The 104782-nt window shown below is 45.6% G+C and overlaps 4 protein-coding genes, 1 long non-coding RNA gene and 3 pseudogenes across 6 annotated transcripts; 5 read left to right on the top strand and 3 right to left on the bottom strand.

Moving 5' to 3' along the window:
- Positions 1-16123: 16123 nt before the first annotated feature.
- On the top strand, positions 16124-53727 carry Senp5 (SUMO specific peptidase 5). Its single transcript, XM_021184758.3, has 10 exons — positions 16124-16299; positions 26811-28336; positions 32639-32744; positions 32880-33018; positions 33202-33249; positions 37474-37551; positions 46751-46888; positions 50004-50087; positions 51689-51739; positions 52470-53727. The coding sequence occupies exons 2-10, from the start codon at positions 26842-26844 to the stop codon at positions 52578-52580; spliced, it is 2250 nt and encodes a 749-aa protein (XP_021040417.1). The 5' UTR covers positions 16124-16299; positions 26811-26841; the 3' UTR covers positions 52581-53727.
- LOC115029579 (NADH dehydrogenase [ubiquinone] 1 alpha subcomplex subunit 7 pseudogene) lies at positions 28345-30851 on the top strand (annotated as a pseudogene).
- Positions 43346-45270, top strand: LOC110311442 (small ribosomal subunit protein uS13 pseudogene; annotated as a pseudogene).
- A 4230-nt stretch (positions 53728-57957) lies between the features above and the next one.
- Positions 57958-66927, bottom strand: Ncbp2 (nuclear cap binding protein subunit 2). The gene is made up of 4 exons (XM_021185359.3): positions 66765-66927; positions 61641-61822; positions 59700-59838; positions 57958-59201 (listed from the first exon to the last, which is right to left on the bottom strand). Exons 1-4 carry the CDS (start codon positions 66840-66842, stop codon positions 59130-59132), a joined length of 471 nt encoding a protein of 156 aa, XP_021041018.2. The 5' UTR covers positions 66843-66927; the 3' UTR covers positions 57958-59129.
- A 29-nt stretch (positions 66928-66956) lies between these two features.
- Ncbp2as2 (NCBP2 antisense 2 (head to head)) lies at positions 66957-67718 on the top strand. Its single transcript, XM_021185358.3, has one exon. It carries the CDS (start codon positions 67044-67046, stop codon positions 67329-67331), a length of 288 nt encoding a protein of 95 aa, XP_021041017.1. The 5' UTR covers positions 66957-67043; the 3' UTR covers positions 67332-67718.
- Positions 67719-69279: 1561 nt separating this feature from the next.
- Positions 69280-80989, bottom strand: Pigz (phosphatidylinositol glycan anchor biosynthesis class Z (Gwada blood group)). 2 transcript variants are annotated; one of them, XM_021185646.3, is made up of 3 exons: positions 80913-80989; positions 73750-73943; positions 69280-71243 (listed from the first exon to the last, which is right to left on the bottom strand). In XM_021185646.3, exons 2-3 carry the CDS (start codon positions 73871-73873, stop codon positions 69685-69687), a joined length of 1683 nt encoding a protein of 560 aa, XP_021041305.1. In that variant the 5' UTR covers positions 73874-73943; positions 80913-80989; the 3' UTR covers positions 69280-69684. The 2 variants fall into 2 exon arrangements, with proteins under 2 accessions (XP_021041305.1, XP_029326093.1); XM_029470233.2 differs by having other exon boundaries at positions 73750-73946; positions 80913-80982.
- A 188-nt stretch (positions 80990-81177) lies between these two features.
- On the top strand, positions 81178-103964 carry LOC147000622 (uncharacterized). The gene is made up of 3 exons (XR_015045745.1): positions 81178-81231; positions 93854-94011; positions 102172-103964. It is a non-coding gene; the product is annotated as an uncharacterized LOC147000622 (long non-coding RNA).
- Positions 91243-92194, bottom strand: LOC110312058 (ribonuclease H2 subunit A pseudogene; annotated as a pseudogene).
- Positions 103965-104782: the final 818 nt, after the last annotated feature.

The following is a 104782-nucleotide window of genomic DNA, read 5'->3' as shown; positions in this document are numbered from 1 at the left end:
TACACCACTGTGTCCTGTTTAAATTTTTTTCTAATGTAGTTTCAGACTATATAGTTAATGGGATCAGGGGTGTAGCTCAGTGGTGAGTCACATGCCTATCATGCACAAAGCCCCAAGCTTGAACCCGGGCTCCACTAAAAACAGTATCTAGGCTACTACTTGACAGTATTGTATAATTTCAAATTTAAAAAATATTGCTAAACTCTTGTTAAATATTTCCTTTTGGTTTTTCTAACAATCTCATAGCACTGACAGAACAGATTGTTCTTTCACTGCTATTCTGTGATACATATTTAAGTGGTTTTTCTGAAGCGTGCGGGTAGGAAACATCCCCACACATTCCCTCTCCTGTCAGTACATTCGCTGACCACTCTGGCAAAGATGCTGTGTTTGATATTAGAATTACGAACAGATTCAAGCATTGGCCTGGCCTTGAAAGAACTCAAGTCTTTCTCATTCACTGCCCCATGCTAAAAAAAGATAACCTTGTCAAACATGCTCATTCTGTGTCAAGAAAAATAATTAGTTGAAGTTCAAAGAAAGTAGTCACTTTTTTATGTATTTATTTTTTGTTTTGCTTTCCTTGTTTTGGTAGGTAGAAATTGAGTTGGGTAAAAAGCCTATTTCTGTTTTATTTTCAGATTTTATATTGCCTTCTATTTTTAATTTAATCTAACATAATCAACTGTACTTTGCTATAAACTGCTGTATTTGATGACTGAATAATTTTGTTCTTTCAGGGCTAGAAATAAACTTTCATGTCCATTTTCTTTTCTTAAATTTCCATTTTTGTCAGAATAGCATAAAAGCATAAATATTTAAGTCTTAACAGATTTTCAGCCGGGCAGTGGTAGCACATGCCTTTAATATCAGCACTTTGGGCGGCAGAAGCAGGTAGGTCTCTAGAAGGTACAGGCCAGCCTGATCTACAGAGTTCCAGGACAGCCAAGGCTACACAGAGAAACCTATCCTGAAAATAAAGGGGGAGGGGGGGACGGAGTCTGGAAAGACAGCTCAGTGGATAAGATCAAGGCTACTTTTTCAGAGGTCCTGAGTTCAGTTTCCAGCACCCACATGGTGGCTCACAACCATCTGCAACTCAGGTTGCAGAGGCTCCAACACCCTCTACAGACATACATGCAGACAAAATACCAGTGCACATAAAATGAAGGATTTAAAAAAAATTAAGGGCTGGTGAGATGGCTCAGTGGGTAAGAGCACCCGACTGCTCTTCTAAAGGTCAGGAGTTCAAATCCCAGCAACCACATGGTGGCTCACAACCATCCATAACAAGATCTGACTCCCTCTTCTGGAGTGTCTGAAGACAGCTACAGTGTACTTACATATAATAAATAAATAAATCTTTAAAAAAAATTAAAAATAAGATTTCAAAGAAAATACTAGTATTTTGAAGGGGGCAGGAGGGACAGGGTTCCACATAAATAAAAATAGCTAAGACTCACGTACACACACACCCCATATCCAATTCCATCCAGTACAAATGCTCACACCCTGGATTTCACAATGTGGGCTCCACTAACTGAGCTATATCCCAGCTCTGTGTGCTAGTATTTTAAAGGATAAATGTGTCAAACCTGTTAATAGGCCGGGCGAGGTGGCGCACGCCTTTAATCCCAGCACTCGGGAGGCAGAGGCAGGCAGATTTCTGAGTTTGAGGCTAGCCTGGTCTACAAAATGAGTTCCAGGACAGTCAGGGCTACACAGAGAAACCCTCTCTCTCTCTCTCTCTCTCTCTCTCTCTCTCTCTCTCTCTAAAGGTGAGGACGGAGGTCAGTCACATAAAGAGCAGATGTGGTGCCATGCAGGTATAATGCCAGCGATGAAGATGGTGTAGAGGTGAGGTGGGTAGATCCCTGGGGCTCACTGGCCAGCCAGTCTAGCCAATTCCTGTAAGTTCCAAATCCACTAGTGACAGACACTACCTCAAAATAACACGGTGAAGAATTGCTGCAGAAGACACCTGACAGCAACAACTACATCCTGAAGCACTGTGGACTTCACATCACACTGTCCTGTGCCAGAGGGAGGGAAGCACTTCAGATCTGTCTCAGAACCTTAGAAACTAACCTGGCCAGAACTGTGTCATGCACAAAGAACTTAAGAGTACATTATGGGTGGTGGCGCACGCCTTTAATCCCAGCACTTGGGAGGCAGAGGCAGGCAGATTTCTGAGTTCGAGGCCAGCCTGGTCTACAAAATGAGTTCCAGGACAGTCAGGACTACACAGAGAAACCTTGTCGGGGGGGGGGGGGGAGTACATTATGTGTGGGCTCAGTGGTTAAGAGCACTGGCTGCTCTTCCAGAGGACCTGGGTTTCCAGCACCACATGGCAGCACACACACATTATGTATAGCATATACTATACATAATTGATTCCATTATATTTTCTTAATATGTATAATATCTTTGGTCCTAGTCATGCACACCCATTACCTTCTTTTGTGTCACTAGTCCCTTTTCTACTTTGTCTTAGTCAGGGTTTCTATTCCTGCACAAACATCATGATGAAGAAGCAGGTTGGGGAGGAAAGGGTTTATTCAGCTTACACTTTCACATTGCTGTTGATCACCAAGGAAGTCAGGACTGGAACTCAAGCAGGCCAGGGAGCAGGAGCTGATGCAGAGGCCATGGAGGGATGTTCTTTACTGGCTTGCTTCCCTGGCTTTGCTTCCCTGGCTTGCCTTGCTCAGCCTGCTCTCTCTCTCTCTCCTCTCTCTCTCTCTCTCTCTCTCTCTCTCTCTCTCTCTCTCTCTCTCTCTCTCTCTCTCTCTCTCTCTCGTTTTGTGTGTGTGTGTGTTTTGTTTTTTTTTGTTTGTTTTATGAGACAGGGTTTCTCTGTGTAGCCCTGGCTGTCCTGGAACTCACTCTGTAGACCAGGCTGGCCTTGAACTCAGAGATCCACTTGCCTCTGCCTCCTGATCAGCCTGTACTCTTATAGAACCAAGATGACCAGCCCAGAGATGGCACCACCCACAAGGGGACCTCCCCCCTTGATCACTAATTGAGAAAATGCCTTACAGCTGGATCTCGTGGAGGCATTTCCCCAACTGAAGCTCCTTTCTCTATGATAAATCCAGCCTGTGTCAATTTGACACAAAACTAGCCAGTGTATACTTTATGTTTAGTTTTATTGGGGGGACCCTTAACGAACTTAATTAGGGTTGCTTATAGGATTATGAGCATCTTGATGTCTCTACTCCCTCACCAAACATTAACTGCTTGGAAATGGGGGTGCTAATGCGCTTCATTTACATACATTCATGAGTACATATATAATTCTGCATTCTAAAGTTTGGGGGGGGGGTTATTTTTATTTGTGTGTTTGTTTTGCTTTTGGTGGGGTGGTTGTTTATTTTGTCTTGGTTTTCTTAAAGCAAGGTCTTTTTTTGTGCTCCCCAGACCGGCCTTAAGCTCTTTGATCATGCAGTGCCCCTAACTCAGCTTCCCCAGTAGCCAGGGCCAGAGTCACAGCATGCCATGCCTGGCTTCTTACAGTGTTCAAAGCATTTGCCTAAGAACAGTTGAGAAGTCCCTCAATGGTTGATATCAACTACTTTATGACTTACTGTGTGCTTCTCAATGTCACATTTCCCGCGCTGTTCTCAGCGAAACCACCTTTGCCAACATTACCAATGACTTCCTAATTAAGTTTACCAGATCTTTTATTTTTGGTGTGTGTGTGTGTATGTTTATGCGTGCAATACCATCAAGAAATCAGAGAACACCCAGCAAGTGATGGTGCATGCCTTTAATCCCAGCACTTGGGAGTTCAAGGCAGCCCAGTCTACGGAGTGAATTCCAGGACAGCCAAGTCTACACAGAGAAATTCTGCTTTCCCCCACCCCACCTCCAAAAGAAAGAAATCAGAGAAGGACTTGACAGGAGTCAGTTCTCTCCTTCCCCAGTGGGTTCTGGGGATTTAACTCGGGTCTTAGAGCATCTTGGGCATTTACCACTGAGCCATCTACCTGGCCCTTCACCAGCTCTTTTTAGTCTTTCTGAATGACTTCTGTCACATTAGGTACAGTTGACTTGGCTCACAAAAGTAAAACGTGTTCCTGGGTGGGAGAGATGGACAGTGGCTGATGTACTTGTGAGCACGGCCTGAGTTCAAATACCTAGAACCTCTGTAACTGCTGGATGGGTAAGTGGGAGCATTTGTCATCCCAGTGTGCCATGGGCAGGCGGGACGTTTAGACGGTAATCCTTAGAAGCTAATGGGTGTGCTGGTCTTGTACAGCAGAAAAAGAGACCCTGTCTCAAGGAGGAAGCTGAGGACCAACACCTGATGTTATTTATCCTCTGACCTCTAACTGTTCACTGTAAGCATGTACCCACATTTACACATAACTACTTCCACAGAACATACATGGTATATCATTACATACATGGTATATCATTACATACATGGTATATCATTACATACATGGTATATCATTACATACATGGTATATCATAACTACTTCCACAGAACATACATGGTATATCATTACAAAGCTTTTGCTAGCTTGAGACAAAGTTTCTCTACATAATCCTAGCTGTCCTGGAAATATGAATATATAAACACACACACACACACACACCCCACCTGCTTCTGCCTCCAGAGCACTGAGAATAAAGAAATACACAGTTGTGTCCAAGCATGCACAAAATGTAGATAAAGAAATATGAAAGAGAAAAAATAAAGTTTGACTGGAGAAAGATGCCTGTAACTCTAGCTCCAAGAGGCCTAATGCCTTCTTCTGGGCTTTGAGCCACAGAGAGATGCACCTTTATGCAGACAGACAGACAAGATACATTTTTTTTAAAGATTTATTTATTTATTATATGTAAGTACACTGTAGCTGTCTTCAAACACTCCAGAAGAGGGCGCCAGATCTCGTTACGGATGGTTGTGAGCCACATGTGGTTGCTGGGATTTGAACTCTGGACCTTTGGAAGAGCAGTCGGGTGCTCTTACCCACTGAGCCATCTCACCAGCCCACATCTTTTTAAAAAGCTGTGCAAAGCAGGTGTGGTTGTTTTGCCTTTAATTGGAGCACTCAGAAAGCAGAGACACTTAGCTCTCTAGATTCAAACTTAGCCAGGAATATGTAGGCCCAGGCTTAAATAAACTACCTCTGGGTTCTTGGCCTTTGCACCCTCTTCTCTTCCTGTCTGGTCTTCCCAACTCTCTTCTCATGGCCAAGTTAATTCCACTGGCCATGCTTAGTCTACTTTCTCTGCTCTAAACTCTCCCGGATGTTGTACCCTTCCCTTATGTCTACAATATAAACCTTCCCTTTAACATGGATGGATGGATGGATGGATGGATGGATGGATGGATGGATGGATGGATGGATGGACAAATAAAGTCTGGGCATGGTAGCACATATCATTAATCCCAGCACTCAGGAGGCAGAGGCAGGTGGATCTCTGAATTTAAGGCCAGCCTGGTCTACAGAGAGAGAGAGTTCTGGCACAGCCAGGGCTACAGAGAGAAACCCGGGGGTTTTGGGAAGGGGTGGGGGGAGAATTGCCTCCATAAGATCATACTGTAGAATATTTTCTTGATTAGTGATAGATGTGGGAGGACCTGAGCTGGTGGTCCTGGGTTCTATAAGAAAGCATACTGAGCAAGCCAATAAGCAACACTCCTCCATGGCTCCCAGCCTCCATGACTCCTCCAAGTGCCTTCCCATTAGAGTTCCTGTTCTGACTTCCTTAGATGATGAGCCGTGGTGTGGAAATGTAAGCCAAATAAGCCCTTTTCTCCACAACTTGATTTCAGTCATGGGTGTTTAATCACAGCACTAGAAACCATAACACACTTGGCTACATAGATTGAGGCTAGCCTGGGATACAAGTGATCTGAGAGGGAGGGAGAAGGGAGAGAATGTAAAAGTGAAAACCTGTCACACATCTAGAAGTCAAAAGCACTCACTCAGCCTGTCTGAAATCCTTGGCCAGCTTCTAGGTCCTCTTAGTCCTCTGCCTGTACCCTATCTAAAAGTCCAGTTGAGGCAGACAAGAAATGGAGGCCTGGATTCTGTTCCCTTTGAAGATGGCCTCATGTAACTATAACCACGGCACCACAGTTTGTGTTGCCTGTCACCACAGTGAGTCAGGAATTGAAACCCGGAGTTGTTCCCTTTTCATAGAGCTGGTGGTTTGAGAAGGTGACACATTAACATCTTTAAAACACAGGGCTGGAGAGATGGCTCAGAGGTTAAGAGCACTGACTGCTCTTCCAGATGTCCTGAGTTCAATTCCCAGCAACCACATAGTGGCTCAAAACCATCCATATGTAATGAGATCTGATGCCCTCTTCTGGTGTGTCTGAAGAGAGCAATGGTGTACTCATATATAAAATAAATCTTTCCAAACAAACAAATAAAGAACCCCACTGCCTCATCTTGGACCGTAGTGCCCAGAATTTGGGTGGTGGAGGCAAGAGATCAGATGTTCAAAGCTGTTCTCTGCTACATACTATGTTTGAGGCTACCCTGGGCTATATAAGACCTGCCTCAGAAACAATGAAAACGTGCATGATTTATAAGGATGGGAGCAAAGGCTGGCAGTCATTCTAAAGATCCATCTTGTCCCTCTGGTCATGTGGTCAGCCTTGTCTCCGAGATCCATGATGCTGGCATCTCTATTATCTCCCACGCTTTAGCGTAATGGTCTCTGTCAAAGAGTCTGCATGTTCCCTGGCTGCTGAGCCTTACATTCCTCCTAAGGCAGTACCTGGGACACTAGAGAGTGTCCATGCTAAGCCACTTAGAGTGTATGTGCAGATCCTTCTCTACAAATGTGGAGTGCACATGTGCTCTTGCCAGGCACAGGACAGGTGAGATGGCTCAGCAGTTAAAGGCTTTGGCAGTCAAGATTGACCCCCTGAGTTCAATCCTGAGAGCTGAATGATGGAAGGAGAGAGCTGATTCCCACAAATTGTCTTTGACCACCACACACATGCTCTGGAATGCATCCCTCCATAAATAAATGTAATACCAATTTACAAAAGGATTCTTCTAGGGGCTGGTGAGATGGCTCAGTGGGTAAGAGCACCCGACTGCTCTTCCGAAGGTCCAGAGTTCAAATCCCAGCAACCACATGGTGGCTCACAACCATCCGTAACGAGATCTGGCACCCTCTTCTGGAGTGTCTGAAGACAGCTACAGTGTACTTACATATAATTAAAAAAAAAAAAATCTTAAAAAAAAAAAAAAGAATTCTTCTAATAAATTTCTCACCCAAAGGATAGCCACCACCTCAGTCTCTCTCGAACCCCAAACCAGGACCTTTAAAATTTTTAAAAAATAGCCAGGTAGTAGTCTCATATGCCTTTAATCCCAGCACTCAGGAGGCAGAGGCAGACTGAGTTCAGCCTGGTCTGCAGATGGAGTTCCGGGACAGCCAGGGCTATGCAGAGAAACCCTGTCTTGCAAAGACAAAATAACAACAACAACAAGAATTAAAAATGACATGTATTTCTGGGTGTACTAGTGCAAGTCTTTATTCCCACACTCAGGAAGCAGAGGCAACTGTATGTGCGAGTGCATGCACATGTGTGCTAGAACTTTTGCTGTGATAAAACACTGACCAAAATCAACCTATGGAAGAAAGAGTGTTTATTTCATGTTAGACTTCCACTTCCAGATTACAGTTTGCCATTGAAAGAAGCAAGGGCAGTAACTGAAGATAGCTAAAGGCAGGAGTACTTGCTATTCCATTCAGCATTTCCTCTAGCCAGAGAGCTCCAGGGAAGTACAATAAAAACTACTGAGTAACACTGCTTGCTACACACTCATATTCTGCTAGCTTTCTTATACAGCCCAGGCCCCTTTACTAGGGGATGGTGCCACCCAGAGTGGGCTGTGTCCCTTTCATCAATCAATGATCCAGTCTTCACAAACATAACCCACAATCGAATCTGATCAGGGTAATTAATTCCTCCACTGAAGCTTCTCCTCTCTGATGACTCTAGGCTGTGGCAAGTTAACAATGCTAAACAGGATGGTGTGTGTGTATGCACACATGTCACCACATTCCCAAAGAGATGTGACTAAACATATACTCCCCCCACCCCAGATAGGTAACCAGAGACAGACCAGTGTAAGGATACCATAAAAGTCCAATTCAGCCAACCCTGTGAGGCTCCACCTTCTGCGCTTATATAAGCAGTGTGGACTGCTGAGAGACACTCAGACTATCTGAGCTGCCAGAGCCTAGACACTGCAACCTGTCAAGCTGCCTGCAGGCTGTGCAGTGAGCTCCGGGTTTCCAGCTTTCAAGAGCTGTCACCTATGTTGGCTGGCTCTGGTGATACAGCTGTCTATGAGTCATTTCTGCTCCTGTAAGTCACCCTTCACTCACACTCCTGTAAGTAACTCTTGCGATCATTCTCTCCTCTTTTTCTCTCCATTTCTTTCTTTTTTAGATAGGGTCTTATTAGCACAGGCTGGCCTGAAGATCTAGATCTTTCTGCTTCCATCTGGTTCCCAAGTGCTGGGATTACAGGAGTGCACCATCATGCTGGGTGCAATAAAATTGTCCTTCCTGACTTTCCTTCTGAGTAAGGACACAAAGATCTTGTAAAAGGGACCAAGACTGGAGTTTTTAGGGCAAAACTTGCCTGGGCAGCTCCTCAATGCTAGACCATTCCTCCAGTCTTAAGTACACCAATTACAGAGACATGGAGTGGTGAAAAACAGAGGAGACTGAGTCAGTGTGGCCAGTGAGAAACAGAGCCCAGAGATCCCACACCTGTATGGAAGAGTCCAATATTCAGCTTCCAGGTCCTGATGTGAGGGCAAGGACATAACTAAACAGTCCTGGCTAAGGTGCAGTGGAGGCCATGCCAAAGTTACTGTCAGATCCAGTCCCACCTGCAAGGTACTCTGATACACTGATTGTTTATCAGTCTGTGAGGGGACAGTGCTGACCTCTGAGATCACTGGTTCTCAACCTTGGGGTTGAATGACCCATTCACCCCATTCACAGGGGTCACCTAAGACCATCAGAAAACAGATATTTACATTACAGTCAATAAGAGTCCCAAGAGTACAGTTATGAAGTAGCAATGAAAATAATTTTATGGTTAGAGGTCACCACAATAACTGTATTCAAGGGTCGCCGCATTAGGAAGGGTGAGAACTGCTGTCTTCTAGGTGGGGAGGTGAGCCTGGTCTGTAAGGTTTTGTTCTTCGTGGAATTCAAGAGGACTCAAGAAGAAACTGACCTCTGTGCCTCTGTCAATGTACAGACCAAAACAAAGGACGGAGGTGCTGACCTTTCCTTCCGCCTTCAGTTAACTGTTTGGGCACACAAGAGTAACCAGTGCCGCTTGGCAAAAGCTTGAAAATGTGTTTCAGGACCCTGCCCTCGGCGACAAGATGGCTGAAAACTTACTGAGAAAGATGAGTTATTTACCCCCAACCCCTGTGTATCTGTGCTTGTGTGTGTGTGTGTGTGTGTGTGTGTGCACCCACGAAATGACACCATTTTGTAAAGTGCCTCCATTTTGGTTAAACAATGACAGTTCTCAAAACTAAAGTAACTCGTTTGTCCAGATTCTTCCCCGGGGGAAATGTTTGTCTATTACCTGACATTCTTTAACCCACTGCTCATCTTGGTTCCCTGGATACCCCTAGCAACAACCAGTGGGGAGGGAGAGAGGAAGGGAAAGGGAAAGAGAGAGGGACTTTAGTCCTCTTCCCACTTCCTTTTCTTTGCCCTGCAGCTACTGCCTGCCCGGCCCAGGGCTGCATCCTAGAGGCCAGTGTGTGCTGGTCTTCTTCCTGTATCCTGTCTGCCCTGAGGTGACGCTCAGATGTCTGAGCTTGTTGATCTTTCATGTGGTGACTACCATGGGGATCCTCCACTCCTCCTTCATCCTTTCTTGGTTCCTCAGATGCCTTCCTCAGGCAGCTCCTGCACTGACTCCCCACCACAGTCACCCACCAGGTAGAGGGCACCCAATTCTTGGTGCCCCTGGCATGCCTCTCCTTTCTCAGGATCACGTCCCTCCTCCTGCCAGTGGGTACCTCATCGAGCAGAGGTATACCTTGTGAGGATGTCCTTTATGAATTTAATTTAATTTGTTTTCAAGACTGGGTCCCTTTATGCAGTCCTGGATCCAGATGTGTGGATGAGGCTGACCTTGAACTCACAAAGATCCTCTTGCCTCTGCCTCCTGAGTTCTGAGATTAAATGTGTGTGCCACCACGCCCTTCCTTTTTGGCCACCTCCACTAGGAAATATTTCCTTTCTATTCCCTCCTCATAGACACGGACCAAAAACTCTCTAATATGCTTAGGAATACTGCCTTGGCATGGCTCCTCACAGATTTATCTACCACAGGCCTAAAGGCTCAATTAAGTCAAAATTTCTCAAGTTCTACTGAGCACTTCATAGTCACAGCATGCCCTGGACAGTGGGTATGCCCTGAGTATTGCTCAGAGGGGGTACATTTGCCTTCTGTCTTAGTCAGGGTTTCTATTCCTGCACAAACATCATGATCAAGAAGCAGTTGGGGAGGAAAGGGTTTATTCAGCTTACACTTCCACATTGCTGTTCATCACTGAAGGAAGTCAGGACTGGAATTCAGGCAGGTCAGAAAGCAGGAGCTGATGCAGAAGCCATGGAGAGATGTTCCTTACTGGCTTGCTTCCCCTGGCTTGCTCAGCCTACTCTCTTATAGAACCCAAGACTACCAGCCCAGGGATTGTTCCACCCACAAGGGGCCTTTCCCCCTTGATCACTAATTGAGAAAATGACTTATAGTTGGATCTCATGGAAGCATTTCCTCAATTGAAGCTCTTTTCTCTGTGATAACTCCAGCTGTGTCAAGTTGACACAAAACTAGCCAGTATAATTGACCCCTTGTCAACCTGACACACAAATACATCACTAGTAAGCCTCAACCCTTAGTTCTTATTCATCCCCAAGATCTTAAATAACTTTAAAAGTCCCACAGTCTTTACGTATTAAAAGTTCAATCCTTTTAAAATATACAATATCTTTTAAAATTCAAAGTACTTTAAAATTCAAAGTCTCTTAACTGTGGGCTTCACTAAAAAACTTCAAGAGGGAAAAATATCAGGGTACAGTCACAAGCAAAAGCAAAAGCAAAAGTTAGACTCCAACTGTCCAATGTCTGGGATCCAACTCACGATCTTCTGGGCTCCTCCAAGGGCTTGGGTCACTTCTCCAGCCATGCCTTTGTAGCACACACTTTGTCTTCTAGGCTCCAGATGCCTGTACTCCACTGCTGCTGCTGTTCTTGGTGGTCATCTCATGGTACTAGCATCTCCAAAATGCTGCTGTCTTCCACTGTAACTAGGTTTCACCAATAGCCTCTCATAGGCTCTCTTCATGGTGCCAAGCCTCAACTCCTTTGCATGACCCCTTCAGTCCTGGGCCCTCAATTGCAACTGAGGCTACACCTTCACCAATGGCCTTCCATGGCCCCTCACAGTGCCGAGCCTCAGCTGTTCTGTGTGACCCCTACATGCCTTCAAAACCAGTACCACCTGGGTAACTCTTACACATTACCAAGTCCAGCCACAGCACAAGGTACAACCTTGGCTATATATGGAACACAGCCTCTGTGCTTTCAGAAAACACTTCCCAGAAGATGTTACCTCAATGATGCTGGTCTTTTCTTAATCACCGCTATTTCTTAGCTCCAGCTAACCAGCATCAATAGTCCCAGTAATGCAAAGTTTTTGCTTTAGTAGTTCTGGATCTTGTTAATCACAACTGATTCTTCAGCCCCAGCTAACTAGAACCACAGAATCTTCACAATCAAACTAGCAATGGCCCTGAAAAAAGTCTTTAATTTTCCCTCTGAAATTTCACAAGCCAGGCCTCCATCTTCTGCACTGTTTTCAACATTATCTTCCAAGCTCCTACACAACATCTGACAGAGCTCTTAACACGAAATGGATCTTCTAGCCCAAAGTTCCAAAGTCCTTCCACAGTCCTCCCTAAAACATGGTCAGGCTGTCACGGGAATACCCCACTCCTGGTACCAATTGTCTTAGTCAGGATTTCTATTCCTGCATAAACATCATGACCAAGAAGCAGTTGGGGAGGAAAGGGTTTATTCAACTTACACTTCCACATTGCTGTTCATCACTGAAGGAAGTCAGGACTGGAATTCAGGCAGGTCAGGAAGCAGGAGCTGATGCAGAAGCCATGGAGAGATGTTCCTTACTGGCTTGCTTCCCCTGGCTTGCTCAGCCTACTCTCTTATAGAACCCAAGACTACCAGCCCAGGGATTGTTCCACCCACAAGGGGCCTTTCCCCCTTGATCACTAATTGAGAAAATGCCTTATAGTTGGATCTCATGGAGGCATTTCCTCAGTTGAAGCTCTTTTCTCTGTGATAACTCCAGCTGTGTCAAGTTGACACAAAACTAGCCAGTACAGCTTCCAAGTTCAAAGGGACCTTAAAAATGTCCTACAAAGGGAATATAGCCAAAACTGCTGACATTCAAACCTGATGAGTGATTTCTCTGCCAGTGAAATGAGACAATTCAAGCCAAATTAATGTGTGCATGTGTGTGTGTGCACCATCTGCAACGAGATCTGGTGCCTTCTTATGGAATGTCTGAAGACAGCTACAGTGTACTTACATATAATAATAAATAAATAAATCTTTAAAAAAAAAAAGAAGTTAAGAAGCTATGCTCAGGTGGGTGAGTTCACTGACCAAAGGAAGGAGGCCAGAGAAGTTACCCTGGGAAGGGAGAGAGAGGATAAAGAGGAAGAGAGAAAATGCTTATGCAGAAAGAAGGAAAAGGGAGAGGAGGGGGGAGGAAGAAGGGGAAAAGAGGAAGGAAGAGAAAGAGGAGGAGGAGAAGAAAGGAAAGGAAGAGGAGGAAGAGAAGAAGGAGGAGGCGGTGGTGGCAGTGGCAGCAACGACAGCAACAGTGGTTCTAGGGACCAGACTCTTGCTGGCTCCCTGCAAAGCCTCCTGTACCCAGCACTTTATTATGTAGAAGGCCTCTTTTTTTTTTTTTTTACTGCCTCTTTAAACTGTCTCTACAGAACATTTCCACTGCCCTTAATTTTCTGGGTGACTTGGAATACTTGGTGTTCCCTCCTAAGGTCCAGATAGCATCCCGGTATGTAGCTGACCTTGGTCTCACCCTGACTCCCTCTTCCCACCGTATCTCAAAACTGCAAAGCTCTAATCCAGGATATACCCTCAACAAACAAACAAACAAAACCCAAACCAGCACTGTCTCTTCTTCCTGGACTTAGCAAATTACCTTTGTGTCTGAATTTGAAAATTTGAAGTCTTACCCAAACCTCTTTAACCAAGCTATTCACGGTCATCTTGTAGAATCTTTGGACTTCTCCTAACCTAGCCAACCCTCACCTCACTCCTCAAGATCAAAGAGCCTGACTGCTACAGAGCCCTCTCAACCTTTCACCCTGTTTTTACATTCCTCCCATTACTTAGCCTTAGTCTTCTCTTAGTTCTATGGAGAGACACTCCAAGTAATACCTACATGTCCAAACAATACTCTGCACATCCAAGGGATAGCCTGCATGTCCAAACACTTTCAGTATCTCAGGACTGGTCTAGTCTTAATGCTTAGCATTAGAGAGTCACCAATGCTCCAGGAGCTCTCTTCCTGTAGCCTGCCCCAGCCTTGAGTAGACTGGCTCAGACCTTGTTGCCACTGTGAATGAGACCACCTGGGTTGGAGACTTCCAACCTAGATGGCTGAACCTGTCTTCCTGAGATATTCCTGAGATAGCTGACAACCTGTGGACTTGGCACCTAATGCTAATAGCTCTGACAGACTATTGTTAACAACTTAGCAACAAAGCATCAAGAAGCCTGGCATGGGGGGGGGGATGGGAATGGGCCTTCCCCCTTTATAAGCACAGACTCTTAGTAAACGTTGGGCCTTGATGAGAAATCTGTCTTGGTCTCCTTACTTCTCTTGCCGTTCTCTCCCATACAGCTCCGGCCTCCCACTCAGGAACTCAGTCAGTGTGGCCGCAGGCGGCTACATCTCCCTCTTAACTTTTTTTTTAAGATTTACTTTTATTTTTTTAAACTTATATGTATGTGTCTATACAAATGTGTGTCTTATGTATGTGATTGTCCTTGGGAGAGCAGAAGAGGGCATTGGATCCCTTTGTACTTGAGCTGCAGGGGGTTATGAACTACCTGATGTGGATACTAAGAATCAAATTCAAGTTTGGTTTTGTTTGTTTTTGATACATGGTTTCTCTGTGTAGCCTTGGCTGTCCTGGAACAAACTCTGTAGACCAGGTTGGCCTCAAGATTGCCTCTGCCTCCTGAGTGCTGGGACTAAAGGCGTATGTCTGGCTTCTGCCCAGATCTTTTTTTTTTTTTTTTTTTTTTTCCTTCTCTTCTCTCTCTGGACCTGCTTGCTTAATGTTTTCACTTCCTCTACTGTTTCAGGGGTTCTCATTTGTATTTGTTTTTTTCCAGGGCTTCAAGGTGTATCATTGAGTTACTTGAGATTTATCGATTTATCGGCTTACTTAAGGGAGGCACTTAGAGCCTTCCTCTTTGGACTGCTTTCACCATATCCAATAGGTTTTGATATGTTTTCCTTTTTGTTTGATTCTATGATTTAAGTCTCCTTGATTTTTTCAAGACACATTTGTTGTGTGCTGTTTATTGTTCATGAGGTTCCCACGCTCTAGCATCTCTTTAGCTATTGATTAGTAGTTTTATTCCATTTCGATCGGAGAGAAGACCTGGGATCATTTCAACTTTCCTAGACTTGTTAAGATCCACTGTGTCCTAATGGATAACCTAAAAGAAAGGCTGCAGAGAAAATGTGTATTGTGTAGTGTTGACATGCGATACTCTGTAGATATCTGTTTAATCCATTGACCTATGGTGTCATATAATCCAGGTGTTTCTATTTTTTGTTTTGTTTTGTTTTTGTTTTTTTTTTTAGACAGGGTTTCTCTGTATAGCCCTGGCTGTCCTGGAACTCATTTTGTAGACCAGGCTGTCCTGGATCTCAGAAATCTGCCTGCCTCTGCCTCCCAAATGCTGGGATTAAAGGGCATGCGCCACCATTGCCTGGCTTCAATATACTTTCTTTGTTCTGTATAGTTAATGTTTTAATTGTAATACGATGATGGGGAACTCTATTTTGGTCTTGTCTGTTTGATGTATTAAATGTCTCCTGTACCTGGATCGGCATCTTGTTTCTTTCATTTCTTTTTTTCTTTCTTTCCTTCTTTTGTTTTGTCTGTTTTGGTTTTGCTTTGTTTTGTTTTTTCAAGACAGGACTACTCTGTGTAGCCTTGGCTGTCCCGGAACTCACCCTAGCCTGTTTATTCCTACATCTTGCTTGCTAGCCTATCTTTTTAGAGTATAAAGTGAGAATACAAACTGGACCTGGGATGGAAACCTTTCAGGAGATGTCCTAACTTAGGTTCACCGAGGACTTTTCTCCTTTTATCTCACTAGTTCGGGGAGTGCTTATTCTAGAAAGATTCCTGAAACTGTTTTTATTGAGTTGCACGTGCACACCGGTAGGATACCCCAGCTCTCTGGAGGCTGAGGCAGGAGGATCTAAGTTTGAGGCTAGTCAGTGCTGCATAGAGATACCCTATCTTTAAACAAATAGTTCTCTGGATGGATGCTGAAGCATCCTACCAGAAAGAGAAGACTTCCTGAGTTCGGGTAGGCCAGTTAAGGTCCAGATGAAGGCTCTACCCTCCTGGGAAAATAGGAAAGAAGTAAATTACATTATCTCGGGAAAGATCAAATGGCAAAGTGGAGTGGGCCTGACCTTAAACTGTAGTCCAGAGCAGGAATGTGAGGGCTCAGTGGATCGTACATCAGCTGTGGTCAGTTTCAGCCTTTCTGACAGTAAAAGCTCGAGGACAGCTGATGACCGGAAGTCGGAAACCTGCTTTGTGTCGCCTGGGCCGCTCAAGGTTGCAGTTTCCCCCATACCTGCCCTTGCAGATCCAGGACTTTAGGGACAGCAGTGCACCCAGCGCCTAGAGGTTAACGCCCTAGTCACGCCCTTCGCACAAGGCGTGGGCGGAGCTTCTGGCGGAAGGGCAAGGAAGGAGGTGACGCGAAAAGCAGGCGCTGGTGTCGCGTTGCCGCTGGGAGGAAGCTCGGCCGCCTCGCCGGCCGAAAGCAGGCCGGAGCCCCGGTGGCTGGCCTGGCTTCCCCCGGGCGTGGGCGTGGGCGTGGGCGTGGGCGAGGGCGAAGCAGCGGTCCCGCAGCGTCCGTCCAGGCAGAAGCTTAGGTGCCGGGAGCAAAGAACGTAGGTAAGTGGGAGCTGGGCAGCCCAGGCCAGGAGACGTCCGCAGTGCTGCTGACCAGCCCTTCCCGGCGCCAGCTCAGCGCCGCCCGAGGCCCGCACGCAGGCCGCCTAGTGGGCGCTGGTCTCCGGGGACCGCGGCCCTCCTTCTGCCTCTGCAGCACGAGCCTTTGAGATCTAGACAGCCAGAACACCCTCTCCCCGGGCCGTTCCTTCCGAAGCCAGGGAAAGCTTTGCCTGGAGATCGCTGTCAGGCTCTCAGCGCCTGCGGAGTCGGACGTGGAGGGGTTGGAGTGGATCCGACAGCTCTGCTTGCTCCTTGCCATGGTCCCTTCCCACCCTGCTCATGCGTGGTACCTTTGGGCTTTTAGGGTGGTGGGAAGCTACTTTTTTTATTCTGTCCGTGCTGGGTAGTTCTTAACCCCACGATGAGGTTAATTGACCCACTGTGGGGGCCATTCTGTTGGGAGAAGTGGGATACGGAAAGGTCATGGGAGTTTGTACTTAAAAGTCCGGAGAAGCTAGTTGAAGCTCTAGCTTGCGGTTTGGTATTGTTTTTAGTTCACCACCTGATCGTAGGCGTGTTCTTATACCAATACAAATTAGTTGAAATAACTGAATGAAAAATTTTGAGGATCTGGTTAAAACGCCACTTAAGAATATTCAGGACACATGGCGCATTACTAATTATGCTTTTGCCTTTTGTCCAGAATAAGCTTGGTATGAAGAAGGCTGCCAGGAGAGAGAGAGAGGGTGCAGAATCCTGTATGGTTGGAACTTCGCTGCAATCTGTGCTATGAGTGAGCAGCGTCCAAGAGACCTAGTCACTCAGACGCCTTGTGCTTACTGATAAGACGCTGGTGTGAGAAGAGTAACAAGTATTGGCCAGTTTCTTACCAGGAACCAGAAACTTTCAGGGTGTCTCGTTATGAGATAGTATCTGTGTGCTAGGTGTTTAGAAAATCATCTGCCTGGGATGCTTGATTTGTCTAGTCCCTTTTAGGAGGCCTTTGCACCTATATCTCAAAATCCCGTACTTTGCTTCTAAACCATTTCTTGTGTAGCTCAGGCTGGCAGTTTGCTGTGTAGCTTAGCTGGCCTTGAACCTGCAGTGATCCCTTGTTTTGGCCTTGTAAATGCTGGGACCACAAGTCCGGTTTGTGCATCTTTTCTTTATGGCTCTCACTTCTTTTGCCACCCTCCTCCATTTTCTTTTAGGGGGGGAAAAGATGCATGCATATTTTGCCTGTATGCATGTGCTCCACATGTTGTCTGGTGCCTGTGGGGATCAGGAGAGGGTGTTGGATCCCCTCGATGTAATGAATGGTTGTGAGCCACCATGTGTGTGCTGAAAAGAGAGCAGGTGCTCTTAACTACCCGGAGCATGCCCACTTCTTCTCTGTAGACCAGGCTGGCTTTGAACTCAGAAATTCGCCTGCCTCTGCCTCCCAAGTGCTGGGATTAAAGGCATGTGCCACCACTGCCTGGCATGCTCACTTTTGTTTCTGTTAGTAGCCAGGCTCTCTGCCTGTCTTTTGTTTTAGTTTTCTGGGCCTTTCTCCACACCTTTCGTTTTATCCCCATCTTTAAGTACTGTGGAGTGAACACAAGCATTGCGCATGCCAGGCAGGTACTGAGCCTGCTTCCACAGCCCTAGGGCCCCTGTCTTCCTGATTTAAGCCTTCTTTTGTCATTGTACTTCTTGGCTTGTGGATCTTAGAAGAGTGTATGGGAAGTTTGTACTTTGATAAGTCACCTGTCCAAAAACCTTTTTCTGTTCTCACTCACTAGTTTTAGGTGGGCCTAAAATTCTCTTGTTGAAAATAATTTTTCCACAGAACTTCAAAGACATTTTTCTCCAATGTTTTCTAATGTGTGGAGGGGCACACTTGTCTGTGTGAAAGTGTGTGAAGCGAATTCTCCAGCCTATTTATTGAGACAGGGTCTCTCATTAAACTTGGAACTCTCCCATTTGGCTGACTGGTTGACCATCAAGTCCTAGGAGTCTGTCTTTTATCCCTACTTGGTCCTGGGATTATAGGGATGTGTTGCTGTTCTGGGGTTTTTTATCTGAGTCCTGGGGACCCACAATCAGGTCTTCATGTTTGTGCAGCAAGCATTTTTCCCACTGAGAAATCTCCTAGACATATCCCCTCCCTGTGCTTTTCCCCTAAGATAGAATCTGGCTACTTACTGATAGTCCTGCCCCAGCCTCATGCCCACATGGATTTCAGAAGTGTGGCCACATCTGGCTGCATCTGTTACTTTTTCTTTTTTAAGATTTATTTATTATTATATCTAAGTACACTATAGCTGTCTTCAGACACACCAGAAGAGGGTGTCAGATCTCATTATGGATGGTTGTGAGCCACCATGTGGTTGCTGGGATTTGAACTCAAGACCTTCAGAAGAGCAGTCAGTGCTCTTACTACTGAGCCATCTCTCCAGCCCCCATCTGTTACTTTTAAGAGAAGTTGTGGTTCTTATTTTTTTTGTTTCTTTCACTCATTCTTTATTTTTTTTTATTTGAAATTATATGTAAGGAAGATGTCCCTTCTACCTTCAAAATTATACAGGGCGTAGTGATACATCCCTTTAATCCCAGCACTTCAGAGGCAGAAACAAGCTAATCTATGAGTTTGAGGTCACTGTGGTCTATATAGGAAGTTCTAGGCAAGCCCTTCCTTCCTCTCCCCCGCCCCCCGGCGCGCACACACATGCACACACATACACACACATATACAGGGTATTTATTATATTCTAGGATTCTAACTGTCATGTATGTGGTTGCTCAGTGGATTTTTGGGTATCGTGAGATTTCATGTTGGTATGTTTTTTTTTGACATGACATTATTTTTGAGTGCCAGTGTATGTTCTGGCACTACAGTGACTTTTTTTTTTTTTTTTTTTTTTTTGGTTTTTCGAGACAGGGTTTCTCTGTGTAGCCCTGGCTGTCCTGGAACTCACTCTGTAGACCAGGCTGGCCTCGAACTCAGAAATCAGTCTCCCTCTGCCTCTGTCTCCCGAGTGCTGGTATTAAAGGTGTGTGCCACCAAGCCCGGCTACAGTGACATTTTAGGTTCATGTTTCTTTTGCTTTCTCTGCCTAGTTCTGGGTTTTTATTTTGTTTTGTTTTTGCGACAGTCCCCTGTAGTTCAGGCTGGCCTTCCAATGGGCTGCGTAACCAGTGATGACGTTGACTTCTATGCTCCTGTCTCAGCCTCCAGAGCGCTGAGATTTCAAGCTTCACTTTTTACTGGAATTGTGTTGCTTCATTAACAGTCAAAATATGTATGTATATGTACTCTTATCTATATAAGTGGTACCTCCAGTATTGTCTCTCCTCCTCCTCTTCTTCCTCCTCCTCCTCATTTCATGATTCATTGTTTTCCTAGTGGTGGAAAGTCTAGCTTTAATTATCCACCACACATTTTACTTATTTACTCAACTTTAGAATACTGACAATATCAGAATTGACGCCTTCGTCTATGAAAAAGGAGATTTTGTATGCATTGTACAATACCTATACGTAGTCGTTGTCTTTAGCTGTTGAGCATGTAGTCAGAATATTGTTTTTTAAAATTGTTAATTTTCTGCTTTTAATGTATGATTGTGTTAGTTATTTGAAATTCAGGGACTAAGAGATATTCAGCAGTAGAGCACTTGCTGGGCATTCATGAAGTCCCAGTTTAATTCTCCAGTACTGCAGAAAGGAAAAGAAAGCAAGCAGACCAGGCTCATTTAGCTTGGTCCTAAAGCTAGAACAGTAGGAAAACAACATTCAGAGAAGTGTCCCTCCCTCCTCATTTCTGCCACCTTCCCACCTGTGAACTTTGCTCTCTTCCTCTAAGGCTGCATTCTACAGATCGCTGCCTGCTGGGAGCTGGAGAATCCTTGTTCCAGTGAAGCTTCATTCATCACACAGAGAAGTAGTTTATTCAGCCATGCTCTTGCCTGTGGGCACTGACTGAGTATTTGCTACTATAAACAATGTTTCAACAGATAGCCTCTTCATTATTATCACAGCTGTGTCTCCAGTTTAAATTGCTTAAAGTGGGACTGCCAGATTAAGGATAATTTTTGTGGTTTTTATAAAGTCTTCCCCAATTCTCTTCCAAAATGATTACATCAGTTTGGAATTCTATCAGCAAAAGATGCAAATGCCTTTTTTAGTTAGGTGGCAGAGGCCGAGGCTTTTTAATTTGAGGTAGGTTTGGACTGCAGATTAACATTAAAAATAGAAAGAAAGTAACCTTTGGCTGCAGGATGATTCCTTCAGGAGAGCGTGTTACAGCTTTTCTTTTTCTTTGGTAGAGCTGATAAACCTGGGACTTTGACACATGTCATGTAACACTATCCCCCCCCCCCCCCCTGGCTGTCCTGGAACTCACTCGGTAGACCAGGCTGGCCTCGAACTCAGAAATCCGCCTGCCTCTGCCTCCCAAGCGCTGGGATTTAAGGCATGTGCCACCACTATCCGGTTTGTCTTTTCTTTCTTAATTTAAGAGTTCTTTATGTGTTAAGAATATTAACACTTTATATATCATGACTATGTTACCCTTTTTATAAAATTTTTCATTGGTGGTCTCGGTTCTCCCCACCCTTTCTGCCCGTCTCCCCCCCCCCCCCATCTGTGTGTGTGTGTGTGTGTGTGTGTGTGTGTGTGTGTGTGATAGAAGGAACCAGTGCAATGGTTAGTCTTTAGAGACAAATTTCACATTCTAAAGTTAAAGCAGGGGCTCAGTGGGCCAGCCAATGGGGCTTCAACTTGTAATGGCTCAGGTGGCTCTGCCTGAGACTCCTGTGCAGGTAGAACTAGGTGGCAGTACAGTTGCCTCTGTCCATGTGCAGTCCACCTGTTGGCGTTGGGTGGAACTAAACTGGGTCTTCGTTGGTACCTGAAGCTGCCTTTTCAGGTAGAATTTTTGTTGTTGTGTTTTGTTCTTCTAGACAGGGTTTCTCTGTGTAGTCCTGGCTGCCCTAGAACTTACCCTGTGGACCAGGCTGGATTTGAACTCAGAGATGATTGCTCATTTTAAAAAACATATTTTTATTCTAAGTGTATGAGTGTTTTGCCAGCATGCATGCATGTGCACTACATACATGCCTGATAGCTGCAGAGGCCAGAAAAGGGCCTTGGATTTCCTGGAGCTGGAGTTAGGGATGGTTGCAAGCTGCTAAGTGGCTCCTCAGGACTGAAGCTGGGTTCTCTGGAAGAACAGCAGCAAGTGCATTTAGCTGCTGAGCCAACTCTCCAGTCTCTTGGTTGCTCATTAAAAAAAAATTATTTATGTTTATGGGTGGCTATGTAACATGAGTGCGGATGTCAGCAGAGAAAAGAGGTGTTGGATCCTCTAGAGCTGATATTATAGGCAATTGTAAGCTATTAGACATGGGTGCTGGGAACCAAATTTGAGTTGTCTGGAAGAATAGTAAGTGCTGTTAAATGTTGAGCCATTTCTCCAGCCCTTGGTTGTTCCTTTAAAAAAAAAAAATCGTGCTCCATTTTGTCAGAGTCTAATGTTTTGTGCTGTTTCTTTGTGCACTCTGCCTTTCCTCCCCTGTCTGGAGGTGCTGGGGTCAAGCGAGGACCTTGTCTGTGCTGGGCACGTGCAGTACCACTGAGCTGCTCCTCCCACCTGAGCTACTCCTCCCACCCCAGCCTCTTTTTTTTCTATTTAAACTTTTTGTTTTTCCAAGCAAAGGTCTTATTTAGCCAAGCTGGCCTCTTCTGCCTCAGCTCCCAAAAGAATCCCATATGTCCAGCTCTATCTTTCTTAGGTCTACAGTGCAGAGCTGTTGAGTGCATCCATGCTGTGTAGCTGTCACCACAGTATATCTTCAGAGCTTTTCATCTTCCAGACTGAGAGCCCTCTCTCTTTACCTCTTAGTTTTGTCACTTTCTGGTGGAGGTTCTTTTGTTTTGTTTTGTTTTGTTTTGTTTTGTTTTGTTTGGATCTAGGGCAGTGGTTCTTAACCTGTGGGTTGTAACCCCCTTGGGGGTCTACTAACCCTTTCACAAGTGTTGCATGGAACCATTTTGAAAACATAGATATTTGCATTATGATTCATAACAGTAGCAACATTTCAGTTGTGACGTAGCAGCGAAATTTTATGGTTGGGGGTCACCACAACATGAGGAACTGCAGTCAAGTGTTGCAGGGTGAGGAAGGCTGAGACCCACTGCCCTAGGGCTTCCTGCATACTAGGCATAGACTTCAGCTACTGTTTCTTTACTTTGAGACAGAACAGAATCTCCTTTGTAGCTCTGGGTGGCCAATAATTCACTGTGTAGACTGGGCTGGATCCAAACTTGGAGTAATTCTGCCTCTGCCTCCTGAGCTAGAACAATGGGTAAGAACCACCAGTCTGCTCTGGAGAGAGGCTCAGCAGGTAAGATCACTGACTGCTCTTCTGAAGGTCCTGAGTTCAAATCCCAGCAACCACATGGTGGCTCACAAACATCTGTAATAAGATCTGACACCCTCTTCTGGAGTGTCTGAAGACAGCTAAGGTGTACTTGCATATAATAAATAAATAAATAAATAAATAAATAAATAAATAAATAAGAACCACCAGTCTGACTTTTATTTTGTTACAGTGTTTTTAAGACAGAATCTCATTTCCCCAGGCAAAGTCCTAATTCTCCTACATTTATATTCCGAGTACTGGGGTTAGAGTGTGCAACTGTGTATAACTCTCTTGTTAGTTTTTCTTTTGTGCCAGTTACCAAGGTTTTTGTTTGTGTTTTCTTTTTTAAAAAATTCTTGTTTAATCTTATTTTTATGTGTATGTATGCTTGAATGTATGTACATCTCTTCTGCAGATAAGCCTTCAGACATCAAAACGGGTATTGGATCCTCTGGAGCTGGATTTACAGGTGGTTGTGAACCATCATGGGTGCTGGCATCTGAACCTGGGTCCTGCAAGAGCAGAGGGAGCGCTCCAGCTCCCTTTCTTTCTTTTTTTTTTTAATATATTTTTTTATTACGTATTTTCCTCAATTACATCTCCAATGCTATGCCAAAAGTCCCCCACACCCTCCCCCCCACTTCCCTACCCACCCATTCCCACTTTTTGGCCCTGGCGTTCTCCTGTACTGGGGCATATAAAGTTTACGTGTCCAATGGGCCTCTCTTTCCACTGATGGCCGACTAGGCCATCTTTTGATACATATGCAGCTAGAGACATGAGCTCTGGGGGGTACTGGTTAGTTCATAATGTTGTTGCACCTACAGGGTTGCAGATCCCTTTAGCTCCTTGGGTACTTTCTCTAGCTCCTCCATTGGGAACCCTGTGTTCCATCCAATAGCTGATCCAGCTCCCTTTCTTTATCTTTTTTTTTTTTTTTTTTTTTTTGGCGGGGAGGGGGGGTTCGAGACAGGGTTTCTCTGTGTAGCCCTGGCTGTCCTAGAACTCACTTTGTAGACCAGGCTGGCCTTGAGCTCAGAAATCCACCTGCCTCTGCCTCCCAAGTGCTGGGATAAATGGCGTGCACCACCACGCCCGGCTCTTTATCTTTTTGAAACAGAACTTTTTTCTTTTTCACAGATATGGAGGCCTTATGTTCAAAATTAATCTTACTGAGTCAAAATCAGGGCCTCTACAAGGCTGTGCTCTCTTTGAGGAGAAGCTGTTCTTTCCTTCTTGTAGCCTGGATGGCTGCTTGCATTCCTGGGATTGCAGCTCTGTCACTGATCACATTGCCTTTCCTTCTATCTGCGGAGTTTGCTTTCTCCTGTAACATGGTTTTCCTTTCCTTTCCTTCCTCAGAGGGCTGGTGATTCTTGTTAGTTAATCCTTTTGTGTGTGTGTGGTGGGGTGGAGTGGGAGGAGGGACAGGGTCTCACTGTGTAGCCCTGGCTGGCCTTGAACTCACAGAGATCCACCTGCCTCTGCCTCCTGAGTAATGGGGTTGCAGGTGTGTGGGTGAACATCTTTACCCTGTATAATGAATGTCCTAGTTTCAGCCTCAAACTGTGCACTAAGGTGCTATGGGAAATCTTGAATACATGAAACTTGGGTATACTATAGGCCATGCAGGGCCATTGTGGGGAAATAGAAATATCTGTGTACGTTTATGGATTATTTATTTATTTTTAAATAAACTAACCAACTTTTTTAGAGAATGAATCAGAGGTTGCCGCAATCTCAGAGGATGAGTTGAAAAACAGAAGTATGTTTTGCTGGGGATGGGTGGTGGCACACACCTTTAATCCCAGCACTTGGGAGACAGAGGAAGGCAGATCTCTGAGTTTGAGGGCAGCCAGGGCTACATAGAGAAACCCTGTCTGGAAAAAATAAAACAGACCAAAAGTGTGTCTCATTGAGTATAGTCTTCTCCTTCAGACTGTTCTCACAGTCCATGTATTTTACCCCTGAGGGGAATGGAGGCTGTGTGATTAGGATCCAGAGCCTAAGACATTTCTCCAGCTTCAGAACACCCTGAGGAGGAATTGTTCAGCCTTTTGGGGGAGGGTTAAATATCTATAATCTTTTCTCCTTACATGCCTTCTCTCATCCTGAAGGAATGGTTCCTCATTAGCAGCGTATCCTTATAAGGTGAGGGGACAAGTTTTCTGCAGGAATTCACTCATCCTGGCTTGCCCTGTGCTTTCCTACTGGTGTGACTTTCCTGACTCATCCTTGGCAAGAAAGGGAGCAGGTTGTCTCTCAGGGTAGGAGGCAGGCTAGTGTATGTGTGTGTGTGTGTGTGTGTGTGTGTGTGTAAGGGGGGGTTGTGTGTGGGTGTGTGTGTGTAGTTGTGTGTGGGTGTGTGTGTGTAGTTGTGTGTGGGGTGGCGTTCAGACTTCTGGATGACCTTTTTTTCTCAGCACCATCCGTATTCCTAACCTTCATAGGTATGTGTTACTTCTAATTTAGGGCTTTTACAGCCTCTTGTAGCTTACTTCATGGCCTTAGGTTTTCGCCTTTTTGACCTGCTAAGTGTGTTACTCATTGATCTGCTTTTTAGTTTTTGAAACAAGGTCTCACTATGTAGCCTTAGTGGACCTGGAACTTGCTGTATAGACCAGACTGGCCTTGAGCTCATTAGCAGTTTGAACTCTGAGATCTTCAGCCTCTGCTGAGATTAAAGCTGTATACCACCAGATCTGGCTACCCATAGGACCTGCCACCACCCCAGTCTCGGGGTTCTGGCCAGGTACCAGGCATGATGCCCTTCTCTTGGGGCATGCCTCACATCTCCCTGGGAACTGTTTGCTGTCCTCATGGCTTCTGTGCCATGGTTACCGCTCCAGTTACTTGCCCTGTAGGTTGTAGCTTGAAGGATTCATATTGGGTAACACCCTTCTCCTACAGACCTTGAACTTCTGATCTTCATTCCCTGAGTGTTGGGGTTGAGTGTGTGTGTGTGTGTGTGTGTGTGTGTGTGCCTTCATGATTGGTTTTATGTTGGGAATTGAATCCAAGACTTTATGCATGCTAGGCAAATAATCTGTCTCCAGCCCCATCATGCCTGTGTATTGACTGACTACACCTCCAGCTTCATGTCTAATTTTCATTTATTCCTTCTCATCTTTTACCTCTATCAGCTATTCCTGAAATTCTGTATGTGTGCTTGTGTTTGCTTTTGTTCCTTATATGAGAGTACCTGATGAAGTCCTGTTCCTTTATAGACACTCAGACTGACTGTAAAAGTGGAGCCTCATCTCCTTGAGGGTGATGACTATGCGGACCACATTAGTAGATATGAAATCCGTCTGAAGGGGTACTTGGTCCCTCTTCTTTACTATCTTTCACTTTACAATTGAGACCACAGTGTCAATGCAGAAATTCTGTGGCTGGCAAGGTAGCTCAAGTACTAAAACCCTAGAAATTCTCTTCTGATTTTTTTGCCTTGAGTGTTCTATTAGAAACTGATACAGTGGGTTAAAGAGATGGCTTAGCAGCTAACTTGTTGCTTTTACAGAGGACCTAGGTTCAATTTCTAGCATCCACACAGTAGTTCACAGCTATTCATAATCACAGTTCCAGGAATCCAGCATCCTCTTCTGGCCTCCACAGGCAGTAGGCACTTAAAGTGGTGAGCCTATATACATGTAGGTGAAATATATCCATGTATATACAAAAAAAAAATCCCCAAAACAAAAATTAGTTCATACTGAGAAAAATTTTTTTTGTTACAAGGTGTCTGGCTGACTTGGAACTTACTATGTAGAACAGGCTGGTCTGGAACTCACAAAGATTGAGGTCTACCTAGCCTCAGCTTCCCAAATGATGAGATTAAAGGCACGTGTGACTACATCTTGCCAGAAATGGTTCTAGAAACATCTCCACCAGAACTAGGTATAGAGAAAATGGGGCTGTATTAAATGTTCATGCCTGTCTTCTTCCCAGATCTTGCAGTTGGAACCTCAGTCAAGTAGGATTTCCTTAGAGCTGACAGAATAAATTGAAGTACACACGCTCTCTTTCATTTTGATCTTAACTGCTATATGTCTTTATGACATTATACTTACATTGAAATTTAAAATTTCTTTACATTTTGTTTTATAGGTACATCCAGTTCTCATTATGCATCAGAAAAATGAAAAAACAGAAGAAAATTCTATGGAAGAAAGGAATTCACTTAGCCTTTTCTGAGAAGTGGAATGCTGGGTTTGGAAGCTTTAAGAAGTTCTACTTTCCCCAAAACTTGTGCTTTCTGAAAGCTAAGCTGGGAAGGCCAGTTGCTTGGCATCGGCAGGTGAAGCCTTTCCAGTGTAATAAGGGCCTTCACATCCAGAAAACATGGATTCAGGATGTACCGCTTTGTTCAAAGACAAAGTCTGGACTGGCTACTCAAAATGTTAGTACTTTGTACGCCAAAGTGAAAAGAAAGGACAGTAAGCACTTCATTTCCTCCTCAAGGAGTCTCCTGAAACTCCAAGCAGATAAATTACTGTCTTCAGCAAAGAGCTTGGACCATAAATACTGCAGAGAGAAAAGCCTTCTGAAGGCAGCTCCTGGCTTGTCAGCAAACACTGTTTTAGGTAGAGCCAATGGTCACAAACCTAGCACAGACCCACAAGCTTCAGACTTTCCCATGAAGTTCAGTGGGGAGAGCCAAAGTCCAGGTGACAGTGGCAAGACTGTGGTCTTGAACAAACATAGAAAGCGAGTTTGTCATGGCTGCTACCAAGGGCTAGAGCACCACAGGAACAGGAGACCCCTGATTCCAAAACAGTTCCAGCTTAGCCAACACCGAAGAGTCAGAGTGGCTCTGATGATGTATGAGAAACTGTCCATGGTTAGATTCCGGTATAGGATTTTCAGATCCCAGCACTTCAGAACGAAAAGCAGAGTTTGCAAGCTAAGAAAGGCCCAGCGAAGCTGGGTACAGAAGGTCACTGGGGACCATCAAGAGAACCTTAGGGATAATAACACTGAGGGTGACAATTGCAGCCCAGTCCCTTCCCTAGAACCTAAAGATCCTTGTCGGTGTCAGCCATACTTTCCAGACATGGACAGCAGTGCTGTGGGGAAGGAAAAAAACTGTCATGTGCCTGATGGTCACACTAAAGAAAACCCTGTCTTGGACAAGGAGCATGGTTTAGATGACGCATTCCCTGACCAGCAGAATGGCTGTGTCGAATACAACTGGGACCAGTCATCCTCTTGTCCTAAGTGGGAATGTACAGAGCAAATTCCTGAAATCCCTTTAATGGAACATCCTTCTAGTGACAGGTTCTCTCCGGACACTGAAAGAGCACTTATGGCGCTGGGGCAGGAAAGCGGGACAAGTGCTGTCAGCGATGACAGAGTGAAACTGCCACTGTCTGGAGCAGACAAATCTGTGAGTAGTGTAGACGGGCCTGTGTCTGAGGAGCCTGCCCAGAATGAGAACTTCCAGATGGAGGAGGATGGGTCCCTGAAGCAGAGCATTCTTAGTTCTAAGCTGTTGGACCACCCTTACTGTAAAAGTCCACTGGATGCTCCCTTGCTGTGCAGTGAGCCCAAAGTAGAAAACCAAATGTCAGGTGGCAAGAGCAGCCAGACAGCGTCTCCAGTGGATGATGAGCAGCTCTCAACCTGCCTTTCTGGTATGCACTGTTCTTTGTTGCCCACACTTGCTGTATGCTGTCCTTTCCAGAGTCTCGGCTTTACCTCCCACACATGGCTTGCCTTTAAACCGCTAGATGTTGTGATGCCTTTTACACTGCTCCATTTTGTAGATGTAGCTTAGTTCCCTGCTCAGTTTGCTGATGAACACTTGCATTGATTTGGCTGTAAGGGTGCAGTGAACTCTGCTGTGCAGTTGTTTCTGTCCGTTAGACTGTCATTCAGATTGCTCCTAGAAGAATATTGGTACTTAAACATTTTAAGAGGATGGTCAAATTACCTTTCAAGGAGAACTGGTTTAAATTTAGGTTTTACCAGGCTTACAGATTACAGATGCGAATCTTATGTTGTTGGGCTTTAAGATTGGGTGTCTTTGTTTTTAGACAGAGTTTTAGGTAGCCCAGTCTGGCCTCAAACATCGAGTAAGGAGACTGAGAACTAAACTGTGGTCTTCTGAAGAGTACTATACTCTCTTAACCTGTGAGCCAGCTCTCCAACTGTAAACTACCTTTTAAAACAATTTTAAGTTTCTATTTTTATTTTTTAATTTTTTTAAAGATTTATTTATTATTATATCTAAGTACACTGTAGTTGTCTTCAGACACACTAGAAGAGGTTGTCACATCTCATTACGGATGGTTGTGAGCCACCATGTGGTTGCTGGGATTTGAACTCAGGACCTTTGGAAGAGCAGTCAGTGCTCTTAACTACTGATCCATCTCTCTGGCCCCTCTTATTATTATCATCATTATTATTATTATTACTGTTTTTTTTTCAAGACAGGGTTTCTCTGTATAGCCCTGGCTGTCCTGGAACTCACTCTGTAGACCAGGCTGGCCTCAAACTCAGAAATCCACCTGCTTCTGCCTCCCAAGTGCTGGGATTAAAGGTGTGCACCACCACGCCCAACAGCCCCTCTTATTTTTATTCCTATTTTATAATTGTATGTACATACATGGAGTTTCTATGTGAGTGTGCATATCACCATGCCCATGTGACAGTCAGGACAGCTTTGTACAGTCAGTATTCTCTTTCCACCCATATTTAATTTCTTGCTTAAATGCAGTCTTTTCAAATGTTAAGGTTTCCTGACTTCTGTTGGGGCCATTTTTCCATGTAGAAATAAGACCACCATATAGAAACAAGATAACTGTTAAGATGTCAAGGCTGGAAATATAGCAAAAGTATATATTCTTGGGGCTGGAGAAATAGCTTTTTGGTGAACAGCCCTGGATGACCATGCAGAGGATCCAGGATCAGTTCCTAGTACCCACTTGATAGCTCAGGAACATCTGTAACTCTAGTTTCAGAGGTTCTGATGCCCTCCGCTGACCTCAGTGGGCATCTGGCATACATTTGGTATACAGACATACATGCAGACAAAACACCCATACACATAAAATAATAATAATTAAAAAAAAATGTTATATGCCTTGTTCTTAGCTTACAAGTAGACTTGGGTGGAGAATCAGAGATAATGATTTCAAAAACCTTGGGGTCACCAGCATCCTTCGGAGCAGAAGGAATATGGCGTCCACTACTCGTGCTATCCAAAAGCTGCAGAACTGGGCATCTGGGGACCCAGCCACCTCCTAAATTCCCAGTGGGCCCTAGTCACAAGCTGTCCAACAATTACTACTGTACTCATGATAGCCGCTGGGATGTTGTGCCTCCCTCAATCATCATGTCCTCACGAAAGGCCCTGATGTCAGGCAAAACAGTTGAGAGTTCTGCTATGGCAGCCACTGAGAAGAAGGCAGTGACACCTGCTCCTCCCATGAAGAGGTGGGAGCTGTTCAAGGACCAGCCATACCTGTGACCCTGCCCTAGGTTACCTTGCTATATGTCTCTAGGGCCACATGACTGCTTTTCCTCCTTGGATTCCCTCTGGGGAGAGTGTGACCTAATTTATAACAAATACATAAAGTTCCACATTAAAAAACAAAACAAAACCTTGAGCTGGGCTGTGGAGATGGCCCAGTGGGTAAAGGGTGAAGACACTTCCTGCCAAGCCTGAGTTCAATCTGGAACTCACATGGTGGAGGAGAGTACCATCTCCCACATGTTGTCCTCTGACCTCTGTATGCTATTTGCATGTGTACCTCACTGTACACACACACAATGAATGGATGTAATAAAAGCCAAACGAAGGGCTGCGGTTGCAAGTCTGTGGTTTGTCTAGCATGTTTGAGGCCCTGACTTGGCTTCCCAGCATTACAGAAAGTTGGGAGTCTCTTTGATGGGAGTTAACAGGAGGAAATACCGGGTTTTCATCTTTGCTTCTCTCCCAGTACAACAGCGTACTTTCCATTCTGAATTGATGGCCTGGCAGAAACCATTGCGTGAGAGCCACGGAAGGAACTGGCTATGAGTTTCCTGTAATAGCCAGAGCCACTTGTCAGCTTGGTGGACTGCTGTTCCTTCTCTACAGCATCATCTCAAAGTCATGGTTCTATCTTTGCTAAACTGCCTTCAGTTTCTTTGTTACTATTTAGAATAATGTTGGGGTTTTATTTCCTGAGGACTTTTGCTTAGTGGGTCATCATGGAGACCACTAAATGAATGTATTCATAAGTTGACTTGAAGACTGCCTTAAATCAGGCTAAAGGGTCTCTTTAGAAATTCTGTTTTCCTTGGCTGCAGATATAGCTCAAATGCAGATATAGCTCAAATGGTAGAACTCTTGTGTTGTCCCCCCCCCCCCCCCCCATGTATCAGGTCCAGGGTTTGATCTCTTGTACCACAGCTAAATAAACAATAAAAATTGTTTTTAAATTTTTTATTCCCAATTTTAAAACAGGCCTTTCTAGAGCCAGACCTGGTCTATAATCCCAGCTCCTACCGTGGAGGCCGAGGAGGGAGAATCTCAGGCCGGCTTAGGCAGCATGGAGGAGAAAGGCCTTGCTCACTGTTACCAGTTAAACTTACCTCACAGGGTCAGTGTCATGAGAGACGTTAGTAGGTTTGCTGCTTGTTTGGAGATAAGATCTCACCATGTAGTCTGGGATTCGATGTATAGATGAAGCTGGCCTCCTGAGTGCTGGGATTACAGGCCTGTGCACTAAGACTGGCTAATGGTGATCAAATTGCTGCCAAGTAGTGGTGGTGTCCAATGCCTTTATCCCAGCACTTAAGGCAGAGGCAGATGGATATCTTGAGGATAGCCTGTTCTACAGAGCGAGTTCCAGGACAGCCAAAGCTACACAGAGAAACCCTGTATTGAAAAACTAAACAAACAAAACAGCCAAGTTGCAATAATACAGTGATGATAATCTTACCAATTTTCACTTTTTTTTTTTTTAAATAAACTACTTCCTAAACTACTGGGGGAGTAAAGACATTTAATATTATGATTAACGCTTATCTCCCCACCCCCATTCTGTTTAAGAAGTAACATCTTGCTGTTCCCCCTTGTGTCTTAGTCACTGTTCTATTGGTGTGAAGTGACAGCATGACCAAAGTAACTCGTTTTTAAAGATACAAATCAGGAAAGATCTATTAAGAACTCTTGCTGATTTTATTTTTCTTTTAAAGATGTATTTATTTATTTTATGTATATGAGTACACTGTAGCTGTACAGGTGGTTGTAAGCCTTCATGTGGTTGTTGGGAATTGAATTAGGACCTCTGCTCACTCCAGTCAGCCTTGCTCGCTCAGGCCCAAAGATGTATTTATTATTATACATAAGTACACTGTAGCTGTCTTCAGATGTACCAGAAGAGGGCATCAGATCTCATTATGGGTGGTTGTGAGCCACCATGTAGTTGCTGGGATTTGAACTCGGGACCTTTGGAAGAGCAGTCAGTTCTCTCACCCACTGAGCCATCTTGCCAGCCCCCAAGATAACTCTTCTTCAAGGTCCCACTATGGAAATATTACTCTTAACTAGAGACTCTGGAGTGTGTTAGTTGTTTAAAAACACTGTATGACCTGGGTGTGGTGGCACACACCTGTAACACCAGAGTGTAGGAGGCTGACTAGACTTGACTCCCCCCCCCCACTCTGTGTGTGTGTGTGTGTGTGTGTGTGTGTGTGTGTGTGGACACCCTCCTCCAACGTCCCCAATTGCCTTTGGCTAAGATGAGCTGAAACAACAAAAATTGCTGTGAGCATTTATTTCTTCATGGGTTACAAAGGTGAAGGTTCAAAATACCTATTTTTTCTTAACGATGTAACCGTTTTTACAGGTCATGGTTCTGTGCGCTCTGTAATAGTGTGAATATGTGTTATGAAAATGACTTTGATGAAAAAATTTTCCATGTTTTTTTTTTCCCTTATGTAAGGATTCCTAGATGAGGTTATGAAAAAGTATGGAAGTCTGGTTCCACTCAGTGAAAAAGATGTCCTTGGGAGATTAAAAGATGTCTTTAATGAAGACTTTTCTAATAGGTATGTCAGTGGTGCTAAAGTTAAGCCCTTAAAGATATTACTGCCATAAGTGACTTTTCCCTTAGAGAAAAGAGATAATTATACATCGAATAAAGTGCATTTCATTTTAACTTTTGCTTTCAAAATCTGTTTTAGAAAACCATTTATCAATAGGGAAATAACAAACTACCGGGCCAGACATCAAAAGTGTAACTTCCGCATCTTCTACAATAAGCACATGCTGGATATGGATGATCTGGCGACTTTGGACGGTCAGAACTGGTTGAATGACCAGGTTAGTGCACGTGGATTCTCAGGGGAGAAGCTGGTACAGCATGTTGACCAATCAGTTTTCGGGTTTGTTTTTCATTTATCTTTAGAAACAAGGCCTTATTACCTTCACTGCATTCAGCGTACCACCCATCCTGCTGGGGATGCTCCGCATTGTGCAGGACTAATCAGGTTTTACTCTCTGCAGGTTATTAATATGTATGGCGAGCTGATAATGGATGCTGTCCCAGACAAGGTAGGTGCAGGCTTTCTCTTTGTGAGCATCCTTGTGTTATTCATAATAAGGTGGTTGTTAGGTTTTCTGTGGTCTTTGTTCTTTTGTTTGTTTTGCTTTTAAACAGTATGTAATTATTTGACATTCTTTAGATTAAATGGGTTGGATTATGTCTTGACTGCACATTAGAGTCCACCATGTTTTCTAAAAAAATCATTTCTGTTTAAACTGAGTGTGGTTGCATATCACCTCTTATCCTAGCACTTTGGGAGGTAGAGGCAGGAGGATTCTTGGCTACATAGCAAGTTTGAGGCCAGCCAGCATGGGCTACATGAGACCCTGTTTCAAGCAAGAAGAAGAAAAACCAACAACAAAAATCCATTTTTAGCTGGGCAGTGGTGGCGCACGCCTTTGATCCCAGTGCTTGGGAGGCAGAGGCAGGCGGATTTCTGAGTTCGAGGCCAGCCTGGTCTACAGAGTGAGTTTCAGGACAGCCAGGGCTACACAGAGAAACCCTGTGGGGGGGGGGAAAGAAACCTGAAAAAAAAATCCATTTTTGATTAAAAAAAATCACAACACCCATATTTTCTTCCTTACTTATTTGTGTTTTTTAAACATTTTATTTAATGTATGAATTCTGTGCTGCATATACAGCCACTTGCCTGAAGAGGGCATCAGCTAGTTGTGAGCCACCGTGTGGTTCCTGGGAATTGAACTCAGGACCTCTGGAAGAGCAGCCAGTGCTCTTAACCACTGAACCATCTGAGCCCCAGGCTGCCGTTATTTTTTTAAGAGACTGTCAACAAGTTGGCTCCAAAGACCGGCCAATCTGAGTTCAGTCCCTGAGACCCACATGCTTTCCACAAAGTGTCTTCTGGCTTCTACTGGCACACTGGCACGTGTATTCGTGCCAGAATTTAAAAAAAAAAAAAAATGAGGAAAACCCTTGGGTATTTGATTTAAATTCAGACCCTTTAACCTTTTAAGTAATTTAAATTTTCTTTTATTGCTTTTGTTAAGACAAAATCTATGTAGCCCTGGCTTTCTAGGAACTCGCTATGTAGACTAGGATATCTTGGAACTCAGAGATCTTTCTCCCTCTTTGTCCTAAGTGTTGGAATTAAAGCCCTTTACCTTTCTCTTAAGAAAATAGGCCAGGCAGTGGTGGCGCATGCCTTTAATCCCAGCACTTGGGAGGCAGAGGCAGGCGGATCTCTGAGTTCGAGGCCAGCCTGGTCTACAAAGTGAGTTCCAGGAGAGCCAGGGCTACACAGAGAAACCCTGTCTCGAAAAAAACAAAAAAAAAAAAACAAAAAATAAAAGAAAACAGTTATGGCTGGGCATTGCTGTGAACACCTTTAATCCCAGCATTCTGGAGGCTAGAGAATAAAAACTGAAACTAATTAATTGATATTATATAATTATCAAATAACAAATTGATTAAATAATAATTGATTATTAATCCAATAATAGCAGAATGCTTCTTTGTTTTGATTTTTGGATTTTTTTTTTTTTTTTGGTTTTTCGAGACAGGGTTTCTCTGTGTAGTCGTGGCTGTCCTGAAACTCACTCTGTAGCCCAGGCTGGCCTCGAACTCAGAAATCCGCCTGCCTCTGCCTCCTGAGTGCTGGGATTAAAGGCGTGCGCCACCACGCCCGGCTGATTTTTGGATTTTTATTACTAGGTCTTCCATAGCTCTGGCTGCCCTGGATCTCACTACTGTAGGTTAGCTGGCATTGAACATAAGGCCAACTTCCTGCTCCTGTAGAAATGCTGGGGGGTTAGAGGTGTAACCACTACACTCAGCTCTTTGGGGTTGTTTGTTTGAGATAGGGTCTTACTATACAGGCCAAGCTGGCCTCAAACTCAGAGATCCATCTGCATCTGCTTCCCAAGTCCTGGGCTCCTCGCTCCTTTTGAAACAGCGTTCACTACGTATCCCAGATTGGCCTTGGATTTGGGATCCTCTTCCTCCATTTTTTCTCATGATGGGATCAAGGCAACAGCTACGATGCCAGGTTACATAGTTCTTAGAAGAATTTGCTTTAGAGTCACTTGAGGGCACATAACAGCAGATTGCTATGGCCTATGCAGGAGTTGCAGCTTTACTATGTCTTGGGGGTGGGGAGCTGAGAATTTTGATTCTTACATTCCTTGATGATGATGATGTTCTGGTCTGGTGACTACTGCTGAGATTTATAAGCACCAAGAGGATATAGGTTTTATGCCTGAAGTTAGAGGGACTGCTCTGTGAGACTAGAGTCTTGTCTACTCTGACAAGAGCCTGTGTACAGTCTCTAGCACTGAATAAGTGGCAAAGACTGGTAGGAACATTGCCTTAGATGACAGAGAAACCAAGAAATCTAAGGGTAGCATGTAAGACCTGATATTTCTTTTGGCTAAGGTAATTTTTATAGCTAGAAGTGATTATGCAAACCAGGCAGTGGTGGCAAATACCTTTAATCCTAGCATTCAAGAGACATAGGCAGATGCATCTCTGTGAGTTTGAGGTCAGCCTGGTCAACAGAACTAGTTCCAGGACAACCAGGGCTGCACAGAGAAACCATGTCTGGAAAAGTAGAAAACCAAAAAAGAGGAAAAAAATGAATTAACAATTACCTTAACCTCCAGTGTAGGAATTATAAAACTAACGCAGTCTGAAAGGTATGAATTTGGAGCCTCAGGCCTCTCTAACAACCATGAAAAGGCACAGTCATTTCTTTTTCTTTCTTTTTTGGTTTTCAAGTCATGCTTTCTCTGTGTAGTCCTGGTTGTGCTGAAACTCACTCTGCAAAACAGGCTGGCTGCAAACTCAAGAGATTCACCTGCCTCTGCCCCCAGAGTGCTGGAATTAAAGGCATGTTAACAATGCTAATGAAACTTCAAAATAGATTCTTGTGTTAATTATATAATGTGTGTGGGAAATTTTTTTTGTTTTTTTTTTTTTGTTGTTGTTGTTGTTTTGTTTTGTTTTTTTGAGACAGGGTTTCTCTGTGTAGCCCTGGCTGTTCTGGAACTCACTTTGTAGACCAGACTGGTATCGAACTCAGAGATCCACCTGCCTCTGCCTCCCAAGTGCTGGGAGTAAAGGCGTATGCCACCGCACCCGGCTTTATAATGTGTTTTCTTTCTCTCCTTCCTCCTTCCTTCCTTCTCTTTCTCTTTCTAATATGTTTTTTAATGTTTTTAAAATTTTTTATTTTAAGTAACTTTGTGTTTTTCTGCATGTGAGTCTTTGTAAAGGTGTTGGACTTCCTGAAGCTAGAGTTATAGACAGTTGTCAGCTGTCATATGGTTGCTGGGTATTGAACCCAGGTCCTCTGGAAGAACAGCCAGTGTTCTTATTTGCTGAGCCTTCTCTCCAACCACACACACCTTTTTTTTTTTTTTTTTTTTTTTAAGGTTTATTTAATGCTCTGTTTTCATGCACACCAGAAGAGGGAATCAGATCCTATTATAGATGGTTGTGAGCTGCGATGTGGTTGCTGAGAATTGAACTCAGACCTCTGGAAGAGCAGCCAGTGCTTTTAACCACTGAGCCATCTCTCCAGCCCTCCATCCCACCCCTCTTTTTTAAAATAAAAAGTTTTTTTTTTTTAATTAAAAATCTAGGCCTGGCCAGATATGAGTGAATGTCTTTAATCGTGGTAGTCAGGAGAATAGTCAGGTAGATCTCTGTGAGTTGAAGGTCAGCCTGATCTAATACAGGTCAGCAAAGACTGCAGAGAAAGAGCCTGTATCAAAAAACAAACAAAAAACCCAAAACAAATGAGGAAATGAAGGCTTGGGAATGTAGATTAGTTAGAAGAGTGCTAAGTCATGGGTACAAAACCCTGCCTGCATTTGATGCCTTCGAACCATAAAAAACTGGGTATGGCAGCACACACCACAGGAAGATCAGAAAGTCAGTACCATCTGTAGCTACAGTAGAGTGTGAGGTCAGCCTAAGCTACATGTTACAAACAAACAACAAACAAACAAAACAGCCATAGTGTTTCATGCCTTTAATCCCAGCACCCATGAGGCAGGAGGATTTCCGTATTTGAGGCCAGCCATAGTCTACAGAGGGAGTTGCAGGACAGACAGGGCTGTACAGAGAAACACTATCTCAAAAATAAGAAACAAAACAAACCAACAATAAAAGCCCCCAACAAAATCTTTGCTCTGTTCATTTTCTTGTGAAGTTGAATGTGGGTGCAGCGTGCTGTAACCTGGCTGACTGTGTTTGCTCTGTGTTTGCTCTAGGTCCACTTCTTCAACAGCTTTTTCCATAGACAGCTGGTAACCAAAGGCTATAATGGAGTTAAAAGATGGACGAAGAAGGTATTCTGTTTCCTTTTGTACTGAATTTGAAATCGATAACCTACTCTTGGTGGGAAGGTTGGAAATTACTGATATTATGGTGTGAGTCAGGACCTTCATGAGAGTGTTTACTATTTTCTGTCTTAATGTTTGGAAAGTAGAACACTAGTAAACTCCTGAGTCAAATGAGGATTAGAATGCATTTTAAGGAGGGGGCGCCAGTCCCGGAGTTCATGATTGCAGCATTGCTATTCGCCTGCTGGACAACTTGGACAAGGCCTTTAGCTTGTTTTTTATTGCTGACTGGTAACATGCAAAAGTAGCTAAGTCCCTCACTCGGAGGACCTTTGCTTTGCAAGTGTTTGTGTCACTGAGCTACAAGTATGAGTGAAGTTCAGACTGGTCTCCAACTGCTTCAGCCTCCCCAGTGAAGTTAGAGTCTATTGTTTGGTATTTTGACAGAATTACCAGTAAATTCAAACTCAAATAATTAATGTAGAAATAATTTTGTTTTGGGTTTGTTTTTTTAAAAGGCCTCAGCTGGTGTAGCTCAGGCTGCTCTCACTCAGTATGCAGCCCATGCTGAAGTGTGAGGCTGCTCTGGGCTATGTGAAACTCTTCCTTTTGTTTCCTTGTTGTAAGAAGATGCTGGGTGAGGTGGTGTACGCCTTTAATCCTAGCTCTCAGGAGTAGATCTCCGTGAGTTCAAGGCCAAGCCTGACCTAGTAAGTTCCAGGCCAGCCAGGACTTTACAATGAGATCCTGTCTCAAACCAACCGAACAACCAAAACTTAAGAGAATAACTCTTTTTTTTTTTTTTTTTAAATTTGAGACAGGGTTTCTCTGTATAGACCTGGCTGTCCTGGAACTCACTCTGTAGACCAGGCTGGCCTTGAACTCAGAGATCTGCCTGCCTCTGCCTCCCGAGTGCCGGGATTAAAGGTGTGTGCCACCACTGCCTGGTAGAGAATAACTCTTAAGTCAGTGGGTAAGGTTTATTTCTTCATTTAGACACCTGGAATTCACTTCATAGCTGAGAACCACCTTGAGTTTCTGATCTGCTTCTGCAGGGCACTGCTTGCATTACCAGAATGGGCAAACATGCCTGATTGATGGAGTGCTAGAGGGATCCAATCCAGGGCTTTGTAGATTGAGGCAAACACTACCAAATGAGCCATATCCCCAGACCTAGAAATAATTTTTTATCTACAAATCTGAGGAGAGTGATACAGTTTAGTGACTTAACTAGCTATAGCTTGAGCAAATTTCCTAATTCTGAAAGTCAGTCGTTCTCTGTACAAGAGCACCTCTCGCCCTTACTTTGCTGGGAGGAAAATTAGATTATATTTAGCAAACCACTAAATACATTTTAACTACACAGTAAAATGCTAATTGTCATGATTAACATTGAGACTCACCAAGTGTGCATTTCAGTTTGTTTGATGATCCAATCACTAGGTCTTTTTTTAAGGAAATCTGGAAAAAGAAAAAAAGAAGATGCTCATGAGATTGCTAATTTTAGTAAAATTACATTTTTAAATAAACTGATACCCCAGCTAGTTAGAATTTAAAGTCATTGATAAGCCCTATGGTTTTTAGTCACTATTTCTTATAGTAAATATATTTTAAACTGATAAAATACTAACAATGCCAGAAATTAAAAGATGTGCCATTAATTTCTTAAAGGTTTTTAATTTTCATTTAACTTTATTATTATTTTAAATGGTTTTAGAGTGATGTTGGCTCTTACAGAGGACCCAAGTTTGGTTCCCAACATCCTCAGGATTGCTTACAACCATCTGTGACCCCAGCTCCTGGGGTACCAGGCACAGATGTAGAATATTTACATTATGCAGGTAAAACACTCAGCACATAAAATAAGAATGAACAAATTTGTAAAAATTAAGATGCTGTGAAGGCAGAGTTAAGGTGGCCATGACCCACTGTGTGGATGCTCTGCAAAGTGGTGAGTGTCCCTGCCCTTGAGTCACGTTACAGCCTCTGTGCTAATAACAGAATTCAAATACTTGAATTCAATTTATAACCAGCTTGGCCTTGAACTCTGCTTGAGGTCTGCCTGCCTCTGCCTGAGTGCTGAGACTAAAGGCATGTGGGACCACTGCTCTGCTCCAACTTCTATTTATTAAGCTTTTTCATAGTTGAAAGGCAAGAGTTATGTTTCTGGGATTGATAATTTGAAAACAAAAGGCTAAACCACTAAACTACACTTCATTTGTCCCTCCTCCATCAGTCACATGCTGTTGTGTGTTCCCTTTCTTTCTTTCTTTTTTTTTTTTGTTTTTCGAGACAGGGTTTCTCTGTGTAGCCCTGGCTGTCCTGGAACTCAGTTTGTAGACCAGGCTGGCCTCGAACTCAGAAATCCGCCTGCCTCTGCCTCCCGAGTGCTGGGATTAAAGGCATGCGCCACCACGCCCGGCCTTTTTTTTTTTTTTTTTTTTTTTTTTTTGAGACAGGGTTTCCCTGTATAGCCCTGGCTGTCCTGGAACTCACTTTGTAGACCAGGCTGGCCTCAAACTCAGAAATCCACCTGCCTCTGCCTCCCAAGTGCTGGGATTAAAAGCATGCGCCACCACTGCCCAGCGTGTGTTTGCTTTCTTAAAACACCCAAGTTTCCTGTGTTTCTCTCTATAATCTCCCTCTCCCTCTCTCCCCTCTCTCCCCTTTCCCTTCTCCCTCTTTCCCCCTCTTCCTCTTCTTCTCCCTCTCCCTCCCCCTTCCTCCCTATGTCCCCCCCCCCATGTTCCTCATGTGCACTGTGATATTCTCTCTATAATTACCCTTTCAGTTACTTTCTTTTCTCTTCTCCCAAAAACCTAGGGTGTGTAGCCCAGGCTTGTAAGGTGCACTCTAGGAACCCGGGTGTGCAGCCTCTTGGTCTGTAATCCTAGCATGCAGAAGGCTAAGGTGTAAGAGGGTCATAAATTCAATGCCAGCAAGGATTTCTGGATAATGTCTCAAAAAAACAAAAACAACAAAACAAACAAAAAAACTCCAAAAACAAGACCAGGAAGGAGCTTGTTGTTCTGGTAGTATTTCTAGTTCTAACCATTGTGGAATTCCAGAAATGTGAAATCTAGTCGGCTTTTAGAGTACATTTAGTTTTTAAACGTTATTTTAAAAGATTTTATTTATTTTATATATGTGAGTACATTTTCGCTATGAGCCACCATGTGGTTGCTGGAATTGAACTCGGAAACTCTGGAAGAGCAGTCAGTGCTCTTAACCACTGAGCCATCTCTCCAGTCCAGTTTTTAAACATTTAACAAATTCCCTTACCTTTGGGGTGTGTGTGTGTGTGTGTGTTTGTGTGTGTACATATGTAGAGACCTGTTTTGGGTATTGTTCTTCTAGGGAGCCATCTATATTGCTTTTTGGTTGGTTTGTTTGTTTTTGAGGCAGGGTTTATATATAGCCTTGGGTGTCCTGGAACTCAGTATGTAGAGGCCCACTTGCTTCTACCTCTCAGTGCTGGGATAAAAAGCATGTGTGCTCCTGGCCCACGTTGTGATTTGAAACATGGTCCCTTACTGCCCTAGATCTTGACATGTAGGCTGGGCTGTTTGGCCAGCATGCTCTAGGGATAGGCCTATTTCAGTCTCTCCTGGGCTGGGATTGATTATAGGTATGTCTTACACACCCAGCTTTTAAATTCTAGCCTGGGGATCAGTCTGAGAGCAGACATTTTACCCACTGAGCCATCCCCTAGCTGAGGTAGGCTAAGCACTTCTAGGCGGTGGTAGATGGGGAAGAGAAACTTTGTCTCATGTCACAGTCAATAGAAGCTAATGAGAGAGTGCTTCAGTCAATAGAAGCTAATGAGAGAGTGCTTCATGGAGTTTGCTTGTGGAACAGAAGGAAGTGGGATGCCATCGGCTTTGGTTGGTTTGATTTTTAGATATGTATGTCCCTGGCTGTCCTGGAACAAGCTCTGTAGACCAGGCTGGCCTCTGCCTCTGCCCTCTCTGCCCCTCTGCCTTCTCACTATGAAGGCATCTCTAGGGTCACTATGTAGGCATGATTGCTTAGAAACCATTAGCCACTGGTGACCCACTAACTTTATTCATTCTCTCTCCCCTAATTCACTGAAGTAGAAGGTTGGGATTGAGAATCCTTACTGTTTGGCCACAGGTGGTTTCCTTGGCAACCAGGTGTCATCGTTGTCACCCCCCACCCCCTTCATTCAGGCTTTCTCCAAAATTACCTCATTAACTTAAGTCCGGTGCATTTAGTTTTCTTTCATTTTTGCTGCTTCTCTGATTTCCCCACCCCCACCCAATCCCAATACTTACTCTCTCTCCCCCCCTCCTTTTTCTTCTTCTCTTCCCCCTTGCCATTCTTTACTTTCTTTCTTTCTGTTTCAGCTTTCTGAGTGTCTGGATTACAGATGTGTTACATTGTATTTGGCTGCATTTTTTACTTTCCCATAAATGGAATAGGAATCTTTTAAAGAGCTCTAAGTGACATCTAGTTTATAGTTTACATTCCAGTTTTTGCTCTAGGAATCCTGAAGAATATCAGACTTGATGGATGGGGGTAAGACAGGGATAGTGGTGCTTGTTGGGTCGAGAATGATAGCAGGACAGATGCAAGATGTGGACAAGTGTGATGTGGGAGTGAAATGCACACACTTTCATGGTGTCCTCTGTGTGACTGAAGGAGAGCAAGTATGAAAGATAACCTCAGATGCATGAGTTTTGACTCGATGAGCTATGGTGGCTACAGTAGAAATAGATTGGACAGTTCACTATTTAGGACTTGGTAGAACTAAAAGTACAGATCCAGGGCTCTGGGGTACAGCTCAGTAGCAAAGCACATCCGACTCCATGGGAGGCTCTGGGTTCTGTCCCAACCCCACATTTATATACTTATGTATAGATTGCATAGCACATATATGTAGATGCTATTTCAGCTGGAAATTTTACATGGCTCTGGAAGATAGGGGTGAGCAAACGTTATAAACACAATGAATGGTTTTCTTTGTGTAAAAAGTATATGTTCATGGGAAGTAGTTGAAAAATACATATTACTTTGTTAAATGAAAATAAATTATTCTTTGGATTCTCAAATTAGGAACTAAAAAAAATTGTAGCCATATGTTAAATGCTAAGAAACTAACAAAATCATATGAAAATGGGTGCTTGATAATAAACTGACACTTAACTGAATTTCTATGCAAACCAAACCAAAATAAAGCTGGTGTCATGGTATGTGCCTTCCATCCTAGTACTCCCAACTGAGAGGCATGTGACTCTCTTAGAGTTCAAGGCTAGCCTGGTCTACATAGTGCCCTCTCTGACACTCTCAAACAACTGCATTCACATGCCAATACACAGACATGCTTGTATACACAACACCGACACACACTAATAAAAATAAATGTATACAATGACATCTCTCATTGACTAACCCAGTAGACAACACGTAAGCTCATGAAACCTAACGCAGTCAGTACGATTGCATCAATACACAATAGAGCAACATACCCTAAAAAGGGAGATGGCTCAGCTGGTAAGGTGGTTATTTTCAACTCTGACGCTTCAACCTGAAGTCAGTCCTTGTACCCCTCCTTATTGAAGGAAAGAGCCAGCTCACAAGATGTCCTCCGGAGCTGGGCGTGGTGGTGCACGCCTTCAATCCCAGCACTTGGGAGGCAGAGGCAGGCGGATCTCTGAGTTAGAGGCCAGCCTGGTTTACAAAGTAAGTTCCAGGATAGCCAGGGCTATACAGAGAAACCCTGTCTCGAAAAACCAAAAAAGAAAAACCAAAAAAAAAAAAAAAAAAAACCAAAACAAGATGTCCTTTGACCACACATCTTGTGACATGCATTGTCCATACACACAAAAATACAAATTTTAACGAGTAAAAAAAGTCAGGTGTGGCAGAGCACATATTTAATCTCAGCACTGGGGAGGCGGAGGCAGGCGGAGTATGTGATGAGTTCCAAGAAAGCCAGGACTACATAGAGAGACCCTGTTCCAAAAATCAAAACAAAACAAAAAGGGGTGAAATTTTTTTTTTAAAGACGAAATCTATGTTTCTCTTCTGGTTCCCCTTTACTTCCCATATAGATTGACAGTATATATGTACCCAAGCTAGCCTTGAACTTGTCACCCAACCCAGCTGTATTTATTTACTTTTTTTGCACCTAAGGGACACTTATAAGAACTGATCATATACTTATCCACTAGAAAGTTGTGGAGACATTCTTCTCTCATTATGAATCTAATTGAAAATAGGACCAGGAAATAAAGTGTGGCAGCCAGGGGGGCTCTGTGATAAGTTCCTCACAATACAGGCATGTGGAGGACTTGACGTGGTTTCAAATTCAGTAAGAGACTCTGTCAATGAGACAGGGAAGCAGTGGAGGCAAGACAGCTGACTGAGCCTCTGCTCGGGGCCGAGCCCCTCCCATGTGGACTGTGTGCATACAGGTACATGTGCTGAGACACACATCACACGAACTTCAAAGGGACAACTAAAGTTTTGAGGGGAGCCTTGTAGGATCACACCTAATGGTCCTACTCTGAGTAGGTGGAAGCAAGAGGATCATAAAGGAATTCATGGTCACCAGCATCTACACAATGAATTCAAGGTTCTTCCCAAACACAGAAGAGAAAAAAATGCTGTGAAATCTCATTGTTATCAAGTAGTCACCGTATTCAATTCCAGAAAGCAAATAAGTTAACAGAAGACATAAATAGGGGAAAAGAAGACACAATAAAAGTAATAACAAAATGTGGACAATTGCTTTTTAAGTTTTAGAATTGTATTTCTCTATGTGTGGTAGCTGGTCTGTGTGCAGGTGCCTGCATGCTACAGCACACACAGGAAGGTCCTAGGACAGCTTTGTGGACTAAGTTCTCTTCTCCCACTTCTAGGTGGGTTCCCAGGGATCCAAATTGGTCTCGGGCACAGCAAGCAGCTTGACCCACTGCGCTATCTTGATGGCCCCACAACTTTTACTTTGAGATAGGATCTTGAGGAGTTAAAAATACCAAAGGATAACCAATCAATAGGTACTCCACAAACACTTGTAAAAAATGAGTTTGTTGGGCCTCATCCGTGTGATCCCAGCATTAAGGAGGTGTTCAAGGTCATCCTGTGTTAGAGGGAGAGTTCAAGGAAAAGTGGACTGCAGGAGACCCCATCTAAAAGGACAGGAATAAAAAGCTTGGCATGGCTCTTCCACGGGAGGCCCACACGCCTCCGTCTGTGCCGCCGCCATGTCTCTAGTGATCCCTGAGAAGTTCCAGCACACTTTGCGAGTACTCAACACCAACATCGATGGGCGGCGGGAAATAGCCTTCGCCATCGCTGCCATTAAGGGCGTGGGGCTGAGCTATGCTCATGTGGTGTTGAGGAAAGCAGACATCGACTTCACCAAGAGGGCTGGAGAGCTCACGGAGGATCAGGTGGAGCGTGTGATCCATCATGCAGAACCCACGACAGTACAAGATTCCAGACGGGTTCCTGAACAGACAGAAGGATGTGAAGGATGGGAAGTACAGCCAGGTTCTGGCCAACGGTCTAGACAACAAGCTGAGTGAAGACCTGGAGCGGCTGAAGAAAATTCAAGCCCATAGAGGGCTGAGCCACTTTGGGGGCCTTTGTGTTCGCAGTCAGCACACCAAGAAAGACCACTGACTGCAGGGGCCGTACTGTGGGTGTATCTAAGAAGAAATGAGTCTCTGGGCCTTTGCTGTTAATAGTTTATATACCTATGGGGGGAAAAAAGAAAAGAAAAAGCTTGGCATGGTGGCACATATCTATAGTGAAAGAACCGTGCATTCAAGGGTTGTCTGTTTAACTCCGCATGATTACATTAATTAATTAATTACATCAATTTAGTGTGTGTGTGTGCCTACATGCCATGATACAGGTGTGGAGTTCAGGAACTTTGAATTGTGGGAGTCAATTCTCTCCTCCTACAATGCTGGTTCTGCATTGAACTCCGATCCCAGCTTGGTGGTAGGTGCCTTTACCTGTCGAACCATCTCACCACCCATTTGTAGGAATTAGAAGTGGAATAGCAGTTTTTCTAGATTTGAGAAGACATGTTTTAGGATAAAAAGGGCATGCTAGGATTTTAAGGATATATTTGACCTAAAGGGCATATATTATTGTCAAGAACATTTTCTCCATTTTCACATCAGAGACACAGGGAAGTGATGAGAATAGCCAAGACTGTCTGGTAAAGGTACTAAACCATGTCTGTATGGGTCTTCATCCCCCTCCTCGGTTTTTGAGACAGGTTTCTCTGTATAGCCTTGGTTGTCCTGGAACTCACTCTATAGACAAAACTGGACTCAGACTCAACAGAGACCCACTCGCCTCTGCCTCCTGAGTGCTGGGATTAAAGGCAGGCGCCATCCTACGCCGGCTTTGTGTTTTCTTCTTTTTTAGAACTGTATAAGGAAACATGTTTCCTACATGCTACACTAGGGAGTCAGGGGATAAGAGGGCAAACAAAACTGACAAAACAGAATTGCATGAGATTGCATGTTTTATTAAGACAGTTTTTTTTTTTTTAAGATTTATTTATTTTATGTATGTGAGTACACTGTAGCTGTACAGATGGTTGTGAGCCTTCATGTGGTTGTTAGGAATTGAATTTTTAGGACCTCTGCTTGCTCCGGTCAGCCTCACTCACTCAGGTCAACTCTGTTCACTCTGGCCCAAAGACTTATTTATTATTATACGTAAGTATACTGTAGCTGTCTTCAGATGCGCCAGAAGAGGGAGTCAGATCTCATTACGGGTAGTTGTGAGCCACCATGTGGTTGCTGGGATTTGAACTCAGGACCTTTGGAAGAGCAGTCAGTACTCTTACCTGCTGAGCCATCTCACCAGCCCCCAAGACAAACAGTTGTTGTTTTTTTGGTTTTTTGAGACCGGGTTTCTCTGTATAGCCCTGGCTATCCTGGAACTCACTTTGTAGACCAGGCTGGCCTCGAACTCAGAAATCCGCCTGCATCTACCTCCCAAATGCTGGGATTAAAGGCGTGGCCACCATGTGGGGCTGAGAAACCCTTTCTTGAAAAACCAAAACCAAACACACAAAAAGAGGTGAGACATGGGTTCAAGTTCTGCTTCACCTCTTCCCCATTTTATGATTTTAGTAGGTCAAACAAAGGTCAATAGGTGACCATCACTGTCGTTGGCTGTAGTGATAGCTGTTTCTTTTGCTTCTCTTAACCAGGTGGACTTGTTTAAAAAGAGTCTTCTGTTGATTCCCATCCACCTGGAGGTCCACTGGTCTCTCATTACTGTGACACTCTCCAGCCGGATTATCTCCTTTTATGATTCCCAAGGCATTCATTTTAAATTCTGTGTAGAGGTAAGTTAATATTCTGCCTGTCTTATTTTTTATCTATGATGAACAATGATATACCATAGCTCTAGACAGCAGTAGATGTCAGCGGCTGCTTTGAGGATGACCAGAGGACGTGCTCAGGGCAAGGTGACTGAGCTTCATGCTCTGAGGCCCCCTTTAGAGAGGTGTGGGTGCCCTATTGGGGGTCAGCATTTTTTAAGGAAATGCAAAAACCACATTTTTTTTCCTTTCCTTAAAAAGTGCTTGGACTGGCGAGATGGCTCAGTGGTTAAGAGCACTGGCTGCTCTTCCAGAGGTCATGAGTTCAATTCTCAGCAACCACATGGTGGCTCACAACCATCGGTAATTGGATCTGATGTCCTCTTCTGTTGTGTTAGCAACAGGATGCTCATATACATTAAATAAATCTTAATTTATTTTTTAAAAGTGCTTGAGTATGGATAGAAATTGTTTTTTCTTCATCTCTTTTAGAGCTAATGTTACTTCAAATCTTCTAAATAACTATTATGCTAACACAAAATATTAGAGTTCGGGTAAAGACATGCTCTTAGCTCATCCATCCCAGGCTGCTGGCCATGTACCCCAGACTGGCCAGACACCCTTGAACTTCTTGGTGTTCTTGCCTCTGCTTCCCAAATGCTGGGATCTCAGCCATACACCCTCACACCCTGTAGAGCACAGCTACTATCAACAAGATGGGAAGCACAGCTACTATCACACGATGGGAAGTGCAGTCAGCGTGGCTGGGTTTCCTGCATAATGAAGACCCAGTTAGAACAGTATGCCTGGTGTCAAGCGGTGGTGGCGCACCCCCTTTGTTCCAGCACTCAGGAGGCAGAAGCAGGCAGCTCTCTGAGTTCGAGGCCAGCCTGGTCTACAGAGTGAGCTCCAGGACAGCCCTGCTACATACACATAGAAACCCTGTCTCACAAAACAAAACAAAATAAAACAAACAACCAAAAAGGAAGAATTTATTTATTCCTGGAGCCCATCATCCAAGGATACTGTAGTAAGGAGTGTGCAAAGCCTTAGGGTGAAGACTTTAAAGTTTTAATTATTTGGAGGAAATCTGAATAGCTAGAGAATCAAGCAGACTCAATGTTAAGAAGAGTTCAATTTTCACCAAACTAAAATAACAATTTTTTTTTTCCCCGAAACATGGTCTCTCTGTATAGCCCTGGCTGGCCTGGAACTCACTTTGTAGACCAGGCTAGCCTTGAACTCAGAAATCTGCCTGCCTCTGCCTCCCGAGTGCTGGGATTAAAGGCATACACCACCACGCCTGGCTAAATAACAATTTTTATCTCATCAGTTTGCCATGATTTTGTTTTTATTCTATGATTGAAGGTCTGTATAACCCGTACTGGCATCAAACATATACTCATCCTGCCTTCAGCCTCCTGGAACTATGGTTTACAATGCCATGCTTAGTGTGGAGACCAAGTCTAATATAGCCCAGGCTAGCCATCAGCTTGCTATGTAGTCAAGGATATCTTTGAACTCCTGGTCTTCTTGTCCTTACCACCTAAGTGCTGAGAGGTTAGGTGTGTGTCACCACACCCACTTTACTTGGTGCTGGGGTTAGAGCCAGGGCTTTGTGCATGCTAGGCAAGCATTTTACCCACCAAGCTGCATCCCCAGCCCACTAACGGCAGTTTGAAAGGCCCAGTGAGCTTTTCCTAGAATTCACACTGCAGAACTCATGAGCATGGACTTGAATTGGAATACTGAAGGCAGACTCATCTCTTAGATGTCAAGGCATGTGATGAAAAGTTTAGAATTAAAATGTTATTTATATAAATATAAGATTATATATTAGGGGCAGAGACTGATTGAAACATCCGCCATAAAGTATCCAGAGAACTCAAGTGCGTGCGTGGGGGGTGGGGGGGGGAGAGCTCGAGCGCTCTGATTTAGTATATGGTAAGGTTTAGAAAAGACAGACTATTCAGTTATGGCATTGGGAAAGTTATAGAGGCTTGCACTATACTACTTATAAGAACAGATAGAAAACATTAATGTGCTGGCCTTGATGGTACATGCCTCTAATCCCAGCAGTCAGGAGGCAGATACAGGGGGACCTATGAATTCCACCCAGTGAGGACTACAAAGTGAGACCCTATCTCAAAAGAGAAAAGAGGGCTGGTGAGATGGCTCAGTGGGTAAGAGCACCCGACTGCTCTTCTGAAGGTCCAGAGTTCAAATCCCAGCAACCACATGGTGGCTCACAACCATCCGTAACGAGATCTGGCTCCCTCTTCTGGAGTGTCTGAAGACAGCTACAGTGTACTTATATATAATAAATAAATAAATCTTTAAAAAAAAAAAAAAAAGAGAAAAGAAAAATTTTTTTAAAAGCACAAAAAAAACCCCATGAAATCCTGGTTAAGTTTTGGTGTTTTGTTCATTCATAGAGTAAGGAAGGCTTTCTTACACTGAAAAAGAAAAAAAGGAACAAGCTTGATAAATTTAAATGTATTGCCGGGCAGTGGTGGCGCACACCTTTAATCCCAGCACTTGGGAAGCAGAGGCAGGTGGATTTGAGGCCAACTTGGTCTACAGAGTGAGTTCCAGGACAGCCAGGAATAAAGAAAAAAATTTAAATGTATTACAAAATCTGTGTTATTGTCACATTTGGAGTTGTAACCCAGTGGTATAGTCCAGGCTTGCCATACACATGGCCCATGGTTCAATCATCAGCACCACTAAACAAACAAACAAACAAATAAATCTTACCTACATCATAACGTTAGCAGATAAGTGGTAGAGTTGGAAAAATGTTTATGATATTAACTGAGTCTCTACGGCTGAGTAAGGGTGGGAAAGGGCCTGAGAAAGGGACAGAGAGCTGAGATGTGCCTCACTTAACTTATTAATGATTTCTGCCATGCTCGCCTGTCTTCACACATACCATCCCAGGTTTCAGATGTAGGCAGGTGACTGGTAAGGTGTCTAGCCTTGAGTGATACTGGACAGCTGTGAGGGGGAAGTAAAGTCGCTGGAAGCTCACATACAGACGTCACCCACTTGCACAGACCTCCTAACTGGTGGTGGGCGGGGTCCATATGTCACCAACGAATAGCGCACAGCATGTGTGTTGTGATTTCTTTTTAACCAGAATATAAGAAAGTATTTGCTGACTGAAGCCAGAGAAAAAAATAGACCTGAATTTCTTCAGGGTTGGCAGACTGCTGTTACAAAGGTAAGCATTCAGTACAAATGAAACTTCAGTGTGTTCACTACAAATGAAACTTCAGTGTGTGCACAGGAGGCAGTGCCAAGTGTGCGTGCCTGCTGGGAAACTTTGAAGACAGGATGAGGGGGCCTCCGGGGCCTCTGGGTAACTCAGAATGAACCTGTTTAGTACTTCCTCATCTCCTGGGGGTGCAGTTTCCTAGGACTTGCTGATAGCAGGTAGCAGCATGTGACTTGGTATCCTTAGTAATCGTTGGTGTTCTATGGAGAACAGAGTTTTGGTGGAGGGGTGGCACCTTACCTTGTAGTTTTAATTTTCATGTGATCCATGTAGACTCAGACATGTGCTGATTGTCTATTGGGCCCTCAAGATGGGGGGACCTTCCAGGAATATAGGTAGGATCCACTGTGTTGTTTGACCATAGACAATAAAGTAGCCCTCCATGGAGCAGAGGGAGGGCCCAGTCATGCGTCGTCCCTCCAGTTGTTCTGTTTCCTTGTAACAGTCTCACTTGACCTTTACAGCCTGTGTGTCAGGCAGTTCCTTAGGGATAAGCTGCGTCTTTCTTTCATAGAAAGCAAAACTGGACATTGGGACTATTGCCAGCGGCTGGTCCTTGAACTCACGTCTGCTCGATTATTCACCCAGTGGTCTAGGCAGGGTCTTGAAGCAAATGTTAAAACCCAAGGCCAGAAGATCAATGTTAGTTCACCTTTGCACTTAGCCAAGTATTACACTTTAAAATTGGGCCTTGGTGTTATGTTTCTTTTTTTTTTTTTTTTTGGTTTTTTCGAGACAGGGTTTCTCTGTGTAGCCCTGGCTGATCCTGGAACTCACTCTGTAGACCAGGCTGGCCTCTAACTCAGAAATCCACCTGCCTCTGCCTCCCGAGTGCTGGGATTAAAGGCGTGCGCCACCACGCCCGGCGGGTGTTATGTTTCTAATAACCTACATACTAGTTCACATCAGCAAGGAACTTGTCAGGTTTAATTGATTGGATGATTTATCCTCTAGCACACTTGGGTATTCTGCATCCCCCCAGGGTCTTCCATGATTCTGCCTAGATACAGTAACCAGTTCTTTTATAAACAGATTTCTCTGCCTTTATGAGTTGCTTCAAAGAATAAAACAAAATTGTTTAATCTGAGGTGAGATGTTAAGGCTTCCAAGAACTTTATGAGGTAATTTTTTATTGCTATGACAAAATACGTAACAATGAAGGGAGGAAGGTCTTGTGGCTCAGACTCTGAACCATCTCTCCTGGTGGGGATGCATGGCAGCAGGGGCTGCTGCTCACACTGATCGGGGGGGGGGGGGGGGGGGCATTGGTGTCCAAGCTTTCTGGTCCACAGGGCCACTTGTTTCCATGGTCAGCTCAAGTAATTAGATTGTAAGAGATTATAATTTGGTTTTCCCATTTGCCACATTTAAATTGTGGTTCCCACTTGAAAGGTCTTTTCATGTGGCCATAGGCTTCTGGAGGTATAGATAAGCTGTCTGGGACAGAGGAGTTTCTCGTCTCTTGGTCATTTACCTATGGAAACAGTTTTCTTATGTGAAGAGAGGTACTTGATTTATTTTAATAGTCATCTTATTTTTCTCTTCAGTGTATTCCACAACAGAAGAATGACAGTGACTGTGGAGTCTTTGTGCTCCAGGTAAATACCACTTTCTACAGTGTTTACAGAGTTGGTTGGTTGATTTCAAGAGAAGAAATGATAGGTAGTCCTGTTGTGTATACAGCACTAAGGAATACAACACTTTCCCTTTGTTGTTGGGATACACTGGTTTCTGTATTTGCAGATGTCATTAGGAAGAACTGCCTTTCAGGGATGAGAATGGACAGGGGGTCTTATCCATATCTTACGGGAGGTTATTCTAAGTGTAACAGAAAATGCGTGTGTTTATGGGGAAATAATTTTACACATGAATTTTACACATGATTTACAAAGACCTTGGAAGGTAACCCCATTCTACACCTCACACCTCATGAATATTACTTTCCCCATGAAGTCTCTAAGTGCAGGCTAGCAAGTTGCCCTTGGGGGAGTAGAAGGATGCTTAGCTACTCACTTGCCTGGAAAGCTACTTTGTATTTGGAAGTCAGTGCTCTAACACAGTTGTGCACATCTTTAACCCCAGGAAGGACAGTAGATCTCTGTGAATTCGAGGCCAGCCTGGCCTACAAAGCAAGATCCAGTACAGCTAGGGCCGTTACACAGTAAAACCCTGTCTCAGAAACAACAGCATGATTTTACAAGACCCATAAATGTTATTGTGCAGCTTTAAACTGTTAGTGTTGTGACTAAAGGGCAGCGGGGAAGGTGGGGCTGTGCGCGCCTCTCAGGCGTCTCTGGAACACAGTTTGGTTTTTTTCTTTTTCTGCAGTACTGCAAGTGCCTCGCCCTAGAGCAGCCTTTCCAGTTTTCTCAAGAAGACATGCCTCGTGTGCGGAAGAGGATCTATAAGGAGCTGTGTGAGTGCCGGCTCCTGGACTGAGACTCACTCAGCAGGGACTCCAGAAGGCGCCATGACGGAGCAGATGGTTTGTTACTTGAACCTCCAGACACTTACTGATCTTTACAGATATTTCAGATTGGTGGCAATGGGCCACTTACTGTTACCTCAGATTTATTTTTGCCCTTCATTTCTCCTGCTATCATGTACTTTTTTTTTTTAATGTTCAATTTAGTTTCATTTTTAACTTTATGGATTCCATATGTCCCTCCCATATTTAATATTTATTATCCAAACGCATGCATATAGACAGAGCATGCAGTAAAGAGTATTAAAAAAAAAAGCCTAGTAGATTTGGTGCAGCTTTTGAAACATAGTTAGATGTGAACTGAATACAGGTTTAAAAGTTAACCCCAGAACCTAAAAATGCAAGATGTTTTTGATACAGCATAGCTCAGAGTAGATGTTCCCTATGGCATAAAGGGCAGCTAGGAGTGCTGTGGAAAGCCAGTCACGTTCACTTACACCAGCAGTCCCGTTTGCTGATGTCCCTCAGCTGAGTCTCCGGCATGAAGCACGTTCCTTCTGAAGGCCAGGGGGAGAGGCTGGTGTGCTTAGGGTAGGAGGAAAAACAGGCAGCATCCTTGGGTGCCAGTTACCTGATTTTTAAAAAGGCAGGGGGAGGGGTTATTTTGTTTTGTTTTGAGACAAAGTCTTACTATGTAGCCCGAGCTGTCCTGGAGCTCACAGTAGCTAGGCTGGCCTCAAACTCAAGCTAAACCTGTCTCTGTCTCCCCAGTGCTGGTAATAGAGGTACATACCAATACACTCTACAGTAAAATTCCCATTTTGGTTTTATGAATTATAATATATAGGCTAAATCTCATAAAGGCTTTTCCTGAGATACTGAATTTTCTTGGATTTTTTTCTGGGTTTGACTTGTGAAAAAAAACTTAGCATCCATCAAATTCATAGTTAATGAGAATTTGGCATTTCATGGAAGTAATTTGCTAGTTATCGCTTCTCTGTGTTGCTGCCCATGTACTCCAAGGCATTTAAGATTTACTAAAAAGCCAGGCATGGTGGCACACGCCTTTAATCCCAGGACTCGGGAGGCAGAGGCAGGCGGATTTCTGAGTTCGAGGCCAGCCTGGTCTACAAAGTGAGTTCCAGGACAGCCAGGGCTATACAGAGAAACCCTGTCTCGAAAAACCAAAAAAAAAAAAAAAAAAAAAAAAAGATTTACTAAAAATGTTCCTACTTCAAGGCATATAAAAAAACAAACCCTCAAAAGTAGAAGACTGGGTATGGTCTTTTGCAGATGGGGGGCGGGGGAGAGGAAGCACTGAGGTCTCTGGGAGAGCAGTGGTGAGGGATGGTCTCTCTAGTCTTCTCTTGCACCTCAGCATCCCCAAAGGCTCTTTTGGCTTCCACAAGAACAATCTGAGTCCTGTACTCACTGAACAGGCTGTAAGTAGTCCTGTTCTCTGGATTAGGATGAAGTGGTAGAGCTTGCATATTGAATCTGGCCTTTTGTGACATGTTTGAAAGGAATATAAGATGCATATTAAGCCAAACCAGTTTTTTTCTCTCCCAGAATTGGAGGGAAGCATTAAGAAACTTGTGTAGAAAACTACCAAGTACATGACAGAGAATAACTGCCTAGCTAGGCATGAGATGTTTGAAAAACAAAAAAGGCAAAATGGCTGAGTAGGGCTTACTGCCTCGGTTAGGGCTGAACCACCTAGGTTTCCATGCAGGAGTCTCAGCAGCAGCACAGACACAGGCACAGGGTGGCACTCTTCTCTCTCTCCTCAGTTAGCCAGACAGAGTCCTTAGTGTAAAGCCGGGTCAGCAGTCCTTGTGCTGACCGAGGTGGAGGCACTTTATGTTGCTACAGTTTAAGGTTTTATCAACACTGGGGAAGATGTCTTTATTGCTTCTGTGGTACTGGGGCTTGAACACAGGGCCCATTTCTATGTTAGGCAAGTGATCTACCACTGAGGTACAACCTTAGCTTTCTTTATACAGTTTTACATTTTGAGACATGGTCTTATGATGTTGCCTAGGCTGGCCTTGAATTTGCTCAGTGGCTGGGCCTGGTCTTCAGTTTAATACTCCTGTCACCCAAGTAACTAGGATTACTGGCCAGGCTGCTTGAAGATCTTTTAGGGAAGGGGTTTGGGGAACAGGGTCTTGTGTGTCAGACTAGCCTCAAAGGTGCTAGGATTATAGGTCTCTGTCACCATGCCCAGCTAAGGATGTAGTCTTAAGACTTTCAGACATAATTATACCAGCATGAGCTTCTTCAAAATTTATATGCAAGATGTTACTATGGGATTTTGTTGGTGTGCCTATACTGAAATAGCCAGTAGTAAGATGACTGACTCAAAGGTCTTAAGGAAGTATTTTACTTCCCCAGTAAGAGACTTCATGCAGAAGTTACAGTTGTGTTCCTTTGAGAGTCTTGTTGAAACAGGGTCTTTGTTTAGCCCAGGCTGGCCTCATACTTGCAGTCCTCCTGCCTCAGCCTCCCTGATGTGTAGATTACATGGGTGCACCAGTATGTCCAATGCCTGGGAGAATAATCATAATGCCCACCTCTGCAGTCTGAGAAGCCGTCCTGTCAGCTGTGAGGAATGCAGGAATGAACACTCAGCTCTCCGGGTCCAGTTACTGTTTCCTTTCTAGTATGCTAGGACACCTTCAAGGTGGACTATTCAGCTTGCTTTCGCCTACATGCTGGGTGTCTTCAGTATGTTCTACACCTGTTTCTGTCATTAGTGAGATCTGCTTTCAGCACACAGTTGTTCTTTCTCTTTTTTTTTTTTTTTTTTTTTTTTTTTGTTCTTGTTGTTTTTTGAGACAGGGTTTCTCTGTGTAGCTTTGGCTGTCCTGGAACTCACTCTGTAGACCAGGCTGGCCTCGAACTCAGAAATCAGTTTCCCTCTGCCTCCCAAGTGCTGGGATTAAAGGCGTGCACCACCACGCCCGTCGTTCTTTCTTTTCTTGTAATTACATGTAAACCTCTGTTTAGTACAATCTTTTGATGTTTGCAGTAATGCTTTACTGTCACTGGCTTGGCACTGAATTTTGATACCCATAAAGTACTGGCAGACTTTATGTCACTGGGATGAATGTAAGCCTTGCACAAACTTAGAGCTATTCATATATGATGAGCCTTTAGCAAGCTGCCCAGTCCTCATGGGCAGACTTACCTGGCTGTAGTTGCTTTTTTTCCAGTAGTAGTTCCTTTTGTTAAACCTCTAGCAATCGATAAAGATTTAATTCATCTTTTAGTTTTCTTAAGAGTTATGGAGACTTAACTTTCAGTTGGCCTCTCAAGGAAAAGAAGTTGCTGTCAATAACTTCACAGCACATTTTTGGCTTTGCACTGTATTCTGTTTACCATTGAATCTGAATAACATGGTCATCGTGAGTTTATGGTTGGAATACACCAGTACAGCGCTAACTAGGGACACAGCCAGTACTCGTCTAATGTGACTCGTTCCTTTCCTCTGCAGTTGGGGCTCACTGCTTCTTCCCTGCCTTAGGAGCCATTGGGGGTCTGAGCGGGTCAGAGACAGTGAGTGAATAATGTCAATGAAATACACTGATTTATCTGCTGTGCTTCATTATGTTAAGAGACCAAGTTAATTAACAATTATAAAGTACATCATTTTGCTATGTGCTAGGTAGGCTCTGCCTCCTGGCCAGTAGATGTCTAAGATCTGGGAAATAGCATCCAAGAAATGCTATTGTATTTGGGGGTTACAAAAGCAGACCTAGACAAGTTGTTCACTTGAAATGATACCTGTTGGTCAGATTTTATTAAAAGATTATGATCATGTAAAATTACAGTCAGTACTCAACCCTTCTAGCAAAATATTTTTTTGAAAAATAAACTAAATGCCTTTATAAACATGTGTTCTGTTGTGTTGAGTAGTGTGTGTTGTGTGGTGGATAGGTCATCCCAGTGGTGACAAGGCTCACTGTGTAGCGCTCCCTAGCTCCACCCACAGAGCTGCCCTGCAGCAGCAGCAGCTCTTTCTTGGGCCTGCTCTACTTTATCCTCTACACAGCTACTTGTCAGGTGCAGCTACTGAGTATGGAAAATGTGCTTGACACAACTAAAATCTCAAGCTTCAGTTTCCTTTTTATTGCCATGTATGGGAAACACACACCTTTAATCGTTCGTGTATTTGTTTTGTCTTTTGTTCTGGTGGCCTTGGAACTTGTTCTCTAGAGCCTCCTGCCTCTGCCTCCCATTGACCCCTACTGGGACCAAAAGTGTGCACCACCAATGCTTACTTATTGGTGTTCTGCATCTAAGTGAACCGTGGTGCATGCAGTACTCAGAGAGGGCTAGGGTTACAGACAGTTGTAGCTACCACATGAGTGCTGGGAAGTGAACCCAGTCCTCTGCAGGCATCAAGTACCAAGACATTGCTCCAGCCCCAACTTTATTATTTTTAAGTAGCCATTTGTGGTGTCTGGCCACAATATTGGTTGGCAGAGCTTTAAATCAAGTCTCAAAATTTCTACTTCAGTTTACAATAGTATATAGGAAACTATTAATCTCAGAGATGCTAGGATGGCTATTCTTACTCTTCATCCACATGCCTACATGTCTCTGTTGGCTCTTTTTTGTTTCTCTGTAGTTTTTTTTTGTTGTTGCTGTTCTTTCTTTGGAATAGAGATGGGTTGTACCTTTTGTAGGTTCTGGCTGTGTAACCTTGGCAACCTACCATCTTTTCCCCTCGGCTTAGCGTTAGGATTACTGGCACGTGTCACCACACCCAACTTGGCTTATATCTCTGAGATCTCACTTTCTTTGATTAAAGTGAGATATAGTTCAGATAATCTCTCTGACATAGGAAAGGGGGGTATAATAAAAAAAGACTGTCAAAATTAGCATCCTTGAGCCCAGGAAACATCCTCTTATGCAGCCCCGTTTCCCTCCTGTTTCATCATCTACAGTTGTCTTCTGGAAAACTGGCCTCTTTTGCCTTACGTGTCCAGTGGTTGCTTAGTGTGTCTTGTTTTCGCAAGGTGCCCACACTTCCTCTCCCAGGGTGGAGGGCCACCAAAACACGTCCCACTTTATAGGCCAGGAAATAGACACAGAAGAGGCTGGTCTAACTTTATTGAAACTTGTTACAGAAGATAAAATCCCCACTGTTTTGAGTCATAGATTATTGAAATCTGACCTATATTTTACTACAAAAGAATGTATGATAAACAGTTCAAGCTACAGTATAAAAAGCTTTATTTTGAAACTTAAGTGTCCCCTCATTGAGTGTTTGCAAATGGGCTTCCTAAGCATTAACAGTTGTTACAGCTCCAAGAAAACTGCACTTAATACAGCAACAAGGATGCTCTGACCCAACCATGAGAAACTAGCAAGACTCAGAAATGCTTTAGTAACAAACACGAAAAGATTTATTCTTGTATCAAAAGTTACTCATGTATAATAATACAAAGAAAATGAAAAAAATCTTTAGATTCTTGTACAGACTGACCTCTTATTAATACATGGACCTCAATAAGTACAATTTCAGGGGGAAAAAAAAGACTAAAATATGTGTAACCAGAGGTTCCTAGAGCAGGTTTTCTCTCCCAATTTTCAGACTCTTTTATTGTTGAACTCCAAGGATTAAAGCCAGAAACACATAAGTCCTTAACTGCTGTGCTCGGTACCTTCCCTAGCCCCTTTATGTTTCTATTTTGAGGCAGATTCACAAGGTCCCCGGGCTGCCCTTTAACTTTTGATCATCTTGCTTCAGCCTCCCAAGTAGCTGGGATTGCAGGCCTGGGTGAAGGAAGCCCTTTTCTAAAGCCCACTCTATGCTAAGGTCCTTTTGAAAATGGGAAGAAGTAATTTAATGGTTCCAACCTCAGCTTCCTTGCTCAACTCAAGGCAATGTTTGAGTTTTCATTCTGTTCCCTACTGACAGTGTCCTCCCTACTTAGGCTCTCTGTATAACGAGGCCTTTGTTTTTGTTTTGTTTTGTTTTAAATTTTCAGTGAAACCTTTGCATTTTTTGAGAAATGTGTTTAAGTGAACACTCACGTCCTGATAGTATCCTGATACATACATAAAGCATAGAAGCAGGTGGCATCCCCTATAGGTGCCAACTATACTGAACTATAAAAGGCAAATCCAGTTGTCAAACACCTGTTCCTAAGTTAGAGCAGAGCTATATAGACTACAGCAAAACCTCACTGATAAATATGAAAACGTAAAATGTAGAAGAAAACCATCTCAGTCTCCATGAAGATTACCTGCCGACTTATAAAAGTCAGTCCTGACGTCTGTCCTGTCTCCCTAAAAGTGTGGTATCCAGCTGACAGTTTAATCAGCACAGATTGTGTCTGTTGCCTGGGTAGAGCTTTTTGACCTAATAACAGAAAATCATCCTAATAAGACTAGAGTTAAAGGCATTCTTTGGATTCTGTCTTTAATATTTCAGAGGATAGCCAGAGGTGGCTTCCAGTACAACAGAGACACTGATGAGACCTTGGGTACTGTTCTCCAGCATCACCACTGTGTTGATGTACCGTGACCTGTGTACTTGGGGCTCACCGCACTCACTGTTTTTGTGCCAGTTTCCCATAGCCGCCTCTTCCAGCATCGTAGTCCTCCCGATACTCGTCCCGAACCTTAATTGAGAACAAAGAAACAGCACTGTGGGATGCTGATGCCACAGACCTGCCTCTGCAGTCGCGCCAGCTAGCCAGTTTCAGGTGGCCACAAACTAGAGCATAAAAATTAGAGTAAAATTCATCTGAGTGCATTTTGCTTTTGTTCTAGGCATTGTTGCAGGGGGAGGCCCCTACCATGAGTTTAGTTACAACTACTTAATGAAATGTACAGGATTATTTCCAACTCTCAGATTTCCTTATTGCTGGCCTGGTGTGCACCCATCTGTAATTTCATTATTTAGGAGGCAGAGGCAAGAGGATCTGATCTCAAGTTTGATGTCAGTTTGGCTACCTGGCAAGATCTTGTCTCAGGAAGCCCCCAGACCCCAACCCCGAACCTATCAACACTAACAAGCACGAGTTCCTTACAGAAGAAAAACCACAAGCTGACGAGAAGACCTGTACTGTAACTGGAATCCCAGGCAGAGATTCAGCGCAGGTGCCCTTGTAGCATACCTGACCCCCAGACCGTCCACGTCCATACTGCCTGCCCTCCTTAAAGCCTGCATCCCAGTCTGTCCGTATGATCCGGTCATCCAGACGAGTTCCGTTTATGTACCGCATTGCGTTCTCCGCATCTGCTCTTGAATAGTATCTTGGAGTGTAAGTATTAAGGAACTCTAACAAACATTTTGGAAGAAACACACCTACAGGATGCATAAATAAAAGTAAATAAAAGTAGAAAATCTAACCTAGCCAGATTATTTACGTAGAGATTCATTTTGTAGAAGAAGTCAGTTCAAAGTAGGTCTAACAGGGCTTCTGGGCAGTAGAGGACAGGTAAACAGCCCTGTCCAGGCCTGAGTCAGTCACGGGTTCCTAGATACTCTCTGCTAATAATCATTTGGCCCACGTTTTGCTATTTTGTTGTTGTTTTGTTTTTTGTTTTCCAAGACAGGGTTTTTCTGTGTAGTCCTGGCTGTCCTCGAACTCAGAGAACCACCTGCCTCTGCCTCCCAAGTGCTGGGATTAAAGGTTGTGTGCCACCACTGCCCCCGCTCCATGTTTTGATTTTTGCAAACAGAAAATATGGTTAATATAAGATCACAAACTTCTTATGTAAGAACAATGATAAAGTTGAACACAGTGGTTCATGTCTATAATTCTAGCACTCGGAGGCTGAAGCAGGAGGATTGCTGTGAGTTTGAGGCCAGCCTGGACCAAGAATCTGTATTTTGTTTCAAAACAAAACAATAGCAAACCCAAAAGGGGCTGGAGAGATGGCTTAGTTAAGAGCAACTGCTTTTCTGAGGACCTGGGCTCTTGCACAAGGTGCACAGACATACCTGCAAAGAACTCACACAAAAACATAATAAAAAATTTAAGAACCACTAAAAGATAAAAAGGAAACCTTACCCACATACATGCATAAACACAAAGACATGCTTATACATATATAAATAAAATAATCTTAGATACAGACTCAAGCAATTATAATTAGCAGCTGAACTTGCTGGTCTAGATACGGAAACATTTGGTACCACACACAGTGTCCCACACAGACAGTGCCTTGTAAGCAGCAGGCACTTGGTGACTTTCTGCTGTATGAATGCTTAACAGAGCAGCATCAATGAGCAATAGGAAGCTTGCTTTTGTGTACTGATCATGAATGCTGACCTGTGACTTGCAAGGAAAATGGAAACACTCTGGTCCTTACAGGGCTCTTTACTGTTCTCCTAGTGTCCCCTGTGCGCTCCTAGGACTCAAAACTCTGGAAATCTGGTTGATCCTTTATGTCAAGGGGAAGAAGGAAGGAAGTGTTTTTGAGTCCAGACACCAAAATTGTGGTGGTGTTTGCATCCTAGGCTGCCTAGAGGGCTGAGCCCAGTTTAGACCTAGTCTGAGCAACGTGAGAGTCCATCCCTCCCCCCCCCCCCTTTTGGCGACAGAATCTCTCCTTCATAATTCTCCATTCATATAAGGTCTATCAGAAATTCTGGACCAGAGGCTGAAGGTGATGCTCCAGTGTTTACTGTCGAGGGCAGCCAGATGTCTCATCAATGCATAGTCTCATCAGCTGCGGCCTGCGATCCCTACTAACTCAGGTCGCTTTCTCACAACGCAGCTCTGGCTATTCTGGAACTTATTGTGTAGATCAGGCTGAGCTCAAACCCACAGAGATCCACCTGCCCCGTAAGCAGTAGGATTAAAGGGATTAAAGGCACAGGACTCATAGGAAGGAGTGCGATTGTAACAAGTTAATACCTAACAAAACAAGTGGGGGTGTAGTGGCATACACTTTACACCTTCAGTGCTAACACCAGGAGGCAGGGACAGGTAGATGGCTGGAGCCAGGGCCATGCAGTGAGACCCTGTCTCAAAACAAAAAGGCAGGTACTTGGGGCCCTTGAGTTCTGTCCTGGCTCAACAGCTACATTAGACACCTGAGAAGGATACTCCACAAAACAGAATCCACACGCTGTTTTCTTCATTTTATCCAGACCCATGATGATCTTCTTTATATCACCACTTTTGCTGAAGAGTTCATAAATCTGTTCTTCAGTTGTATAAAAGGAAAGATTTCCAACATACAATGTACAGCTTTTCTTCAGTAACTTTTCTTGTTCTTCATTGTCGCCCTGGAAATTCAAATAGAGACGAAGTTAAACACTGCAGCTAAGGGCTGGAGATAGAGACTTCTTAGCCACTAAGGCATTAGCTGTGTAAGCCTGACAAGTTTGATCCCAGGAATCCACACGAGAAGCTGGGTGTGATAGCATACACCCTTAATCCCAGTACTCCTACAGGAGTTGGGGTGGAGAGACAGAGGACTCTCCTAGAAGGCTGAATGCCAGCCTAGCGTGGAGTACACAGTGCAGAGCAGACACCTGAGTAAATCCTCAGGTTAAAAGAACCAGCTTCTGAAGTTTCCTGTGCCCTCTTAACAAGCATTACATGAGCAATGAACAAATCTGAAAACTAACAATGTACAGCCCTGCTTAAAGTCGTATTCCTAAGTCTAATTAAGGGAGTCATTCTGAGTAGGAAATTAGCATCTCTCATCATCCTGATTCCTGACATAGAGTTCTGGGCCACAGAGGTTGGGGGCGGGGGGAAGTTGGGGTGGATGGAGACATGGCCTATAGGCTAAGAGGCTGACTATTCTGGAGGACACTGGTTCAATTCCCATTACCCACATGGCAGCTTTTAACTCTCAATAACTCCAGTCCTAGGGGATGCAATGCCCTCTCCTTGCTTCTGTGGTTGGTCACCAGACATGCACATGGTATAAAGCCATACATGCAAGCAAATGTTCATATGCATAAAATAAAAACACGTTTATTAAAAGTGTGGATTTCGTTGTTTTGGGTGGTGTTGGAAATTGAACTGGGATCTAACTGTTAGGTAAGGACTCTACCACCCTCGAGTATTCTAAAACACGTAAGCTTCAGAATGCGTTGAATTGAGAGGTAAGCATGTAACTCCTACCATAGGGGAGTGGCATACCCTTCTCTCGTCCAGTCCATGCCTCAGCATTGGACCCTTCTCTAATGGCCCAAGTTGACGGAACACAGCAGAAAGGCCCCTTCCCGTAACTCCCCTACAGCCCATTCACAGCACAGACTGCTGGGTGGTGTGCATGCTTATGGTTTTGTTCCATTTAAGAGAGGTTAGTGATTTCTAGGAGGACTGTGTAGCTCTGGCTGGTCCAAAATGCAGAGACTCACCTGCCTCAAGGGTTCTGAGTGCTGGGATTAGAGGTGTGCACCACCAAGTCCACAAAGAGTCACTCTCTTTAAAAGACAGGATGAAGCCAAAGAGCTGGAGACAAGAGTGTAAGTGGAGCTGGGCGTGGTGGCGCACACCTTTAATCCCAGCACTCGGGAGGCAGAGGCAGGCGGATTTCTGAGTTCGAGGCCAGCCTGGTCTACAGAGTGAGTTCCAGGACAGCCAGGGCTACACAGAGAAACCCTGTCTCGGAAAACCAAAAAAAAAAAAAAAGAGTTTAAGTGGGCTTCAACCAACACACCTGACAATCCTCAGGGAGAAGATGGTTCATTGTAGCCTAGACGTGGTATCGGATTGTGGTGATGGGAAACAAACTCAAGGTAGCATGCAAAATCACCAGCCCTAGGCCCCCGCTTTTTCCTTTAGGGCCTTAGATTGTAGCCTAGGTTGGTCTTGACCTTTGAACATCCTGCTTCAGCCTCCTGATGTTGTAATTACACACATGAACCACCACACTCACTTAGTATGGTATCTTAGATGTCTTTACAAAAATGGTGGTGGCTTTTAGTATTTTTACCAGAAAGGACATAGATGCACATACAGATGTGATTAAACAGGCCTGCCGACTGATCATACACGTTTACCCTAGTGTGAGGGCGCAGACATTAACCAGCTGGTGGAATGCAGCCTAGAGAGTAGCTGAGAGGACTCACATTCAGGGCATTCATGCCGCCTCCTAGGTTTCATTTAGTATTCCTTAGGCAATGCTGATCCAGTCCCCTTGACTCTGAGGATAGGGGTGCATTGGTCGCCTCTGAATGCTCTGTAGCACAGACTCGGGACAGCAGGCTTTAGTGAGCGCATTTAGTAGTAGATTAGAAAAACATGAAACACGAAGGGAAAGTTAAGAGCCTGGCGTGTTTCACCACAGCTTGTCCCAGTTGGAGCCTGTCTTACAGGTTAGAAACTTCTCCCAGGCTACTCTGGAACTGGAGTTCTCTTTTAAGATCTTATTTAATGTGTGTTTTGCCTGTATGTATGTACATGCAAGGAGGAGTTGGAATTGGAGTTATAGATGGTTGTGAGCCACCAGGTGGGTGCTGGGAACCAAACCTTGGTTCTTTGCAAGAGCAGCAGTGCTCTTAGCCTCTGAGCCATTCCAAGATGGCGTGCAAAGTGAAAGAAGCAAGAAACAAAGAGTATGAAGGGTCAGATTTAATGCATATGTCTTTATGTTTGTGTGTGAGTATGTACATGTGAATCCAGGTGCCTTCAGAGACTACAACAGGGTATTGTCTCCCCTGGAGATGGACTTAGAAGCAGTTCTAAGCCACAAGGTGTGGATACTGTGAACCAAACTTGGGTCCTTTCAAGAGTAGCATGTGGACTTAACCACTGAACCATATCTCCAGCTCTGTGGTTTTATTTTTTAAGTTAGTTCATTTCTCTGTGTGTGGGGTGGGGTGGGGGGGTGCACACAAGAATGTAGTAAGCCCTTGGTGGCCAGAGGTATCAGGGTCCTTGAAACTGGTTGTAAGATACTCAATGCGCTAGGAACTGATCGGGGGTCCTCTGGTAGAGTAGTACTTGAGCCATCTCTCCAGCCTCTAGTTTTTGAGACAGGATTTCATGTAGCTTTGGTTGCACTGAACCTGCTATGTTAACAAGGGTGACATTGAACTTCTGATCCTCCTACCTCTACCTTCCAAGTATTGGGGTTACAGGCGTTCGCCACCACTCTAGGTTTATGTACAGCTCAAGATCCACCCAAGGGTTTCACACATGCAAGGCAAGCATTCTGACTACTGCGCTATGTCTACTCAGCCCAACTGTTCTGTTTTGTGGTTTTTGTTTTTGTTTTGAGACAGGACCACATAGTCCAAGCTGCTTTCAAATTCCTGATAGTCTTACTACCATCTCCCCAAATGCCTTGATAACAGGCACGGGCCATCACACCCACCTCCCAAGTTACAGTTTTTTGGTTTGAGTTTATTATTTTATGTGTATGGGTGTTTTGCCTGCACCCTGCATGGCACCATGTGCCAGCCCAGTGCTTTCGGAAACCAGAATAGGGTATCAAATCTCCTGGCACTGGAGTTATAGATGTTTTGAGACATCATCTGGGTGCTGGGAATTGGTTCCAAGTCCTGCAGAACAGCCTGTGCTAACTTCTGAGGCAGCTCTCTAGCGCTCCAAGTTACAGTTTTAAAAACCAAGAACATGCAGCTATACACAAGAAAATAGTATTTCTGTCTGCCCCTGGGGAAGCTCAAAGGACTGCAGATCTGAGAGTTTGATTTCATTCTAAGGAATATTATGAGGTATCATTCCCATTTTACACACGAGGAAAAACAATTGAGTCTCCTAGGGTGAAACACTGTATAGTAGCTTCAGCCAGAATTCAAACTCAGTACCGAGCTAAGCATGGTGGTGCACACCTTTAATCCCAGCACTCGGGAGGCAGAAGCAGGTGGACCTCTGGTCAGTTCAAAGCCAGCCTGTTTTACATGGTGAGTTCCAGGTCAGCCAAGGCAATCTAGTAAGACCTTGTCTCAAACAACAACAACAACATTATAATAAAATAAAATTTAAAAAACCTCTGGTCTTATTCCCACTGCCACACTGTCTTAAGACTGTTACAGGACTGAACAGGTGAAGTCTATGGACCAACAGACACTGTGTTAAAAAAACAAACAAACAAACAAACAAACAACAAAAAACAAGGTTTTAGAACTTTAGAGGAAACATCTGCTTTTTACCTGTGCAGGCTGATCTCAAACTTCTGATATTTCTACTAGGACTACAGATGTCCAGCACCACACCTGGCTATCAGATGCAGTTTGTACTGCAACTCTGTAAAACGCAGAGTCGATAACTTCACTGTAACTTAATTTCACACTTTGCACTGACACTGCATTTAGAATACACTAGAAAATGCACATGACACAAACTATTACTATCTGAAGAGAATTACAGGCTTTCTATGTATATGAGTACATTGTAGCTGTCGTCAGACACACCAGAAGAGGGCATCAGGTCCCATTACAGATGGTTGTGAGCCACCATGTGGTTGCTGGGAACTGAACTCGGGACCTCTGGAAAAGCAGTCATCTCTCCAGCCCCGAGTTACAGGCTTTTGACAGCAAATGAATGACTCCTCCCCTAGTTTTAATCTTTCAGTGTGCTTTAAATTCAAACTGGTTAGTTTTGATGTGGACCTGTTCAAAGCAATGAGAACTGTAGACGTGAAACTCTTAGCAGACACACAGCAAACATTTTAAAATTAGGCTAAACTTTCTTTTTGTTTCTGTTTATTTGTTTGTTTTTCGAGACAGAGCTTCTCTTCAGCCACTGGCTGTACTGGATTTTGTCATCCAGACAACCTTAAGGCGACTCGTGTGACTTGTCCCGATGCCCGTCAGACAGCCACAAACGGGAACTCAACTCTAAGTCTCCCACTTACTGTCAACTTTTTGTAGGACTGTCTTACAGCAGAAAGGAGCGAAGTACCAAAGGGCAGTGTTTGGCTGACTAAAAATCCGCTCTACTGTCTGGTCAGTCGCCACAGGGATCCCTCCTCATTACAGTCCCTTTCCCAAGCAAGACAAGCCCATCAAACAGGGGCCACCGCCACATCTCCCCGGGTGCTGCAAGGACCTGTGAAATAAAGTGTTATATGCCCTGGGAGATAAAGTGGCTTCGGTGACATTCAAGCCCCGCTCGGACCCCCTTCGCATTTTGGGCCCCAGTAGATCAGGATGGAAGACAGAGTAAGACAAGTGTAAACCGTTTCTCCGCCTTAGAGCCCAAAGGCTCCCCATCTCGTGGCCGGCCCGGCCCGGCCCGCCTCACCCGGAAGTGCTGGTCCCGGTACTCGCTGAGTTCCACATAGGAGTCGCTGCGCAGCGCCTTCAGTAAGCCACCCGACATGATGCAGAAACACCAAACCCGACACGGCCACGGCCGGGAGAACCAAGCGGCGGACGGCGGAAACGGAAATGCGGGCGGCGTGCTCCAGAACCACGGGGCCAGTCGTGTCGTCATCATGCAGCGCCGGCTAGTCCGTCGTCGGGCGTGGCCGTCCGGAAGGCGAGGGCAGCGAGCTTCGGGTTCCGTGGCGCGGGGAGAGCCATGATCTTCCGGCGGCTGCTGGCGGCCCTGCTGCACAACCCGCAGCTGGTGGAGCGGCTGTCCGAGTCGCGGCCCATCCGGCGGGCGGCGCAGCTCACAGCCTTCGCGCTGCTACAGCTACAGCTGCGCGGCCACGATGCAGCCCGCCGCTTGCGCGCCCTCGCGGATCAGCCCCCCGGTGCCCTGCGTCGCCGAGTCGTGAGGTTCAAGGACACTTTCACCGAGGAACTCCGCCGTGGCCTCCGGGACCGTCCAGGGCAGCAGAAGGGTCCGGGCGCCAAAGCGTAAGCACGGACTGGACCCTCCCGGGCCGAGGTCACGTACCCGTCCCTTCAGTGATCTACACCGACCTCAGCAGTCACGAGTCATCTCCAGGACGCTGCTTCGAATCCTAACTCGGATTGCCCTACAGATGCCTAAAGTCAAATGGACGTGTGCCCGGTAGTCCTGCAGACTTAAAGACCTCGAGGCCCATCAGTGATAGAGAATCTAGACCATAACATAGCACGACTGAGAGTCATGGACAATCAGAAAGCAAGCCTGCCGTCTGCAAGCAGGACTGAAGCCGAATTCCTGCTGCTGCATCTGCACTGGTGCAGGAGAATACCAGGGGAGCTTGTAAATGGAACGACAACCCCGAGGTTGCCAAAATCCTTCATTAAATGTGTAAGCTGATTAATAGTCTGAATGTGGTATTTCTCAGACAAGGAGGAATGCGGGGGACTCTAAGATCTTGCTAATGATAGTTAACGCGTTAAGCGTCTGTGTTGGTATTTGCTTTCTCGATCTGTGTGGCTTGTGACTTAAAATCCCATTCTGTGAAGAAATGGAGGCCACTTTCCAAGTAGCCCAAAGCCTTGCAGAGTGTAGAGAGCCCAGGGACTATTGGTCACTCCCTCCACTTTAGAGCTCAGGAACTGCCCTTTCTCTCACCACTAAGCATTAAGGCCGCTGATCCCATAGCACATGACGTTTCTTTTCTTCCCCATTTTGAAGTTCAGTTTGGGTTACTCACTATGGTCAGCTAACTGAACTGTGATTAGTAATTGTACTGGCTTGTTGTGTGTGTCAACTTGACACGGCTGGAGTTATCACACAGAAATGAGCCTCCCTTGAGGAAATGCCACCATGAGATCCAGCTGTAAGACATTTTCACAATAGGTGGTGATCAAAGGGGGAAGGGCCCATTGTGGGTGGTGCCATCCCGGGGCTCATAGTCTTGAGTTCTATAAGAAAGCAAGCTGAACAAGGCAGGGGAAGCAAAACAGTAAGTAACATCCCTCCATGGCCTCTGCATCAGCTCCTGCTTCCTGACCTGCTTGAGTCCCAGTCCTGACTTCCTTTGGTGATCAACAGCAGTGTGGAAGTGTAAGCTGAATAAACCCTTTCCTCCCGAGCTTGCTTCTTGGTCATGATGTTTGTGCAGGAATAGAAACCCTGACTAAGACAGACATCCATGCATGCATCCTGCCTTGTCATTTTGAGACTCCTAGCCCAGTTTCTGGGCCTTTGTATTTAGGCTAGTCAGTTAATCTTAGTATCTACAAGACTTGAAGCTATTGGAAAGGTTTTAGACTGGGTTCCAGATTCTGAGCAGTCTGTTCTCAGTTCCCACTGGGGCAGGCTGAGAGAGCCTCCAGCAGTGCTGAAAAGGTTTCTTTCTGGAAGAATGATTATTTTTTTTTCTCCAGTGCTGGGGATTATGCTGACAGCCTTGAGCATGCTAAACAGGCAGGCTACCACTGAGCTGTATCCCCCAGTCGTTCTTTTGGGAGAATGGCTGGGGAATTCCACCACCACTCAGGACAAGGAGTAGGAGAGGATAGGAGAGCACGTTCTAGAATGGCTTGTTTTGGTAACAGCCAAACACTGAGTCCACAGGCACCAAAGCGCCATGAAACAGACAGCTACTGCTTCCTAGTTAAAGAGCCTTCTAGAGACATGTTTATCAGTCTAGGAGACGTGTGCTGTGGGCCCTGGAAATGGCACGGATTTTTGGACTCTCTGATCTGCTGTAAGATTGGGTGGTAGGTTGGCTGAGTGGAAGGCGCTTTATTTATTTATTTTGTTTTTTCAAGACAGGGTTTCTCTGTATAGCCCTGGCTGTTCTGGAATTCACTTTGTAGACTAGGCTGGCCTCGAACTCAGAAATCCACCTGCCTCTGCCTCCTAAGTGCTGGGATTAAAGGCGTGCGCCACCATGCCCGGGTGGAAGGCGCTTTCTTATGTGAGTTGAAGACTGACTAGAACTGAATGTGAGCCATCCATTGTCTACTTCATCACACTTTGTCTTTGTCTCTCTAGAAAGCCAGATTGGAAGTCAAATGATCGTCACGGTAGCAGAAGTCAGACATTGTGGAAAATTTGGGGGAGGCCACTCAGGAATGTCAGCAGCCATTGATTGTCTTTCATAACCAGGTGCTACTATATATTTTAAACATGACAGTGATTGGAAATAATGGCATAGAAGCAGACAGGTGCCCATGCTATTGGGACCATGACTGGTCAGATCTTTGGTTGTCTAAGGGAGAGGAATGTGGGCTCGCCTAAAACAACCTTAGGTTGTGCCCAGAAGAGAGAGCAGCGGGGCTCCTGTTCCAATGTCCCAGCCCAGCAGCCTGTGTAGAAGGTGGAGTGGCTTCTATGGCTGAGCCTTGGGCTGTTTTGTCACCACAGGCATCTCCAGTTCTATGACATGGAGACTAAGGTGCTTCCTCCAAGCCCCACTGAGCAGAGAGGACAGGGCTGGAGGGTCCTCCAGGGTCAAGTGGGGAAACAAGAGAGTCTCATTCTTGAGGGGAAAACGGCACTTCTCCAGAGCATGCCTGTTGGTCCCAGGAGTTACCACAAAGAGTCGACAGGGCCACGGCTCACCAGCCAGTTGGCAGGCAGGTTGTCTGCTGAAGTTGTTCAGGGCTTGACACAGGACCCCATCCTCAGCCCCACCCATGTCTACCACCTCCACGGGTGATCCCAGGCCTGAGAGGTGTAAGAGGTGCTGGGGAGGCATGTAGGTGTGTGTGAAGAGAAGTGTGTAGTGGGTGGTCGTGCCTGAGAGATCAGGCGTGTGGACTATCTGCTCCAGGTACTTCAGGCCAGGTACCAGACCTCCCTGATGCAGACAGCCAAAGATGAGAGCGCCCAGGATGTTGAAGAGGACCAGGGTACCTTTGCAGGGTATAGGTTGGGTTTGTGGACTGCACAGCAGGACTAGAGGGACTAGGAGGGGAATCAGAAATCTAGCCTCTTGATGGCTGAAGGCAGAAAGCAGGAGCAGGGGTGTAAAGTAGAAGAGGAGGAGATAAGACTTGGAGCTAGACAACAGACCCCCGGCACCCCGCACCCTCGAGAGGCCCGTTTGTGGGGATGCACGGAGGCAGGCGTGGAGTTGTTGCCATGCAGCCTGCAGAGCTTGAGCATGCAACACCCCAAAGAGCAGGAAGCCATTGACTGCCAGGTGAGTGAGCCGTGCGTGTGTGCCATGCCTTGCAAGGTTTTGAGGGTCCAGGTTGTAGTACAAGAAGTTGGCAGGTGTGAGAAAGACGCCTGTGGATCTCGAGAGGCTGGAGAAGTACCAGCTGTCCGTGGATACACACAGCACTGCAGCAAGAGCAGCCCCTGGCAACAGCACCAGGGCTTCCTGGATCAGGGCCCTGATGCCACCAAGTTCTGAAGCTCTATGGATGCCCCAGAGAGAGAGGGGGGCCAGAGCAAAGGCTAGAAAGGTTGGCCGGTTGAAGAAGCCAGCAGCCACGATAGCACCAAGAAGATATCTGTGCCACAGTGGACCTGGGGTAGGCTTCTTTGATGTAGGACTCCTTACCACACCAGGGGACACCAGCACCAACAGCCAGGTGAAGAGCAGTCCCTCGATGGTGTTGGAGAAGGTTCTTGTGTAGAAAACCAGGGTGACATAGGAACCAGACAGCAGGCACAAGGCATTCCAACGATCTGCCCCCCACAACGGGGCCAGATCGTACACAGCCCAGTCCAGGGCAAAGGAGAGGGCGGTGAGAAGGAATCGGGGCCCCACCAGCAGCATGTAGCCACTCACCAGACCAGGCCAGAGCCCCAGCTCTTCCCAGAGCCTGAGTAACCAGAAGGTAGAGCCAGAGGTCAGCAGTGGGAAGACCACAGTGCGGCAGGAGCTGCTGGGGTAAAATTCCCAGGGCCGTGTAGCCTGCACACCCAGGATGTCCTCTGCAGAGAGAGAGGCAGGGGTGAGCCAGTTCCAAGCTTAGGCTTGTGCGGGCTCGCGTTCTGGGTTATCGGCAGGATTGCAAGGCCCCCTGGTGGACACTTCCCGCACAATAACGGGCATCGCACCGCTTGGGTTTTAGTGCTCAATCAATGAGCTACTTTGTGTGGGAGTCTCAGGTGGCCTGTCCTCTCTCCCCAGCTCTTTAACAGCAGAGAGCTTCCACCTGGATGCAGAGGAGACAGGCAAAGACACAAAACAGGAAAAGGATTTTATGTGTTTCAGCTGGTTTAAGCATGAGAGGGCTAATAGCAGGGAAAGAACGAACGCAGTTCCCTTAAATGAATTCAATTCTGGGCTGGTCAGATGGCTCAGTGGTTAAGAGCACTGACTGCTCTTCAAATCCCAGCAACCACATGGTGGCTCAGAACCACCCATAATGAGGTCTGCCTCCCTCTTCTGGTGTGTCTGAAGTCAGCTACCGTGTACTTATATAATAAATAAATAAATCTTTTTAAAAAATGAATTCAATTCTGCCGACAAGAATGAGCTTGGGTATCAAAAGATGGTCTAGTCGGTCATCACTGGAAAGAGAGGCCCATTGGACTTGCAAACTTTATATGCCCCAGTACAGGGGAACGCCAGGGCCAAAAAGTGGGAGTGGGTGGGTAGGGGAGTGGGGCGGGGAGTGTATTGGGGGCTTTTTGGATAGCATTGGAAATGTAAATGAGGAAAATACCTAATTTAAAAAAAAAAAAAAAAAAAGAATGAGCTTGGAAGCCAGGTATGCTGGCACATGCCTGGAATGCCAGGGCTTGAGAAACGGAGGCTGGAGGATCAAGAGTTTTAAGATTATATCGTGAGTTTGTGACTAGCCTACACCGTGTGGGAGAGACTTATCTCGAAATAAATACAGGAAAGGGGTATGAATTTTCCAACTGACAGTTCAAATCTACCTGCTGAACCCTGTGGCAAAGTTAGGTGACCGTCTCCCAGTCCTGAAGCTGAGTGTGCAGGTGGACACTTGTGACATTTGGTGGGGGCATTGCTGAGTCAGGAGGACTGCTGAGTCAGCCTGGGCTACACAGTGAGTTTGAGGCCAGCCTTAGCTGTAGAGAGAGGTACTGTATCAAACAAGCAAGAAAAACAGAACAAGCCAACTGTCTTTGAACTTTTCTCCTTTAGTCTGTTAGCTCGGCACATAGCCAGAATAAAAAGATGTTTATCTCCAGGCTGTTTTTGTGGCTAGATATGGTCATGTGATATCTTCTGACCGGTGGGATAGAGATGTATAACAGTGTGTGTGTGTGTGTGTGTGTGTGTGTGTGTGTGTGTGTGTGTGTGTTACGACTCTCAGTACTCAGGAGGCTTTCTAAGAGGATTGTCATGAGTTTAAGAGCAAGCCCAGACTGAGAGACCTGTCTATAGAAAAAAAAAAAGCCTGCCCCATGTACACAAAGTTCTGGGTTCACTCCCCAGCACAGCATAAACCAGGCATGGTAGTACCTGCCAGAGGCCACAGCACCTCAAAAGTTGGGGCCAGAGAATCAGGGGTTCATGGTGATAGCCAGTTCAAAGTCAGCCTGGGTTGCCTGAAAACTTGTCTCAAAAAAGAGGGTGGGGGCTGGAGAGATGGCTCAGTGATTAAGAGCACTGACTGCTCTTCTAAAGGTCCTGAGTTCAATTCCCATCAGCCACATGGTGGCTCACAGCCATCGGTAATGGGGTCCGATGCCCTCTTCTGGTGTGTCTGAAGACAGCTACAGTGTGCTCACATACATGAAATAAATAAAGAAATCTTAAAAAAAAAAAAAAAAAAAAAAAAAAAGAGGGTGAGCCTGGATGGTGGTTGCAAATCTTTAATCTTTAATTGCAGGACTCAGGAGGCAGAGGTAGGATAATCTTACTGAGTTTGAGGTTAGCCTGGTCTACATAGCTGCAGGACAGCCCAGGCTTCATAGAGAGCCCTGTCTTAAAAAAAAAAAAAAAAAGAGCCGGGCGTGGTGGCGCAAGCCTTTAATCCCAGCACTTGGGAGGCAGAGGCAGGTGGATTTCTGAGTTCGAGGCCAGCCTGGTCTACAGAGTGAGTTCCAGGACAGCCAGAGCTACACAGAGAAACCCTGTCTCGAAAACCAAAAAAAAAAAAAAGAGAGAGAGAGAGAAGGAGAAAAATAAAGAATAAAAGTGTATATGTGTGACTAATAAACATGGTCTTAAGGGAGGAGCCCCGTCTTCCTGAGCCTACACTAAGCAGCCTTACGACTTTCATTCTGTCGGTCACATCCTGAGGGAAACCATCGTTCTGTTGGTCCAAGCAGGAAAACATGGAAAGGGCTGGCATTTCATAAACATCATCCAGAAGGTGAGAAAAATGTGAATTCTCCACTTCAAATTCTAATCCCAGAGAGGCTGCAACTTTGCCAGTTCATGCATCCACGCATGCATTTCCCTCCCCACCAAATATCGACTGCTCCTACCAATCTTTTTAAGAGCATGTGGGAGTTTTACCTGCCATGACCTCAGGTGACTGGAAGAATTCATCTGGGTGTATGTAGCCAGTCTGGGGAAGGAGACACCATAAGACACGAAGCAGGCTGAGGCTACCCCAAATCACCCTGGCTGCCACCATCATATCAAGTTGTCAGGCACAGGACTGAAAAGTCTGTCACAGTTCTCACGGGTGCCAGTCCGGAGATCTACATCTGCTGGGAGTGACATTTGTCAGTTATTATAACACAGACTATACTACAACCTATCTGAAGACACTCAACATAAAAATGGTAATGATAAGATGTGATTGGTGCACATCTGAAACACCAGCATCTGAGAGACTGATGCAGAAAGATTTCAAGTTCTAACCCACCCTAGGAATCAAAAAAAGGAGGAGGAAGAGGAGGAAGAAGGAGGAGGAAGAAAAAGAGGAGGGAGGAGGAGGAGGAAGACGAGGAGAAGAAGAAGAGGAGGAGGAGGAGAAAGAGGAGGAGGAGGAGGAGGAGGAGGAGGAGAAGAAGAAGAAGAAGAAGAAGAAGAAGAAGAAGAAGAAGAAGAAGAAGAAGAAGAAGAAGAAGAAGAAGAAGAAGACTACAGTTAAAATGAATGTTAGGGGTGGGTAGGTGCGCTTGTTCTTTTAAAGGACCAAGGTCGGAGTCCCAGCATTCACAGGCAGCTTACTGTAACCCCTGTAACCCCAGTCACGGAGCGTCCAACAACCTCTTCTGACTCCCTCCAGCACCAGGCACACACATGGTACCACCCATGCAGGCAAAACATTCATTCACAGAAAATAATAAAATACATAAGTAGAAAAAGAAAGCTAGCCAGGCGGTGGTGACGCACACCTTTAATCCCAGCACTTGGGAGGCAGAGGCAGGTGGATTTCTGAGTTTGAGGCCAGCCTAGTCTACAAAGTGAGTTCCAGGACAGCCAGGGCTATACAGAGAAACCCTGTCTCAAAAAAAAAAAAAAAAAAAAAAAAAAAAGCAAGCAAGCAAGCAAGCTAGGGCTAGAAGAGGGTTAGGTTGGTAAACTGAAGAAGATAAATAAGATGCTTATGTGAGACAGACCTGATAGGAAGGGTAGGACTCTACCCAGCAGGAGCTGGAGGGATCCCAAAAAGTGCCACTCCCAGGAAGAGTCCCACCTCCAGGAGCAGGCGCAGACATCACTATCCTTTCCCTAGTAAAGGCTCAGCCTTTGGGAGAGTTACACCTTTGCACATATTCTGCAAGCACTCTTACCCTTCCCATAGTCAGCTGCTCAACTGTATGGCTGTGGCACCCTTACACATATTCCTGCAATTGTATCAGGCTGAGCTGTGGGGTAGGGTGGTTTCTAGGAAAACCCCCACTTCTTCCAGGAAGCATCCACTGCTCTTCAAAGCCCAGAGACCGACAAGGGGAGGAGATGCAGTATACTGAGATTTGCAAGTCCTGGTACAAGAGGCAGCCCTTTGCTGTGGAGTCAGGGCTGGGTCTGCTCCACTCTGAGGAATGCACTTCCTTTCTGCTTTCTTCCTGACTGCTTGCTCTGTCTGTGTCCCTATATGAATTCTTCCTTAGAATTAAATGGCTGCCATCGTTGGGATTAAAGGGAATTCAGGAGGAAGTATCTCTGTATCTACAGTCCAAGACCCAGAGGAATGAGTGGTCAGGGAAAGAGTGTATTTGTTCTCTGTGTGTGTGTGTGTGTGTGTGTGTGTGTGTGTGTGTACCCCTGGCTGGCTGGCACTCACTATGTAGACCAGGCTGGCCTTGAACTCACATATATCCCCTTGATTCTGTGTTCTTCTGAGTGCTGGAATTAGAGGCATGAGCCACCACCGTCTGCCTCTGCTTTCTCCTCCTGAGGTGGTCACCCACTGTCTCCTGGCTTTGGAGTGTCTGCTCCTTGGGCTTCAGACAGTGGCTCTTAAACCAGCACTCCCATCCCGTTTGGACCCAGATTCAGGGCCTTGGTATTAAATTTGGAGGTTACACCATAAGCTCCTTCATTCTCCAGGTTTCTTAGTCTTCATAATTATGATCTAGAGCCTATAAGAAGCAGCAAGGCCAGTTCTCTGTTGGTCCACTCTTGTTCACGGGTTTAAACATGATCTATATCAAATACGATATTTGCTAGTAGGACTAGAGAACACCATGAGCTTGGACTTCACAGCCATCCCCTGTCACCAGCTGTATCTGCCAACCAGCATGGCACTGGTTTTTGAACTTCTGAAAACATGGGACCCCAAGTGGGTCCCAACCATTCCCTCTAACTTCTACACACTGGTTTGTTTTGTTTTATCAAGATAGGGTCCAGCTCTGTAGCTAAGGATTACCTGGGCCTTACTAAGTAGCCCAGGCTGACCTCTAACTCATAGCAATCGTGCTTCAGCTTCAGGCTTGAACTGTCATGCTGTTTTCGGGGGTGGGGTGGGGAGTGGGGGAGGGGCAGGCCAAGTTAGTGATAGAGATTGAACTCAGGACCTTGCACATGCTTTAATACTGACTCCTTTCCTCGAAAGCCTCATTCTACAACCTTGGCTGGCCTTGCACTCAGAACAATCCTCCTGCCTCAGGCTCCTAATTGCTACCACCAGACCCAGCTACAACTTGCCCACACTCTGGAATCCATATTTGTAAGGGATGGGAACTGAAATAAAGAGAGAGTTGGAGTCTATGGCATGGGGGAACTATATACCCGAGTCACATCTCTGGGGAAGATAAATGCCAAGTTCACAGTAACAGTTAATATCACAGGGCTCTTGGCACTATTGTAAGAACAATCTGGGTCCTTCAGGAACAGAAGACATCCAACTCGAGGACATTTGTCTACTTCTACGCAGCTCGCCCTCCTTGAATGTCCACTGAGCACTATGCCTGCACTTCCTGTCACCAGCGCTCAGACATGTGGTTTGGGATTTGATAATGTGATAGTGTAAAACTTTTGGTTCCAGAACCTGTAACTAACCTGGAAAACGAGAGTCTGGGGATTATCTTGGTTGTATTAACTCAGTGGGGAAGGCCTGCCCACTTTGGGCAGCACCATTTCCTGGCTGGGATCCTGAACTGTATAAATTTAGAAAGGGGCCTGAGCAGATTGATTGCGTGTTCTGCTTTCTGGTTGTAAGTGTGATATGGCCAGCTGCCTCCAGTTTCTGCAGCCTTGACTTCCCCACCAGGACAACTTTACCCTTGAACGTGAGCCACAATAAATGCTTTGCCCATTAAACTGCGTTTGCATTTTTATCACAGCATCAGAAAAAGAAATCAAGACAGAGTCTAAACCCTAGATCTAGGCATGAACTAAACCTGAATGGTTTGATCCAAATAATTTGTGCCTCCCTGGTCATGAAGGTTATTCAGGGTTCAGCACATTACTCAAGTCAAGTGAATTAGCCAGGGTTCTCTAGAGTCACAGAGCTTATGGGATGTCTCGGTATATTAAAGGACATTATTGGAACGACTTACAGTCTGCAGTCCAACTAACCCAACAATGGGCAGCTGTGAATAGGAAGTCCAAGAATCCAGTAGTTTTTCAGTCCCATGAGGTAGTTGTTTCAGCTGGGCTTCTGTAGAAGCTGGAATCCTGAAGAAATGGATTCCAGCAGATGTACCAGCAAGTGAGTGCCAGCAGGTGAAGAAAGTAAACCTTCCTTTTTTTTTTTTGAGACAGGGTTTCTCTGTGTAGCCCTGGCTGTCCTGGAACTCACTCTGTAGACCAGGCTGGCCTCGAACTCAGAAATCCGCTTGCCTCTGCCTCCCAAGTGCTAGGATTAAAGGCGTTATGTTTTTGTTTTTTGTTTTTAGTTATATATTTATGTTTATTTTATATGCATTGGTGTTTTGCCTACATAGTTGTCTGTGTGAATGTTGAATCCCCTGGAACTGGAATTACAGATGGTGGTGAGCTGCCGTGTGGGTGCTGGGAATTGAACCGGGTCCTCTGGAAAGAAACTCAGTGCTCTTAACCACTGAGCCATCTCTCCACACACCCCGCCCCCTGCCCCCAGTCTTAAATGATCTCTTTTATGTTTGTTTTAGGAGATGGTGTTTCATTAGTGTCCAGGCTGGGCTCTGGTAGCTCCTGCTTCAGCTGGGTAACTAGCTGGAGCTACAGGTGCACGCTTCCATGCCCTGCTCGGTATTTCATTCATTCTCACAGTTTTTAACCATGTCATCATCCCCTGCCCCCTTTAAAAACATGTGTCTTGCATTGGTCTTGCAAACTTTCATTGGTCTTGCAAACTTTATATGCCTCAATACAGGGGAGCACCAGGGCCAAGAAATGGGAGTGGGTGGGTAGGGGAGTATGGGGGACTTTTGGGATAGCATTGGAAATGTAAATGAAGAAAAATCTAATAAAATAAAACAAAAACCAAAACAAAACAAAAAAAACCCCAAAAACCAACAACAACAACAACAAAAAAATGTGATGTTTTGTTCTCATGAGTTTCTGTGCACCTTGTGTGTGCAGTACCCATGGAGGCCAGAAGAGGGCGTAGGATCTCCCAGAACTGGAGTAATGGACAGTTGTGAGTCACCCTGTGAGTGCTGGGTACACTATACTTTGGAAGTTTTCTGGTCACTCATCATTTCTTTGCCTTGCTGGGCTGATATTCCCCAACTAGTAATGCCTGGCTAGGATCCACCGAGATCCAACTTAGAGCCATCACGGTCCTCTGCAAGAGCAACAAATACAACAAAAGCTCTCAGCCACTGAGCCATATCTCCAGCTTCGACTTATAAAGAAGCTACGGGCTTTTGGCTTTAGTTAACAAAATCGTTAAGGTGGCAAAACAAGGGCTTGGGCCACACCTGGTTGTCTCCAGAGGCGCCTGTATTCTGTCTAGCAGCTCTCTGTACCACCTTGGGCACAGCCAGCTCAGTGGTGCCTCATCTTCCCAAACAAATCTACTCTGGCTCTTTCCTTCTCATCCCTCACTACACCATACCAACTTTGCTTTAGTCATTCCTCGAAACTGGTTCTCATTCTTCATCCCACCATGACTGAATTGTTTTTGCTTGTTTTTGTTTTTAAATAGCCCTTCTATTCTGAACCATTTCTCAAAGTGTTTTTTTTTCTTACCGTTGCTGCCATTGTTTGATAGCATGGAGGTTAAAGGCAGCTGTGGCATCGAGCAACTTGGGGTTCGAGTCCCTCCCCTGTTACTTGCTGGTAGTGAGACAGCATTGTTTGGGGGGGGGGGGTTGTTGTTGTTGTTGTTTGGTTGGTTTGGCCTTTTTTCGAGACAGGTTTTCTCTGTGTAGCCCTGGCTGTCCTGGAACTCACTCTGTAGACCAGGCTGGCCTCGAACTCAGCATTCAGTTTCAAACCCCCAATTTTCATCTCAGCTGTAAATTAGCTTCCTGGTGACCAGCGGCTTGACCGACTGTCTATGCCAGGTCACAGAGGTGGTCTTAGAGGTCTCCCGCGGACATCCAAAGAGGCGGAGCCAACGCCGGGGGCGTGGCAAACCACCCAAAGGGAGTTAGACTCCTGGTTCAAGCAACTGAACACACAGCTGCCCTGAGCTCGGGGTCCAAATCCTGCGGCTCCCGCAGTCCCCTGTCTGAGAGTCTCCCAGAAAGCCGAGGGGACATGTTGGGTTAAAGGGACCCCTCCCAGGATGTAGAGATAAGACTATGGAGTGGGGGAGTGGACGTGATGACCAAGAAGTTGGGGACTACCGGCTTGCCATGGTGCGGGGCAGGCATCAGGGAGGAATCACATCCGTGGCAGGGGTACCACAACGCGGTGGTACGGGTTGGGGGAGGCTGGGGAAGAAGTCACATCTTTGCGACGGGAGAAGAGAGGAAGCAAGAGAGTAACAGCTGAGTCAGGGACTGGGTCTGCTTCCTGATGACTAGTGTTTCTCAGATGCCCAACGTGCACAGCACCATACCCGCTCTGGGGGCTGCAATCCTGTGTGGCTCAGCCCAAGGAAAGCCCAAACTGAAGCTTCTTCCTGACAGAGCCCCCGGCCGGGTCCTGGCCAATGGGATGTGCGGAGATCCTTAGAACCCACCCCCTCCTGGACTTTGCATTTGAAGGAATTGTTAACACCGCGGGAGGACCCCAGCACGACCACCCTGTGCTCCTGCTCCGTCAAGGCTAGGAATCTCTCAGTTTCCAGGATCCAAATCGGGCATGGAATGAGAATAACTCTCCTAAATCCATGTTTCTTTTTGCTGGCATTTCGTTCACCCTCGCCTTAACCCTGAGGCTGCACTGAGCTGGGCAGGGTCTCTACCTTTAAAGTACTGCAAGATTAGGGTCGGCAGCCTCCTTTTTTGTTCGCTAGAAGGGACACGTTTGTTCTTTGATTAACACGAAATACAACATCCAGCGTTAAACGCATCAGTGTTTAATAGTGGAAGAGAGCGACGGGTCCCCACTGACCGGAGCATATCATTTAACTCTCCGGACCCTCGCAGTTCCAGGCCAGATAATGAAAACTGTTTTGTACTGGGAAGATTCAAGGCCCTGGCCTCTTTGACAGAGATTCTCAATAGTTTGGGGTAAAGGCTTCTGGAGAAGAGTGACATTTGAGGACACGGGGAGGACCTCCTCTTTACAGAAAACAGCAACTGTCCCTGCCATGATGATGCATGTTGCAAAGACCACCAACAAAGAAGCTTTGCGCAGGCCCACGGGGTCCCCTTTCTCTTGTCCTTGCCCTCATGGGACCCCTGGGTCTCATACTGCTAGCGGGAAAGGCAGACTTGATTTGACTTTCCTGGCTAAAATTAGGGGATCACTCAGTGTGCATAGACAGCTTTCCCCACACTTTGCTGCGTTTTAAAATTTATGGGACCTTGCTGCTGTTTTATAGACGGAGACACTGAACCCCAGTGTGTCTGTGGAATCGCCTAGGAGCCCCGGCTCCCTAGGCAAGTCTGGTAACAGAAGAGGACGAAAACCTAGGCCTTTCTGTTTGGGACCGAAGCCAACGCTCTAAATTGGAAAGTACCTTGGAAAATGCCATCATGAGTCCCCCTGTCTCCCCCTAGATCCTTGCCGGTCACTGCTCTTATAGCCTGGAGAGCATTTTGGGGACAGCTGCGGGCGAGAGCCTCAGCTCTCCTGCGGGTCTGCAGGCTCCGGGCAAAGATAAAGGTGGACACCGTTGCCTGCCCCATTGCGCCCTCATCCCGTCCCCAGCCACTCTTCCCAGGCTGGGTCTGACTCACCCGAGCGGTGCTGCACCTGCCGCGCTGGCTACCCCGGTCGCCTGGAGCGAAAGCCTGCACCCGCGGCCCTAACGCCCTGCGCCTGCAGGACAGAGGGCTGCAGGGCGGGGTGGGGCGATGGCGTTCCCTCTCCACGGCCGACTCTGGACTTCAACCAGGGAATTAGGCCAAGGGATCAGGCAGAACTAGCTACGCGGAGCGAAGAAGGATGGGGTCATTTGTGCGTGCCCCCGCCCCCAGTCCCGCAGTCTGCAGTGGTCGCGGTGGGGACTCCAGAGGGACCCGCACCGGGCAGTGACTAATTCTACTTTGCCTTTCTGTGAGTGCATTCTGTGATTCCCTCCTTGTAAATCTATGCGCCATAAGCTTCCTTTTTTAGTACTAGCACAGTTACGCCAAAGCGTTTCTCGCTTTTCGTTTTGTTTGCGTGTTTTGAAACGGGGCTGGTGGCCTCGAACTCGTCTTTCTCCTGCTCATCCTCCGAAAGCTGGTTAACAGGCGTGCGCCACCACACCACCTTTTGTCGTTCGAAACATTCACTCTGGGCCGGGGGTGTGCTCTATGGCACAGAGCTAGCCTAGCACGTGTGCTCTTCTTTAGGCTCTAACAAAAGCAAATCCCACTCAAACAAAACCAAAGTGACAGCGATGGAGGTTCCTGAGTCAGGGGCGGCGATCGCCTAAGGGCAGCCACTCCCTGCTTTCTTGCACAGTGGGATTTTGGATGTGGTCTTTCGGCAGCTGGTTCGGTTCTCCCGGGATGCTGACACTCCAGGCAGCTGTCAGGGGCAGCGCCTTTCATGCTGACAACGGTCTGGTCTGTTCCTTTGTGCGTGCTGCAGGCGGAGACGGGCTATTTGCCCAACAGCCGGCTGGAGAGAGACAGCCAAGGGTCGCAGGAGTCCGGCTTCTGGGGCGACTAGCACCGATGCTCTAGGCGAGTAGGGCGGTACAAAAAGCGGAGCCACGCGACGCGGTGCCCACCACGCAGGGACGCGTCACAGCCCCCCTCTGCAGATCTATGCACCACTCCCGAGCCTGTCGTTCCCCGGGTCCCTCGAATCCCCGCCTACAGCTGGAGGGACGTGCGGCCTGGGGGCTGTGACACTGCCCCCTGGCGGCACGAGGCCTTCCTAAACCCGACTCTAAACTGGTAGGGAGGAGGCCTGCTAGCTCGCCACTTCTAAATCCTGATTTTGGAACGTTCCTGATCAGAGTCGCCTGCTTGTGTTCCCTTCATGTTCCGCAACAGTGTTCACATTAAACAAACAAAAAACAGCAAAGAAACCAAAGAACTACTGTACTGAGGTATAATTTACATACAATAAATGCCAGAAATTATTCATATTCTCTGAGTCCTGAGGCTTTTGACAAACGAAAAGCTGGGCTGGCTACTGCTTCAGCTCAAAAACCACATCCATCCCCTCCAAAAGTTCTCTCCTGTCCTTGTTGCAGCCTTCCGACCTCTGCCTGATATGGACTGTTCTGATCTCTACTATTGTTGCCTGCCATCCCCAGAATGTTGTTTAAATAGAAGCAGCCAGCCAGTGTTCTCTTGTGCCTGGCTCTTTTCACAGAACACATGCCTTTAAAAATCCACCCCAGTGGCCGAATACAACAGATGTATTGTCTGATCTTCTGTGCTGAGCTCCGCCATAGGACAGAGGCTACATACCTAGCCTTGGCCTGACAGAGGTCCAGGGACTTGGATCAAGATATTTACAATATCCCCACCCCATCTCCCACAGGACAGTGGAGGGCTGCCTAGGTATATGACCTGTGACCACGTATCCCCTTCGCAGGAAATTTGATCATACTAACAAGTCCCCGTGTGGCTCTTCTCTGGTTAGAGTCTGAATTATTCCTAGAAAGACAGTTCTCTCTAGGAGAAACCTGCCTCTTCCCCTTTAAAAAAAAAGAAAAAAAAAGTTTGGTGTGGTAGGTGTTTGAGCCGCAGAGCAGGTGACTCAGTGGAACACTTTGAATATGGTTGCTGTGTTATAGATCCCAGCAGGGGCAGGAGTGGCTGTTCGGGATCCAGGATGTGTAGGACAGATGGACAGATAGGACAGATGGACAGGTAGGCCAAGGCCTTCACCAGAGCCAAGAAGATTTCCCCCGGTGACTTCTAATTTAGTTAAAGAAAGCAGGTTTGGGTGGGGTTGCTATGAAGCAGGAGCAGTGGAGCAGTAGACGTCTGGACCACCATAGTAAGTTGCTGGAGGGACAGAGTGCTGGAAACTCTCACAGATGGCTAAGCCTTGCTCTGGAAGAAGTCAAAATGGACTCCGGCATGGGCAGATGCAGTCCTGAATCCTTGTTGGACTGTGTCTCCATCCTTCCCCGTTTGTCAGTGGGGTTTTCCTCTGCGTGGAGACACCACACACTCTTATTCATTTGAACACTTGGTGTCCAGGCGCCCTCTCAGAGCCCCGAAGCGGAATGTTTGGGTTGTTTCCAGCTGGGGATACTATGAGTAAAAAATGACTTTCATATGTATATTAAAGCCGCTGTGCGCGGACCTGTGTGGGCGGGCTTGTGAGAGGCTGTGGTTTGCTTCTGTTCAGGCGCCGAGGGACTGAGCAAGGGCATGCGCAGTTCTGCAGATGCGCTGCCACCGATGTATCACCTACCCGACTCCGGCCTCTCTAACTTTTGTTTTTAGACAGGTATGCCCAGGCTAACATAAACTCACTCTGTAGCTCAGGTTGGCCTTGACCTTGGTAGTGTCCTGCAGCCTCCATGCCCTCCCAGAGATCCTAATTACAGCCTCAGCAGGCTCATCTTTTGCTGCCTCTCTAGGAGGCTGTCAGATATTTTGCAAAGCAGTTTCACTATTTCCATTAAAGTCCATGGTAACCTATGGCTTGGCTTGGAATCTTCATTTGTGTCCCCTGCCTCCCACTCTCTCTCCCTGCTTCCCTTCTCCCTCCCTCCCCCTCCCTCCCGCTGAGTATGGGGTTCCTGGCTCTCAAGTCCCAGTTCACTTCCCCATCTTTCCTTTATAAAAAGTTTTAGTGCTTGAGACAGAACCTGGGAACTCATGCAAGCTAGACAAACACCCCAGCACTGAGACACACTCCCAGGATTCCGCTTTGGATCTTCTCACCAGTAACTCTCCAAAGGCCAGATTCTAGTTGTAACAGCATCTAATTTGTTAAAATCTCCCAAGCTGGGCATGGTGGTACACACCTGCAATTCTAGCACTTTGTGAGGTAGAGGCAGAGATGGTGACTAATACACATTCGAGACTGTCCTGGGGACCACTACATGGGGACACCCCTTTTCAAAACATCCAAGATAATTTGTTCTTCCTTTCTGGATCATACTGGGTTTGGTGTTGGGATTGAACACAGGACTCTGAGGCTGCTAGACAAGTACTCTATCTACCCTTATCCCTTAAAATAGATGTGTACATGTGGGGCATGTGTTTGTGTATGCACACACTTATGTGTTCATATATGTTCTGTGTGTATTCATGTATGTATGCTGGTGTGTGTTCATACATGTACCTGTGTGTGCATGTGGGTGCGTGCTCGGGTGCCCGGGCGCGTGCCAGTGTGTTCTAAGAACAGAATGTCAACCTCAGGTCCTGTTGATTAAGAGCACCAAACCTTGTTTTTGGCAGCAGAGTCTGCCACGGGGTACTAGCTCAGCCCCAGGCATCCCCTCTTTGCCTCTCTGGCTCATCAAGTGAGTCCCAGGCACTCCCTCTTTGCTTCTCTGGTACTGGAATTTCAAGTGCACACACCTAGCTGCTCTTGCTGTGCCTACCACCTCTTCTTCCTCCTCCTCTTCTTCTTGCTGTTGTTGTTGTGACAGGGTCCAACCATGTAGATCTGGCTGTTCTGGAATTTCACTCTGTAGACCAGGCTGGCCTCCGACCCACAGAGATTCCCCTGTGTCAGCTTCCCACGTGCTGAAATTGAAGGCATATCTATATCTCGCCATGCCTGGCCACACATGGTTTTTAAACATGGGTTTTGAGGATGGGATTCTAGTCTTCATGCTTGTGTAAAGGTCCCTACAGCTCCGAAAATGATATTCCCCTCTTCTTTGAGACAGGGTTTCACTAGGTAGGTCACTTAATATGGCTTTGAAATCACTGTGTGGTCCAGGCAGGCTTTGAACTGGTGGTCCGGGGCTTCAGAATTCTGAGTAGCTAGAATGACAGGCCTGTGCCCTCAGGCCTGGCCTAGTACTTGCTTTTGGATCAAAGGAAGTTTTGCCTACTTTAAAATTTCCTAAGTTTTTGTCTGTAATTGAAAATGTTTTATCACTCTGGATATCTGATAGATTCAAACTAACTTCTCCACATGATATGTGGGGCTCCGGTCTCATTTCTCCCTTATGTGGGTATCCAGTTTGCCAGCGTAGTTTAACGACCTTCTCTTACTGTTTGACTTACATTGATAACCTTGTCAGGTTCCATTGCTGTTAGCCCAGCACAAGAGATACCCAGAATGGCCTCTGGATACCTCATGCCAGAGACCTGCTGGCATCTTGACGATTTATGCTTTTGTAGGTTAAATTGTGTGTGTGTGTGGTGTGTGTTTGTGTGTGTCTTGCTAAGAAGAGTTTACTTTATCCCCGTGTAATGAAGGACTGGTGAAATGCTTTCAACAACAGGACAATGGCTTGGCCAGGTTCTCGGTCCACACATATTATTATGCAGAGCAAAGGCTGGAGAAGGAGGCAGGAAGGAGGCAGGCTGACTCTGTAAGGGGTCAGTCACTATATGCCATGCATGTCTCTCGCTTAATCTCATTTAATCTTTTCATCTGCTTTGAGATAGGATCTAGCTATGTAGCTGAGGCTGGCCTTGCAGCTTGTTAGACTATCTGCTTCAGACTCACAGGTGCTGAGATTACAGGCAAGTGCCACCGTGTCCTCAGAGGTCATGATGTCATTAGGAGATGATTGGGCGGGGGTCTGTACTAATTCCTTTTTTTCTTTTATTTCCTTTTTGGTTTCTTGCAACAGGCTCTCACCCTGCATGGGAACTAGACTGTCCTAGGTGAAGCCCCGAGGAAAGACCAGGGGTGGGGACATGAAGGGAGCGCAAATTAGGGTGAGTGTGTGCTCTCATGTGTGTATGTGTATGTGCATGTGTATATGTGTGTGTGTGTGTGTGTGTGTGTGTGAGAGAGAGACACAGAGAGAGAGAGAGACAGAGACAGAGAAACAGATCACACACACAAAAATTGCAGATTAGGGAGACTCAAAAACTTTAAAGACTTAATTGTGTTTAATATAGGGACTCATTATGTAGAATGCTGGGATTAAAGGCATGTGCCGCTACACCTGGCTCTATAGATTTTTAAAAATGACTGAAAAGCATATGAGAGCTCCAGGAATACTAATGTACATCCAGAAAGGAAACCCAATGAAAATAAGCCCATCTATACCGATGGCTTCATCCAACCCCTCACCTCAGGGATCAGGGGTCGAAGCAGAAGAGGAAACAGAATGATGGAGAGAGCAGAAGGGACTGCTGGAGCTAACGAGCACTGTTACAGGACTGACAGACTGTGTCAGCAGCACACACAAGGACTGCACAGGTTCAAGCCAGATGTGGGCCCAGCCCTGATACTGGAAGTGGACACGAGGTCCCACCTTAACCAGGATGCTAGCTGTAATTGGTACCTGCTGGCAAAGGGTCTCCTTGTATATCAGCCACACTGCAGAGCAGGCCCATGCCCAGGAGTGGTCGGCCAACACAAAAACGAACTCCACGGTACTTCTGTGGGGTTCTCTTTCATTTTGCTCTGTTTTAGCTTTTTTTTCTTTTCTTTTCTTTTACTTGTTTGATTTGATTTTTGTTTTTGTGAAAGTCTTTTGTATTTCTTAGGTTTTTGTTGTTCTGTCTCTGTGGGCACCAGGCACACAAGGGGCACATAAGGAGAAGACACTCATCCCAGAAGAATAAAGAATGATACAAGATACCGGGCAGTGGTGGCACACGCCTTTAATCCCAGCACTTGGGAGGCAGAGACAGGCAGATTTCTGAGTTAAGAGGCCAGCCTGGTCTACAGAGTAAGTTCCAGGACAGCCAGGGCTACACAGAGAAACCCTGTCTTAAAAAAACAAAACAAAACAAAACAAAACAAAACGAATGATACATGACAAAGCAGAGTGCTGTCAGGCACAGAGGCACAAACCTGAATCCCAGCATCCTGGGGGCTAAGGCAAGAAAATTGCAGCACATCTGGGCCAACCAGTGCTATGTAACAGGAATCAAGTGCAGCACATCTGGGCCAGCCCAGGCTATGTAACAGGACTCAAGTGCAGCACATCTGGGCCAGCCCAGGCTATGTAACAGGACTCAAGTGCAGTACATCTAGGCCAGCCCAGGCTATGTAACAGGACTCAAGTGCAGCACATCTGGGCCAACCAGTGATATGTAACAGGACTCAAGTGCAGCACATCTGGGCCAACCAGTGATATGTAACAGGACTCAAGTGCAGCACATCTGGGCCAACCAGTGATATGTAACAGGACTCAAGTGCAGCACATCTGGGCCAACCAGTGATATGTAACAGGACTCAAGTGCAGCACATCTGGGCCAACCAGTGATATGTAACAGGACTCAAGTGCAGCACATCTGGGCCAGCCCAGGCTATGTAACAGGACTCAAGTGCAGTACATCTAGGCCAGCCCAGGCTATGTAACAGGACTCAAGTGCAGCACATCTGGGCCAACCAGTGATATGTAACAGGACTCAAGTGCAGCACATCTGGGCCAACCAGTGATATGTAACAGGACTCAAGTGCAGCACATCTGGGCCAACCAGTGATATGTAACAGGACTCAAGTGCAGCACATCTGGGCCAGCCCAGGCTATGTAACAGGACTCAAGTGCAGTACATCTAGGCCAGCCCAGGCTATGTAACAGGACTCAAGTGCAGCACATCTGGGCCAACCAGTGATATGTAACAGGACTCAAGTGCAGCACATCTGGGCCAACCAGTGATATGTAACAGGACTCAAGTGCAGCACATCTGGGCCAACCAGTGATATGTAACAGGACTCAAGTGCAGCACATCTGGGCCAGCCCAGGCTATGTAACAGGACTCAAGTGCAGCACATCTGGGCCAACCAGTGATATGTAACAGGACTCAAGTGCAGCACATCTGGGCCAGCCCAGGCTATGTAACAGGACTCAAGTGCAGCACATCTGGGCCAACCAGTGATATGTAACAGGACTCAAGTGCAGCACATCTGGGCCAGCCCAGGCTATGTAACAGGACTCAAGTGCAGCACATCTGGGCCAGCCAGTGCTGCATAACAAGACCCCACCTCAGGAACAAAACTTAAAAAGAGGATTGCTGAGCAGATATAGCCAGATAGTGCATTTAAGTCACAAAGCCCTGTTAAAGACCAGCTTTGACCCCACGGGGTACACTGAGGCAGGCAGCCAAGTGTGGCAATGGCTGATAGCAACTGATGAGGGCTGCTGCTCTTGGCAGCCGTGATGAGAGAGAAGAAAAGGGAGGGAACGCAAGCACACACACATACATACACATAGAATAGTTGCAGCAAACACAGGCTCCAGCACCTTTACATATACAAATATGTACATACATACATATATACATACATACAGACAGACAGACACATACATATTCACACATTAGATGGCTGGAGCAAAGCTCCAACAAGCAGGCTCCAAGAATTTCACATATACATATACATACACATACACATCTACATATATACATACATACCTGTTGGGTAGATGGAACAAAGTGTCAACACACTCTTACACAAACTTCATACATATGCACACCAACACATACACGTATACACATATACACACATATACACATATACTGTAAGATCCCAACCCTCTCTCAGTGGTACTTACTTTGAGATGACCCCGAGTGAGACTGAGTCGCAGATCGATGTAAAAGCAAGAAGTTTATTTTCCAGGACCTCGGGTTGACCTTCAATTAGTCCCTTAAGGTGAGTTCCTAAGAAGGCGACCTCGAGTAGCTATTACAAGCTGTTTTCATACTTTTTAGGGGCACAGGTTACAGCAGCAAGGTTACAATTAAACTTATTGGCTAAGCATATTGACCTTTAAATCTATTGGCTAGCAAGCATGTCACGAGTTTGAACTCTACCTGGGACTTTCCAGAGGGTCAGGTGACTGATAGAGAATTTTTTACTCAAGAAAGTTTCTGACCTTGGAGAATGGCACTTGGCCTAGCCTTGACCCCAGGCAGGAGGGAGAAGCTGACAGGAGGGTGTGGGACTGGAAAACCCCTTAGGGTTCTTCAATATGTGTATGCACATGACCAAGTCTGCTCAGTCAGTTCTCCAGTGCAGTCAGGGGGATGGAAAAGAGAGAATTAGACAGTACTGCAGCATGACCCCAATCAGTCCTGAGACTGAAGGCAGGTTTATTCTTTCCCAATCCGCTTTTACACCATTTTAATTACATGCAAGTAATAAGGTTGAGTGGTACAACGAGGAACTAGCAAGACAGTGAGCAAAGTCCTGTGATCGCGCCTGTGGTCGCTGTTTCTAAGGGCTTCCCAGGATGACCAAAATATCTGGGCCTACTTCCTTGTCCAAGCCCCAAATCAGATTCTAGCCTGTTGCCTACTTTTCTGTCCCACCCTAAGATTCTTGCCTGAGCTTACTTCCTTGTCATGACCTGGGACTAAAGGCATGCGCCACCACGCCCGGCTACATCAACAATTCTTAATAAATCATATCAGGAAGCTCAGGGCAAAAATGGGTGTAAGAAATCAACCATCAGCCGGGTGGTGGCGGCGCACGCCTTTAATCCCAGCACTCGGGAGGCAGAGGCAGGCGGATTTCTCAGTTCAAGGCCAGCCTGGTCTACAAAGTGAGTGCCAGGACAGCCAGGGATACACAGAGAAACCCTGTCTAGAAAAACAAACAAAAAAAAAAAAAAAAAAAGAAATCAACCATCACAGCCCAGCCTCAGTGAGAGTCGCGTTAGCCAGTGCTAATGAAAGACCCACAACGTGAGGACTCTCCCACATTCTGACTCAGGAGAGGCGACACCCCAAAGTCACCCACAAGAAACAGTCTTGCTGCACACTACAAGAGGATTTTTTATTCAAGAGCGCTCTCGGGCCCACGGTCATAATGAAAGAACCTAGTGGGGAAACCCCCACTCAATTCTCAATTCGGTGCACACCCAAGAATCACGAACAGACGGCCAACTTGATGTAAGAACACGAGGTAGTTTAATGACGGAGCTCCAGGCCGACACATATCTCCCGCAGGAGACAGAGGTGTTGACCACATGGTGGAGCCATAATGGCAGAGCTCCAGGTTGAAACATATCTCACACAGGAGACAGTGGTTTCGACCCCGAGGCTTGGAAGCTAGGGACTTTTATAGAAAAGGGGTGGGGTCAGGGGAGGAATTGGCACGGTTTCACATGATTGGTTCATTTAAACATCAACAGACTGTCAGAAGGGCGGGAGATAGGGAGGCACTAGGCCAGTCAGGACATGTAACGATGGGCCTGCCCGGGCATGTCCTGGCCTGTTCTGCTATGTTCTCAGCCCTAGGTTTTAAAGCTCACAAACTCCTCTTTGGGCTATTTGACATACATTACATGAATCACAGGTCTCAAGTTTTATTTCCTTTCAATACACCATGCGGGGGGGGGGGGGTAGAGGACCGTGGCACCCCGAGTAGCTGGATAAGGGGATATTTAAAGGAAGAAACCACAACTCAAGGAGATGGGGAGGGCGTTGTTGGAAAATACCAAAGATACCAGTTAAGAGTCCCAAGGAAGTGCAAAGTCACAAGTGTCACAAGGAATACCTGGTAATTGTTCCAATTAACTCTCAAGACAGTTTCTAAGAGCCCCTAACAATAGCACTTTCTTTGAATGAACACTCCTTGAACCCAGGAAGCAGGTAGGTGGAGGAATGTCGCTATCTGGTTTTATGATTAGCATACCTTGGAGCATTGAGTCACAAAGGCCACATTCCCAAGCCAGGGCCTAAAAGGCCTAGAATTTTGTTTTTACGTTTTACTTTTTCACTGCCACTGTTCTTGTTCCCTGACCATAACAGGTCCCTCACTTAACTAATGAGAGTGCCTTTCTGAACTTCAAACTGTTGTCTAAGATTTTCTACATCAGATCCTGTAACAAAAACATAGTAACCTAGCTTCCCTAACAATTTTATTTTTTTCAAATGTTTTCTAAGGGTGGTGGTCATTGCTGACTCTCTGAGTCACTAAGTTCTTCTCTGGGGTGGTGACTGAATCACTCATCTGCTCCAGCAGCAGGGCCTGAAGGAGATCAAGCACATTTTTTTTTTTTTTCTTGAACAGCTTTTATTCCTGGGTCAGAAGGGCAGGTGGTGCACACGTTGGCTCCTCGAGGCTGTTGGCTGCCTCCAGGCCTCGCTCCTGGAAGTATCTGTGGGGGGCCTGAGGGCGGCAGGTCTGCGGGCCCTGGCTGAAGTGAGGTGATTCTTGCTCAGGGTCCTCCTCAGCTTTGAGTCCTCCCAAGTGACATCTTCTGCCTCCTTCTCCAAGATGGCTTGGGCTGTGCTCCAACTGAACTGTACAAACTGGGGGAAGCCAAACACAGGGTCCACATGGTTCCTCAGCCAGGCTTTGGTCTTGGGATCATTGGGATAGCCTGAGCCATAATCGGAATCCAGATCCTGTAAACTTTCCACAAACGCCAGTTCTTCACAGCCTTGTCTCTGGCCACCTTGGCAAAAATGCTGACAGCACTGACCACAGGGAACAGGAAGTCAGCTTTGGCCTTGACTGTCACCTCTATCCTGGGAAAGCGCTGTTGTAATCGAGCCTGGTATGTCTCTGGCATTTCTACAGTGCCCACAAATACCTGAGTGACATTCACATTCTGGTCCAGTGTGTACCATATCAGCTCCGCAGCTGTATCGTGTGACAGGGAGTTGAGGTTGTACTTGACTCGCCCAAGCATGCTGGTAGAGATCAGGTTTGGAGACAGGCCGTCCAAAGCCCAACCCACAAAGTCTCCATCCTCCTCCATTTTCACAAAGAGCCTCTCCCGCTCATTCTCTGTCAAGGTCTTTGAGTCTGCTACTTTCAGGCCCTCCAGATCTGCCAAGCGAGACAGGGGGCAGTAACAGATGGCGTAGACCATGGGACCAAGCACAGGGCCTCGGCCCGCTTCATCCACGCCCAGAACGCACGGCTCCTTGAGACACACAGCAGGTACAGGAGAACTCAGACGACAACGATTCATATTGTCCCTCTCCAGCTCACTGAGATCCATGCTGCCTCTGCGACAGCCAACAGTTGTAGAAAACAACACTGCAAGCACAGGTCCCAGCGCGCGTTTTCCGCAAAAACTCGAGATCAAGCACATTTATTGTTAGTGCTGGAGACACTGCCTAGTGAGGGGCTAGAGCCCCCTTAGAGTTTTCATACAATTCTTAGATTAAGAGGGATGTGAGGGCAGCAAGCAGAGCAGGACTCCATACCAGCAAGAAGTCCTCAGGACCCGTGGTCCTTCGATTGTGCTCCACTGAACTGCACCTATCCTGGCTGTGCTAACCAGGGAGCTACACCCCATGAGTTCAAAGCCATTTGTTGTTTCTCCTGCAGGGCCCTCCACAACAGTAAGAGGAAGCTTGGCATGGTAGATTACACCTGTAATCTCAGCACTCGGGAGGAATCTGAGGCAGGAGGATCAAAGTTCAAGCTTCAGTCATAAGCCCTATAGCAAGACCTTGTCTCAAAAGTAGATGAATGTACACAGTAATTTTATAGATATTATCACATGTCTCTATCCAGGAGTTGTGTAGGAATTTGCTGTGTAACATGATAAAATCACCCACTCCATGCCACCACTCAGGGCACACATCTTTATTTCCAGCACATGGGAGGCAGAGGCAGGTGGATCTCTGAGTTTGAGGATAGCCTGGTCTACAGTATGAGTTACAGAACAGCCAGGACTACACAGAGAGAAACAAAAACAAAACAAAACAAAAATGCTCCCCTCCAGACAGGCCCAGTGTCTCACACCCACAACCTCAGCCCCTCAGGAGGCAGAGGCAGGGGCCTGAGGGCACAAGGCCAGCCTGGGCTATTGTACCAGTTACTTTTCCCTTCTGTGAGAAAACACCATGGCCAAGGCAACTTAGAGGAGGAAGGGTGTGCTAGGCTTATGGTTCCAGAGGGCTGAGAATCCTCTGCAGCAGGAAGTGAGACAGCCAGTAGCAGACACGGTGGCTGGGGCAGGAGCTGCTGCTCACATCTTGAACCAAAGCAGGAAGCAGAAAGCCAAGAGACAGCAGACTAGGATTGACACCATCTTTAAACTCTCAGAACCTCCCCCCAAGCAACACACTTCCTCCACGAGGCATCACCTCCTATACTGACCTAAACAGTGGCACCAACTGGGGACCAGTTTCAAATGTCAGAGACTGGAGGACATTTATCATTCAAACCAGCACAGCTATGTAGTGAGACCCTGTCTCATACAACAACACAGTGTCAAATCCTGGTGTCATTTGTACTGGACTCTTATTAAATTTATGCATCGTCAGGGTCAACGGACATTCTGAAAAGCTAATGTATTTTCTACATGTTCAGATTTCTTCTTTAGCAGAATTAAAGTTTTTTGAGAATATTTATTTTATGTTCCGTGTCTGAGGGTTTTGCCTGCATTATGTATGTGTCCAGGTGCTCAACTGGTGCCTCTGGAGGTGAGAGGAAGATGTCAGCTCCCCTAGGACTGGAGTTACAGATGGTGTGAGCAGCCATGGGGGTGCTGGGAACTGAACCCAGGCTCTCTGCAAGAGCAGCAGTGAGCACTCTTAACCGCTGAGCCATCTCTTCAGCGTCGTTAGTAGAGTTTTAAAGTTTAGTTCATAAGAATATCAGACACACCTCATGGGGTTTATTCCCAATTGTTGAGCTTTGCTGCTTTTGTTCTTCTTATCAGGTAATGGACTTGAAGATTCCATCAATTCTAATAAGGCGCTTTGTTTGTTTTTTCCTGTGAGAGCACATGGTCCCACCCCTCCTGGAACTTGCTGTGTGCGTAAAATCCCAGAGATCTGCTGGACTCAGCTTCCCTGCTTCCCTATGCGGGTATTACAGGTATGAATCACCATGCTGGTCTCTGATGTTTATATTAAACTACTGAATTAGTATATATATATATATATATATATATATATATATATATATATAATGTATGTATGTATGTATTTTAAATTAGACCCATATAGTAGCATGCACACACATACAACCTAATACATACATACATACATACATACATACATTGTGAAAATAATTTTAAAATTCTTTAAAAACAGAAGAAAGACCCAACCATATCTGAAGTGTTATTGACTATTGATAGCTTCTGGAGGAGGGACAGTTAGTTTTCCTTTAAGGGTGTGTCCTTCAGGTCTACCATGATGGCATGGGCAGCACAGACTGGACTTTGTAGGTTATAGAAGAAGGAGGAGGAGAGAGAGGAGGGGGAGGAGGGGGAGGAGGAAGAAGAAGGGAAGGAAGGAAGCAAGGAAAGAAGAGGGGAGAAGGACACACAAAATTGAGATGAGAGCGGGAGCTCATGGGTGGGTCTGAGAGAAGCTAGGGGAGAAGTGGGGGATGAATGTGATTGTCTCAGGATTTCATTGCTGTGAAGAGACACCATGACCAAGGTACCTGTTATGCAGGCAAACATTTAATTGGGGCTGGCTTACAGTTCAAAGGTCCAGTCCATTCTCATCATGGCAGAAGCACAGCAGCATGCAGGCAGACATGGCGTTGGAGAAGAAATGAAGAGGTCTACATGTGCATGTGCAGGCAGCAGAAAGAAAGAGAGACACACTAAGCCCGGCTTGAGCTTCTGAAACCTCAAAGCCTGCTGGGCAGTGGTGGTGCACACCTTTAATCCCAGCACTTGGGAGGCAGAGGCAGGTGGATTTCTGAGTTCGAGGCCAGCCTGGATTACAAAGTGTGTTCCAGGACAGCCAGGGATATACAGAGAAACCCTGTTTCGAAAAAAGAAAAAGAAAGAAACCTCAAAGCCCATCCCCACTTCCTCCACTAAGGCCTCCTAACAGTGCCTATGGAAGCCATTTTCATTCAAACCACCTCAATGATCAAAATACAGCCCATGCAATTCTCAAAAAAGAAAAAAAAAACATTGGAAAAAGGAGAGAAAAGGGAAGGAAGGAAGGAAAGAGAGAGGAAGAAGGGAGAGAGGAACAGAGGAGACAGAGACAAAGAGAGACCTTGCCTCTGAGCAGTGACATTCCCATATTCCCTTCTTTCCTGAGCCCTATACTTTCCACCCTGCCAAGGTGTGGCATACTGCTCCAGCCAATGAACCCACAAGCCAATGGACTCTGGTTTCCTTGGGCCTTACTCTTGGAGTCACCTATTGCATGGCTTTGGAGGAACTGATCCCACAGAGAATGGTTTCATCACTAGGATGAAATCCTTCATGTTCTTCAGCTTCATTCTGTCTAGCTCTAGCCACAGCTCACCCTGTTTTCCAGGTCATATAGTCGGAAGCAGCTGTATAAATACTCTACGCTCACCTTTCACTTAATAATATGCCCAGAAGTGTTCTCCTGGTCACCGTGACTTCTTAGCACTAGATACTCCATTGTCTGGAGAGGCTGGGCCATCCATTCACCAGCTAAAGGTGCCTTGGGCAGTTTGGATAAAGCTATTCCAAACATGTTTGTCCAGGTTTCATGAGCTTGGAGATTTTAGTTCATTTAAAAAAGTACCAAGAGGCTTGCGTGCTGATTCATTTGGTCACAGGATGCTGACTTTTGTGTGAATTCCTGAGGTGAATGCCAGCCAGGCTGTGCCATTTTGCCTTCCTGTCAGCGACAATCAGGCTCTTCTGCTCTGTCCATCCTCGTCAGCTTTGGATGCTTCTCAGCACAAGGCCTTTGGGGTTCCAGGTATAGATGATGCCATCTGGGGGGAGTTTTTCTTCCCTTTTGTTTTCAGTATCTCTCTCTTCTAGCTCCTGCCAAACCAGAAAAAAAAATGTTAAATAATATCTGTGAGGGGCTATGTCTCCTTTGTTCGTGACCTTGGCGTGGAGAAAGCTTTTATTTTGTGCCCATAAAGGCTGATGTTGGCTTTGATACTCAGATAAACATATATTATAATGAGAAATATATTTACTCCTATGATGTGCTTTTTTGATAATAAACTGTTGAATTTTCTACAGTTTATAGAGACAGTAGAGTTTGTGATGTGTGTGTGTGTGTGTGTGTGTGTGTGTGAGAGAGAGAGAGAGAGAGAGCGCATTCACATGGGTATATGGGTATATGTCCTTGTGTGCACAGGTTATTGTGCACAGGTATGTGCATGTGTGCATATGGAAACCAGAGGTGTCAGATATCTTCCTCCATCACACTTTATGCACATAATTGCTTTCTTTGCTTTGCTTTTGTTTTTTGAGATAGGGTTTCATTGTGCAGCCCTGGCTCTCCTGGAACTCATTATGTAGACCAGGCTGGCCTCAAATTTCTAGATCTGCCTGCCTCAGCCTCCCGAGTGCTGGGATCAAAGACTTAGGCCAGCACTGCCCGGCTACATTTCTCGGTTCAGAACATGGTTTTACTCTGCAGTGATCTCTGGTTTCTGAGCCTCCTTCCTTTTCTTCCTCAGTGCAGGGACTACTGGTGTGTGTCACTAGGCTAAACTGGTAAATTTCTTTTCTATTATGGTAAAACAAATGGACAATTTAAAAGTCCTAGATAGATACATGTAGCTTAAAATCAGAAACAGCAACATCAGATATACACAAACGTGTTAGTTTGAAGATCTGGGATGGAGAAGTCACACAGCCCAGTGTCCCAGAGGCAGATAACGTGACATATCCCTAGCCTTCATGGATCATTAGTTCCCTGACGACGTGCTGAAGACTCAGCCCACAGAATCTGTGCAGACAGCAGCCTGCGGCTCTGACTGCACTTTGGGGAGTTTCCCTGCCTGGAGCAGCTTTGCCAGGGCTCTGCCAGGCCAACCATAGCCTCTTCTTCCTTTTGCCTCTGTTTCACAGGTTGAAGGGCAGCTGTCAGCCACAGCAAAGAGCACTAAATGTCTGTCCCTGACACTGGAGTCAAAGAATGTTTTCTTTTTTGAAATCTAGAATATCTTATTCTTCTTTCACAAGACAGCTGGGACAAAACCTTTGTTTCTAGAACTGTCGACTCCTGTGATTTAGACCAGGCCAAGCCTGTGTTTCAGTCTCCTCAGCAACAAACCTTCTTGTGTATCTGTGTCTCTGGTTACTGTAGACTTCCTGGGAGACAGGCAGACTGTGGGGTATGGGAGACGGGCAGGTGTGCCCGATCTGCCCCAGGCAGAGTTGAAGACCTGAAGGGGCCTGTTTTCTTTTTTCTTTTTTTAAAAATCATCAGTAAAAGATTTCCATTAAGAACTTGTAATTTGGCCAGGTGTGGTGGCACACTCCTTTAATCCCAGCACTTGGGAGGCAGAGGCAGGCGGATTTCTGAGTTCAAGGCCAGCCTGGTCTACAGAGTGAGTTCCAGGACAGCCAGGACTGCACAGAGAAACCCTGTCTCCAAAAAAACCAAAAAACCAAACCAAACCAAACCAAAACAAAAACCATGTAATTTGAATGACACCAAGCATTGATTAGTCTTTGAATTAAAGGTTGATTTATTGATTTCCTTCATGTATGTAGAGTGCCATGTTCATGCAGAAGTCAGAAGAAGGCATAGATCCTCTGGAACTGAAGTTGCAGATGGTTGTAAACCAATGTGTGGGTGCTGTGTCTGAACCCTCTCCCTCTGCAAGAGCATCAAGTGTCCTTAACCATTAACCATCTTACTAGACCATATTTTTAAAATGTAACCCCCCCACATATGTATGTATTATGCATGTATGCATGTATGTATTTAGAATGTCTGTGTTCTCTTCTTCTATTGTGTGAGTTTGGGACTAGATGGCCAAGGTTGCCCAGAAGCACCTTTACCTACTAAACAGTCCCTAAAAGCTATTAAAAATTATTTATTGGCCAGGCGTGGTGGCACACGCCTTTAATCCCAGCACTCGGGAGGCAGAGGCAGGTGAATTTCTGAGTTCAAGGCCAGTCTGGTCTACAGAGTGAGTTCTAGGACAGCCTGGGCTACACAGAGAAACCCTGTCTCGAAAAAAAAAATTATTTACTATGTGTGGGTATTTTGCTTGCATGTACGTCTGTGCACTACAGTTCTGCCTGGTGTCTGGAAGGGGAGTAGGAGCCATTGGAACTGGAATTATAGACAGTTGTGAGCTGTCACATAGGTGCTGGGAATTGAACCCAGGTCCTCTCAGAAGAGAAGCCATTGCTCTTTAACTACTCAGCCAACTCCCCAGCCCCTGCTAAAGCAACTTAATAGCACCTGCCCCATTGGTTCTATTCATATCTTGATGCGATGAAGTACGGAGATATTCAGGTGCGTGTGCCCTTTAGGGGCCTCACAACATTTTGTGTTTGGCTCATAGTGGGTGAGCCTTGAGCTTAAGCCTGGCTCTGCCCTGCTGGGCTGGAGGACTCGTTCTAGTCTGAGGACTAGATTTTTCTCATCATTAAAATGGGACTAACCGTGGTGCTTTCCTTTATCTCAGGGAAGACGCTTGTATCACCTAAGTCTGTGACTGTTCCCATAGTTCATGATTCCCAGTGGGAGCGCCACAGGCCAGCTAGTCACCATCAATGAAGCGGATTGTTTTCTCGTTACGACCACAAGGTGGCAGCATGGATCCGCTTCTGTGAGCGTTTCCTTCTCAAAGGCAGTTTGGGGGGTTCGGGCTGAATCTGCTCATATGCTGGTTTTTATAGGCCATTTTATACGGTTTTCTTCATGTGTGTCTAGTCCCCTGCCCTGGGCACTTTTCCCTGGATTTATGTCAGTTGAACTCGGTCCCATTTCTGTGGATTCACCAGCCGGTAGGATTCTTGTGCAGCTCTGGCTGCAGGGTGACCCAGAGACCCAGGGCTGTTCCTGGCTCTGGCCTGGAACGCTACCCAACCTGTAGCCGGCAGATCTTGCTGCCAGAGGCATGGAGACCCTTGCTGGGAGGAGAGAGTTAAAAAGACTGCACCCGTCGAACTTAGAGGGCGAGCCAGCCATCGCTGAAGTTTGGGTTTGATCGAGTTTGATCCATAAAGTGAGGTCTCCCGTTTCTCAGTGGGGCACACTTCCCCGATTCCAGGATACTTCTTATCAGACTCCAAGGACCAGTCATCCCGGGAGACCCTGACTTTTAGTCCCTTGCTTCCTTGCGCCCCAGCATTGTGAAAGAAGTTGAGACACATCAGGAAAATCTCCAATCATTAACAGGATTGCCCGGTAACCCTAAGAGTTGGGGTGACTCACCAGAAGGCTGAGCACAGGGCTTTAGCCAGGTCCTCAATGAAGAGCCTCTGGTTTGACCTAAAGGTTAACTGTGGATTTGTGATGAGACAGCTGCCTTTAGGAGCACCGTCCGTCCTTTTCCTGCAGCGTGGCTGAAAACGCCGGGCAGTTTTATGCACACACAGCTCTTCCACACTCAACGTTGTTTGCAAAGGCTCTCCTCAGATATGAAGGCTCAGATAAGACGGTTGTAGCTGCCCCTTGTTCATTTGTGGTGAGGTCTCTGTTCACTTGCTGGCTGCCAGCAGGACTCACTTTACCCTTCTAGGACACTACATTTCAGTTCACGGGGTCCCTTTCTTGTTTAAAAAATTTATTTTTATTTTTTTGAGATTTTAATATTATTATATCATCTCCCCTTTCTTTCTTCCTCCAAACCCTCCCATATACCCCTCTCTTCTCTCTCTTTCAGATTAATGGGCTCTTTTTTCATTAATTACTGTTACACACACACACACACACACACACACACACATATTGCTAAATACATCGATACAACTGCTTAGTCCATACAATGTTCTTCATATGAACGTCCTCAGGGCTGACCATTGGCATCGGATAACCAGTTGGTGTGCTGTTCCCTGGAGAAGATTATTTCTCCCATGCAGATCCCTCACTTGCCTATGGTTCTTGGCGTAGGGTTGAGGCCTCCTGGTCTTTGCCCATCCATCCACTTTAGCATGTCCATAGATGCCAGCCTTGTTCAGCTCCGGTTTGAACAGCCATGTTGGTGAGGCTTAACGGGGGCAGGAGACACTCTCAGAGCAAACTCTCTGATCCTCTGGCTCTTGCAGTCTTTCCTGCCTCTCCTCCATGATGTTCCCTGAGGTTTTGTAGATGACTCTGTGGAGATTCCGTGGCTGCTCTTTTAGGAGTCAAGGAGAGAAAAAACTCAGGCAGTTGTTTTGTCTGGTTTAGGAAATGGGGTCTTCCTGCACAGGGAGGCAGCAGGTCTCACTTATTGTGCTTATAGGCACAACAAGGGGTATAGGCAGCTAGCACCCTGCCAGGCTCTCAAAGACATCTTTTTAAAAAGTAACCTTAGCCAGGCTTGGTGACACACACCTTTGATCCAAGCACTTTGGAGGCAGAGGTAGGTTGGTCTCTGTGAGTTGGAGGCCAGCAAGGTTTACAGAGTTCAAGGACAGCCAGAGCCGCATAGTGAGACCCTATCTCGAAAATAATATCTCAATAAAATAAACAAAAACAAAAGTTACCTTGGAGAAATATAAAAACAGTTCAGCTGCGCATAATAGCATAACTCTGTAACCTCAGCTCTCAGGTGATAGAAGCCTCGTAAAAGTACCTTTCATTATCCTGCAATTGCTCTCTCCAAGGCTTGCTACCTCAGACCGATAACCTAGGCCTAGTCCTGGAAGCTTCTAGCTGCCTTACAATCTTATCGAGGCCTAGAATGTTCTCATCCTCTGAGACTTACGCTCAATAAGCTCACCCTCTTAATTCTTTCTGATCTCTAACCGATTCAACTCAGTTGTTCTTGCTCAAATTCTCCAAGTTGACTGATGCAACATGGCTTCTGTTTGGCCTCATACTAACTCTGGCAATTTGTTCTACTCTCTTGGCTCCTTCTCATTCTCTGGCTTGTTCTCTCTCTGCAACCTGTCTCTCTATAACTGGCCTGGTAAAACTATCTCATCCTCTCTCCAGACCCTCCCTTAAATCGCTTCCTTTCCCTCTCTCTTGTGAGAGTGGGGCATATCTTATTCGGTCTTTCTCTGATCTGTTGCTTTGCCACTCAGTTAGACATCACTTTCAAACATGGCTGCTTCCTTCTATAAACTAACTTTACCTTCATTGTTTGGGATTAAAGGTGTGTACTAAGGGTGTATCTGTATTTCAACCGGAGGGATTAAAGGTGTGTGCTAAGGGCTGAGCCATACTACAACTAGAAACAGGGGTTTTCAGTAACTAATACAACCTTGAGGTTCACAGTATGATCAAATATTCTGCAACAAAGAATTACAAATTTGGAACTATCTCTGGCTCTACAGTGAATTTCAGGCCAGATTGGACTACAGATTGAAATGCTGTCTCAAATATGAAACAAAAATATTGCTACCAGGAAATTAATGTAATTTATCATACATATTACCAAATAAGTAAATGATGGTAGATCAGAGCTGGAAGATGGTGAAGTGCCTGCTTCAAAGGCTTGAGATCCTCAGGACCCACATAAGAAGCCAGGTATGGCAGCACACTGTGGCAGCAGGCAGCCTGGAACCCCAAATGCAGTGACAGCAAAGGGGAGACAGGCAGATGAGCCAGCCAGTCTAGCTGAGTAAATCACCATCAGGTTCAGAGAGAGACCCTGTCTCAAAGATAATAACATGAGCCAAGCAGTGGTGGCATACGTCTTTAATCCCAGTACGCGGGAGGCAGAGGTAAGGGATTTCTGAGTTCGAGGCCAGCCTGGTCTACAGAGTGAGTTCCAGGACAGCCAGGGCTACACAGAGAAACCTTGTCTTGGAAAACCAAAACCAAAACCAAAACCAAAACCAAAACCAAAACCAAAACCAAAACCAAAACCAAAACCAAACCAAAACAAAAAACCCAAAACATACCCACACGCGCACACACACACACCACAAACTTTACCACACATAAACACAAATTCTATCATGTATATAGATTATAGAAAATTCAACAGTTTATAATCAATAGCTACTTCACAGGAGTAGGTGTATAAGACTATAAGGTATGTTTATCTGAGTATCAAAGTCAACATCATGCTTTTGTGCATGAAACAAAAGCTTTCTCCAGGCTTAGAAAAAGAACAAGGGAGACATAAGCCCCTCACAGATATTATTTAACATTTTTTTTTCTGGTTTGGCAGGAGCTAGAAGAGAGAGATACTGAAACCAAAAGGGAAGAAAAACTCCCCCCAGATGGCATCATCTATACCTGGAACCCCAAAGGCCTTGCGCTGAGAAGCATCCAAAGCTGACAAGGATGGACAGAGCAGAAGAGCCTGATTGTCGCTGACAGGAAGGCAAAATGGCACAGCCTGGCTGGCATTCACCTCAAGAATTCACACAAAAGTCAGCATCCTGTGACCAAATGAATCAGCACGCAAGCCTCTTGGTACTTATTTAATTGAACTAAAATCTCAAAGCTCATGGAACCTGGACAAACACATTTGGAATAGCTTTATCCAAACTGTCAACTCTTGATGAATAGTCAAAGTCCCTTTAGCAGGTGACACAGAGAGAAAAAAACAAAACAAAACAAAAATGCTCCCTTTAGGGATGACAAGAAAGAAACTTAAAACAAAAAGCCAGCCAGGTGTGGTGGGGCATGCCTTTAATCCCAGCACTCCGGAGGCAGAGGCAGGCGGATTTCTGAGTCCCAGGACAGCCTGGTCTACAGAGTGAGTTCTAGGACAGCCAGGGCTATACAGAGAAACCCTGTCTCGAAAAAACCAACAAACAAACAAACAAACAAACAAACAAACAAACAAACAAAAAAACCAAAAGCCAAACCAAACCAAAAAACAAATAAAATACCATCTTTTCAGAAAACTGATGGAAGAAAGTTCACTTAAGTCCATTACATGTTGAGCAAAGCTCAACAATTGGGAATAAACTCCACGAGATGTGTCTGATATTCTTATGAACTAAATTTTAAAACTCTACTAACGATGCTGAAGAGATGGCTCAGCGGTTAAGAGTGCTCACTGCTGCTCTTGCAGAGAGCCTAGGTTCAGTTCCCAGCACCCCCATGGCTGCTCACACCATCTGTAACTCCAGTCCTAGGGGAGCTGACATCTTCCTCTCACCTCCAGAGGCACCAGGTGAGCACCTGGACACATACATAATGCAGGCAAAACCCTCAGACACGGAACATAAAATAAATATTCTCAAAAAACTTTAATTCTGCTAAAGAAGAAATCTGAACATGTAGAAAATACATTAGCTTTTCAGAATGTCCATTGACCCTGACGATGCATAAATTTATTAAGAGTCCAATACAAATGACACCAGGATTTGACACTGTGTTGTTGTATGAGACAGGGTCTCAGTACATAGCTGTGCTGGTTTGAATGATAAATGCCAGTCTCTGACATTTGAAACTGGTCCCCAGTTGGTGCCACTGTTTAGGTCAGTATAGGAGGTGATGCCTCGTGGAGGAAGTGTGTTGCTTGGGGGGAGGTTCTGAGAGTTTAAAGATGGTGTCAATCCTAGTCTGCTGTCTCTTGGCTTTCTGCTTCCTGCTTTGGTTCAAGATGTGAGCAGCAGCTCCTGCCCCAGCCACCGTGTCTGCTGCTGGCTGTCTCACTTCCTGCTGCAGAGGATTCTCAGCCCTCTGGAACCATAAGCCTAGCACACCCTTCCTCCTCTAAGTTGCCTTGGCCATGGTGTTTTCTCACAGAAGGGAAAAGTAACTGGTACAATAGCCCAGGCTGGCCTTGTGCCCTCAGGCCCCTGCCTCTGCCTCCTGAGGGGCTGAGGTTGTGGGTGTGAGACACTGGGCCTGTCTGGAGGGGAGCATTTTTGTTTTGTTTTGTTTTTTTCTCTCTGTGTAGTCTTGGCTGTTCTGGAACTCACTCTGTAGACCAGGCTATCCTCAAACTCAGAGATCCACCTGCCTCTGCCTCCCATGTGCTGGAAATAAAGATGTGTGCCATGAGTGGCGGCATGGAGTGAGTGATTTTATCATGTTACACAGCAAATTCCTACACAACTCCTGGGTAGAGACATGTGATAGTATCTATAAAATTACTGCGTATGTTCATCTACTTTTGAGACAAGGTCTTGCTATAGGGCTTATGACTGAGGCTTGAACTTTGATCCTCCTGCCTCAGATTCCTCCCGAGTGCTGAGATTACAGGTGTAATCTACCATGCCAAGCTTTCTTTTACTATTTTAACAGGGCTTTGGGACTTGGATGCATGATCTGCCTTTATGTGCTCAGCAATCCTGTTTTTAAGTTTTGTTCCTGAGGTGGGGTCTTGTTACATAGCCTTGGCTAGCCCAGATGTGCTGCACTTGGGTCTTGTTACATAGCCCTGGCTAGCCCAGATGTGCTGCATTTGGGTCTTGTTACATAGCCCTGGCTAGCCCAAATGTGCTGCAGGTTTCTTGGCTCAGCCCCCAGGATGCTGGGATTCAGGTTTGTGCCTCTGTCCTGGGACGAGTGTTCCCTCCTTATGTGCCCCTTGTGTGCCTGGTGCCCACAGAGGCCAGGGCTTGGCATTGGATCTCTTTGAACTGTGGTTGCAGATGGATGTGAACTGCCAAGAGGGTGCTGGGATCTGAACCCTGGTCCTCTGCAGGAGCAACAAGCGCCCTCGACCTCTGAGCTCCCTCTCCAGGAGTGCAGGCTTCTCGGTGACAAAGAATCATTTCCTATTCTCACTGGGGAAGACAGTTTCCATGCTTCCGGTGTGTGGCTGACACTTGCCTCTTGTCATCACCGGTAGGATTACAAGTCACCAGTTTCCAACT

This window comes from Mus caroli, unplaced genomic scaffold (assembly GCF_978045245.1).
Source record: "Mus caroli unplaced genomic scaffold, Mus_caroli_1 scaffold_17, whole genome shotgun sequence".
Lineage (NCBI taxonomy): Eukaryota > Metazoa > Chordata > Mammalia > Rodentia > Muridae > Mus > Mus caroli.
Note: the sequence above shows the minus strand (reverse complement) of the source record. Positions and strands in the feature narration are given on the sequence as shown.

Excerpts from the sequence above, each read along its gene's own strand:
- Senp5 (XM_021184758.3), top strand. The coding sequence starts at position 26,842 with ATGAAAAAACAGAAGAAAATTCTATGGAAGAAAGGAATTCACTTAGCC. Across the intron at positions 50,088-51,688 it reads GGCAGACTGCTGTTACAAAG|TGTATTCCACAACAGAAGAA; the intron begins GTAAGCATTCAG and ends TTTTCTCTTCAG. Across the intron at positions 51,740-52,469 it reads GTGGAGTCTTTGTGCTCCAG|TACTGCAAGTGCCTCGCCCT; the intron begins GTAAATACCACT and ends CTTTTTCTGCAG.
- Ncbp2 (XM_021185359.3), bottom strand. The coding sequence starts at position 66,842 with ATGTCGGGTGGCTTACTGAAGGCGCTGCGCAGCGACTCCTATGTGGAA. Across the intron at positions 59,839-61,640 it reads TGTGGATTCTGTTTTGTGGA|ATACTATTCAAGAGCAGATG; the intron begins GTATCCTTCTCA and ends TTACACTCCAAG. Across the intron at positions 59,202-59,699 it reads GTGGACGGTCTGGGGGTCAG|GTTCGGGACGAGTATCGGGA; the intron begins GTATGCTACAAG and ends TTCTCAATTAAG.
- Ncbp2as2 (XM_021185358.3), top strand. The coding sequence starts at position 67,044 with ATGATCTTCCGGCGGCTGCTGGCGGCCCTGCTGCACAACCCGCAGCTG.
- Pigz (XM_021185646.3), bottom strand. The coding sequence starts at position 73,873 with ATGATGGTGGCAGCCAGGGTGATTTGGGGTAGCCTCAGCCTGCTTCGT. Across the intron at positions 71,244-73,749 it reads GTCACCTGAGGTCATGGCAG|AGGACATCCTGGGTGTGCAG; the intron begins GTAAAACTCCCA and ends CTCTCTCTGCAG.